The sequence below is a fragment of the Neolamprologus brichardi genome, chromosome 5 (genome assembly GCF_056152115.1).
Source record: "Neolamprologus brichardi isolate AB-2024 chromosome 5, ASM5615211v1, whole genome shotgun sequence".
Classification (NCBI taxonomy): Eukaryota; Metazoa; Chordata; class Actinopteri; order Cichliformes; family Cichlidae; genus Neolamprologus; species Neolamprologus brichardi.
Genome location: NC_142108.1, coordinates 3,068,816 through 3,170,013, shown reverse-complemented (window position 1 = coordinate 3,170,013; position 101,198 = coordinate 3,068,816). Strand labels below are relative to the sequence as shown.

The 101,198-nt window shown below is 40.7% G+C and overlaps 2 protein-coding genes and 1 long non-coding RNA gene across 5 annotated transcripts; 1 reads left to right on the top strand and 2 right to left on the bottom strand.

Moving 5' to 3' along the window:
• Positions 1 to 10,648: 10,648 nt before the first annotated feature.
• On the bottom strand, positions 10,649 to 16,149 carry LOC118454857 (uncharacterized). The gene is made up of 3 exons (XR_004843921.2): positions 16,053 to 16,149; positions 11,114 to 11,205; positions 10,649 to 10,856 (listed from the first exon to the last, which is right to left on the bottom strand). It is a non-coding gene; the product is annotated as an uncharacterized LOC118454857 (long non-coding RNA).
• On the top strand, positions 15,919 to 65,192 carry sox13 (SRY-box transcription factor 13). 3 transcript variants are annotated; one of them, XM_087840496.1, is made up of 14 exons: positions 15,919 to 16,247; positions 44,176 to 44,392; positions 44,528 to 44,630; positions 46,321 to 46,407; positions 48,824 to 48,996; positions 49,393 to 49,461; positions 49,918 to 50,029; positions 54,290 to 54,366; positions 54,944 to 55,109; positions 55,608 to 55,726; positions 59,052 to 59,157; positions 60,967 to 61,137; positions 63,186 to 63,402; positions 64,836 to 65,192. In XM_087840496.1, exons 2-14 carry the CDS (start codon positions 44,177 to 44,179, stop codon positions 65,119 to 65,121), a joined length of 1,902 nt encoding a protein of 633 aa, XP_087696622.1. In that variant the 5' UTR covers positions 15,919 to 16,247; position 44,176; the 3' UTR covers positions 65,122 to 65,192. The 3 variants fall into 3 exon arrangements, with proteins under 3 accessions (XP_087696622.1, XP_087696623.1, XP_087696621.1); XM_087840497.1 differs by having other exon boundaries at positions 49,915 to 50,029; positions 55,608 to 55,723; XM_087840495.1 differs by having other exon boundaries at positions 49,915 to 50,029.
• A 6,235-nt stretch (positions 65,193 to 71,427) lies between these two features.
• Positions 71,428 to 86,947, bottom strand: etnk2 (ethanolamine kinase 2). Its single transcript, XM_006800185.3, has 9 exons — positions 86,551 to 86,947; positions 81,700 to 81,837; positions 81,488 to 81,609; positions 80,883 to 81,023; positions 77,934 to 78,076; positions 76,054 to 76,137; positions 75,798 to 75,958; positions 75,627 to 75,700; positions 71,428 to 75,334 (listed from the first exon to the last, which is right to left on the bottom strand). Exons 1-9 carry the CDS (start codon positions 86,695 to 86,697, stop codon positions 75,262 to 75,264), a joined length of 1,083 nt encoding a protein of 360 aa, XP_006800248.1. The 5' UTR covers positions 86,698 to 86,947; the 3' UTR covers positions 71,428 to 75,261.
• Between the last annotated feature and the right edge of the window lie 14,251 nt (positions 86,948 to 101,198).

The following is a 101,198-nucleotide window of genomic DNA, read 5'->3' as shown; positions in this document are numbered from 1 at the left end:
ATCCGCGCAGACCTGCATGTACTATGTTCCTAATCAGAGTTACAAAGTTCAGTGCGACATTTTAACAAAGCTTACATTCACATCTCTGCATCTCACAGCTTCACTTCATTTGCTTCAGGTTTAGACCGTCACTGTGCAACCTTTGCTGTGTGAAATCTACCATGAGTGCTGACATGTGTGTTAGATATTGTTTTCCATTGACTTCATGATTTACACCTACGTGGCACCAACCATCAGTGTGTGGAGTCATATAAGGGGATGTTCTGTCAAAAGTGCCTCATCTTGTAATATAATCAAAAGGAGCTTTGATGGCTGTTGACCCTGCAACTGATGACAGAACTTGGCACAGATACAGATTAAGTTGTGCTTCTTCTCAGTTGCACTGCAGCATGTTACAGTTAAGTGCTGCACTTTATCTCTCAGCAGCATGGAGGTGTGGTGATTAGCACTGTTGCCTCACAGTAAGAAGGACCTGAGTTTGATTCCACCAGGACTGGCGACCTGCCCAGGGTCTACCCTGCCTCTCACCCTATGGTAGCTGGGATATTCTCCCTGACAAGGGTAAGCAGAGGATGGATGGACTTTATCTGTCAGTAGTGTCTCATATTCAAAGTAGCCGTTCATTTTACTTGAATCCTTGAATCGCTCCCTTCCTAATGTATTTTTTTAACACATCAGCTTCACCTTCCTCTGTCTCTTCCTCACTCTGTTGTTGGGATTGCTTTCCCTCCTTCCTCCCTTCTCCACAGCTGGTGCTAGCATTAGCAGCCTCCTGTGACTGTGAGGCTTTGTTACTAGTTGTTGCTGGTACTACAGTTGCTGGTGCAGCAGCAGCATCACTGACAGCTAATATGTTGGTTATTTTGACACATTTTATTGCATCTATGTCAAGTTTCTTTTTTTCTGTGTCTTGAGCTCCACCTTTTTGCCACTTCATCCACACTAAACTCTTTTCAGCAAGCTGCGGGAACGCAGAGCAGAGGTGGGTCCCGTTGTGTTAAGAGATTTAATTGGGAAATACAGTGAAGACAATGAGAATAAATGAAAGGGCTGCTGTCAGGGCTTGTAGGGTTGGTGCACAGCTGGCCTTCAACCCACCTAAAAGTGCGTTGGCCCACCAGGGAAAGAGGGTTTTTTTGTTTTTGTTTTGTTTTTTTTACAGTGGTTCCACATCTAAAAAATCTTCTGAGAATTAACAAAACTTTAAATGTTATATTTATATTACAGGATACTATCGGCAAAGAGCTAGTAGAATGTCTTCTGTAATTTTACACATTTATCATGTAGTGACGCTGGTCCAACCCATTTAAGACAAAGTGAACTGTATGTGATCCATAGTATAAACTGTCCTAATGTCTAATTGACGTCCCTAATCTAGATGTTCACAGTGTTCACAATTTTACTACATTAGCCAAAAACCTGGCTTCTCCTGGAAAAGCACAACGTAAAGTTTATGTTGAAATATGCAAATATGGGATGAGGCCCTAATATCATGAGAAACCATGCAAACTTAGAAGTTACATGGATGGATGACATTCCCCAAAAGATTATGAGACTAAATGAAAATGAAATGTAAAAGCTCTTTATGTGTCGATTGCTCTAGGTGAGACATTTCCTTTAGCACTGGAATAACTGAGCTTTCCTTTCTAACATTTCTTATTAAAAAATTAAATAACTTTAAAGTGGGGAAAATAATTACTTGATCCCCTGCTGGATTTGTAAGTTTGCTCACTTTCAAAGAAATGAACAGTCTCTAACTCTTATGGTAGTTTCATTTTAATAGCGAGCGACAGCATCTAAACTCAAAATCCAGAAAGAATACATTACATGAAAGTTATTTATTAATTAATTTGCATGTCACTGAGTCAAATTAATATTTGATCCTGTACAACTAAGGCAGAATTCTCCCACAGATTGGCTGTGTGCCCATGTGACCTACCACAAGGTCTTCTATGTGTTTAGAAATACAAACACCCATTTATTTTCTATAATATTTTAAAGGTTGAAGAATTATTTATTTTCTACATAATGCATTTTTGTAGATGCTGTTTTTGAATGCCCATGTCATACCAGCTTGCCCCCATGTCCTTCAGGAAGCGTTGAGCAATCAACTTGTTGCTGTTTGTTTATCCTGAACTTCAGCACGACCGGCTGCAAACTCTCTACACCACTCGCTAACGTTTTTTGACATCTATGCACGACTGTCCATGCACTGTCAATTGGCGATGAATGAAAACCGGTTTTAAACGTTTTGCGTTCAAAAATCGAATAATTGCGTGAACTTTGCACTTGTCGATAGTGTTCAACGGGAGCTCCATTTTCATAGGGCTGCCAAGCCAAGATTGAGCATCTCAGTGAAGCTGTGCAGGCTTGTTTGGGAGTAGGGGAAGCACCAATCACAACAGTGTGGCCAACAGCCGTACAAACAGTTTCTCTACGTCCCCACAGATTTGGAGACCTTACTTTTGGGATTGATCTCGTATAATGGATTGAAATCTTTAATTGCCAATGCTCAAGAAGGCACATTTACACATCGGTTTTAAGTTAGCCGTCTAAATGTTTTGTGCTGTGGTCAGATGAACCCCCAAAGTTCATCACTTTGGCATCAACTCAAACCACAGTGTTTTGGAGGAATGGCCCCCCAAAAACATCCCCGTGGAGGTGTAAACATTATGCTTTGGAGCTGTTTTTCTGAATGACTTTACACATTGAGGGGCCAGTGGACCAGGTCATGTACTGTAAAATCTTGTAACATAACCTCCTTCCCTCAGACAGAACACTGAAGATGATCATGGATGGGTCTTCCAGGATGTCAGCAGTGTTGGGAAGGTTACTTTTAAAATGTATTCCACTACAGATTACAGATTACATGCCCCAAAATGTATTTTGTAACGTGTTCTGTTACGTTACTCAATGAGAGTAACGTATTCTAAATACTCTGGATTACTTAATATATTATCAAACTTTTTTACAACTACATAATTGTACTATTGCTGTGTGATTAATTACTATTACTGAAGACTACTCGCTATACTATATCAGGAAGCAGAGTTGCAGTCTTACACGCCTCTCTGCAGCTTCTCTCCTCCTGCTACCCCCCCAAAAACCCATCTCCATAGAGACTGTGTCTGCTTCCAAAAAGACAAAAAACAAACTAAAAACCAGCAACAAACAACTTAAACATTTACAAAGAAAGAACAATACAGTATCCACATCTGAACCAAAGAGTAAAACAGTGAAATGTGGATTATTAAATATTAGGTCTCTCTCCTCCAAGTCTCTGTTAGTACATGACTTAATAATTGATCAACAAATTGATTTACTCTGCCTTACAGAAACCTGGTTGTAGCAGGATGATTATGTTAGCTTAAATGAATCAACACCCCCGAGTCATTCTAACTACCAGAAATCACGAAGCACAGGTCGAGGGGGCGGTGTGGCAGCAATTTTTCACACCAGTCTATTAATTAATGAAAGACCAAGACAGACTTTTAATTCATTTGAAAGCCTGATGCTTAACATTGTCCACCCCAGCTGTGAAACTCAGAAACCAGTCTTACTTGTTATCATCTATCGTCCACCTGGGCCTTACACAGAGTTTCTGTCTGATTTCTCAGACTTTATATCTAATTTAGTTCTGAGCTCAGATAAAATAATTATTGTGGGTGATTTTAACATCCATGTTGATGCTAAAAATGACAGCCTCAACATGGCATTTAATCTGTTGTTAGACTCAATTGGTTTCTCTCAAAATGTAAAAGAACCCACCCACCACTTTAATCACACTCTAGATCTTGTTTTAACATATGGCATAGAAACTGAACATTTAACAGTGTTTCCTGAAAACCTTCTCCTGTCTGATCATTTCTTGATAACATTTACATTTACAATAATTGATTACGCAGCAGTGGAGAGTGGACTTTATCAAAGTAGATGTCTTTCTGAAAGCGCTGTAACTAAGTTTAAGAATATAATCCAGCCACTGTTATCATCGTCAATGCCCTGTACCAACACAGAGCAGAGCAGCTATCTGAACGCTACCCCAACAGAGGTCGATTATCTTGTTAATAATTTCACCTCCTCACTACGTACGACTCTGGATACTGTAGCTCCGGTGAAAACTAAGGTCTCTAATCAGAAGTACCTGACCCCGTGGTATAATTCTCAAACACGTACCCTAAAGCAGATGACTCGTAATCTGGAGAGGAAATGGCGTGTCACAAATTTAGAGGATCATCATTTAGCCTGGAGAAATAGTTTGTTGCTTTATAAGAAAGCCCTCCGCAAAGCCAGAACAGCTTACTACTCATCACTGATTGAAGAAAATAAGAACAACCCCAGGTTTCTCTTCAGCACTGTAGCCAGGCTGACAAAAAGTCAGAGCTCTTTTGAGCCAACCATCCCTTTAACGTTAACTAGTGATGACTTCATGAACTTCTTCACAAATAAAATTTTTATCATTAGAGAAAAAATTACCAATAATCATCCCACAGATGTAATATTATCTACAGCTACTCTTAGTTCCATTGATGTTAAGTTAGACTCTTTTTCTCCAATCGATCTTTCTGAGTTAACTTCAATAATTACTTCCTCCAAACCATCAACGTGTCTTTTAGACCCCATTCCTACAAAACTGCTCAAAGAAGTTCTGCCATTGATTAATTCTTCGATCTTATATATGATCAACCTATCTCTAATAATCGGCTATGTACCACAGGCCTTCAAGGTGGCTGTAGTTAAACCTTTACTCAAAAAGCCATCTCTAGACCCAGCAGTCTTAGCTAATTATAGGCCAATCTCCAACCTTCCTTTCATATCAAAAATCCTTGAAAGAGTAGTTGTCAAACAGCTAACAGATCATCTGCAGAGGAATGGTTTATTTGAAGAGTTTCAGTCAGGTTTCAGAGTTCATCACAGCACAGAAACAGCTTTAGTGAAGGTTACAAATGATCTTCTTATGGCCTCTGACAGTGGACTCATCTCTGTGCTTGTCCTTCTTGACCTTAGTGCAGCATTCGATACTGTTGACCATAATATCCTGTTAGAGCGATTAGAACAAGCTGTAGGTATTACAGGTATTGCACTGCAGTGGTTTGTATCATATCTATCTAATAGACTCCAATTTGTGCATGTAAATGGAGAGTCCTCTTCACACACTGAGGTTAATTATGGAGTTCCACAGGGTTCAGTGCTAGGACCAATTCTGTTTACATTATACATGCTTCCCCTAGGCAGCATCATTAGAAGACATAGCATACATTTTCACTGCTATGCAGATGACACCCAGCTCTATCTGTCCATAAAGCCAGATAACACACACCAATTAGTTAAACTGCAGGAATGTCTTAAAGACATAAAGACTTGGATGGCCACTAACTTTCTGCTTCTTAACTCAGATAAAACTGAGGTCATTGTTCTCGGCGCTGAAAAGCTTAGAAATATGGTATCTAACCAGATTCTTACTCTGGATGGCATTACCTTGGCCTCCAGTAACACTGTGAGGAACCTTGGAGTCATTTTTGACCAGGATATGTCCTTCAACGCACATATTAAACAAATATGTAAGACTGCGTTCTTCCATTTGCGCAACATCTCTAAAATTAGAAATATCCTGTCTCAGAGTGACGCTGAAAAACTAGTTCATGCATTTATTACTTCCAGGCTGGACTACTGCAATTCATTATTATCAGGATGTCCAAAAAACTCACTGAAAAGCCTTCAGTTAATCCAAAATGCTGCAGCAAGAGTACTGACAGGGACTAGAAAGAGAGAGCATATTTCTCCTGTTTTGGCTTCCCTTCATTGGCTTCCTGTTAAATCCAGAATTGAATTCAAAATCCTGCTCCTCACATACAAGGTCTTAAATAATCAGGCCCCATCCTATCTTAATGACCTTGTAGTACCATATTACCCTATTAGAGCACTTCGCTCCCACTCTGCAGGCCTACTTGTTGTTCCTAGAGTATTTAAAAGTAGAATGGGAGGGAGAGCCTTCAGTTTTCAGGCCCCTCTTCTGTGGAACCAGCTTCCAGTTTGGATTCGGGAGACAGACACTATCTCTACTTTTAAGATCAGGCTTAAAACTTTCCTTTTTGCTAAAGCATATAGTTAGGGCTGGACCAGGTGACCCTGAATCCTCCCTTAGTTATGCTGCAATAGATGTAGGCTGCCGGGGGATTCCCATGATGCATTGAGTTTTTCCTTTCCAGTCACCTTTCTCACTCACTATGTGTTAATAGACCTCTCTGTATTGAATCATATCTGTTATTAATCTCTGTCTCTCTTCCACAGCATGTCTTTTATCCTGTCTTCCTTCTCTCACCCCAACCGGTCGCAGCAGATGGCCCCGCCCCTCCCTGAGCCTGGTTCTGCCGGAGGTTTCTTCCTGTTAAAAGGGAGTTTTTCCTTCCCACTGTCGCCAAAGTGCTTGCTCATAGGGGGTCATATGATTGTTGGGCTTTTCTCTGTATCTATGAAGCGCCTTGAGGCGACATTTGTTGTGATTTGGCGCTATATAAATAAAATTGAATTGAATTGAAATTATACCAATAACAACTAGATTTTTAAATCTTAATATAAAATGAGTAACAGTAGGAGGACATTAGGTAAGGCTGCACATTTTGCAGCGATCTCATATAGAAAACTATTCCGTGCGTATATAAAACAGGTCCGCGGCTCCGAACCGTCGTAAAGGGACCTCTGGCTAATACGTCGGGTTCATGTCGGGCTCGTGTCGGGCTCGTAGCTGAAAACTAGCTTTACTTTGTTGTCTGGGTCAACTCTGCTTGCGAGAGACAGAGAGAGGCGTTGAAAGGCTGCTTCAAAGGAACTTATTGTTTTTGGAGGAAAACACGAACACGGTGTACAGTCGAGTCTTAATAGCTTACTTACAACTGGGCTTGTCAGGCACTCTTCTTGGCTGCAGTGGTTATTGTTATATTTACATGCTTCCAGCTCCCGTTTCTGCTCGATGACAGCTCGTACTTTTCCTTTTTCTCCCTCCTCACGCTCACAGACACATAACGGGTATGGCAGTCCATTCTCCCTGCAGCATTCTTTAGGGCGATGCCTGTAACACTCTGCCTTCATATTAAATAATTTTTGTGAATAATTTTTACAAATATTTCTTCATGTCATTATGCGGGCCGCAAGTAGAGGTGACATGGGCAGCGAGATTGAGACGCAGGCATTAGAGCCTCTTAATGCGTGTTTTGTTTCGGTTTCCACCGGCGTGGAATTACCAAAAATATAGAGGGCATAGCCTAACATATGAGACAGGAAAAGACCGCAGTGTAATCCATTTATTTCAACAGAGTAACTGTATTCTAAATACCACCTTTTTAAACGGTAACTGTAACAGAATACAGTTACTCATATTTTGTATTTTAAATACGTAACGGCGGTTACTCCCTAACACTGGATGTCAGTGACCCAAAACCGCTGAGACAACAAAGGAGTGGCTAAAGAAGAAGCACATTAAGGTGGGCTAGACAGTCTCCAGCCCTCCTGAGATGTGTGCAAACCTAATGACCAACTACAAGGAACATCTCACTGCTTTACTTGGCAATGAGGATTTTTCCACCAAGTACTGCGTCCTGTTTTCCATTGGGATCAAATACTTATTTCTCTCCATGCCATGCAAATCAATGTATAACTTTTAATGTATTTTTAATGTAGTATATTGTTTCTGGATTTTTTTGCTAATATTCTGTCTCTTTCTAGTAAAATACTACCATAAAACTAGAGAGTCTTCATTTCATTGTGAGAGAGCAAACTAACAAATTCAGCAGGGAATCAAATAATTATTTTCCCATCTGTAAATAATTTCTAATTAATTTCTGGTCTGTGTGACCTCATTATCTTATTAGAAACTCAAACTTACCACTCAAAAACTAGTGGTCTGTTTTTCCTGATGTTCAGGTTTTGTTTCAGACTTGCCTTACAGCTGAATACATTTGCACTGAGAAATGACTGCTTCCAATACTAATACTTCCTACTTTCTTTACGGTGTCACAGAGTGTCTGTATTAGCTACCAAGGCTGTCAGTGCACATCTGTTGGAAGAACATCTGAACAGGAGACACTCAGCATGAACAAAACAAACTGTCAAGTCATGAACCAAAGTTGACTGCTGCTTTGATATACTTTTACAGCGTGTCGCTCGCTCACTGCACTGTGTGGACAGAGTTATAATGGAGCACAGTGGGGTGTTTTTGACAGCGCAGCCAGAACTATTAATCAAAATGCCTGAATTAGCCGTGATTGCGATCCTATGAATCAGTTTGGAACATCCTTACTTTCCTTTAATGTCAGGGTGCAGATAAGTGTATATCATTACAGGGTGTCTTTGTTAAATCTGCTGACTCACTGAGATTCATTGAGAGTGCACCTGCACATACAAATACAGTATCATTATCCCAGCGATTGGCCTTATCTGCAGTATGGATGTATTTTAATAACTGAAGAGAAAATAAGTAACAAGGGTATTAAAACTTAACTCATTAATCACAAGTTCACATAATGAGTAGTAGCCAGCAGGTTAATGAAATGTTGGTAAGCTTCAACCCCACGTCCCTATTCAGGGTCTACCTGTAGTCTTCTCTAAGCATTCCCATAAAGCAACTGCCATGGCTTAAAGATAGTTTAAATTTTTAGGTTTTACAATAATGTTTACAATAATTCCCTCAGTTTGCTCAAATCTTAGACCGATCTCAAAACTCATATTTCTTTCTTTATTGGAGAAAATAGTTTTTACACAATCTATTACATTTTTGGATACTGATGTTATTATGGTGGTTTTTCATTCTGGTTTTAAACATTTACATTCCACTGAAACTGCACTCCTACAGGTTTTTAATGACATTGTTACAGCTAATGATTCTGGAAGCTCTGCGATTCTTGTGTTTTTAGATCTCACTGCAGTGTTTGATACTGTGGACTACAGTATTCTTATCTCTTGTTTGGAAAACTGGGTTGGCATTAAAGGTGCAGCACTGACTTCATTCCTGTTTGAGTGACAGAAAGTTCAGTGTTAATATTGACATTTTTTTGTCCAACTCAGCACCCTTTTCTTGTGGGGTTCCTCAGGGCTCAATCCTTGGTCCTCTTCTTTTTTTCATTGTACTCTACTCTTAGAAAACATGAGATATCCTTCCACTGCTACGCAGACGACTGCCAAATTTACCTGCCTTTAGCACCTAATAATCCAAGCTCCATCCATCCCTTATTATTTATGGTTGACTCGGGTCATACATCAAACAGCATGTCACGAATCTGTGAGTTATTATGGACTCTGATTTTAAATTTAATAAACAGTTTTGTGTTGCAAAAAAACTTTTTCCAGTTCCAAATAGCAAAGTTTAAGCCTGTTTTGTCGAGACATGACTTGGAGAAAATAATACATGCCTTTATCTCAACTCGGCTTGACTATTGTAATGCACTTTATGCTAGAGTCAGCCAAGCATCCCTCTCACGTCTTCAGCTTGTTCAAAATGTTGCTGCCCGTCTCTTAACTGGTACACACAGGCACGGACATATCCTGTCCTCTCTTCATTGGCTTCCTATTTATCACAGAATTACTTTCAAAGTCCTAACATTGGCTTATAATGCATTAAACGGTCTTCTTCCTCCATACCTTTCTGATGTACTTCAGCCTTATGTTCCCTCGTGGGCCCTTAGATCAGCCGACTGGCTGCTTTTGGTTGTCCCAAAAACTAGGCTGAAACTTTGAGGAGAACAAGCTTTTTCATTTGTGCTATATAAATGTGATTTGGACTATAATAATACAATAATAGATAGTTTGTGATAAAATTCTGATAATGATATAAAAATAGTACCAGTAGTTTGCACAGAAAACGAGTTGTGTATATAAAAGATAGAACAACTGTCACATCTACTGCTGGCTTCTAAACTTGACATTTTCAACATTTCACATCAGCATATTGGCTACTGGGATGTTGTATTTTTAGAGCTGAGTGAAACACAGTGACACATATGTGCTCAATCACTAAGACTAAGGCTGCGTCTGCATGTAAACAGGTATTTTGGTAGGCTTAGCTTTTTCTATGCGTTTTTTCAACTATTTCTCCAGGCTAAATGATGATCCTCTAAATTTGTGACACGCCATTTCCTCTCCAGCTTATGAGTTATCTGCTTTAGGCTATGTGTTTGAGAATTATACCACGGAGTCAGATACTTCTGATTTGAGGCCTTAGTTTTCACAGGAGCTACAGTATCCAGAGTCATACGTAGTGAGGAGGTAAAATTGGGCAGAAATCACTTGGATGATTGAGGAAACATTTTTCCCACTGAAAACGCTACATCCAGATGAACAGAATCTAGTGGTGTGCGATACTGCTGATTTTGGTATCGACCCGATACCAAGTAAATACCGGCAAATATCAACGATACCAACAAACTTTTCAACAAATAAGGTGCATGCCTCATTGATTTGCTAAGTCTCAATTAATTTTCATGACCTTAAGTGTTTTGTATGTTTCCTTTTTTATTAATAAATAGTTAAAACTAGGAATTTAATTAGGACAAAGTTTATAATTAAATAGAAATTGCTTTATTATCTTTTTTTTTCTTTTTAGAAACATCTTAAATAAAAAGTGCAGCAAACCAATAAGCAAATTAGATCAAGCGAGTACTGTTGAGAAACTATAATACAAAAATTACAGATAAAAAGTTCTCAACAACAAAGACAATAACTGGAGAAAATATAAATAATATGTAAACAACTTAACAACCCCAAAAGCATCTAAGTCACTTCACGTGACGGTGCAACACAAAAGGAGGGAGGGGGAGCAAAGTGTGCCTGCTCTGCGCTGACACAGGAGCGGCGCGTCCGGCGACCTGGATGGGAGAGTAGAAGAAGACAGCAAGTTAAAAGCAAGACAAAAGAAAACAAATCATCAAAGTAAATCAAGGAAGAACCAAAACAGTTGTGCTGCCATTCGTTGCTGATGCTGAATGGCAGCATAAACCAGTAGCAGCTTCTTGTGTCAGCATTCCCGTGAATCAAAGCAGACACATCCCCAACTTTAAACCATTAAAAAAAACACTTCAGAGTTTTAATTTTTTGCTATTTTGCATTTTAACATGTGACTGACCTTTGAGACAACCTCAAGGAACTGCAGCCTTCAGCTGTTGGCTTTGTTTTTCAACCCTGGAGGTTCCTGCTTCATATCCAGTCATCATACCCCTGCCCAAACCAGAGCATTTACAGTAATGAGAATTCATAAGGTGGACAAACTCCTGTTGTAAGCTACATGTGAGACAAGGCAGACCACACCAGTTGCTCAAAGTACATGTACAAAAATAGTTTAAGAGTTAGATGAGGCAAAATGCAAAAGTTTTATATTTGACAAGCTCCCAGCAGCCATCACAAATACACAATTTTTAACAAGCATGACTTGCAATATTTGTTTTTAAGTCCAACTAAAGGAAAATGTGGAGATTTGCCCTTGGAACGGCGATGGATCTTCATCCTGGAATACTGATCTAATCACTGTGCACATTTATCTGCTCCAGCCAGTTTGTTTACCCGTGCGAGTCTGATTTTTCGGAAACTCGGCAGATAAATGGTGGCAAAGGTGGATTACCCCACGGGCTGTTATGACGACGGTCACAAATCATTTCAGTTTGATGGTTGGCTGGAACCACATCCCCAAACAAGGAACAAAATCAAATTGATGATGAGACACTTCGGATGGAACCGGAGACAGAGAGGCGTCTCAGGAACGTACCTCAGGAAACTGGTAGTCTGCTACTCACTGCAACCAACCGAAGACGGAAATTTTCCTACACAGTATGGAGGCTGTTGTGTTAGACGTGGACCCACATATGTTCATGGAATAGAGTAGCTGCAGATTTGGATCTAAAACATAGATGCTTGGCTTTAATAAACACTGCTGCCCGAAAAAATCACGTGGAAGAAGAGACTTAGCTTAGGTTGTCATACACAAATAAAGAGCTGTTAACTCTATAGCCTCAGCAGAAAGCTATCCAGAACATACATGCTTAACAGTCCAACTATCCGCTGTATTATCCAGGTATTCTAGAGAGTTCTTTCATAAGTGGATACAACAATCGAAATTGGCTTTCATGATTACTTATTTGATAAAGCCCATTTGCCATTTGAAAATCCGTAATGACTGCCAACTCTCAAAAAGACTACACTTAAAAGTCATATCATACTTCATTTGCAGTCTTTGCTGTTGCAGAAATCTCCCATAGATTTCCATTCAGGATTCTTTGAGTGTGGTTTCGCCTCAATTCACGATGTCTCTGAAAGCTTTACTACATAAAGTGAGGTGTAGCGACACTGTTGAGGAGCGTTGAATGACATTAGCCTACATTGATGCTGACAGGTGAGCTGAACTTTAGGAAAAATGATCAGTAAGTGATTCAATTTCAAGTAGCCAGATGACACAGATAAAGGATGCACGTGTCCATTTATATAGCGGGACATAATATCTGTACATAATACACAAAAAACTAAAGAGAAACGCTGGACAATGGTTAAAAGGCGGAAGAATAAAGTGCATGGAAAGTGAAAAGGCTACAGGAGAGAAGGGGAGATGAAGAGAGAAAAAAGAGAAGTGTAGAAAAGGGTTTTGTAATCTGGGTATAGTGGTGTTGTGCCGTCTCCATGGTGACAGGCACAAAGGCCCGTGGTTGGCCATTGATGGCTAATTGTATTCTTCACAGCTCTTTTGTTAATTGTTGTCTGCCCAGCTCCCACTTCCTGCTGGGCCACGGCACAAAGCCACGAACAGGAGGGATTAGAAATGGCACATCAGCTTCCCCAGTGCACAGCCAACCTCTCTCTACCTCATTCTCTCCCTCTCTTTCATTCTCTCGCTTTCTTTCTGTTTCTCTCTCCCTCTTTCTGTCCCCACAGAGCCGCACCTCCTTTTATCTGCTCCTCACTGTGTGCACTCCCATGACCTCAGAGAGTCCTTCTTTCCTTCTTTACCTTTCATTCTTTCTTCATATGAGGTCTTCACTTCTTTACTTGCACTTATGAGATGTTGGCTTGATTCTTGCTTCTTTACCTACAACACTGTCTCAGTTAGCCACACAGATACAATAAGATAACATTACTGTAGATCATAACCACATTCATGTCTTTCAGTCATGGCAGGCTTGGCTGTTCACCATCACATGGGAAATACGGACCGATGACAACTTTTCAGAATCGAAGGACAGTACAAAAAAAAGCACTGCTCAAACACAAGATTCAAATATGATGGTTGAAAGATGAGTTAATTTATATAATCTTCATCAGAGGCAGAGGAAGAAGAATGTTCTTGGAGCCAGCCACAGTGTGTCCAATATAAACTGTGATCATTTAAAACTCATTGGATTCTTAAATGCATTCTCTGGGAGATGTAAATTGCTACCTGGATTGTTTTCAGCGGCAAAGTGTTTCTCAGTGAAAGGAACCAGAGCGTTTTTGAACTAGCCTGAAGTTACAGTGAAATGGTGCGAGACTAAGATGCTGTTGTGTGCGTTACGTCCAAAAATGTTTGAATTTATGTGAGGCAAAGGCCAGTGCCCATGCTACACGTTAATAAAGTCTGGTAGACTGGTAGGTGACACAGTAAAGAATCTCCACCTATCCAAAAATGTGTGTTGTAACTAATCATAACTATAAAAAAAGCATAATGTAATTTTAGCTTATATATCAGTAAATACTTAACTACTACACCAGTGCTTTCAGTTCATTGGAGGGAGGCGGTGCTAGCGTATGTCACAGGACTTTTAGGCTTTTATCTTTTATTTCAATGTGTGTTTAGGTACAAATACTGATTTGTCCTCACTCCGAAGTCATCACATACTGATGCTTGGACAGTAAGCGTCACACTGTAACTCACTGCGCACCTACTTAATGCCACCTTTCAATGTGCAGACATTGAGGGGTTCGACATGTTTCTGTCTGAAATAAACAGCATCTGCTGGTGCTGGCATGGACATGGACGTGTAACCTTTGCAACATTGTAACACTGTTAACTTAATCTTATTCTGCTATTTTATTGCTACCTTTATATACTGCTGTTTTAAACTGCTAGTTTACTGGTAGTTTATACTGCTAGCTTACTGCTAGCGTTATATACTCCTACCTTAATCTGAAAGAATGTATTTATTAAAACTACTAACAACAAACAAAATAAACACACAAACCTCAGAGCTGAAAACTAAAACTTTCAAGCAAACGTTGATGAAGCTAACACTGCTAGCAAGAGACAAGGTAATTGCTGTTAGCTTGCAGCATTTCAATTTTAAACCCAGCATTTTACCTGGATATTTGTAATGTAGTTGTGCTCCTGCTGTGTAAAACAAACCAGCCGTGTATGGTAACAGCTGATCACAGCCAACACTTCTGTTCTTCACTTTTAAACTTCCATCACTATGATTTATTCTTGTTTTTTCTGCCCTCAGTCATTGGGTTACTGTTTATGTTGTCACTGCCGAGCGTGATTTTGTTACAAAACCCTTACTTACCCTAAAGTTGTTTTTTTTTTTAAAACTGATCTGGATAGGAGTCAAACTCCTGTTTTTTTTTCTTCATCACGAATAAAAAGAGACACTGAAGGTGAACAGTTTCATTCAACACATGGCATGAAATGTGACTGACTAAGAGGTAAAAAGAGGTAGAAAGTGTTGCAAATAGTGGATACATACAGCACCCACCAAAAGTATTTGCACTTTACTGTTAGCATACTTTTAGAGGATATTCTAAGGAGCTTAGAAAGAAAAGCGTCTGGACTTCTTTAAGTTGCTTGAAGACGTTAAACCTCTCATCCGAGAAGCTTCGTCAGTTCTAAGAGTCAAATGAGTCCCAGATTTACAGGATATTGTACATGGAGTGGGAGGAAGCCCTGAAAAAAAAATATAGGAATAGTTTTACACCACACTTGTTAAGCATGACAGACTTCTTTGATCAAAAGCTGGAAATTTTAAAAATGACAGGTGGTCAAATTCGAGCTGAATATCGACAGTATTGATACCAATACTAAAATATCGATATAAGTATCAGATCAATGGTGGCATGATAGTATCAATACTTTAAATTCAGTAGCAGACCTCTGAATTCTGTTAAATATTTTATTTATTTATGTATTTTTTTTTTTTTAAATGAAAAAAAAAAACACACCTCAAACAAACACTCAGAAAAATATCTGAGCCTTTTGTGTCCTGTTTTTTGTTTTGACTGTCAGGTCTATTTTATGCTTGTCTGACACATTAAAAAAAATCACAGTGTTTAAAATGTGTGATATCGGCATTTAGTGGCATTTTTGTGTTATTCATTTGATATTGGCTCAATACCAAATTTTGCAGTATGGCACAGCGCTGAAAAAAGAAAGCCTCTGTCAACAAAGATCACTCTTTGAATCAACCCAGGCTCACTCTTGATCACCCCTCCCCCGTCTCATAATCTTTACTCAGTCCCGAAGACGTTTGAAAGCGCAACTTCACGCGCTCTGTAATCTCATGACATTTTAAAGAGCGACCAACTAATCACTGATAACAGATTAGCTTGTAATGAAAATGACTACTAACTGCATTATCTCTCTTTATTTATTTACTTATTTTATATGTACTTGTAAAGTTAAACGACCCTGCCGGTATCTTTGCCATTAAGTCTTGCTTATTTGATTGGTTATGGATCTAAGAGGGAGAGAAGAGGCCGTCAGTTGGTGAGGTTTCTCCAATCAATAGTCATTAACAGTGTAGTCAATGTGCGTTTCAATACGACACGGGAGCCAGTAACAGATTATCGACTCTCTCTCCCTTGATACGCTCGTGTGTGTGTGTGAGTAAGTGTTCTCACTGCCGCCACCTGGAAATTAGTCCCTCTCCCTTTAAGTGGGAGGTGAGCTGCAGGGCGCTGGGGACGGTGAGAGTTGGAAACCCAGACAAGCAAACAGAAAGTCACCGGGAGTGAGTGAGTGAGTGAGTGAGTGTGCGCGCTCCCCGTCTCCAAAAACATTTACGCATCGCAGCAGTGTTCCGCCTGCCTCTCACTCCTCACCGTCATCTTACCACAAACAGCAGCCGGCTCTCTCCACTCCGAAGGACCGGGAGGACAAGTCCGTGCGGAGAAGCGTCTGTCCCAAACCACCGTGCTTTGCATGCGGTGAGCAATTAAAGCGGGGGAGGAAGAGGAGGAGGACGGAAGTTTATCCCCCCCCCTCCTGTCTGTCTCTCTGGTGGAGAGCGCAGGGCGCACCGGGACTGGTGAGTGGAAGCTTGATGGTCACTCTTCGTGGAAATATTAACCACTGTCGTTAATAAGAACTTGGGAAGGAACTTCCCAAACTCAGATCAGTCGGAATTCCACCTCATCCATCAACTTCTAACTTTCCAAACATTCCCATTTAGTCTAACTTGCACCAGCTTCTCCATTTACTCTTTCTTTCGACTTTTTACTTTAATGCATAATTATGTGGAAAAAGGAGCGCTGCACTCGACCTCACTGCTCCGCTACACAATTATCGAGTGGTGTGGGAAATTATTATTATGATGATGATGATGGCGGTGGTGATGGGGATGATGTCAGTTCTGTTGGCAGATGCAAATGAGCGGATATCAGCAGGTTCACCAAGAATAGGCACAGGTGTCAAAATTTTAGCAAAGACTTCAACACCCTTCTTTTCTCCATAAAGCCCCATTTTTAGCTGATCCACTGAAGTATGGCAGTGAATAATTAGAACTTCATTAAGTTTCAGAGTGAGGAAAGTTCTCCTTGTTGTACTGTGACATTTTGCCAGTATAGAAATATCTTTTTAGGGTGGGAAGCAGTGGCACTGTGTTGCAGTGGTCTGGTCTGTAAAGCAGTGGAGCCCTGAGGGTCAGTGATGTCAGAGGTGCCACCTTAGGCTCCTTTAAGTATGTTCAGGGGTTCTCAGCATGTTAAAAGGGTCAGGCATTAGCAAGGTGGGAAACGGTTCACAGGTCTGGGAACAGTTCAGAGGTGACATCTCAGTGCCGAGTACAAAGTGTGTGGAAGGAAGGAGTGTGAGTGTGTGTGTGCTCGTCTTTACAGTGGCTGGTTGCATACAAAGCTGTCCATCAGTGGGGAGTCCCTGACCTTTCTTTCTGTCAATCTCCTTTCTGTCCTCTTTCACTCTTCAGTCCCATCTTCTCACCCCCTGCTGCCCTTCATTGCTTTTTCTTTTCTTTCTTTTTTGGAGGCTAGTTTAATGCTGCATCTTCATATCCTTTAGCTTACTGCACACGCACGCACACACGCACACACACACACACACACACACACACACAAACACAAACACACACACTATCTTTCAATCTCTGCGGTGCACAACAGAACCAACCAATGCAGACGTAAAGAGTCTGCTTGTCAGCAGCAATGTACTCCTGCTCTCCTCTCTCTTTCTGACACACACACACACACACAAACACACACACACACACACACACACACACACACACATATAACCTCGAGGACTGGTTTGGCATTTCACCCTTCACCTCCACCCCCTCCCTATCCCTCCACCAGCCCCACCTTCTCTTTTGGAGCTTTGTCTTCCCAGGTGAACGGGTTCATGCTGGGGGAAAGGTGACCTGCACCTTCACTCGTGCTTTGTTCGCTGGCCCGAGCACCGTCGTGTCTCATGCCACAGCCTCGTCACATATTGCTTTCTAATTAGCAAACAGGTGTCTGCTAAGTTCACGCGCTAGCACTGCTCAAAGTAGTTACCACTGTTTTATAATAAGAATAAAGTTATAGGGGCGGAGTGAAGTTTACTAGGAATTTCCACCTACATGGCAAACCACAAATGAAAGGTAACGTTATAAAGAACAAACTGATGTAATCAGAGTTTGGTTGTTCAAGCTGACTGTGAAAGGGAGAACATTAGCTGCTTCTAACACCTGACAGTTTGTGACTTTGCGCTCTCGTGCTTGGCAGTTTTGGATCCTTGTTAGGCTAGAAAAGCGATGTCAACCTTGGACTCCGGGGTTTTTAATGGGCGTGTTATCGACCAACTAATGAATCAGTTAATTGTGAAAGTAACTGTAGCCACAGTTTGGGCTCATTTATCAGTGCTGTACCATAAATGGAGCTAAGCATCAGATGTTCTCTAAAACGTTGTTGTTGTCATTGTTGCACTTGCTGTCCTGTAGGTGTTTGTGAAAGATTGGGCATGTCATGATTGAAAAGAGATGTCAGTTTGTGGGTTTAATTTATACTGGGCACAGTAAAGAAGATTAAAGTTCATGAATTCACATCCACACTTGGTCTTCAGGGCGTGATAACAAACTGTTGTAAGCAGGCGTGTTTACAATAAATCTACTGTTAGTGGGTCATTGTTTGTACCAATTTTTTAGACTTGAAATTTGTGCGCTCCAGTCCAGTGTGTGTGTGTGTGTGTGTGTGTGTGTGTGTGTGCGCACCACTTCCTATGCATTGGATGTCTCCATCAGGGCAGCAGAGCAGACTAAGTTTTTTCCTAGTCTTTCCTCCTGACCTCTTGTATCCTCTGGACATTGTTCTCTGAATCCTATTGAACCAGGAGTCCACAGATAAACAGCACAATGGAGAATAATGGTGTGTCTGTGTGTGTGTGTGTGTTCCTCAGCCTGTCCTTTAGCGCAGTGTGAGGCCAAGCCAATCACGCAGAACAATGCTGGGTTTGGGGAAGCTTGTGATCTCTTTAAAAAAACCCACCATCACTGCATTTTCTCTTTATACATACATCACTACATCACTCTGCCGCTTGAGCGACAGACACGCTAACAGTCCGCAGTGTAAGCGTGTTGTCTGTCCGACTCTTCAGGTCGGCATAAGGACTTTACTTATATTGTGCAGCAACCTAAAAATTAAATATACAGTGACCGAGTCATATCATTGTATCATATCAGCTCACTGTGCTTTAAATGTTTGCTGTTAATCCAACTTCCTGAGGGTTAAACCTCCAAAATGAACAAATTAAATTAGTTTTCATGTGCAAAGAATTTGGACAATGAGATTTAATTATGAATAACATAGTGTAGTATAGTCGACAGTCGATCAGCTGAATCATTATTTAACCCAGGAGTCTTGAACCTGCAGCTGGTCCTGAATGTGGCTGTTTTGCCCATTTTTAGATAAAAAGTAGAAATTAATATTTTTTTTAAATTATTCCTTTAACCCTCTCAAGGCAGGCGTTGCCGATTTGCAACAGTTTTGTATGTTTGTATGTTGTATGTTTTTTTTTACTCAGAAGTACCACTGCAGGACTTGGTTGTGCATTAGCAACAAAAAGTTTAATTTGAGCCTGAGAGGGTTAAGTGGTTCTTTACATTCTTCATCACATTAAAAAAAAATTGTGTCATAGCACAGAACAACAGTCCCTCGAGGTGTGTGATACTTTAAACTGTGTACAATATAATCGGATTCAAAGCGCCCTGCAGAGGATGTAGTTACAGACAAACATTTAAGAACTGTGGTAGAAGTTTTGCAGTGTTTAGCACTGCTGCCTCACAGCAAGAAAGTCTTGGGTTCAACTCCAGCAGGCAGATGGACCCTTCTGTGTAGAGTTTGCATGTTCTCCCTGTACCTGCATGGGTACTCTGCCGTCTCCCCTTTTCTGAAACTTGGTTGTCTGTGTGTTAGCCCTGCGTTAGCCTGGTCACTTGTTCAAGGTGTAACTTGCCTCTTCCTCTAAGACCTCAGTTGGAAGAAAATGGATGGATAGACTCTCACTTTTACATGTTTCTATTAATTACTAATGAGCAGTTATACACAATTCCGACTCAGACAACTTAGAGATAGCCAGTTTAGTAGTGCCTTTAGTCCTTTTCATTCTTTTTATTTGATTTATTCCATATGCTGCTGTGAAAAAGATTGGCGTTGAAAGAGTTTTGTTTTACAAAAATGCAAAATGACAATAAAGAATTTGTTTACTTTGGCAAATAAACCTGAAAAGGTAAACAGTTAAAAAAGTTTTTTCATAAACGCAGTATTATTCAAAATATTCCTCCAGCCTGCTGTACTATTGTTATATGTGGTAAAAGATTTAAATTATTCACACCTATTAGTAATGTTGAAAGGGTTTTTTTTATGTGGGCAGCAGGTTCATAATAAGGTCCAATCATGTTTGAGATTTCTTTTGGTCAGAAATTGTTAAAACAGCTCTTTGATAGTAAAGTTTACCTGACCTAACACTGATTTAACTATATATTCAAAAAAGTTGCATGTTTTCTGATCTCTGATGTGATGATTTACTGCTTTTCCCTACTTTTGCATGTTGGCTGGCTAAAATATGACAGCTTTAAATGTAAGAAAACATTTTCAAACAATTTAAATTAAAAAAAAAATTCACAGTTAGATATCGAAAAATTAGAATTTGTAGTTATTATCATTTTATTAACATAATATTAATTATTATAATATTAACTAATTAATTAATTACTCTTTGATTATAATATCAATTATAATTAAGTTCACATGTGACAGAGTTTAGAGGCTTGTACTTATATTGATGCTTCTGCAAAGTCAACGTTTAACAATCCCGTAAAACATATAAAATCATGTGTTGTGTTTATAGAACATTATTAGGAAAGAAATTCATTCAGCTGATTGTTAGAAAAAACAAAATAATACCTACCTTTTAATTTTGACTAAAATCCGTTCAAATCGCAGTATTTTATGGCGTCATCACTGCCCACTGTTGGACAAACTATGTAATGGCAACACAATACCGAATGTCCCACCTTCATCTACTCTTAAATGTCTTATTTGCACTTTTTTCTTTGTTTTTAAAGGGTGCTACATACATGAAGTTTATTATTATTACTATTAATATTATTATTATTTTCTGAGTCAAGGCTAGCCTCTCAGACCTGCGCTTCAGTTTCTTATTACCCACTTTTAGTCTTACTGCACCTGACTTGTGTGTAGGTGTATCTCCTGCAAAACGTCTCACTGACTTATCTTTTGGTCTGCAAAAACAAAAAGTTAAATTGAGCAAAAGTAATTTGGCTCCTCGTGCAGAAACAACGTGCAGACCAGTTTAAATGGCTGCGTGTTTAAAAGCTCTCCCGCCTGGTGCCTGCCTAAAGGAAACATCTGTTGAATGCAGTTAGAAGAGACTCATAAAAAAGTAGGTAAACTGTGACATATTAGGTGTCAGTCACCAAGATCAGTAATAACTTTGCTTTGTTGTGTTTTGTGGCAACAAGTTAATCAACTCTCGCAATGCTTTAAATCGTGTTCAGTGAATTGTTTTTGAGTGCATTTGGATTATTTGATTAATCGATGGTGCTGTTGATGCTATTTGCTGTTTTTCTTAAATGAAAATATGCTGAATATCTAAAAAAACATATTTTTTTCTGGTAAAAACATCGCTTAGATTCAGTTTAATTTGATGAAATATGTCTGTTTAAGATCACACTGTGTAAATTCCTGCCTGTGTTCAGGCTTCTCTGGTGACGAAGGTGCTCGGCTTTTATAAAGTGTGATTATTCTGGTTAATTCTTCACCATGTCCCTGATAGGAACGTGATATCGCAGTCAGCTTCTGTGCCTCACAATGGGCTTTTTTGCATTATCTAACAGCCTCTTTTCCCTCGCGTTAAGCCATCGTGACCCGTGAACATGTAGTCTTTAATGATTCTGTACATCACTATCACAAAGACCAAAGTGTGGTGGCGCGTCGAGCACACGCGCCGAAGAGAGGGAGCTTTTGATAGAGCGGATGAGCGGAGAAGTTTCAAGGTGCTCCTTGTATTCATTTCTGTTATCTCTGAAGCAAACGGGGTGAGAGAGTGCAGTAATTAAAAGTGGAGATGGAAGGATCTCAGGTGGAGATGTTAGAAGTCATGTCTTTGTGAAGGAAACACAAAGGTGGAGAGGTTGGTTGAATGCCTTTGCTTCATCTTAACATCGCTCATCACTCTTCAGAAGACTTTTTAAAGACACTTTCCACCTGTTGCCTTGGTACAGGAAAGAAAAGAAAGATAACTGTACACACTTGAGAGGAAACACACACACACACACACACACACAGGAAGACTCATCCTGGGCGGGTGATAAAACACAAGTCTTACACTGGTAATGGGCCACTTTCAGAGATACTGCAGGCGCGCACACACACACCCTGCTGTGTACATCTGCACACACCTTCAAGGTAAGATACCTGCTTCAACCTCGGCAAAGCCTTCTTTTACCAAACTCACTGTGTCCTCGCGGTTGACTGTCTTGCAGGCTTATATCTGATTGCACGGTTGAAGCATCTAATCACTAAAAGCTTCACATTACACTTGTTTTGTTTATCTTTTTAAAATATATCGACGGGATTGCCGTACCCCTGGCATGCCATTCATTTACATTCTGCCAGCTGTGCTTTGAATGCGCGCTCACCCATCCGTGAATGCTGTCATAAGCCCATAAAAACGCGCTGTAAAGCCAGAGGAGGGGGGCGAAACCACAGCAGGCTATTTATCAACAGCTGTAAATCATCTCCGAAGAAGAAAGAACGGATCCCTTCTCGAACGCTGGCCCCTGCGCCGTGTTTCTCAGGCTACTTTTGATCACTTTCTAATCCCTTAAAAAAACACACACAACAAGGAGAGAGGGGAAAAAAAAGTTTTCTGAACTTTTCCTCTCCACGCCTGCATCGCATGCACGTGTGTTCATTCAGCACGCAATGTCAGAATACAAGCTCCTACAGGACTTAGGTGTGTTTGGCTGAATGTTGCGCTGGAGAGGGAGGCTTTTGTTGGAAAGTATGCAGCGAGTTTTTCTTTTGTCTCTCTTGTTCCCATAATGCTCGTCACATAACGGCTCTCTATTGTTTGGCGTGCAGGACGTGAATGAGCAGGTTTATGTAGACTTTTTCGTGCCCCTTAATTTGAAGAACGTACAAAGAACAAAAAAAGGAATAAACATGATGATGAGTGGATTTTGTGCCACTCTCGTCAAGATAAAAGTGCGTTAAAGAGGTTATTATTGGCTTAATAGATAGCATTAATGCCTGCACTGATCAGGTTCGCTGACAGTTTATTCATTTTTTTTGCTGCTGAGTGACATAAAGGCCTTATTAAATTACGTTTCAACGCCTTTTACTGCTTTCTCAGCATTAACCAACAGATTTGCATGGCTATCAGAGAAGTGCACATGGACATACGTCGTTTTTTGTTTGCCACGGTTAAAGATAAAGGTATAATTGGCTTGTTCCCACCCTTTTTCCAGCCGATTTGTTTATTTCTGTGAGAATTCACAAACACTCTATTGATAGACGAGCCCTGCACACACAAATAAAAACACACCGGTTTCCTGGTTCATTTACATGACTTTCTCCTGCACAACGCTGCTCTGTTGTCATGTGAAACCTAAATTATCAAAAAAAAATTTCACGACACAAAACTGTATACCTGTTTGTTGTATGTGTGTGTGTGTCTGGGTCTATAGTGCCATTTGCAAATGACCAGAGACCGTTTGTTTGCTCCGCAACAGCTCCACCAGCACGATTTGCATTTCCTTTTTAAAAATCAATGAAATCTAAAGCGACAGTAGGCCATTATGTGCCGGTTTGCTAGAAGTTGGTTGCGTGTTTGACTTTGTGGTGTATGTGCAGCATGGAAAACAGGCCAGCGCTCCTCCGCTGCGTTGAACTTCTTTGATGACTTATCATTTGTGGGGTAACACTAGATTGTATTAATGTTAAATGAAAGAGGGGGCATAGGGGCACAGTCTCCCGCAGCAATCTCTCTTTAAATGCTAAAACACACAGACACACATCGTCGGTAATGCAGGAGACACTCTTCTGGCTTTTATCTCCCACTCTCCACAGCTGAGCGCGATAACTTGTCTAAAATCATGCGCTCACATGCATCCAAACTGTTGTGTCTCTGCAAAATAAAGAGAGAAGCGGAGCCGAGTTAGAGCAGTGGACACCGTCATCCTCCGAACACCAAACCTTTGCTGTTCTTACTGCTGTTCCTTTGAGATGAGATAAGGATTTAGTTTTCCATGTTTTAATTCTTGTTCACTTTCTTTCAGTTTTATCGCAGCCTGAAGTTGAACACAATTGAAGGCAAAACCACCCAGATAAATTTCTGTATGTGGCATTGAAGCCCCTTATCAGCCCGTCACCTCCGAAAACAAAAGATGCCTGCTAACTGGAAAGAATGGTCAGCTTTCTTTTCAAATCCTAGAGCTATATTTAGTTTACTCTTTAAGCTACTTCATTAGTCAGCAATAGTATTTAACGAAGCTAAGCACAGTGAGCTGATATGATACAAAGCATTTAAAGTTTTTTTTATTTTTAAAAAGGCTCTGTAATTAAAACAGCTGGGCACAAACAGCAGGAAATAGTGCACTTGTCTTGGGACTATTTTCAGCTGTGGATTCGTATGCATTTAGTGCTCTAGTGAGTATTTACAGCAGCAGCACAGGTGTGTGCCACAGTAAAGTACAGTGTGTGTGTTTGTGGTTTTGAAAGAGCATGTCAGCCGGTGCAAAAGCGCGCCTCGGTCAGAGCAGTTGTGAAAACAGCAGAGCTCCGTGAAACAAAGGAATTAAAAACGATAACACAGTAATTGCTGGCAGATTCCATCAACTGCTGATTTTTGGCTTTCTTCACCTTATTCATTCACGAAACGAAAAGCGTGGAAAAACACAAGCTTATCCTCTCAAAAATAATCTGTTTGGCAAAAAGTGTTCAGTCCTGTTTGTCAGCCTAACGTTAACCTTTAGCTGTTTCTGCACATCTAATAGAAAAGGCAGCAAATCCATTTTTCTACCTGGGCTCTTCTTTCTTCTCTGTCATCTGGCAGCACAGGCGATAAGCACGCTGTTACTGAATCTAAGAAAAAGGAACGAAAAGGACCTTTTCTTTTTCTCCCCAAAAGTCGAATGACCACGTTTTTTGTGGTTAATGCAGATAAGAAGAAGGGTCTGCACGGGGTGGAGGTCAGAGTGGATGGATGGGTTAACAAAACACCAGACAGTTGACTATTGATTTGTGGCTGTGACCACATGTTTGTTATTACATTATGTTGTGATAATGAAGACCTGCTAACCTTAGCTTAGTAACTATTTTACTCCATATCACCAAGCTGTTTTGTATGTAAATCCAACCAAACTTTTACCGTAGTGTGAACGCACCATAACGGTTTTATTAATGTCTTTGTAGATGGCAGCGATCAGATCAAAAACTCTCTTTCAGTGTGTTTGAGCAAGTGAAAACTTTTGCTATATAAAACATGGTGTTGTAGGCAGCTAGTTACTGAGTGCAGGCAGCTGGTAGTACTCAGTCAAGCTCAGCCCCAAGATTGCTTTTACATTTATTATTAAACTATAAGTCGTAGTTCAATTCAATTCAATTCAATTCAATTCAATTTTATTTATATAGCGCCAAATCACAACAAAAGTCGCCTCAAGGCGCTTCATAGATACAGAGAAAAACCCAACAATCATATGACCCCCTATGAGCAGCACTTTGGCGACAGTGGGAAGGAAAAACTCCCTTTTAACAGGAAGAAACCTCCGGCAGAACCAGGCTCAGGGAGGGGCGGGGCCATCTGCTGCGACCGGTTGGGGTGAGAGAAGGAAGACAGGATAAAAGACATGCTGTGGAAGAGAGACAGAGGTTAATAATAAAGGTAGTTGCTTTACACACGGTATATGCTCACTGGTCACTTTATTAGGTATACTTTGCTTGTGTCAGGTTGGACCCCTTTTGTCAAACGTGGTGCATTGCATTGAGATCTGGTAACTATGGAGGCCAGTGAAAATGTTGTGGCGCATTATACTGGTGGAAGCAGCCATTGTAAGATAGGTAGTGGACATAAGTGGACATCCTAAGCAACACTGTTCAGGTAGGCATTTAAACAACCCTGAACTCGTACAAAGGGGCCCCCAAAGTGTGCCAATAAAATATCACTACACCACCAGCACCAGTCTGAACCTTTGATACCGGGCAGGATGGATCCATTTTCTTGTTCTTGTTGACAAGTTCCAAGTCTGTTATGTTGCAGCAGAAATCAAGGCTGTGTGTTTCCAGTCTCCTGTTGTGCAATTTCGATGAGCCCGTACGAATCGTAGCCTCAGTTTTCCTGTTCGTAGCAGACGGAAGTGGCATCTGCTGCTGTTGCCCATCTGCTTCAAGGTTTGACCTGTTGTGCGCTCAGAGATGCTTTTTGGTTGTAACAAGTGGTAATTTGAGGTCAGCTCGAAGCAGTCTGGCCATTCTGCTCTGACATCAACCAGGCATGCTCTCCCACTTTCTGTTTTTCAGATCATTCTGTGTGGCAAAATCCCAGCAGATCTCCAGTTTTTACGACATCCTGATGTACAGCCTGAACAGGGCGTCTTGATTATGTCTACATTTGTGAGTTGCTACCGTGCAATTAGCTGATTAGACATGCACGCTAGCAAGCAGTTGAACAGGTGCACCTAACAAAATGGCCAGTAAGTGCATATCCTGACTGTCGAATATCTAAAGCGCCCCTACTGCTTTCTGTTCTCCTGCTTTCATCTCTCTTTCTCCTTCTTGAACAGGCCTCTCTACGTGAATGGGTTTCTCTGTAAGCCCGAACATAAGAGGCAGTGGGGCATATTGTGATTTTTATGCAGAGCTTCTGTTGTGTATTCCTATTTTCAGGCACTATCTTGATGTATGTGCTGTGTAGTCAGGGCCATGGGCTGGGTCTGTGTGCGTAGCGAGGCGGACCGTGTCATTACGGCGGTCAGCCAGCTACTTCAGACATGATCTCCAGCTTATTGGAGCTGGTTAAGATCGATGGCACTAAGTTGTTGCATACGCAGCTGTACTTGTGAAGCCGAAGCACACATATGCACTCGCGCGTGCGCGCGCACACACACACGCAGCAAAGACCTCCTGCAGTTTGCCAGTGCCGAAACAAACAGTCCCTCAGCAGAATCACCTGTTGTGCTCCTACTGCTCAAAGGCGTTGCCATAGTAACGTCTCAGAGTCCTGGCCTCTTGGTCTATGAGACCCTCTGCAAATATAGACCCCTCTCCCCCCCACTACTGCTACCACCATGACCATTAGAAACTCCTGAAAACATGCACACACACACACATGTTATGTACATGTGGGTGCTCTCGAGAAGCAGTAAATGGAGTGAGGATATAAAGTGTGCCAGGCTAAAGGAGAGAGAGCACATTGTGAGAGTCGGGCCTCCTTTGTCTGAGCTAGCCTGAAGGAGCAGGGGGTGGAAAAGGGAATGGGGGTGGAGGGGCTTTGTGAAGGAAGAGGAGAAAAAAAGTGGCCTTCATGCACATCCTTTCTTCTCTTTCTCTTGTTCTATCTCTTTATTGGGAGTGTGTTTTGTCTTCTCTCCCCCCTACTCACCACACCACCACCACCTCCTCCTCCTCTGATAAATGCCACAGTAGCCTTTCGTTAGCCGCCACAATAGACGACCTGTTTCGGTGAACGCAACGGGAAGAGAGAAAAGGGAGCGAGAGAGAGGGGGAGAAAGAGGGACGAGAGTGAGACATGAAAAGAAAGATGGCTGCTTTTTAACCTGTGCTTCTGAAAAGCAGAAGAATAAAAGGGGCTGTGACTAAAGCCAGAGTCCTGTTCTCCTCTCTTTTCTCTCTCCTCGGTGTCTTTGTGAAGAGCACGGTTGTGTCATCAGCCTATTTATACATCTTATTTAGAAAGCTTTTGAGAAAGAGAGACGCAGTGGTCATAGAGAGAGCACATTATGAAGCGTATTAAGCAGGATTTAAACACAGAGGACGGGTTAGATGTGTTTGACGTTGATGTTAGTGTACTGGAGACATACAGTCATAAAGTTAACAACTGAGTTAACGCTAAATGTTACTCAAACGTACTTTTTTATCACTCTGGAGTATTTTCATATGGATGGCTGTAGTGGAAAACGAATGCATAGACTTTGCATCAATGTGTAAAAAGTACCATATTATAGAAATGCATGCATTTAAATTTTGTAGAAAATGAAAAAAAACACACGTATCATCTGCAAATTTTGAAAAAACAAGCAAACAATAGAACCGTGCATTATACTGTCACTGAATGGAGTACAGTGTGTAGCGAGATCAGTTTCAAATTTGTATACTTGGAGTATTTTAGTCGGTGACAACGAATTCTATTTTAATCCATATTTTTTTTGTTGATCATATGATTTGAATAAAACCTCATTTGCAAGAGAGCTCTGGCTGTATTAAAAAAGACAGTGTATTGTGTTAGGAGCATCGCAGTACACCTGTACTGATGACAGAGACATTTCAAAGTGAAATGCTTTATAATACAATTACATAAAGTTTATAACATGGATTTGTTAACACTGTAACGAGTAGTACAGTTTCCTTTGTTTGCACAGTTCTTGCTGCAGACTGCGTCCACCTCTCTATACTTGAGTGATTTAAGTCAAAAAAGACTATGAAACTACACTATTTTTTAGTGTAGTTTTCAATCACAACTTTTAATTATTTTAATTACTATTTTCTCATTTTCTCATTTTTTTCTTTCTTTTCTTCCATATTTTTCCATTGAAGCACATATAGGCAAAGGTCAGCTCTACTCTAGTCAATATTCTACAAATGTTAACTTTCAGGGAAATACACTATGGAGGTGCATGCTGTAAGAACATATAGGCATCACTGTCACGGCTGATATATTTCAGTACAGTGGTGTTACCATGATTAGCATCAGTAGTACTATGGAATATTTTCATATTCCATATAAAAACAGACAGACAGTTAAGTCTTATGTTTATTTTATCTATTTCTTTTACATATATGGACAACTACTAATGGATTTGTCCTTTTTTAGTGTTTTGGACACTAAAACTCTTAATTCTGCTGAGAATCACAAACAATCTGTGCTTGAAAGCAGCGCATTGAAGCAGCACAGCAGCTGCTGTCTGGAGAGCCTGTGAACTTTAAACTGTGCACTTACCTCGCCTCACGTACCTGTTGACTGGGAAGATTGTTGAGCTGAATCTTTTCAATATTGCCGTAAAAGTCTTTTTTTTCCCCCCTCTTCACCTCCCCGCGCTGTTGTTTTTCTGTGCTTGTAAACCCTCACAGTTGTGCTGCTTCTGTTGGAAAAGAGAAATTAAATTGATGGCATACATTTGTCTGTATTCGCACATGCTGCTCTATCTGACAAAGATGAGAAAGTAATTCCATTCTGCATCAGTCTGCTTTAGTTTAGCAGTCAAATACAGGGACTGTATGATGTAAATTGTAACAAAGTGCAGTAAATTGGGACTTTGTGTGGCAACAAATACCCAAACTTTTATTTTGGAGTACACCAGTGTTGGCTGTGGTTGCTTCTACCTTGTTAAAAGAGAAACACAAAAAGCTTGTGCTTATCAGTTCTGCTGAAACTCAGCCACACCGCACCAAGATGAATAAGAGAAACCACAACCCCTTACACCGTCACTCAATAGAACAGATGAAAACGAACAGAAGACAGTAGTATGCACGGATCAAACCGAGGTAGGATGCAAAGTCAAAGTGATTCCTTTAATGAGCGATGTCAGGGGTTAGTAATATTCATCTTTAAACGTAAATTCTTGATTGTTTCTTATCAGAGAAAGACTGAAGCTGTTTGACAAATACCACACAGAGCTTAAGACAAAGCCTGACTCATTCCTGTATTAATAAGGAGGACTGAAATGGGACTGCTTTTGAAATCAAGCAGTTGTCCCTGATCTCTTGACGACAGACAAAAGTCTTAGTGGTTTTGCTGAAGAAACTAAGCACATCTTTGTGGTCTGTGTTGACTCATACGCAGTGCGTGTTCAGTCTAAGTCCTTGTTAAACCTTCAGCAGATACAGATAATTTTTTTTAGGGAGGAAGGAAACAAAAGCAGCAGCAGCGTTGCTGAAGATCTGCAGATGACTCAGTTTGGGTGAACTCCTTTATAGGTGCTAATCGGTTATTCAAACTCTATGTAAATGTATTATTATAAGTTACAAGTAAAAACACCTAAAGGTATGTGAAAGATGGACAAATGCTGACATGCAAATTTCAGCATTATGCAGGTCCTGATACCAGTTATTCTCAGGGCTGCAGTTTGATAAGATATCACAACTTTTTACTGATAAAACCAGAAAAGATGGCGAGAATACATCAGGGCTTTTGAGATGAATGCATTTTTAAGAGATGTAAATTTACTTTAATCACCTAGTAAGTAAGGCATTTATTTTTCTACTATTCTGAGCTCATCAGTGCAGGAAAACAACGGGGCACGCCTTATCTAAGCTAGCCAATCATACATCGAGACTGAAAGATGATCTTAACTTGTCTCTCTTAGTATTCTGGTAATGTTTATGTTAAACCCATCTAATTAAAATGCATACTTCATTGTGTGGAGTATTAGAGTAACTAACTGATGTTGAGTTAGCTTGTTTCTGCAGCATGCAAACCAGGCCTTGATATTTAGAACCGCCCATCTCTTGTTAAAGAAATGTCCATAAAATCAATGTGATGGTTATTAGCAAAGACGATATCTCCGTCCTCTATTGTCGGGCTGATGAGGAAACAGACTCTTTTACTTGCTGATCTAATAGAAATAAACTAAATGTAGGTTTTGAAGCCTTAAGTCTCAGATCAAGACAAACTAAGGTTTACTCCTGCTTCAGGCTTTTGCAACCAGAGTTTGCTCAGTTATTCTGGTTTTCCAACTGTCTGTGATTTCATTTACCTGTGAAAAGCACAATCCTCTTCCTGTTTTGGTTGCACACTTGAGCCTCCATTTTCCCAGGGGATTTCATGTGCAGTTGGTACTGCTTGAATATAGCTGCCGCATTGGGCAACCAACATTTATTTTACAGTATAGTCAGCTAAAATTGTGATGTCACTATGAATCAAAGCACTTTCAACTCCAAGTTGTCCACATTTTAACCGTACTTTTGTAGATGTTATGCTGTCCCCTTCTACACACTTTATCTACGGTTAACCTCACGTGCACGTCTTTGTCCTCTTGCTTTGAGGTGATGGTGCCCATTTACTAAGATAGCAGCTGTCCCACTAATGTTTCCATCTTACTGATGTTAAGATTTGTATGGGAAGCTTGTGATGGGAACTGCAAAAACTAGTTATTCAGCTCTATATTTGGTTAAGATGGCATGGGTTACAGTTGACCATAACAACAACAATAGAAGGAGGTAATATGTGTTAACCCTCTGATCGCTAAGTCATGTAAACACTTAGAACAGGTCGATGTGACCAAAAATATTTATCACGATATACATTTGAAAATTTGCGATAACGATATAACTGACGATATAATTGACACTGGACAAAATACTTTACAACTCCTGAACTTTATTAGTGCAAAAAAACAAACAAAACATCAATGTATTTTCACTTAAACAAGCAGCTGTTTTTTATGTGCATTAAAGTTATATAAAAATTTAACAGTGCAAATGCAAATTCCTCGCTGACAGTTTAACCAAAAGGCATTTCCAGTGGAAATTGGCCGACATATCCTCAGCATAACCATGTATAATATCCAGAAAACTTAAAAAGAGGTTATACACACACAATACGGTAATATTATGTTGAAGCACAGTACGTATCACTCCACGAGGCTCCTGCCTATAATAGCTATAATGCTCCGACAATCCATCAAGCGGTGGGTTCGTAGCTTAGCAAAGTTGTTCTGAAACATTTGACAGATTTTCGAGCGCCGTGCACATAAAATCGTTTCGAGGTCAGTAAACACAACCAGAATTCATACATAAGGCACACGGGATTATAAGGGGCACTGTCGATTTTCAGAAAATCAAAGGATTGATTTTAAGTGTGCCGTATTTTCCAAAAAACACGGTAATAACGACGGCCCGCTAGCATGCTCTACCAAAAATAGTGCTTTGTTGTGTATCTGATGGATGAAAGCCACTTTCGCCCTTCTCATTCTCTGTCGTCGCCATGCTTTTTCCACCATGTGCGTATGAAAACAAAGGCGCTGCGCATGCACGTTTTATCCATATTCTATCGCGATATTTCATTTTCTTATCGTTGCCCAACATTATACCGGTATTACCGTGAAGGGTATGATATGGCCCAGCCCTATAAAAACTAAACTGTATTGTGGAGAAAGGCATTGTGTACTATTCTGGAGAAAATACATAGTTTTTAATATGTCTCATTTAGAATGATTGTTGACTTGATTACTAAGACTTAGAGGACCAATACAATAAAAACAAAGATGACATATTCTCATTTCCTGGAGATTATTTGTACTTTTGTATTTTTCGGACAATAAAGCACACTTAAAATCCTTTAATTTTCTCAAAAATCGACAGTGTACCTTATAATCTGGTGTGTCTTATGTATGAATTCTGGTTGTGCTTATTGACCTCGAACCGATTTTCTGTGGTACATGGCTCTCAAAAATCTGTCAAAAAATGTTTTAGTATGACTTTGGTAAGCTACAAAGCCGCACCGCTTGATGGCAGTGTTGCCAACTTAGCGACTTTGTCGCTATATTTAGCGAGTTTTCAGACCCCCTAGCGACTTTTTTTCTAAAAAAAGTCGCTAAAAAAAGACTTGAAAGCGCATATCGCTTTTACTCTCAACAATCAGCGGGTGCTGTAACGCAGTCAGTTCTTCTTTTACTCTTTTACTCTTATGCTGTTTTGTGGATCACAAGGTTTAAAACTACTTATAAACACACACACACAAAGTAACTCCACCAGAGTGCCTATTTCGGGTCACTTTTGCCGGTCCAAGCCCAGATTAAGGAGCAGGGTTGGAATTGTGACATTAAAAAAAAAACAATAATTGCTAAAAGAAATTTAATTTGTAGTTCTAAATAAATTCTAAATGCATTTAGGACGTTTTTTACTCACTTTATGTCTCTTCCACGATGTTATTTCTCTCTCCAACAACGTAGGTTACAATTACATTAGCATGACCAATTATGCAAATTTGGTGATGACGTCATTTAGCGACTTCTAGCGACTTTTAGGACAGCCAATAGCAATTTTCCTTACTGAGGAGTTGGCAACACTGCTTGATGGATTGTCGGAACTTTACGGCTACTGTAGTCAGGAGCCTCACGGAGGAATCTGGGTCCAAAACTCCGTCTGCTTCAGATCCCGAAGTCAAACAACCACTGCGTCATCACTGAGAGTTAAAAGCTGTCTAAATTATTTCATCTGTAATAAAATGATCAGCGTTTCTGCTTTACCAGGTGTAACAATTAAGTCTAACATCCAGGCATCCATGAAAACAGAAGTTATTAAATTTAACTGAGTTAGATGTTAACAGGAAGTTAGCTACATGTGCTACATGGTGGCTAGCTACACAGCTATGTTAGCATAGCATAAACACAGTGAAGCTTGAGGATGAAAGCTAACTTTTTTTCACTCGATAAAAGTTAATGTGAGGGTTCCCGATGGTTAGGGACAAATGGCAGGGTGCTGTAAACGGACCAAACTTCATTTAGGAGAACAACAGAGATAATCCATCCACAATACCAGGTTAGTCATTAATAAACTGCAACAACACGTGAACAGACGAGCTGCGAGAGACTTCAAAATTAATGAATCAATGTTACGGAAGTGTAGGAAGCAGGAAGAATGAGTTGAGTAAAGTTTGACTTATCTGACTGTTTTGTTTCTCTTAATGCGCCTTATAATTTGAAAAATACAGTATGTATTTGCTGCAGCATTTAGTATCATATTTAAACTATTTGGCACTCTTGTAAGTGAAACTCTTTAGATATGCTATCTTAAAGCAGAATTTTTCATTTAATGGTAAATTAGGAAAATGTTTGATGTCTACTTTGTACAAAAAAATATATGTATACTTGTGTGTCATTTCGTTTGATTAGCTCGCAGCCAGAATATATTTCCCCATGAGTTTCTTCTACTGCAGGTTACTTCACGTATGCCACAAACACCATGAGCAGTGCATGGAAGGATTCTAGTACCTCAGATTGTCAGGAAATCTATTCAGGGGCCAGCAAGCAGAATTATTTTGTTTTTCTTGCCACGCTCATGGTGTGCGTATGACATTTTCAATCCTCTTGCTTTCTTATCTGACACGCAAAACATTTTTTCTTCACTCGTTTGTGCCGCTGCTGATTCTCAAATGTATTGTGATGTAGGGCTGTTCGATATAAATATATATATCGGATGACGATATAAAAACATCTATCGTTTCATTTTACGCTATCGTTTGTTTCGTGGTGTTGCAAAATAAACTCTTTACAGCAATATTTTTTCACCGTTTTGATGGTCACTGTAGTGGTTATATTAATTTCTTAAAGTTCTCTCTTTCTCTTATATTTAATATAACCACACTATGGACGGACATGCGTTGTCGTTAGCAACAACGACGGTAACAGCATCTCGTGTTCGCTTGTTTATGTTCCACATAAACCTTTCACAATAAAGCTCAAGATCCTGTTGAGACTTTTCAAAATAAACTGAATCACGTGAAAGAGCAGATTATTTACGGATGAGAAGTAAAAAAGAGCCGCCAGGTGCTAAAAAATAAACCTTAGACTAAAACGTTAGAACAGGCTTTTCCCCGCAGCACGCCGTGTAATAAATACTCACAAAGAAAACGGCGGCCGTTACAACTTATGTCTAAAAATGTATCGTTTCATGCATCAGTTAAAACACTCGACTCCGGGTAAAGGACGCGCAGCTGGAAACACTTCGCAAGTCGAGCTGCCCGAGATTCACAGAATTTACAGAAAATGTTAAATTTTTGTGATTTATATCGTTATCGGGACGATAGAATTCTTATATCGGGATATGAGATTTTGGTCATATCGCACAGCCCTATTGTGATGTGTGCACTTCTTGTAACTATTTCCTTCCCTTTATTAAATATGGATCTTAAATTTCCAACCCAAACAGAGCTCAGTCTTCATACAATAAAGTTGCTCCACAGTGTACGAATTAATATGCATCTCTGCTAAATGTCTTCATTCATGTTGTGTCTCTTTACGTAACCTCCACTAAATCTATATTTGTTGCATTTGCAAGTACGAGGTGATGTAGAGATGGAATGGCGTGTGTGTGTGCTCAGTGCAGTGGGTGGACCCCTGAGGGGCAGCCCCTGAACTGCAAGAGGAAAAGGGGAGTAAAATGTAGTCTTTGTGATGTCTCTATCACTCTATCACAGTGCGGGAGCTCCCAACACTGCTCTTTGTGTGTGATGAACTGACCAACGACCACAGAACAACAGCAACTTATCAGGCCTTATAGTATGTGCATGCACGCACACACACACACGCATTCATTGCACACTAAAAGGAAAAAAGAGAAACTTGAAAAAATTGGAAAGCTGCGTGTGTATGCTTGATGAGGTTATTCTTTGGACTATGCACCATGGTTCAGTACTCTTGACATCAAAAGGCCAAGAGAACAGAAGAAGAGAGGGGAAGGAAAGAGGAAGAGAGCAAGGCTTTTGTGTCTCTAGTCCTAAGAGCTCATTCTCTAATGAGGCCCAGTCAGCAACACAAGGAAGCTGCTGTGTGTGTGTGTGTGTGTGTGTGTGTGTGTGTGTGTGTGTGTACGCACATGTTACCAACCTCTCTAATATTTAAATAAATAAATAAATAAAAAAATCCAAGACCAAAACATACTCTCACAAATCTTTGAGACCTCATCTCTCAGCGCGATCTTACAAGTGTTTAGTACAAGTGTTGTGTTGGACAGCCTTGAAATGTGATTGAAAAGCAGCTTTTGAATGTGAAAGCAGCCAGGTAGTGTTAAATAAAAGCGACTTAAACTGCTGGAGATCCAAAGAAGTAGAGCTTGAAAAGGTGTGTAAGTCAAGTAAAACTGTGTGCATGTTTGAAATTCAGGAGTTTAAAGTGTGATTTGCAATTGTGAGACAAATTGCAAAGGAATGCTCACAATAAGCTGCAGTTTTTTTTCTTGCTCACCTGACACCATCCACTGGTTTCGAGAGTTTGAATTTTTCATCCTTAGGCCATTGAGATGTTTATGTTCTTTTTCTCAAGTCAGGGATGATTATATTTAGATGAGCGGACTGAGTGATAACATTTCTGAAAACACTGCCATGCATCCATAAGCTGCATGAGTGCAAACTTTCTAGATACTCTGTACCTCACATCAAGTCATAATACACTATATGGACAAAGGTACTGGCCACTAACAGGTCATGAAACACGGCGTGTTTACGATGCACCTCTGCATAATGGCTTAATGGCTCACTTTGGCTGTAGTCGGCGCCTAATGTAAAGAATAAAGTAACATGCCTGACAGGACAAGTAGAACAAGAAGAACCATTCTGTGCTGGGAAATAACTGAGTATCCAGTTCCTTTGAGGTTGAATCCCCACCAGCACCTTTTAACTGTTTACACTGACAGACACATGGCATTGCACAGGTTCCTATTAACGACACATTTTCTCTTCACAATGTCAAACATCATCACGTTGCTATATGGACCACATGGAACGGCTTCTCGTTATCTTTCAGGAGATAATTAGTGCTCGGAACAAAAGAGGGCAAGTAAAAATCATGTGTGTCTCCCATGTAACCTTTGTGGAACATCATAAAGGTGCGTTTGCTTACTTGTATCTATTTACAACATAGTTGACTAAACATTGTTATCTCACTGAAGCTTTACTTATTTTCTTCAAAAAACTACTCTCGCAGCGCTGCCAAACTGGCTGATATTGTATCTCGCATCACACCAGAATTCCCTACGTTTTCAGCTTGAGTGTGTCCGATCAGATTACCTCTGCACTATACACCACTGTGCACTTACGCCAACTAATTGTGGAGCTCCTTTCCCCACTTGCACGCAGGAGTCAGAGACCAAACTACATCCAACAATGTAAAATGAGAGGTAACAGTGAGGGAGGGGGCTTTATAATACTGCGTTGTACATCAAAATGTTGAAATTTGTGCTTTATCAAATGATCTGATCACGATCAAGCAATCGGAGCTTTGATTAAAAAGTTTTTGTTAAATAGTAGGGTAAGGATTTTTTAAAGATTTTTTTTTTTTGCTTCGTTTTAAAATCGTTTGCTTGTCTCTTTGATTCGTTGTGACCGGTTGCCTTATTCCCTTACCTTTACAACCACCCACCTGGCATTTTTCTGTCCCCCCCCCCCACCCCGCCATACATCCTGGAAATCATAAAAAGCCTAGAATAAAGCCGACTGTGTTCGAAAGTGTCTAAAGCCCGTGAATGTGCTTATCACACCGCAATCAAACCTGTCGGCTGGTTGAGGTCCGATCAGTGTCATGCACGTCTGCAAGCAGCAAAGGTTACCTGCAAACAGCATGCTAATTATGCAAACGTGGCGGCTATACGATGGGATTTGAACAGGCTCTTTGTACTTCCCTCTTGGGGGGGGGGGGCTGGTCAGAGGTAACAGAAGAGTAGAAAAGACAGGCGTTACCGGTGAGGGAGAAACACTCACTATGACCTGTGTCAGCAGATCTCTTCCAGTTCTTCCAGTGAGGGAGCGCTGTTGGATCTCCTCGCTTCCACTCTGCACTACCAGGTCAGTACAGACAGCTACAGAGGGTAGATGGATAGGTGAGAGTCCAAGGTGTGCTTGTGTAAGTGTTTTCTGAACATCTTTTAATTCAGTCTTGCTTTTCCTTTAAATAGACACAGATCAAAGTAGGAGATGCATGTTTCTTTAAAAAAAAAAAGAATATGTGTGTTTTTAATGCTCCGTGTTACTAATGAAGCACAACCACTGACTGAACTGGTGATGTGGTTTGCTTGAGTAATGTTTTGCTTGACGCTCTTGCCGTGATAAGGCCGAGCCAGGCCCTGTGGGCACACTGGCTCTATAGCTGGTGCGGAACGCTAAATTGTTTTATCATCCCTAATCAAATAGTGCTAGCTGCAAAACATATCAACAAACACTTGTTTATACATTGGTTCGCACTTGTCTTAACATGACTGCACTGCAGGTTGGAAACTTATGGTGTGAGTTCGGTCATGGGACACCGCTGACAATTGAACAACAAGTGAGAAAATTTCCTGAATGCGATTGTTTTTCAGAGATGAAACTCGTGCAGATCAGGGTGTGAGTTATTTTACCTTTTTCTTTGTTTGTTGCATTTTTGTTTTTGTTTTTGACCTGATAGATTCTTGTGCCTGAGCCAAGCATAAGTAAGTGATTTTGTGTTTTTGTTTTTTGCATTTGGCAGAAGGAATCTTCTGCCATTACAGCTGTCAGTCTCACTACTGACAAAGAGAATGTCTTTATTTGTTTATCACCAAGTAGGCTGCTTTAGATGTCTAACATTTTATCCTGCTGCTCGCTACTGCTGAGAATGGCTCCTGGCACTCTCTCTTACGTCTATTGTGCATTCTGTGCTATTCTGCCTCAGGCAGCAGTTAGAAAGCGACAAGGACGATATAAACCCAGCAGCCTGCTCTTGTTGGGAGGGGTAAGGTGAAAAGAAAAACAAGCGGTGAGAAAAGAATAAAGAAACAAAAGAAGAAAAGAAAAGAAAGGGAGAACAACAGAAGGGATTTGCATTGCCAAGCCTCCTGGGGGGAAATGTTGGGTTTTACATGTTACAACTTGTTGGGTAACTGAAGGTTTTGTGTGAAGTGATTCTTGTGTCATGGGAAGTATAACGTTTCAGTGTTTTGAGTGCTCAAAGGAAAGGAGGCCATTTTTGTCAGAGGACAGAGGTATGCTCTCTCCCTGTCATTCTCCAGCCCCTCCCTGTCTGCTGTGGCGGGAGCGCTAAGCTCGCAGCGGGTAGTCCTGGAACAGCGCAGCCATGACTGTGGTTGGATAGCGAGGCCACTGTGGTCTGCTTTCAGAGGATCAACTCCCCGAGTCCTTCCTGTTTGAGACTAATTACGTGTTTTATCGAATGTGATCGTATTTTAATGACGCTAGAGCTAGGAATTATTAGTTAATAACAAAGCTAGCCAGAGCTAGTGGTAGTTATCGGCTAACGCTAGGTCTGGCTAGCTTTATTCTAGTTTGTTTAGCTAGGTGGAATCATACGTCACTTTAATTTTGGCTAGCAAAAACTGCAGTTGCTTGTTTTCTAAGCAGTTAGGTTAAGTTAATAACTTGCAGATATAGAAATAAAATACTTTCTTTAATATAATTATTTAATATTTTTGTCCACAAAGAAGAGCTATCAACATGTAAAATTGCTTAGCTAGCATGTTACCAAGAGATGCAACTTGCCACAAGGCAAAATATGCAACTTCTTGGGTCTCCAGTCAATTTATGGTTCAGCAAGAGGAGCTTGCTCATAGTGTGTAGGTAGTTAGGGATGGTCGGTCTGGCCGTCACTGAACAAAGTATGTCGTTCAGCAGTCCGTGGGCTATTCTTGCTTGTGTCACTGTTGGTCTGTCAAACTGCTGAAGCGAAAAGTGACGTTCTAACATACAAAGAGCTGAAGTGGAACAAAGAATTAAACTATGCAAAGTGTCCACTGCAGCCACTGTCTGTGCTTTTCATGCTGTACTTTTGATCTTTAACGTTTTTTCACGCTTCTTCCTTGTCAACCAATCAGCATTTGGCAGACGCTTAAATCACGTTCGGAGCACTGCATGGGGGGACCCTGAGGGCCAAGAACCCAAGAACTCTAGACGTACAGCAGTGGCATTGTGCAGTGTTCCTCCTTTTTAATGATCTGCCAGGCCTTTACTGCAGCAGCTTTCAGTTGCTGTTTGTTTGTGGGCCTAACCCACAAACCCTAAAGTTTAGTCATCAACAAGTGCATGCTCATTTGGGTTAAGATCAGGTGACTGACTTGGCCATTCAAGAATATTTGACTTCTTTGCTTTAATAAACTCCTGGGTTTCTTTGGCTGTATGTTCTGGGTATGTATGTATACCCAGAATGTCTCTGAACTCCTCAGAATTTGTTCGGCTGCTTCTGTTCTGTGCTACATCATCAATAAACACTAGCGTCCCGGTGCTACTGGCAGCCATGCACACCCAAACCATTGGGCTTTGGACCATGAGCTGTTCCACGCCTTCTCCATACTTTTTTCTTGGCATCATTCTGGTAGAGGTTAACCTTGGTTCCATCTATCCAAAGGATGTTTTTCCAGAATTGTGTTTTTGTGGTGCTGACTTCCTCGGTGCTTTCTGTCTTTCTCAGAATGTAACAAACGCTGTATCAATTTCTCAGAAGGGTTTTTTCTGTTTTCTCAGCTTAAGGATGGCTTGTTTCACCTGCATGCAGAGGTCCTTTGACCGCATGTTGTCTGTTCACAGCAAAATCTTCTAACTCAAGCACCACACCTCAAATCAACTCCAGGCCTTTTACTGCTTAATTGATAATGACACAACAAAGGAATTGCCCATACCTGCCTATGAAATAGCCCTAATAGTGCAATTACTTTTGGTCCCTTTAAAAAAAGGGTGGCACATTAAGAAGCTGAAACTCCTAAAACCTTCTTCCCATTCGAATGTGGGTACCCTCAAATGAAAGCTGAAAGTCTACACATCATCATGTCTATGTCTGTTATATAACTATAAATGGAATATTCTTCAGTAAACATGTGAAAAAAAACAACTCTTGGCTGCTCTGACGTCTGTTTCATTGTGATTTCTTAGCAGCATGTGGTGAGCGCCTATAAAAGCTGAATAACACCGTAGGTGGTTGAAAAACAGGCCTCAATCAGATAACCTTAGAAGAAGCCAGTGCTATTTAAGTCGTGCAACACACCGCATATATACATGTATGCACAAGGTCAGGTTCCACGTAGGTGCAGTCAGTGCAGATAGGCTAAGTGTGTGTTTAACTAGAGAGAGATGTGAAGGCAAGCGATAACCTGATAACCTTGACTGGTTTGCATTGTTCACCCTGAGGCACAAAATGCATTGTTTTTGAAGTACCTTTGTGCTTGTAAAAATGCATGCACCTGGACGCACATTCCTCGCTGACAACAACAGTGCGGGCTTCTGAGATTCTGTGCATACCTCTGCACTTGGTGACACACACACACAGAGTATGTGCAGAGGCGTGTGAAAGCCACCTGTGGCAGCTCTGCGGTCCAGCCCCTGTGGAACGTGAAGGGAAGACCCAGGAATAACTTGCTGTGTGGGACTCAGCTCGGTATGTTGCCACTGCCGCCTGCACACAACCCTCCAACCCCCTCTCTTCCGGCAATCAACCCCTCGCCGACACATGGACAGTAACTGCTGCGGTGTTTGCTTATAACAGTTTCCCACCTCCATCCCTCCACAATCGTTTCTTCCCAACACCCTACAAAACTACCCCCCACAGCTGAAAGCAGACGTCAGACAGGATTAGGCTGATGAACAGTGTTGTGGGTTTGAAGCTGATGGTAACTTTTCCCAAATATGACAGATAACAAATGTAATCAGGCAGTAAAATTTGAAGCAAAATCACAGTTGTCGTTTTTTTAATATGAAAGATATACAAATGAGTGTGATATCATCTTTAAACCAAGAGTAATCAAACAGGTGGCATCAAATGAGTTCAATTGCCGGTGATCCCTCTGCTTGCAGGTGTGTTTATTGTGCTTTTTAGTTACCGTCAGCTGTGTAAATTAGATTTTCTCTTATCGCTTTGTGATTTGAAAACACAGCGAGTCATAAATGCACACACATTCACACAGGTTTAGAGCCTAGCCAGGCAGGTGGGTTTGTGTTAAAATGCACCAACAACATTACTGTGTGTTTCCTAGAGTGCTGGAAATGTGTTTTTCATGTTGCTTGGCGATGGCAGAGGGGCCGGTCAGGAGCTGAGCAGGTGTTCCCAAAGGGCCGCGTAACTGTTGAGCTGGTGTTCTCATAAACAAAATATGTTCATTAAACTCATCAGGTAAGTAAGGGACGTGTCTCACTTTACAGGGTTGACACTGCAGCCTTTGTAGACTTGCAAAGGGAAATCGCCCCCTTCAAGTTGGTCCAAGTTGTCATTATCCTTTCTCAAGACGTCATAGGAATCCACGTCATCTGCTGAGATAATTACAAGTGTGGCATTTATTATCGACGAACTGAATTTATAGTTCAAGACAAATATAAAGATTTAAAGATTTTTTTAATCTAGTTGTCAGGATTTCCTAAAAAAACAAGCTGTTGTCATAGTAGTGTTTAGTTCAAGTGTTTAGCTGTTTATTCTGCCAAATTCCTTGAAGATTAAATGAAACATTATTCCAGTAGACAAAGTATCTCAATAGTTTTCTGTGGTTATGCTTGCACCACATAATAACCTTAGATTTGCTTGATGTTGCTTGCTGGACTTGCACCAACTGCAGAGCAACTGCACCCATTGAGTTTTTCACCTGAATTATGCTCCGCTGCAGACATGTACAGCTGACGGCCAATTATTCATTCCTGTTATAGTTCTTTGAAGTCTGCCACCTGGAGCGTAGCATAGTTGGTGCATTGCGATGTAAATTATCTGCAGACAAGTCCTTGTGGTCTCAGGAAACAAACAGACTTCACGGACGTTCCTGCAAAATGCTTACACTCTCTATCCATTACTTGGAGCTTAAATCAGACTGTAAACAACTCTTCTTTGACCACATGGCAGCTGAGTTCGGTGCACAACGTTTCTACCTGTGTTTTGCAGCTTTTAACACACACACAGACACACAAACGCATGCATATACATCACTGAGGTTTGGAGTCTTGGACCCTGGCAGACAGGTGGCTTTGTTTGGAAACACAGTGTGCAAGCTAAGGGGAGGGGGGGGGGCACTAATCATTATTATGCTTTCCGCAGAACGGTGGCGCTTTTTTTTTTTTTTTGCCATGTTCCTGAGTTGGTCGGCACATTCCGCTGGCATTGTTATCCGGCCTGTTTCCTGCGGCCGGCGGCTTTTGTCAGCCTCTCCCCCATTGTCTCGGCTTCCTTTGTTCCCCGGCTCCAACAATGGCTTTTTTTCTGCCTCTTTATATATATGTGCACTTTTTGCCCTTGTGTGTTCTGTTTGTTTTGTTCTGCTGTCTGCTGTGTTTTTCTTTCCTCCTGCTGTAGAGCTGGGAAATAACACACGTATGCACACAACCCTGAGTTGATTTGTTCAAGTTCACTCTGGTTCAAACCTCTCTCACTCAACCTGTCCCCTCTTCAGTTTTCTGCTTTTCTTCCTCACTGAGGCGTTGTCTGTCTCCCTCCCCTATAACCTCTCATTATTCACTGTCACAAACTGAGGGAGACACACACACACACACACACACTTTAACACAACCACCACCTAACCTATAAAACTGAATTCAGGAGTCACCTTTTTTTTCTTAAATTTACCACCTCAAAATTAGGGTTTCCTTTAAGAGGCAGAAATGTCACAAATTAATTTAGCTATTTGTAACAATTATTAAGTTATAAGCAGGATATAAGCAAATTGTATCTAATTATGGAAAACCAATAAGAATTTTTTTTTTTTTTTTTTTTTTACAAAAGTCCTTTTTTTAATTTTAGATATGCTAAAACTTGCAAGAGTAATAAAAAAGTACATATTTCAATTGCTTAGAGTCAGGGTTTGGGGTTAGGGATATCACTAATGATGACTTAAACTTTAGTAGTACCTCACATTATCCCTCCAATGTGTAAGGCTGTCCTGATACTGTTTTTGGGCTTGGAAGATGTGCCTGATGAGCATTGGGAGAGACGGGGTGCTGACGGAGGTCAGGCAGAATAGCTGACATTGTAAATGTCACAAAACAAACAAACGAACAAACGAACAAAAAAGAATATCCGAAACCCTAAATGGAAACCAAATGGTTTGGCTATCTGAGAGGTAGAATATTTGTGCGCATGCCTGTAAAAGTAACAGCAATCAACATAATGGGGGAACAGCTAAACTGAATTATTTTTGGAGTAAAAGATCGCATAAGTGTTAGTATTCAGTATAAATGCTCATAGTACTCATTATTTATTATTCACAGCTTACACCTCTTTGCTTTAATCATGCTCTACAGCAGTATTTGATTACAAACTTCTGTTTAAGATTTGACCATATTGTTTATTTTCCCTATGACTGTTCATAAAGCTTCATAGTTGTAAGAGTCTCTAGCCCAGTTGCCGACACACCTCTAAGGATTCCTTTTTCGTCCTTAGCTTTAGTCCAAATAAAATATCTGAACAGCAATTGGATGAAATTTTCCATTATTTTTTCTTCTTTGCTGTCAATATGTTTACTCCCAAATCTAGAACTGGGAGATGATTACCCAGTGCCCAAACCTCACCACACCCAAATGACAGCTAGCATTGTGTATTTTTTTTTGTCTTCCAACAGAATGGTTGAGCCCAGCCCTCCAGCACTTCACATTCACTCCAGTGGGGATGTCAACATGGCAGGCGTTGGTGTCAAAGTAGAACGTGAAGACTCTGGGGGAGGGGCTGCAGTGGATACCAGCGGCGAACTTCGTAAGACGTCTCCTTCGCGTGATTGGTCAGGAACTCAGCAACTTGAGGCTCGCCAGTTGACCCCACCACTGTCTCGCTCCCCTTCAGTAAGGATTACGAAAGGCGTGACAGGGAATTTTAGGAAGTCAAGAATGTGTCATAGATTGGTATATCAAAATATAAAGTATATTTGCGTGATCTTGGTGAGATTTTAATTGAGGTTCTCTTTTCTGTCCTGACAGGAGGGATCTCCAGGGAAGGACCTGCCTCACAGACAGAGCCCCATGGGACTGAAGGAACCTAGGATGCATGATCGATCAGAGGGACAATCCAACTTGAAAGAAGGTCTGTCAAAAGCAACCGCCATTTCAAAACTTTATTTACAACCACAGAAGTGCAAACGGAGAGTCAGTTCTGTCTGCCATGGCGTTGACGTTCATTAGCCTATTGAATTAATACATATTAATAATATGTAATTATAGGATTCATGGCTAGTTTTATTATTTCTTGATTGTTTGATTGCGTGCTGTTTTTAACTCAAGAGAAAGTTTTATTTGTATCATACTCTTGTTTATAATTTACTTGGTGACTGACTGTACCATTATGGGTTGATGTCTTGTGCTGGTTTTATCTGTAGACCCCAGGGAGAGTCGTTGTTGCTGTAGCAACAGCTCACAGGGTTCGGAATAAAGGACAAAGTCAACCTCCCAAGAAGGAAAGAAACTGTCCTGCTATTAGGAGCAATTTGGGGTTGAATGTCCAGTATTTACCAGGAGCATTTCATTTAACAGGGTGGCCCTAATGTTAGTCATTGAAACTTGCTAAGTTAATTTAGCAAATTACTTGGCATTAATTTTACTTACAAAGGTTCTGCAAAGAATATTTTCCCAGTTTTATAAGAACAGCACAAATACTCGCAGACAGCCAGATACCGACAATTAGATGATATCATCGTCACGCCTGCATGCAAGCATGAGGCCTGAACTTGTAAGGTAGAAGCTTAGCAAAACAAAAGTTAGTCACTGTAACAGTTAAAGTATGTCATTTTTGACTCGTGTTTTATGCAAATATTGAATGTGTGTTTTGCTTGTATAATGCCAGTTTACAGCAACGGTCGTACAGTTAGTAGCCAAACCAGGATTAAACAACTGTGGGAAGGAAGAACTTAATTTTAACAGGAAGAAACGTATAATATATTTTTAATTATTATTATTAATATAAAACCAGGCTCAGGAAGGCATAAATACTTAAGTTCATTAAACTTGTAAGTTGTGTATCTTGAGAGTAACGTTTTAGAGCCAAGCTGTTTGGATGTTAGCATGTAGTCGGATTGGCACTTAAAGGTTTTGCCTCAGTATTTACTGGATTTCAGACAGTATCAATTCAGCCCTCAGCCTTTCTGCACCTCAGTGTTATTACCTTGTGTGGGAGTCTTTCTCTCTTACTCGCACACACGTCCATATAATTTTCCCATCTCAGACTTTGATGACTCCATATCTTACGTGTTTGAGAGCGCTACATTCTGCTGCTATTCAGCATTAAACAATGCAGTCTGCCTAAAATCGATGTGTGGAAGTGATGGTTTGTCTCACAAAGCGAGGGTGTTGTTTGGATTCCTGAACGAGTTCAGGGGCATTTTTTTTTTTGTATGTGTGATTGTGTTCAATTTCTTTGGTAGGGAGTGAAAAGCTTCTCTCTGAGCCGCGTGCAACACTCTCGTTGCCCTCTAGTCTTTAACCAGCCTGCACTCCTTGCCTTAAATCTTTCTCAAATTTGCTCCAGTCACTGACCTTGAATTGTTCTCTGTCCAAATATTGATCCACTCAAACACTCAAAACTTCTCCCTGATGCACAAACAACCTCTGCCCTTCGACACCTCAAACGTCTTCTTCAATCAATGCCATTAGAAAAGCAGAAGAGAGGCTCAGAAAGTAGTTTAGTGTTAGATGTATTTTATTTGACAGAATATATTTTTCACGCCATCTACTGCTGCCCACTGCGGTCCCGCTGAGTACCATTTGTGTCCTCTTAACAGTGATGCCTACCATTGAGAAGCTGCTGAATGCTGACTGGAAGGACAAACTCCTGGATAAAAGCACAGTGGGGTCAGGACAGCTGAAAGGTTAGTTTCAAACACTACAAACACCATCATGTTGTACATATACAATTAGGCCGTATGAATTACAGCTTTTCTATTCTATTTCTCATTTGTTTTATCAATTTAAAAGCAGCATATATAACAGCGGCATGTGGCACACCATTGGTTTGACATTTAGATGGCAGATATGTAGATATTTCTTCTTCTACTTCTTTTTAAAGGTAGAACATAACCAGTGTGTGTGAAGGCTTAATTAACCCTAAATTTTCACCCATGCAAAAGTGAATAGAATAGAATAGAATAGAATAGAATAGAATAATCCTTTAATTGTCCCACAAGGGGAAATTTGGTTGTAACAGCAGCCAAAAAGACAAATATACAAACAAACAGGACACGGAACAGAAACATACACAATTTTACTTACATATTTACATTAAGGACAAAGTGTAGTGATGGCGTTACAAAACTCGTGTGCGTGTTCTGGGGTTAACAATGTAATATTTATCATATGTGCAGTGATAACACACACCAGTGAAATCCAGTCCTGGCTGTCACTGTGCCCGTCTCACTGATATAACCGCACTCACAGCACATGTGTGCTGCTGTTATCTCAATCATTTCACTGAATTATCTGATCCCTTTTTTTAGTATTTGTTTGCACATGAATGTAATGATTATCATAAACCCACATTTTCCACACGTGTTTACCGCTTGGTAGAACTGGAGAGAGAGAGATAGCAGACTCTAGCTGCTCGGTAGTCCTGGGTCTTCTTTTCAGTGTTTTTTTTGTTTCATGATGGGCCAGATGTTTTCGTATAGTGGAAGGAGTTCATGGCAGGCACACCACTTCAGTGTCTGCTATGAGGAGTCTTACTGAAACGTACGTGGCCTTCCCTGGAAAAGACGTCATCTGGATGGGATACATTGTTCTAAAACCTGTATGTACCTCGAGGCATTAGTTGTGCCTCTCCAGATGTGCAAACTGATAAATTCACCTCTGTGCCATCAGGGATGCAGGGATGCTTGCTCATAACAAGCTGGATGGTCCTTCTCATTTTTAGACCAGAGGAAGTGGCATTTGTGATTTTCAAAATTTCGATTTGTCTGATCTAACAACAGTTTTGCGCTTTGCTTCAGTCCAGCTTCAGAAGGCCCGAAGACAGACAAGCATTCAGAGGTGGCCTCCTGTCTTGTCTCTTGTACACAGAGAATCCTCCAGAATCGCTGAATCGTTTAATGATATTATGTATATTTATAATCTTTCTGACTTTGCATTCAGAAACATTATTCTGAAATCTGTAGCTGCAGTTTTTTGCAGATTTGTTATCCTCTGATGTACTTCTTGGAATCTCTGAGATGCTCTTTGTATAACCAGTCATGTTACTGACCTCCTGCCAGTTAACCTAACTGGAAAGTGCTTCTCCAGCTTTGGTGCTCCCATCCCAACTTTTTTGAGATGGTATTTGAGATGTGAGATATTTTGAAGTTTTACAATTTCTCAGTTCAGACATTTAATGTGTCTCTACAGTGAATAAAAGACGAGTTTATGAGATTTACATTTTACACATTTTTGGAATTGGCTTTGTAGTTTTGGCAGCGATGAAAGATTCATTTTCATAGTGAGGACGCGTCTGTCCTGCAAACATTATCTACAGTTTCTGATCTAAGCAGCTTGTTTCAGCAAAATGGGGAAAAAAGATGCTTATCAGTTTCAACCCTTTCAACATCCTTTTCTAGCAGTTATGAGATTACAAGATAGCAATTGATTTTTAAATATAGGAAACATAAAGCAACATGTTACGAAGAAGCTTCAGGTTTTTTTTTCTTTGAGATGTTGGTTTTTCTGAATGTGTGAAATTTGACCCACGGAGGGTGTGAGGAGAGAAAAGACAAGATATTACATGAAATGATCCTGTGAAAGTTAGAAAGGTTTTTGTGAGATTGAGAAGTTTGTTATTATAACAAGATGTTTTAAAAAGAGGGAAAGTTTAACATTAAAAACTTTGCTGAAAATATTGTTTTGTGGAGGAAAAAAGCACTTTTTTAGGTAATTACAAGAAATTGTTCTTTTTTGTATTTGGTGAAATTTTATTTAATAAAAGTTTCATCTACAAACAAGAGCAAAAATATCTTTTTGTAAAAAAAATATGTTTTTGTAAAACCGAAAAATATTATTCACCATAAAAATATGATTTATTTTTTTTATAAAGAGAAGAAAAGCTTCATGTTTTGAGAACTTTTGTGGGAAAAATGGGAAAACACGAGAGGTTCTATAACAAAACTGTAAGAACAAGAAGAGAATAGTATTTTTTATCCCTGTGGTATAATAATGGTGATAGTTGGAGACATTACTAAAGCAAAAACAGAATAAAAAGGAATAAAAAAAAAAAACACGCCTTATCCTGCATAAAAACACAAAGCCTCCCACTCCTCCCACCAGGTACCCACGAATCTCTGGCAGAGAAGGAGCTCCAGCTGTTGATGATGATCAACCAGCTGAGTGGTCTGAGGGAGCAGCTCCTGGGAGCCCACTCTGAGCAGAGAAACATGGCCGCCCTGTTGCTGGAGAAACAGCAGCAGCAGATGGAGCTGGCTCGGCAACAGCAAGAACAGGTATCTCTACCAGATCTTTGCATCAGTCGCCCAGTTCAACAGAACATGCAAACATGTGGACATCTCAAAACAAATTTCTGTCTGTCTGCTGTGTATTATCTTGATAAAGAATATAAAGGGCCTTTCTGACCAAACAGACGAAAAGCCCCTGTGTACACTGGTGCTTGTGTTCTTGCTCCATACAAACACTAGGCAAATTAGATGGCCGAAATTAAAAAAAGATCTTTGTTTAATGCGCCTTTTTTCACACAAGTCCACAGAAGGAGAACACCGCGCGCACTCGCTGGCTTTTTTCTGGGAATAAATGAACCGCCGCATGCGTGCATCGTGGCTGATCGTTAGAATTTATACAGGCCAGCGCTCACTTGTTGTGTGTCTCGTTTTTCTGTGTCTCAGATCGCCAAGCAGCAGCAGCAGCTGATCCAGCAGCAGCACAAGATCAACCTGCTTCAGCAGCAGATCCAGGTCAGCTCCTCTCACGACCTTTCGCACATCTTCCTGAATTCAATTCAATTCAATTCAATTTTATTTATATAGCGCCAAATCACAACAAAAGTTGCCTCAAGGCGCTTCATAGATACAGAGAAAAACCCAACAATCATATGACCCCCTATGAGCAAGCACTTTGGTGACAGTGGGAAGGAAAAACTCCCTTTTAACAGGAAGAAACCTCCGGGAGAACCAGGCTCAGGGAGGGGCGGCCATCTGCTGTGACCGGTTGGGGTGAGAGAAGGAAGACAGGATAAAGACATGCTGTGGAAGAGAGACAGAGATTAATAACAGATATGATTCAATGCAGAGAGGTGACTGGAAAGGAAAAACTCAATGCATCATGGGAATCACTTCAAGGAGCAATAAATGAATGTGTGAGACGGATGGGGCTTGTCTGTAACATGCACGTGTCCTGCTCTGTCCCAGCAGGTGAACATGCCCTATGTGATGATTCCAGCTTTCCACCCCACCACCCAACCCCTCCAGGTCAACTCTGACCCCCAGATGACCTTGCCGCTGCAACCCATCCCCTGCAAGCCGAGTGAGTAATCAAGTGGAAAGGTTTCAGTTTTATTATTGTTTATTTTTTCATATGCAGGCTGACAACAGTGCAGCATTAAAAGAAAGCTCGGAGCTGCTTTGTTGGGGCAGGGTTGTTGACTCAGGCTGTGGGATCTAGGAACACCGCTCTGATGAATGTATCCGTAATTTTAAGGAATATCAGGCAAACACTGCAGACATTTCTAGCAATGGCAGGCAGGCTTTTGAAACACTGGAAAGTTATGACGGCAACAACAAGGTAATATTCTTTCTAACATTATGTAATCTTTAATCCATCACTCATATTTAACCCTTTAAAACCGGTCAGAGCGGGCACGCTCCGTTTTGCGTAACTATTTTTAAATCCCGGTAGCTCTGCAACCACGTAAGCTAGCGCAATAATGTTTTTTGCATATGAAACCGGAGGAGTTGTACTTACATCAGCTTGTCCTCGGTCACAGTTTCCTTCCACATATAGCTTTGCAAAAACTGCATAAAAAGCACTTGCAGCAACAAAAACATAATATTCCAGAAACACGCTTTGCCGATCCGATCAGCTGTTCATAACACTTCCTACGTCCATCAGCATGAACTATCGCATGTCCGCCATGTCCTGCCCAAAACCGGAAGTGACGTCATTTTGCGGAAATGTAGTTTTTTACCATCAGGGCCTCACGAGCCTATACTGGTGTTTTTAAAAGTTATGTTTGACTTTATGACTTTCTGTGTCGTTTCTGTGATGCTTAGAACTCATATTGCACTGCTGGAAATAGTTTATTTTGATGCATATGCTGCTTTTTTCCAAATTTGCATTATAATATTCATTTTCGTTTTTCCTGCAGTGTATAAAAATTGGTGTATTTCAAAAATAAAACTATGAAGACACTCAAAATAAATTTCCTGTGGTGGGAAACTATTTTGTGCAACTTTTTTGTATTTACAGTTTTGAGGGATAAGCCTCTTAAATCTCTCCAACTAGAAATATATGTTAAAAAAACAAAAACGATTTTCAATTTTTTTGTAGTTTATTGCACTTTTTTGCAATTTATGTAAATTTCTATGCACTTAATGCATACATATTATGAAAATCTAGGCTGTAATGGTTGTATTGATGTATAGCAACTTGAAATGCTCTCAAAAATGGCACAACAGCATGTAAAAATATAATATAACCTCTGGCGGACGTGGTTCTATGGTAGGTCTTAAAGGGTTAAACATGTTTGCAACCATATAAAGTAACTTTCAGAGATGTGTCCTTTAACAACCTCTGGACTGACCTGTGTGAAGGGCATTCTGCCTCCACAGAGTAATGCATTACTTTATTACTTTTAAAAAAAGTAATGAATCATGTGTAATACGTTACTTTTACTGAGTAATAAACAAAACACTGACACTGATGGTCCATTTTAGTCAGAGAAGCTCCCAGCAAATCAAAGTATTTTAGGAGGGCTCAATAAGGTCATGCTGTATACTACATTCTTCTTCAAATACTGCTGTGACCTGCTAATAATCCTCCAAAGATTCCCTTGCTTTAGTGAACACTGTGTTTTGTCAATTCATTCAACGCCTTTTCTTATGCACCCTGTTGTGTGGGAAGAATGAACACTCTACTTACCAATGACTGCAAGCTTTGAAGGCCAGAAACTTTGTGCTGAAAAGATATCTCCATCAGTACAGCTCCTGTTGCCATCCCTGAGTGTTTTAAAGAAAAGCTTAAGTATGTTTATGTACTTCAACCCAGAACTAGAAAGGCATCCATGAGACTCCAGTGCAACAGTGTGCTTGAATGTACCTTTCAAACACGTATGCTTGTACAGTTAGCAGGCTATAGAGGCCACGGCTTCGAACGCCACAGCTTTGTAGAAGCTTGCTTTCACCAGCCTTAAAAGCTGTGCTTGTGGGTCTTTTCAAACTTAAAGACACAAGGCCAGTCTTTAAAACAGTGTAGGCGGAATTTAAGGATAGCCATTATATCGAGAAGCGCACGTGTGCGTGAGCAGCTCTGAATGTTTTGACACATGAATGTAAAATGTGTCGGAGTGCTGGGCTGTGTAGAAGAGGTCAGCAGTAACCAGAGCGTTTTTAAAAACAATATGCATGGAGTGAAACTTTGAGCCTTTTGCTTTCATTTTGTTCAGATCTTTTATTTGTTTGGACATTTGCATATAGCCTCACGTATCAACTGGACATTGTATTTTGGGGACATTCCCTGCAACTCCCACTTGGCCATGCGCGAATTATGTTAATTCTCAAACTGCAACAAAACATCTACTGTCTCAGAATGACTGTATCACTTACTCACGTTATTATTCAACCTTAGCTGAATAAATACTATATCACAAATTTATCTTGGCAAATCTCAAACTATTGCCATTGGAGAGGTGATATTGCCTTATCCTCTGCACTCGATATTCTGTATAAACAAACTGCCTTCGTATTATGGTGGATTCATGGCTAATGATGCTGGAAGTGAACATTTAAATGCTAAAATGAATGTAAGGCTGTAGGACAGGGATGTCCAACAAAGACAAAGAAACCACTTTAATTACTTTGGTGTGGCGTGTATGGCAGTGTTGGGATGGGTGGGTTTTTTCAATAGGAAAAGCTGTAAAACTTATGAAAATACAGTTAAAAGCCCAGAGTCTATGTCTTCCTTCACACTTTCAAAAGCCGTCCACTGGGCCAGATTAGAGTTTTTGCATTTCAGCCTAGATAGTCCTCAGTGAGTGCAAGTTAATGGAGGTGAATAGCTGAAATAAACACCTGCGCTACATAAAAAGGCCACATAACATTTTTGTTTTTACAAGTACTCTATTGACAGTGTTGGGAAGGTTACTTTTAAAATGTATTCCATTACAGAATACAGAATACATGCCCCAAAATGTATTCTGTAACGTATTCCGTTACGTTACTCAATGAGAGTAACGTATTCTGAATACTTTGGATTACTTAATATATTATCATGCTGTTTACAACTACATGAATGTACTATTGCTGTGATTTATTACTGTTACTGAAGGTCCGCGGCTCCGAACCGTAGTAAAGGGACCTCTGACTAATACGGCGGGTTCGTGTCGGGCTCGTAGCCGAAAACTAGCTTTACTTTGTTGTCTGGGTCAACTTTGCTAGCGAGAGACAGAGAGAGGCGTTGAAAGGCTGCTCCAACAGAACTTATTGTTTTTGGAGGAAAACACGAACACGGTGTACAGTCGAGTCTTAATAGCTTACTTACTACTGGGCTCGTCAGGCTCTCTTCTTGGCTGCAGTGGTTATTATTATATTTACATGCTTCCAGCTCCCGTTTTTGCTCGATGACAGCTCGTACTTTTCCTTTTTCTCCCTCCCTCGCTCACAGACACATAACGGGTATGGTAGTCCATTCTCCCTGCAGCACGGACTACACTGCCCATGATGCTACATTCTTTAGAGCTATACCTGTAGCATTCTGCCTATTAGCTTAGCACAAAAACAACAAAAAGGCCTCTCTCACCCAGGAAACACGCAGAGAGAGCGTTACCCTGTAACCATGGCAACCGTAACGCTGCCGCCTGGAACAACAGAACGTAGCTGTCAAACAAAACCCAAACAGTCCTGACCCGCCACAATATGAAACAAGGAAGTACCGCCGTGTAATCCATTTATTTCAACAAAGTAACTGTATTCTAAATACCACCTTTTTAAACGGTAACTGTAACAGAATACAGTTACTCATATTTTGTATTTTAAATATGTAACGGCGGTACATGTATTCCGTTACTCCCCAACACTGGCTATTGATCATGTGTCTGAGCTGAACAAAATTAGGCTAATGTCCTTTTTTCTTAAGCTCTGAGTATACTCTCCACGTCTGCTGTGGTCCGCTTGGGTCCGATGGGTCCACGTGACATAAATTTGGTCATCAAGGGCGAGGGTCCGTGCATATGTTTTGATGACTGCATGGATTTTACCACTAAGCCTTTACAGTGCAATACACCAGCTGAGCATGAGTCCCAGCCATGGAACGCTGCTTGGCTGTTGTGGCTCCAGCTGTCGGTGTCTGCAGCAGGCTTTACAGTGAAGCTAATTTTACCCATAAAATGCTAGCATGTTGCTTGGTCCGTTAGGATGGTAACTAAACAATTTTAACAGGCTAATGATAATAGTAATGCTAATAGTTTTACTTTTAAACTTGGTTCTGTCTAAAACTGCTGTTCGTTCTTAACCCTTAAATCGATGCATTAAGAATGGTCATTTATTTATTTTTAATTTTAACCTTTCACAGCTATGGACTACTCCATGCAGCTACTGTCAAACACTCACCCCACCCCCGTGAAGAGAAGCAGTGGTTCCCTCCGACAGGTACAGTATCACTTTATCGTGCATACCTTGTCCAACTCACTTCTTTATATGAGCACATTACTGAGAAGTCAGGGAATTATGGCTGTGTTTGCTTGCTGTATGGTGTGCGTACCTTCTGCATGTGTGTGGTTTTAGGAAGCTTAAAGAAAGTGAAGTCCTCTGGAGCGAACAAATAATATCCTTTTCTGGTATTTGGGAGGCTGAAAAGCTTTAGGAATACACCACACCCTCTGTTGAAGGTTTAATGTGTGTGGCCATAGGTGTGTGTTTTCTCGACGTGCGTGTGTGCTTGTGTGTGTGTGTGTGTGTGTAAATGTAGTGCGACTTGTGTTTGCACGGCAGGTTCTCAAGCAGGGATAGATCAACATAGCTTAAACAAACAAAAGGGAAGAGAGGAGGAGGATAACTTGAAGACAAAAGACAAAAAAAAATACTACAAAGGTGTGACAGATCTGCTCCGACATGCCAAATGTGCCGTGCATAGCTGGAATACACGCACACCCTTGGCCTTTGCGGTTACACCTGAATATGTCGAAGTAGCCCCACCCCTGCTCATCTGCTCTTGCTGTGTGTTTAGGAATCAAGTCAGCCCTTGAACCTGACCTCCAAGCCCAAGGGTTTGGAGCTGGGGAAGACACCCAGTCCACAGAGCCTGGAGCTGGGATCACTGGCGCTGCAGGGCGCATACAGACCCAGAGATCTCCAGAGAGAGATCTCCCACAGTCCACCACGATCTGCGCTCAGTGAGTTGCACACAGTCACACTGCTTTGCATGGTAAAGCATTAAAGCATTTGACATTAACCTGCAGCACATCATATTTCCTGTAGATCTATTCACTGTTGATTTAAGGAGACTGTGCACAACATAACCTTTTTGACTTTAGTACGACAAACTAAGCATTAATAAAAGACGCTCAGATACTCATAAACAGCTATTCTCTATTTTGTATAAAATACAGTAAATAGTGAGCAAGTGGCTGAAATGAATTAAAACTTTGTGCAGTCGTCTTTTTCCACAAGAGAATGATTGCATTCTTCAACTTTCTGTCATTTCCAGCAGCAGGATATGAAACTAATCATCATCTGTAGGGGACTGTTCATAAGATCCGTGATGTAGAGGAGGTCTTCTGATGAGAACGGACACTTTACCTTCCTCTGTCTCATTTTCTTTTCCTTCATCATCATAATTATCTTGGTCCTCATTTTGTGCTCTCCTCTTCGTGCTTTGTTTTTGTCTGCAGGTTTCCTGGGAGACGGCGACGTGGTCACCCAGGCTATCCACGATGCCCAGCAGCTCCTGAGGAGCCACGGCAGTGCAGGGCGGGAGAGGGACCGGGAGAGAGAAGTTGGCGGAAAGGTGGTGAGCTAATGTTTAAACTCCAGTTAGAGCGGTGTGTTCGAGCCACTTTAACCATTTAAAGCCGGTCGGAGCTGGCACGCTCTGTTTTGCGTAACTTTTTAAAAATCCGGGTAGCACTGCAACCACATAAGCTAGCGCAATAATTTTTTTTGCATATGAAACCGGAGGAGTTGTACTTACATCTTATGCCATCAGCTTGTCCTAGGTCAGTTTCCTTCCACGTATATTTTTGCAAAAACTGCATAAAAAGCACTTGTAGCAACAAAAACACAATATTCCAGAAACACGCTTTGCCGAACCAATCAGCTGTTCATAACACTTCCTACGTCCATCAGCGCGAACTATCACATGTCCGCCATGTCCTGCCCGAAACCGGAAGTGACGGCATTTTGCGGAAATGTAGTTTTTTACCATCAGGGCCTCATGAGCCTATACTGGTGTTTTTAAAAGTTATCTTTGACTTTATGACTTTCTGTGTCATTTCTGGGATGCTTAGGACTCATATTGCACTGCTGGAAATAGTTTATTTTGATGCACATGCTGTTTTTTTGGCAAATTCGCACTATAATATTTATTTTCGTTTTTCCTGCATTATATAAAAATTGGTGTATTTCAAAAATAAAACTATGAAGACACTCAAAATAAATTTCCTGTGGTGGGAAACTATTTTGTGCAACTTTTTTGTATTTACAGTTTTGAGGGATAAGCCTCTTAATTTTCTCTAACTAGAAATATATGTTAAAAAAGCAAAAAAGATTTTCAATTTTTTTGTAGTTTATTAATTTATGTAATTACTACTATCTTAATGCAGACATATTATTAAAATTTGGGCTATAATGGTTGTATTGATGTATATCAACTTGAAATGCTCCCAAAAATGGCTCTACAGCATGTGAAAATATAATATAAGCTCTGGCGGACGTGGTTCTATGGTAGGTCTTAAAGGGTTAAGACACGGACTTCGTTCTGGAAATTGCCATTGTACATACTGTGCCATTTTTAGGTTAGGTTTCACTGTAGGCTATCTCTAGTAACACTGTGGCACATAGCCTACAAATGCACAAAACACACACAAAGAAACTTAATACGTGTTTTGTGTCGTAGCATTATCTCAGTCTCTTACCTCAAGAATTCTTCACATCACTTTACTGTGTTTCCCACACATAGACTTTACTTAGGGCCCACCCAGGTATCCTGAAGGCCACCCAAGTATATTTTGCAATTTGTTTTCATTTTTTCGTCTGTCCGAGACCATATGAATTTACTGGGCAGCCAACTCAATATTATTTTTTAAATTTGTCTCTGCTAGCTAGCTACAAAAGTCCTTCCATCCCAGTGTTTTCCTATAGGTGGGTTGCTTTTGTGAAGTCTAGATCAGCGGTCCCCGGGCCATGGACCGGTCCGTGAGTCGTTTGGTACCGGGCCCGGGTTGAGGCTCGGGTGTGAAATTTATGGTTTTCAGGGTTTTTATCGTTTTTTGTTGTTTTTTTTAATTGTTTTTATCGTTAACTCCCTCGGTTTTTCCCCATGTGTTATGAATAAATCGTCTTTTTTTGTACTGGTACTGGTTTTATTTTGTTGTATTTATCCGCAATACCTTAAAGGCCGGTGCGTGAAAATATTGCAGGACATAAACCGGTCCATGGCGCAAAAAAGGTTGGGAACCGCTGGTCAAGATCATAGACCTGCCCCCGTTCTGGCCACACGGGGGCAGTAAAAACATGTCGCAGATTCATGTTGCTTTGGTGATATCCTTCCACATATTCTTTTGTCATAGTGTTGTTTTTTTCCAGTGTTGCCACAGAACCATAGTCATAGTCATAGAAATCTAAATATTAGCTATCTTTTAGTTCTGTATGTCTCCACCAACTTCTGAATGCGAATGTTGCTGAAAGGTTAGCATATATTGGATATATATATATTCTTTTTAATCCACACTTATAAGCCAGTCAGACTGAAGCGTTAGGAAATATTTTCCTTCAGAATTTGTGATTTCAGACCCTAGTTTTATTTATTAGATGTTTATTTTGTAAATTACAAGTTCATTAATTATTTATTATTGAGAGAAGTTTTTTAAGAAGGCAGACACCTGCCTAAGGCCTGAGTCGAGGCAGGTTGGCGATCACCTCATAACCACTGGCTGCTGGAAGTTGCCAGGAGGTTGCCAATCGGTCTTTAGACCTGTGTGTCCCTCTCTTTGTTCGTTACAAGTAGCTGATATATTTATCCAGTTCCACAACCCGACGTCCATCTTTTATTTAAAATCTATGAAATTAAACCAGCACAGCTTCACATAATGTTGTACAGAACTGACTGTGTTTGTGTGCTTAATCACACCACTCAGTTTACGTTAGCTGTATTAAAATAAATCTATGGACTCCTGATGTAAACGGTGTATTGCTCTTTCTCTGGTCGACATTTAGAGGTTGGTTTAGGGTTACATGGTGCTGCGCTCCTCCTGAGTATCCAACAGATCCGCACCCACATGCAGAAGCACATTATTACAGCTTAGTAAGTCAGCTGAGCAAACTGCTGTTTGTAAGTGCTACTAGACTATCTCAAAATTGCATATTTTGTTCGAGAACCTGCTGTTTATTTTGTTTTGCTTCTTGTGAAAATGGTCTTCTATTGGGTTCTTACGTTTTTGTTCTTTAAGGTGGCTTTGGTCTCTGCTTCGTCCTAAGCAACAGCTGTTGCAGCCTTACAATACCACAAAGGCCTCAGTGTGGCATTGACTGAGCCACCTGCCCTGTCTCTTTGTCCACAGTAATACTGTAATCTGTGGCTCTCCTCCTTCTCCTCCTCCTCCTCCTCTCCTCCATTATCCTGCTCCATCTCGCCTTGGCGGCTGTGTTAACACCAATACTGTTGACTGACCTATTTTGGTATTGCGCTTCACACCGCTGCATGTGGATGAATAGCGTTTTACAGCACGGGGAATGGTCGACAGATAATACGCTGATGGTGTGGTAGTTTTGCAAATTCAGAGTTGCCACATTCCCGTCCCTGCCTTGTCTTCTTTACCTTTCCTCCCTCCAACAATAAACACCATTCTTCCTCCTCCATAGCGTTGTCATTTCCTGTCTTTGCATTTACAGCTCTGCATTTAAGCAGCAGCTGATATGGCGAGCGTGCCATGTCTTTACCTTAAATAGCACTCCAGTGTAACACGTGCGCCATGAACACTCCTCTTCGACATTAGGTCACCTTTTTTTTTTAACTGCAGTGCAAATTTAAATCGTCTCTTTGTGCTGGTGTGTGAATATTTGTGTGACTTTAGACCATTTCTGAGTTCATATGTCTTTGTTCTTTTAATGTCTTGCAGGATTTTAAGGTTTCTCCTCGCAATGAGAGGATGTCTCAGAGTGAGAGAGGTGAGGACAGACATGGCCTGCCGTCCACTGAGGACCACCTCAGCAGTGATTCTGAGGGTAGGCATCCCTGAAAAAGCCTGTTTAATGCCTATCTGTGTTTTGCCAAGTTGTTGTTGTAATGAGACCAACATTTGTTAGGCTGCGCTGATAGCTTATCCTATTATTATGGTACCCATCCATTTATCTTTATCATTATATTCAAATAGTTTATTTTAATTGATTGAATCATATAATTTTATTAAAATTAGCATTTTTTTTTCTCCATGGAAGTAGCATGCAGTATAACCTGTTTAGATTGACCTAGATTAGATTGGGGTGGCTTTAGCTCGGACGGTAAAATAGGTCATTTGCTAATCAGAAAGTTGGAGTTTTGCTCCAGTCTGCAAGACACTGGACCCTAAGTTGCTTTTTGATGCGTTCATCAGCGTGTGAAAGTGTGTGAATGCTACATAGAAAGTGTTTAAGTTGAAAAAGCATAGAAATAAATGTGTATGAATGTGTGAATGAGGTATGTTGTATAAAGTGGTTTGAGTGCTTAAGTAGAGTAGTAGAGAAGTAGTAGTAGTAGTAGTAGTAGTAGTAGTCCATTTACCATTTAACAGATTGCTAGCAGGCATGAGAAAGCTAGAGAAGCCACAAAGTGAACACTGAAGACGTTTTTTGAAGTCAATTCAGGTTTTTTACATAGCACCAAAACATCTCAAGGCACCTTGTGCTTATTTGCAAGGAGTCACCACAAGAGATATTAGATTTGGCAGATTTTTGCACCAATGTAACCCCTGACGCAAACTCTAAAAGATTAATGTCTCCTTCTGAACTCTAATCAGGAACCTTCCACATGTTAGGCATATGCCTATCCGGTCATTAAGTGATGACGTGACGAATCCTGCTTCCGGGAATAAAGTAGTCTGCGTTTAATATGGCTTTTCTGTTGTTAACATGTTTAATGTTTTGTATTTTCTTATATTTAATCTCAAAAAATTCCTAAAACAGTCAGTGATCACTGTTGACCTCCCTTTTATTAGCTTTTATTACCGCTAATCATTTATTTAAGCTCAGTTTTTAAAACCTTAGGATGTAACTACAGCCCAGCCCATGCAGCAGTACATGAGAACACTCACGTTAACTTTTATCGAGTGGAAAAAAAGTTAGCTTGTTTATATTATGCTAACATAGCTGTGTCGCTAGCGGTCACGTAGCACATCATTATATACCAGCCATTCTGGCTCCCTTTTGTCCAAGCTAATAGTCTGCAATACTGCCCATTAAATTACCTGTTTTATCGCTCCCCTAAGCACCACTGTCAAAATCTAGCTAGCTAAATGCTCATCTGCATTGCCTAGCAGCAACCAGGAAAGCTCACGTATGCAAGCTAATATTAGCTTACTTCCATATAGGAAAAATGCTAATCAAAGGCATTACTGTCACTCAGATGTTGATCTTGGTAAAGCAACCACTTGGCTAAATCAGGAGAGCCTGTTTAATGTTGTTTGTTTCTGGGAAATAGCACGGTTAGCAGAAATGTTTTCTTCCAAACGTGCTTTATTAATGTGCCATCAGAATATGGCACAGACATTTAAAGATGAAAATACAATATCCAACCTTCAGATTTAGCTTCATCAAAGTAATAACCTTATCTTTGTAAAGCTTAGTAACTCCTGTCTTTGGTTTAAACGTCAGGATGGAGAATGTGAATCATATGAAATTGGATGTTTGAGGGTGAAGAGAAACTTTCACCAATTTTAGTGTTGCAAGAAAAAAAGGTTAATATTCAGACATGCACCACTTACAGCAAGAAACAAATAGCTATTCCTCTATATATTTGTAACATATTTACAAGCCAGCCTGTACCCTTATTTACTGTAGGTACCCTGAATGTTTCGGTCCCAGGCGGCTACGCTGAGGCACGGCCGCCTCCCTCCTCAGGCCACATAAAGAGACCCATGAATGCCTTTATGGTGTGGGCCAAGGACGAGCGCAGGAGGATCCTGCAAGCTTTCCCTGACATGCACAACTCCTCCATCAGCAAGATCCTGGGTGAGAGCAGCACTGGTTAGGGGTGGGTTTATGTCTCTATTCTGAGACTCTGCCTGGCACATGTGAGGCAGTAAAGACCCACCTGCTTCTTCAACCACACACACACACACACACACGGGGGCATGAATCCCTTTCCCTCAAACAAACATTTACATTCCTTTGTATTGTAGAGAGTTTGTGTGTCTATCTTTCACAGAGACACACATGTAAACCACTAATTTGCTTAAATACACAGTACTGATTACTTGCCTAATACTTATCTTTCAATGCAAAAAACATAGTTTTGCCCACAACCCTAAACATCCTGCTTTTTGACCTTGAATTATTTCAAAGTGTTTGCTTTTGAATAACCTTTATGCAAGCATCAGGTAGTTTGTGGCACAGAACCATATGGAAAGCTAATAGGTAATTCTGCCTATCACCATGTACTATGAGTTAGCTTTAACCAGTCAGATTCAATTCAATTTTATTTTGTATAGCGCCAAATCACAACAAAAGTCGCCTTAAGGCGCTTTAGATCAGTGAATGTGAGAGAGCGTGATTAAAAAATGAAACGGGAAAGAAAACACGAAGAAACGGGGCTTTGCATATCATGAGATTTAGATGTGTGATCTTTTTGAGGGCAGCATCAGTGCAGTTTCCATTCACTACAATTTCATTTATGTTCTCTGTAAAGAGAGACTCGGAGTATTTTAACAAGAACTTTCAGTGTTAAAAATTAGGGGCATGACTAAGTCGAGTCTGAACACAAACGCATATTTTTAGAAATGAAGTGAAAGAAGGGTTAGAAAGGAAAGATGAGATTCTTTGGAATCAGCAGCTTTTTAGGTTTTCTTCAGTCTTGAGCTAATCCTTTGCGATTTACCAGTAAATGCAGTGATAAAGAAACTTTCCAAAATGTAAAGGAACACGTGTATGACGTCTGAGTCTAGGTCATCAGCATAGACTAACCCTTTACTTTGGGCGATGGCCCAAAAATGTGAACGTGTCAGTTAGAGTAAATTTCTTTTTCACCTTATTGCCAATAATTGGGAGAATAAAGTAATAAAGGCAAAAATGACACATTCTGGTTGTCTGATGTTAGTGTTGGGCTCATCACCAGTGATGAATTAGACTGCAGAGGTACCAGAATTAACGGCCTGAATCTTTCGCCAATTTTACTTTCTCTTCTTAAGAAAGACTTTATAGTGGCACTAATGTCCCCGCTGTGACGAACCAAAAAAGAAAATTGCTGTTTTTAGGTAGGACTGTAAAACCCCCGATAACTAAACCTCATAATTAAAAGATATTTTTGCTAATATCCAGAAGGAGGGTTACTGCAGCCTCTTTTTGGTTATATTTTGATGTTAACACCGTAGCAGCGTCCTTGGGAAGACTCAAATAGGAAAAGAGCTAGCATCTAAGATAAGTGAATTTTGATGGACGTTTAAAGGTGCATAAAAAATGAATAAAATCTGCTTGAAACTTTTTGTCAAAATCTGAATGAGTGAGAACAAAAGTGAAACCACGTGTGCCCGACAAGCATTTTAAGCTTCCTCTCTTGCATAACCATTCTGTTAATGGATTAACAAAAGGAGGATCCGAATGCAGGACAATGCAAACAGGATACCAAACAAAAGGGCAAGCTTTCAGCAGCTTACTTAAACTTACAGCAGAGAACAATGAGGGGGAAGAAAACTCCAAGGTTGGGTTAATCGAGAAACGGGAATCCAGGAGAGTAAACAGATGGAAAAACTGAAAGAGTGACAAAAAGACTGAAGGAGAGACGGGATAAATAAACAGGGATCTAATTGGGAACAGGTGGGACAATGAGGGCAGGGCTGATGATTACAAAGGAGGGGAGACAAAAAGGAAGTAAAATAACAAAAGGTGTGCAAGGAAAGATAATTACCAACGTAAGACAACATGTAGATGCAGGCAGAGTAGCACATAAAACGGGACAAATGCTTCAAAAACCCCACAAGAAATGAAACATGGCGAGCCATGACAGCTTCTGCTGCTGGAGAACATGAACTCACTCCTTTGTGTTGATGCGTCTTTGTCTGTAGGCTCGCGGTGGAAGGCCATGTCTAACCAGGAGAAGCAGCCTTACTACGAAGAGCAGGCGAGGCTGAGCAGGCAGCATCTGGAGCGCTACCCCGATTACAAATACAAACCCCGACCCAAACGGACCTGCATAGTGGAGGGACGGCGGCTGCGGGTGGGCGAGTACAAGGCCATGATGAAGAGCCGCCGGCAGGAACAGAGAGGGACCTACGGGCACAGGTAGCGTCCGAGCGGCTTTGAGAAACAACTTGCGAAAGAATTTGTCCCTGGCAGAAGAACACCGACAATTCAATCGCCTGACAAGAGTTTGTGCTGCACATCCACACACTGGAGACAATGCTTGCAGCCCTCAAAGCCCCCCCCCCCCCCTTTTTTTTATCCTCCTTTATTCTTGAAGACACAAACAAAAGTGGAGTACTGCAACCGCAGCTGGGCTGTTCACTGTGTCCTCGACAATGAATAGAGTCCCTCTCTATTGGTCCCTCTAACTCCTTCTAGTTAAGCTGGAGGAGTTGGAGGCTGGAAATGTTAGCAGTGGTTGTTTTGGAGTGCTTTTCTGTTTCACTCCTGTTTGTCTTTGCTTTAGCACATGTAGCCTCTATTAGGCTCTTTATAGAAACAAAACATCAATATCAGGCTGTCACACTGGCCTAAAGCTTCAATCCTGTTTCTTTCATATTGAAGACACTGGTAGACTGACTGGCTCGTATACTTATGAAGGAGAACAGTATTAGCACCGGCCTAATGTGCCATTGGGTTTTACCATTTTAGCGTAAAAACAGCTCTAACCTGTTGAGGCCTGGGCTCCAACGGGACCTTTAAAGGTGCTCTGTGGTGTCACGCACCAAGATACCAGCAACAGAACCCTTAACTCCTGTAAACGGAGAGGTGGAGTTGCTGCGGATCAGACTTGTTCGAGCACTTACCCTTAGACTCGGTTGCTGGTTTAGGATCTGTTGACAAGTATTCGCCATGGCCGAACGGGAGCGCTCCGGGAGCCTTGCCCACTCGGAGATGATCCAAAACAACGATCTGGTATTTGTCAAAGTTTTTTAAACCATTAAAGGTGGTTTATTAAAACATAGATTACAAAAAACAACTTACCGCCATGAAGCGTGACTACAGACGCTTCACCCAATCAGCGCTTGTGATGTCGAAACCGATCGGCTGCCATGGCAGCAAAACATACACACGCACGCATACAAACAACACAGACGTGAAAATGTAAAGACCAGTTTTAAAATATACGTATTATTTTACACTCTGGTGTTACAGCTCTCATGATATTGTAATCTGTGTTTATATATACTGCCTGCTTAGCGCTACCTAAAAAACAAAGCTAAGCTAACTCTTAGCCAAACAACACTAAACATATTTGGTTTGGAGGGGGATCAGCACAAATATCTAGCTTTAGCTAATAAATTAAACACTCTATTTTTTGATGTTTAGCTGGTTGGTGAATATTTGCTGCCAATCACTATCTAATTGATTGCCAAGCCCCATTCACACAGGACTAGAGACCTGCCGCTAACACCAGTAACCACCGTTTCCTAAGGGATACTGTGTCAATATCAGCCTTTGATTAACTTTTGGCACATAAATCAATGAATATCAGAATATCTGACTATACGTGTCACTTCCTGTCTTTGCAGTCAAACGGAGCCACAGCAGATCCATTACCCCCACAGCGATGGCCAGTACCCAGGGGGTAGCAGCTCGGTCTCTGTCGCTACCATGCCTTTTCACCCCGCCCTACTGGAGCATTACCTGCCGCAAGTCCCGCCCATCCCTCGCAGAGCTGAGGGACAGACCACACCCACCTCTCTGCCTAGGGAGAGAGAGCGGGAACGCAAGAGGGAGCGACCGCCATACAGCGAAGGAGAGGAAAGTGATGGGGGAGAGAGGAGTGAGGGGGAACTGGTGCTCCTTACGGACTAAAGAAAGGCAACTGGTAGAGGACCCAGGAAAAGGAAAATTAAAGATGAGGGATAGGATGAGAGGGGAGGGTAGCTGAGGTGGGCGGGTTGCTCTTTGATGAATGGCAGTCAGAGAGGAGGAATGGAGGATGAACTAAAGAAATGGTGAGGGAGTGTGTGAAAGGGGGAATAAAAAAGTAAACGTCATACTCACCCCGTTGTAAATTAGCCTATTCTCCAGTAAAACCTCGCCTACACAAACGCATAAAGGCAAGCTTTTATCATTTCCCTTTACACGTATCATGTCATCACATGCTTTGTGTCAAAACTTTGGAGTTATATTTATGAAGATTTATCGTTTAATCCCTTCTGCTTCTTGTTTTCTCCCCATGTTGACTTATGGCAAACAAAATGCCCCCACAGGGACTGGAATTAAAGCAGATTGATGAAAAGTTCAGCAGAGTACCTGTTTCCTCCTGTCAGACAGCTGAGGATCAGCCACTCTGGGGTTCAGTATGTCAGCTTTGCCACCTGCTGGAGAAGAGTGGTTATTACTACTGTTGCCACACATCCTATTTAAGTTACACCACAAATAAAACTGGAGGGATAAAATAATTTGGTGATTAAAGGTGCATTTCAGCAGTTTTGGTACTGTGTGCTTTACGAGATTAAAAAAATAATGGTCATATTCTGTAACAGTTGCCTCGGGCCATAGGATGGTTCAAGAATAATATAAAGGCTATAAAAAATATATATCCTATATGCACACTGCCACTTAAATGTGTGTGCGTTTGTAACTCAGGCTTTATGTTAGAAATGTTCAGTCTTTAAGCTCATCGCTGCACACAAATGTGATGCACTAAAAGTAAAGGATAAACAGCTCTACAAAGCCTGCAGGAGGCTGAAACAGCAGGTAGGGCAGCAGCAGTATTAACATGTCAGGGGGAGCGATTCAGTCATGTGGCCAGCAGACGCTGCTGCTACCTTCCCTGAGTCTGTGCAGTGAGCGTTGAGAGTGCTAACTCTCTCTCTCTGACTTTGCTTAGTGTAGCTAACGACAAAAAGCACAGATTGTGTTTGGCACTCTCTTATTCTGCATTTGCACCAGTTGGAGAGTTAGCATGAAAGGTTTATCTCAACAATCCTTCTCCCCAAATTTGCATGATCCATGTTCGATCTGAGCTATCAGCCTTTCTACACATCCAATTGGCAGTTGTTGCAGATCTGCAAGTCACTTTGCAACCCACCTTTCCACAGGATTCTCCTTATATACTGAATCTGAACTAATCCATTGTCATATCTGCCGCTCTGTTGTGCACAGGGCCCTCCCATCTCTGGCTTTCTATGTATGGAGTGGAAGGGCGTCCCAGAATAGTGACATACCATATATAAATATATATACGACAATCTTTTATGTGTATAGATTTATATAGCACCAGCCAAAAGCTTTCTGGTCGGACAGGCCTTGTTGCCCAAACGTAACGTACAATTAATCAACACTGCAACCTCACCATCATCCTCCCACATCTCACTGTTAGTTTGAGCCATGCTGCTGTCATCGTGTGTCCATCAGTGCCCTCTCCACAGCATGGTGGGTTAACTTCAGTCAAGCCTATTTTTTTATACCTCTGTTTGCTTCTTTGCATGTTTACTGGATGTCGTGTTGAACACCTCGTATCTGTGTATCCAAATGTCTGCTGTGTTTTTCTTCTGAGATGCAGCCTCTCGCAGCATTATTATTATTATTATTATTATTATTATTATTACTATTATCATTATTATCACTATGCTTTTTTTTAATCTTTAAAAATGTTTGTCAATTTCATCTAAAAAGGCTAAACTTTTACGTTCCTGTTCCTGTAACAGAGAGGCGCAGATCATCCCCAAAACTGTGAGGCTGTGTCCCTAATCACTGCTTCTCTCCTGCCTTAGATCTGTTATACACAGCAGTCAGCAGCAGGTTTTTGGACAACTGACCTTCATTTTGCATTGTTGAGTAGTGCAATGCCATTTAACACACACTCATACACATATCTGTGTGTGTGTGTGAGTGTGTATGATGTAAACTGAGAGTGCAGTATAGAGTAATTAGGGAGTGGTTTTGGACACAGCCTGTGCCTCAGATTGGAGAGAGAGCTGTTGTTTATTGGTACAAAACCCCCATTTCCTTATGATGGGAACAAATGTTTATCTATAAAAATTTATATATAATATTACCCAAAGCAAAAGGAAGGTAGATTTAGCAATGAGAACTCCAGACACCACAATCATCCCTGCGTCCTTAGTAACGTTTACTCCTCATAAGCACTTACTAGTGTGTATTCTTTAACAAGTTTAACATGCTGAAAAAGCAAAACTAGGTTTTTTGCAGTTAGTCTGCATGTAAAAGATGGACTGGGACTTTACCCATTTGTTTTGCACTTGTGACTGATGCCATATTATTTTTTTTTAAATTAGTAATTAGCTAATGCTAATGCTAATGCTACAAATATGTACAGGTGTAACTGACCGCTTAACACTGCTTAACTTAAAAGAAACAAACATGGTGGCTTGAATTAAGTGGCGTTCCTAAACAGCCATCAACTACAGCTTCATGTCAATCAGTGTGGCCACACCCCAAACTTATTTCCTTTGTAATGCTAGTAATTTGGGTCTTTTAATGTGAAAGCATGTGGACTGACTTGCTTTTGGAGAAATGCTAACAGTAGCAGCTTTGCATACTCCCTCTATTCCTAAATCAACAGAATGAAGACAAATCTGTCTTTTTTTAAAATACCTTAAACCCGTAACTGTTTAAGTAGCAGTAGTAAAGGTTAGTAAAGATTTTTTAATAGATGCGTAGAATAGAATGCGTCACAAATGTAGCAGTTCTATTCTTTGATCCGCTGAATAAACTAAAGCTCGAAATAGACTTGCTACTTCCTGGCGACCCAAGGATAATTTAACTTTTAGACCCAAGGATAATTTTGGTGCCTTTGTTCTCATCACTCAGTGACCTTGTTGACTGAACATAAAGTTTGTGCGACTGGCTCAATCCTTCATTGGCTGACTGCAAAGTTGACAAATCAAAGTGGCAGACCTCCTTGGCGTTGGGGCTCGTTGTAAGGATGCTGGCTTTTGTGTACAGAGATGGATATCAATGACATGTTTAAAATGTTTATCCTATTTTAGTGAGACGTGATGAGGAGTCACCTGTCGTTAACCCCTGCTGATGTAAATATAGAAAGAGACTTTATTTTGTTTATAAGAGCTTGTGTAATTTAAAGGTGTACATTTCTCTATGTTTTCACAGTTTTGTGCTTTTTTGTTGTTGTTTTTTCAAAAGATATTAAAATTGCTTGTGTTAATTGTGTCTGGTGTGACTTTTTTAAACATATATATATATATATATATATATATATATATACACATATTAGGGGTGCAACGATACACAAAATTCACGGTTCGGTTCGTTCGATACTTTGGTGTCACGGTTCGATATTTTTTCGATACAAAAAAATGTTCATGCTTTTTTAATTTGTCATTTATTAAAATTATAAATATATATTTTAACTCAAAAGTACAGTTTTTAAATTTAATGTTGCTGTAATAAAAATAAATAAATCTATCTGATCGAGAAATCACTCGTCTTTGGAAAAGAGAGTTTGTTACAGAGAAATGTCTCTTCTTCTTCAGAAACATTTTGCTCTTAGTCTGTCTGAAAGAAATTTCAACCAATCAAAAGTTGTCACATGTAATTCTGGGGCTCTGAGTAAGCGAAGGTCAGGATGAGTGGCTGTCATATTTTAGTAGACTCCTGCTTGCTCCAGTCTGTGTATAGGTAGACATAAACACACACAGAAACAGACTGGCATGTTTTTTTTTTGTTCGTTTGTTTTTATTATCTTTGAGAAGACATTTATTGAATTAATACAAATTCCTTTAACCAGCTCCACCATATTCTGATAGATAGATGCCAATTTATAGAAAATTATAACAGTTGAAGCCATTATATATCATTCAAACTGCATCAGCCTAGAATTGAGTCTGCAGTGTGTTCGGTAGTGACTGCTCCTTTAGTGTGCCAGTGTCGCCATCTGCTGGACAGGACCAGTGTGGCTGCCAGCTAAATACAGTTGCAGCTTGTTACCAACTGCAGTTGCTGAGAACACAAGAAAGCCCCTTTTGGGCTCTCACATTGTTTCCTCTGATTTTCTTGTTGCTGTCTGTCTCTTTCTTGCCAGTGTGAATGCTCACTCATGAGTTCCAGCCTCAGTGTTCAGTCAGCCTGCATGCCTGACATTCATCCAGACGCCAACAGCTATGAAATCACTGTCTACTGTTCAGTATGTTGGAAAACAGCATCAGTGTCCCTGCAAGATCCTTCAGACGTCTCAAGTCTTTAATTCAATTCAGTTTTATTTATACAGCACCAAATCCCAACATCAGTTGCCTCGAGGCGCTTTATATTTTTTTAAAAAATATTTTCTTCAAAATGGAAATCAGATTATTATTTTCCTTTCTAAAAAAACCAAAAAAAAGTTAAATTGTTACTTAAAAAGTATAAGTTTTATATAAAAGCCGATCTGGGGGGATTTCTTTGTTTAAACTGTAACTTTTCCTCTTTTAGTGGAAGTGGGCCAAAATTCCTTCGTAAGGACTCGAGAGACTGAGACAAAAAAAACATTTACATCGAGTCGTTGCTGCTTTGACAAACTGTTGAATCGTGGGACCATTTTTTTTATTCTTTAATTTATTTATTTTTTTACACGCTGTTTCTGCATTTCTGCTTTATTTTTGCTAAATAAATAAAGACAGGGCATAATATATAATGAGTTGCTGTTGTTCACCTCAGACTGTTTTTACCGACTTTTATGACCTGGTACAGACTAGATCTTTTTTTATTATGTCCTGATGATAAGCAAAACCTTTTAGGTGGTACAGGGTGTGCGCTCTTTTTTACTCTGGCTGTATTTTAATGACGAAACTTGTGGACCTACTGTTGTTAAGCACGACTAGACTAAGCATCTTATCTCATTTTCTATTTATATACAATCTTTTCGGTTAAATTAGGCCTGCGTGTCATCATACTATACTATTCAAAGTGTATCTATGTTCTTCATTTCGGCCTGGACGAGCAGATGAAACATCGCGTAGAGTAGCCGTCCCAAACCTTTTTTGCCCCACAGACTGGTTTATGTCTGACAATAATTTCACGGACCGGCCTTTAATAAAACCAGTACCGGTACCAAAAAACCAGAAGATTTATTCATAACACACGGACCCAGGAAAACCGAGTTAACGCTAAAAACCGATAAAACCATACATTTCACACCCGAGCCGCCGTGGCCCGGTGATCTGAAGGAGACGTGAAGTTTGGAGATCTGTAGCAATTAACTCTGCAGAAACTCAGTGACCTCTGCACTTTTACACCTCAACATCTGGTGACCCCGCGCTGTGATTTCACATGGCCTACCACTTTTTGGCTGAGTTGCTTTCATCCCCAGTCGCTTCCACTTTGTTTACAACAGTTGTCTGTGGAATATTTAGTAACGAGGAAATTTCACAATTGGAATCGTTGCACAGGTGGCATCCTATCACGGGACCACGCTGGAATTCACTGAGCTTCTGAGAGCGACCCGTTCTTTCACAAAAGTTTGTTGAAGCAGTCCCAATGCCGAGCTGCTTGGTTTTATCCTGTGGCCACAGAAATGACTGGAACGCCTGAATTCAGTGGTTTGGATGGCTGAGTGAATACTTTTGGCAGTTCCTCGGCGAATGGCACAGTCTGAATTTGGAGTTAAATTGTTGGGATGTCCAATTCTGGGAAGATTGTGGTTTTTATTTGGCACAAAAACTGCCCACAGTTAAGGTTTTACTAAGGTGATCACAGCAGGCTACTTCTTGGCCTCTTCATTCACACAGAAGCAGTAAGGTTGAACTTTTCTCAAACACTACTCCTGGATTTTGGCTTGTTTTTTCTTAAATCACTAATAACACAGTGTTACATGTCATGTATTATTCATCCAAAGTTGTTTACACTAATTTTTCAAACCCGCTAAGGACCATAAGATTTTTAATATGTCCTGATACATAAACCTTAGGAGGATGCATTTTCTTTCTCATGTGGGTAAAACAAAAAAGGTGTGAAAGGTTCCACTCCTAGGGAAGTTAGGGATCATTAAAATAGTCTGTGTGTTTTGGCAGGATGTCCCCCAGCACAAGTGTTGTAGTTCCTTCCTCCCATCAGGGCCAAATTCACAGAGTCAGCTGAGGCAACAGACAAATCAACAAGTCACATGCTAGTACATAACAGGACAAATCAGAAGCCAAACAATGAAAACATTTCATTGTTTTTAATGGAAATATTTACTAACAACAGTTAAATAATCTTGCCACTCCTACAGAGGTGTGAAGGATCACTGTACAGTAAGCTTTTCACAGTATTTCTTACAATATTTACATCCCCCATCATCATCTCCTTTAGCAGTGGATGAGTACATTTACAAAGTCACATCTGCAAACCAAGCGCTGTGTCCTTTTACACAGCGCTCTACCTTTCAAGTCAAAGCACTTACAAAAAGTATATGTCAGCATACAAAGAAAAAAAAAGTCAGTTTTTTGAACAGTATTTTGTATAATTAAGTTAGTACATTCACGCACACAAACATAGTTAATCTCAAATTAAATGCAAGGCAAACTGAAGCTAACTGTTTTGGTATGACTGGACTGCAACAAACTAAGTGTGGAGTGCAACTTTAGAATCAATGATAAACAAACTTGATTTTAAAACAACTGTATAAAGTGACGACATGATGACAGTGAACCGTTTCAATGGCCAGCGTGGAACAGCAAATTCAGACAGCTGGTCTCAGCAGTCGACACAAAAACACATGAAATGGATGCATTTGTCTGGAAATGGGGATCAGAGTCAAGCTCATTTTCTGTTTGCTGTCACCTTACCCAGCGCCCAGTCTACAGAGAAAAGGTTGTTGCAGCATTGTGAATACGGATGTGTCAATATCGTGGATCAAATATCAGGTTTCGCTTTCTTGTCACGTTCGTTTTAACACTGGTTGGATGGATTTATCACAGTTTGAGATGATGTGTTGACAGCTCAGTTAATGGTGTCTTATCTCACATTAGCCATCTCCGTCTCCACTCCCTGTTTGAGGAAGTGCACTCACAGACTGAGAGCAGTGAAAGACTTGTGCAAATAAATAAAGCCAAACATTTTTTATTTGGTCTATTTGTCCGGGGTAGTTGGTTTTTTTAAATTTGTTCTATTTGGCCACATGAAATCAACACTGCATCTTTAATGGATGATACTACAGCAGTGGGTAAGGTGACCAAAGATCCAAACAGCTGCTAAATAAATGCAAAGATTTGTTGGAATGTGTCTTCAATTCATCTCCCACACACTCAGCTTCATCTTCTGTTAGCGTATAAGATACAATGTTACAGGAACCTAAAATGCCTTCCTTTCAAAAAGCTGTCAGCAGCCTGTATAAGTGAAGGGAATAGAGATATTCACCTGGTGCTCATGGAGTGCGAATGCCCTCTTTATGCCGGCTGATGTCCTACCTGGGTATTAGAATTGTGTGTTCAAGCAGCAAATTCACCAATTTGGCCTTTGCAAATGCACCTCACTGTTAGTGGCATAAAATAAGTCTTTTGATAACATTTAAATAATAAAATTCACTAAGTGAAGTAAAAGACTCCTGAATATGTGCCAGTGTATGCATCAATAACTTTTAAACCCAGTGAGTTTTGTACTGTTACAATCAGTTCTTATTCACACTGAGGAGAAGAGAATTATTTTACCTAAAGTTAAGAACGATTAAAGACTTCAGATATTAACAGCACTCCTCAGAAAATCCCTCTCGGGTTAAATGTTCTGAATGAAAGCCATTAACATGCTTTAGTCCCTCTCTCCTGCAGCTCAGCTGGTGAATTATTAAGCCTTCCAGTTACACGACACCAGCAGTAGAGGACAAAGGTCAGAGCTCCCTCTTTGGTGCCAAGGAGGAGTAATACCCCATGACTTCTTTAGAAAGCTGCCAGTTCTGCTCCGCTTTTAGCCAAGTTTGGCCAACGGTGATGGAAACGAAAGGTTCCACCCCACCAGCTCTACCTGCTAGTTTTGCACTGGGATGTCCAGCACTGACTGGGATGTCCAGCACTGACTGGGATGTCCAGCACTGACTGGGATGTCCAGCACTGACTGGGATGTCCAGCACTGACTGGGATGTCCAGCGGGGAGGTCACAAAAAGACATCCAACTGCTTAGAAGCCTCTGGAAAAACTTTTCTTTCTGAACTCTGTAAACATATCACTGATGACTTTATTGTCTGAATAGTTACTAGTTTCAAGTCTTACAATTTCCAATATGTAATTTTTGTACGTCATTATTATTATATTAATTATTGATTAATTACTGGTTATTATTGAGTCAGAAGTTAACTACAGTACTATATGATTTTGCATATGACTGACAAAATCTGGGAGCCACATCTCAGAAAGAACTCGAGGCTTCAAAATGAGACTCTGCTCACCGATGGCTGACATCACAGTGCATTACATCACATTACATCCATCTTTTCTATACAGTCTATGTTTCACATTACACTCAGTCTGTCTGGTCTTTTGAAAAAGGTGACAACCTTGAACAGATATGTTTCTGCTTAGGTGTTCAGTCAAAAGTTAAGCTGAAAAAAATGAATTAATAACAAACCGAGTAGCTAGATTTCAAAGAAGCCTGCGTTCTAAGCTGTAAGTACTTTTGTGTGTTAATGATTTCTCCGTCTTTCAGAGTCAGATCCTTTCCCCAGGAAAACAGTAGCTGATCTTGTGACAGACCCCCCCAGCTAACCCACTTCAGATTCTTTTTGAAAGCTCCACTTGATTTGCCCCCAGATAAAACTTATGCAATATGTAATTATGTAAGAAGTTTTGACTCTAAATCTGAGATGAATAGAGTGGATTACAGCATGGGACTGAGACTGGGCTATGATTTCAGGACGGTTTGAAAAACAGATGCATAAACCTCCGCAGAGTAAAGGGAGAAGCAACCAAAGACCAAAACTGGGAACTGGTGGGCGATCAAAGATGAAAGGGTATAAAGGGAGAGGAGGACATGGCACAGGGAGGGTGACAGAGGTGGTGACTTTCCAAAATGTCTGGAAACCTTAAATGGAAAACTTAACAGAGCGATGCGCTGTAACCATAAAAGTCAAAAAGGTGGAAATAATGCTCGAGGACAGGAACACACACAGAGGTCTCGTCTTTGTAGCCATCCCCTCCACCTCCTTCGGTACCACTTTCCAAAGAGTTGTTAACCTGAGATGTTAAATACAAATAAATAAATGCACATTTAGCTTTAACAGTGAGTCAACCTAAACCTTTCCATTTGCTGTTCCAAACACGTGGCGTTTGGCATGAAACACCAACTAACACGCAGACAAGTCTTACAATCCTAGCAGCATAAGCAGCAGCAGTTTGCTGTGAATAAGTGGAAGATGTGGTGAAAGAAGCTGAAAGTGCTTCAACAGGAAAAACAGGGGGCACAGGAAAGGACACCCCGAGGAAAGCTCAGTGCAGAAAGCTACGGGCACTTAGCACCAAAGGTGATGGAAAAAAACGAGAAAAGGTCACAATGTGTTAAAATATGTAGAGACAGAGGAAGGAACACACACAAGACACACACATACAATGTGACTAACACCAGGCTGCACCTGTAGTCAGTTTCAGAAAACAAACCATCATCCTGACACTCTTCAACCCTCTCCTTCCTCTTGTGACATCATTACCAGCGTTGTGGAACATTTTGGTGTCCTATCCCAAACACAGACCTCTCTACGCCTGGTTCAGCTGCTCTAAGAGGAAAAGTGTGGCGCTTTTTCAACATATATTAGAAACGCAGACGAATGCACTTGCACACACACACGTGAAAGTTTTGTCATTCTCGGGCTACAGCGGTGACGTACGTGGAGCTAAAGTTTGGAGGAATCAAAGAGTAATTGCGCTTGTTGCAGGAAAAGGATGCCAGGCTGACCGAGGAGTGGTCCATCAACAGCTGGCTCACAGAAGCGTCTTCATGGGAGAGGAAGTCCCAGCATTTAACCTTCAAACACACCTCCTTCTGGGCTCCTCTCCTCGTCCTTCTGGCTTCCGTCGCCTCTTCTCACTCTGGAATCTGCAGGGCCATCACTGCAGGTTTAGTCTTGAAGTACTGGTTGAAACGTAGCACGGCATACCTGCAGACGGAGAGACAGAAAAGACTGATTTTTGACTTTGTCGCTTGCACAGAGATGTCTCTTCTCTAAGATTTCTTCTTGGAATGTTACAGATTGTGTTCTTTAGATAAGATAAAAAAGTTTGTGGACACATTTTTTGGCAGATTGGTGAACCTTTGCCACATTCCCAAACACATTCAACCATGACTTGCTTAACTCATCTGCACGGATGTGGTGGTGTGTGCGTCTCTGTGTATGTGTGCGTGTACAGTCATGATGCTTAGTGCTAACCTTTTCACACACGCACACTTACCCCAGGAAGTCAAAATCGATGGAGGAGTATTTGGCTTGGATGAGAGCCCAGAAACCCCAAAAGAAGTGAGAAGCCTTGAGAGAAAACAAATGAGATATCAGATGTGTACCATGAAACAGCAGGGTTGAGCTCGCAAGAGATACTGTGTGCATCTGTCAACATCTGTCTCACCAGAGCAAACTTGTTGACCTGAACGTAGAGCGTCTCTAGCTCTCGCTGGCTGACCTCCTCTGTGTTCTTGGTGAAGAGTTTGTAAGCCTGCAGATACACCTTGAGCCACTCCATTTGCATCTCCCGACTAGGATAGAGTCCATAGTTCGGCTCAGTCATGCCTGAACAAACACATGGACGTGCAGTTGAAGGATAAGCTGTGCACCACCAACACATAACTAACTAAATCACTAAATCACACTGTGCTTTTGCTGACCTGCAAATTCATTGAAGTGGTTGCCGATGTCAAAGGCCTGGTAGTTGTAGCTGGAATACTCATAGTCGATGAAGCGCACATGACCTTAAGGAGACCAGAGAAAGGAAAACACGTACGTTACATTATTATGCACGTGGTCATTTACAGCAAAGCTGAAGGGAAGCAATATGAAGCACTCTTCAGGTACTGCTGCCACATGCAGTGCACGGTCACATGACAGACAAAGTCAGAGACAGTTAAAAAGCCTGCTAGCTGTGCTGCCTCTTCACTCAAGTGCTATTGACTGAACCTGAGGAGCATCTTTACATGGAACCGCTGTGTGCTTCAGTTAATGTTCCTTTGTTGGGGCAGGGATTGTTTTTGATGGTCAGCTTGAGACAGCAGGAAGAAGAAGGATTATGTGACTATTAGACGCACTGGAGGGACTTGTTGGTCAAACTGTACACCAGTCATCTACACCTGGATGACCGGAACAAGAGCCAGTGAACAACGCCTGTGCAACATTCATGGAAATTTACATGAATGCACTGAAAAACTGCAAATCACTGATCTTTGTCTATAGTAACAACAGTCTGTCGTTACTATAGACAAGGAGCAGATATACAAAGACCAGATAGACAGACTTAGCTGGGCAAGTTAGCATGAATCCACAAAAACTGAATAATGCTTGTGGCTCCAGAGGTGATTTAGTAACAATATGTATGACAGTAAATGCTGCCACCAATAACTTACTAACAACATATGCACAGCTTGTTGCTTATAATCTAAGCAAAGGTTTTTTATTTCTCAAACTGATGGGGACGTTGCAGGGAGTAGTCCTTTATATGAATCCTGAGCTGAGTCTTTACATAAAGTCTGTTTTATTACAAGCAGTTGCCCTATATAAACCCAAAATATATATCAGCAGACCTAACCAAGCAGCATTTTGGAAGATCCCGATGAATGCAGTGTTAATGAAACCACTGCAACTGGTGCACAAGCATAAATACACACATCACACTCATTCATTTTTTTCCTGTTTTGCTTCTTGTTTCACGCCGCATGTGTTTCCTACAATAGAGAACTTTTTGAATTGTAGTACAAGAGGTGCTGTTGCAAAGATCGTGTTTCTGTTTTCCTTAAAACCTAGTAACCGCCAGATAAATCCTAGTTAATGGGAATGCTAACACTACAGCTGAATTAATTTGCTAACAGGCAAATGCTTTTCCCTCCAGAAACCAAACTAACATATATAATATTTGTTTATGGGTGTTTCTTCTTCATTTGTAGGGAACACAAATCCTTTTTTTCAGTCATTGATTGTTATCAGCATGCTGCACTGTGCATCACGGCTAATGCTAAGGTAGTCAGCTATTGTGGATTCATGCTAATTTGTCCAGCTGTTTGCATTAGCCAAGCTGTGGTACAAAATATTACAATTCTTAGTATTTTGTACCACAGCTTGGCGAACACATGTGACAACTATCTGTCTGTTTTGAAGCTCCTCAAAGCCCAAGGCCATTTCTATAAATGTTAGCACAAACTGCCTAAAGAATAAAAGGGAACAACTGTAAAAGTCAGCATATGATATTGGAGAGCTGTATGTGTGCACGCTGGTTGTTATAGATGCACAAACAAAGTTATACTGAAAGGGAAATATTATGCAAATAAAGCATTACTTTAGTAACTCCCAACCTTTGCATGTTAACACCAAAAGATGGTTTTGTGCTGGTGCAGGCAGTTAGTATAGCATGCCTCACTTCTAGTGATCCAGCTGTCAATGATCCAGTGGAATGGGGGCAGTGTGGGGAGTGAAGTTAGAAGTGCTGCTGATCATTCTGGTTGTAAAATAGAATCACAGCCGTGAGACGAGACGCTCAGATTAAGGCTCAGACACTTACCCTCTTTGCTGTTGTGGATGATGTTCTTGCAGAGCAGGTCATTGTGACAGAGCACCACAGGTGAGCCCAGTGTGGAAAGATGCTCCTTCATCCAAACCATCTCCTGCTCCAGCACCACCTTGCTGGGAACTTCCTGCTGTATTCTGGACAGGGAAGGAAATGGAGAGGTCAGTGTAGTTGCGCACATTGTTGTGTTGTGACAACCATTCAGAATAGCTGCACACACAACACTGTGTCCACCTGTTAAGTAAGTATGACAGGAATACTTTCACTGGCTGTTTTTCACCTAAAACGCCTTTCTTTATTTTGGTATCATGCCACGTGGGAACATATGTGAAATGAAAACAACTGAGTGCGACATGCACAGGCAGCACACAAGCTCAGTGGGGCTCTGGCCTGCTGACTCCTGGGAACACAGTTGCAGAGAAACAAGTCCTCAGTGGACCCTCCTGGTGCTGGAGTCACTGTTATTACGGCTACATTACACCTCATTTCCTTAGTTTTCAGACCCGACTACCAACATCTGATCTGCGATTTATTCCACACTGTACTTGAAATAAACATTCATGCATATCCTGCACCAGTATTTATATATGTTTGCTCTTTTCAACTGTGTGCACATGACACAAACCTACGGAGGATTCACGCGTCACAAAGGGTTCAGCCCAGCTAAGATTGTGTAGTCTGATCTAATCAGACGAGCAGCAGATTTGGCTTGATGGTAGTCCAAAGGTGGTCTTACTAAATAGCAGAGAAAGAGCTAAGGTAGTCTCATCCAAGCAAAAGCTAAGAGTGCTGAGTAGAAACCCCTTTGTTAAATGTAATGGGCTTATGTGGATTACTCCAGTATCAGCCTGAAGACAGTCTGAGCTCAGAGAAAACCAGTGTGCACACAGGATGCACCCTCTCCTCTCAGATTTCCATCTAGCTAGCTCTCTCTGACACTCACTCAAACTTAACTCATCCAACATGTCATCCACAGAGGAAATGTTACTGAAATGATTCTGATTTAGGCTAAATGCTACAAATAACACAAGCCTATTAAAATGAAGCGCAACATGAGGGCTTCTCAGATAGCAGTGTGCAACAAGTGTCTGCTGTCCAGGACCAGGGACTCTAGCTGTCTGTGTTACCAAGGACGGGATAAAGTGATCTGATAGACCGGGCTAAGCAAACATCTGCTGGCCCACTGAATGCCAAACACTCCCTAATCCAGTCTGCTATTATTGTTACAGTTATATAAGCCACATGCTGGACTTAATCTAACAGGGAAGAGAACAAAGATATTAGCTGGGACTGGGCAGCTGGCCAGGTTATAAAATGGTATACTTTATCTGCTCCACACGTCTCTGCCATACTATCCTCCTTATTATATAGAGATGAATTTATATTTTCATTAAACACACTTCTAGGTAACGCTGGGAAATTACATCTCTATTACATCTCATCTTTTGGCTGACGAATATCTTGGTGTTTTCTATGCTGCAAGCCAAGTGTTCAGTTTTATGCTAAAGCTACAAGTCAACGATATTTTATTCATATAAAACCCAAAGATTAAAAAGTTTACAGTCTCCATGCTGCTTTGACATATTTCAGTAGAAATATAAAGCTTGCTCCATTGTTGTAATGAGCTAATTACTAGAGGTGGGAATCACCATACATCCCTCGATACGATATTATCACAATACTTAACGCACGATACGATATTATCGCAATTTTTAAAATATTTTGCGATATTCAGATTCTGTACATAAAGGTAAACTTTATCAATATTCATTTTATCTAATATCAAAGTCTCACACTCAGTCTTTCTCTCATTTCAGTTTTATTGTTGACAAACTGAACGGTTTGTATTACAGTCTAGTCCAACTTAACTGAATCAACCATCTGGTACAATTATAGCTATTCTGAACTATGCAGTTTATGAAAACTATGCAGCCCCTTCAGCAACTGAAGAATTTGAAAGTAAATTAAAACAAAATATAATTTTACATTAAATAAAAAAGTTTTAAACTTAATTAAAATAAAACATGTCTTAAATTAAAATAAGTAAGCTGTCATGTTTATTGCTGCCAAAAAAAAAAGTTAAACACATTTGGACAGTGAAGGAATGTCAGGATTCTTGCTCAGAAAAAGGATCAACATGCTCTGAAGTCAGAGCATGTTCCATTCCACGAAAAAATTTGTAACAAAATATCGATTTCTGCTGTCCCTGTATCGATACATTATTAGCAAACAAAATATCACGATACTACACAGTATCGATTTTTTCCCCCCACCCCTACTAATTAGCATAGCAATAACATTATTGTGTCATTGGTTAATTCTGCCCAGCGTCTGACCTTAGCACATGTTTACTTCGCTCTACAGACTTGTGATTTGGGCTATATCCCATATGCAGTCAAATCATGTGACTTTGCAGTATGTGTGCTTGCAATGGAACAGGAGACCTTGTAATTGCAGCAGAGCACCTCTAACTCTCTTCTACTGAGACTAGCTAAGGTGTATTGCTTATTTAGTCCTACGTGCTTTTTAAACAAACCTGGAAAAAATAAAGAGAACTTGAGTCTGTGCCGAGTATTTCAGCTGCATGACAGTCTTAATTGCTAACGCATTCTCAAATGGACAGTGCTGTGCCAACAGACATTTGTTAGCCTTCAAACCCAGAAATAATGTTAAGTTTATATTTGGACATCAATACATGAACCGCACAGGATACAGTCGTACGCTTTTTGCAGTTATCTCTGTTGTTTTTTATGCAAACAAAGCCCAATTACCCCACTGCTTCATCACGGAGAACTTGCAGAATATTTCAGGCTCTATGCAAACAGCTTATGTCCTCATTTAACAGGAAACTCATGCTTGGCTTTATGGACTATTTGCATCATTATCACGGTGATAATGATAACCTTAACTTTGAGCTTTGAAAGTAGATAAGCAGGAGCTCACCTGATGTTGGAGGCTTGCTCTGTGAATTCTGTGGCTACAAGCGAGAAATATTTCCGCATCTTGATCCAGAGGTTGGGTTTGGGGATGCAGCCGTTGTGTGCATGGATGGCGTGGATACGAGCCATTTCCCTGGCTATCAGCCTGAGCGCAGACAGACAGAACAAGGTTACAGTCGTGGCAAGATTTCAACTACAGAACATTAGTATCTAGTTTTAAAGAATCCCCACAGTACAATGGCAGAGTGTCCTACTTCATTTATCTACAAGGACAAATTTTGGTTACAGAGTTCTGGAGATAGTTGAATTAAAACAAGCAAATACATAATGTCACGACACAGAGCTGACGTCCACAATGGGAAGACTGTTTCACAGTCAAAACATTGTGTTACCAGATAAAGCATTCCCTCTAAATGTTGCGTTTCAGCTCAGAACCTTGTGGAATTGTCCGTTTTCTTCATTATACAGTTCTTTTTTTGTGTGTCCTGTGCATTTCTCTATGTGTCTAATCTTTGTTGTATGAGGCAGAAAAGCACTGATGTTAAAATTTTCACCATCTTTGAGTAAACTCAAAAAACCCATTCAAACATTGCTGTGACAAATTCACACCTGAGCAGAGTAGGATCTCTGACATCCTGCGTTCCAAGTGCATCTCCCTGCATGAACTCATAGCAGATGCCATTTAGAAAGGTGCAGTAGAGGCGAGGAGCACAACCATTAGCATGCAGCACCTAGGAGACACACAAAAAGATGACAATGAGGTAGGAGCGAACAACTGCTTACGTTAATTAATTTAGGACTCTGCAACGCGGCAACACTACCTGAAAGCTCTTAAGCTCATTGTCTCGGTCCACAATCAGCTCTGTTTTGTTTCCATATACTCGGACCAGGACTACGTCCTCTGGACTGTCGTCCACGTAGCAGCCCACTAGCTTGTTGGTGGTTCCATCGGTGAAGAGCTGGAAAAAGATGAAACCACATCTCGTCTCAAACAGAGCCTCTGATTGTACAGCGCCATGGTGCTTCAGGACTGTTTTCCTTAAAGCTATTAGTTACCTGTAAGTCAACATCAACACTGAAGACACCATACAGCTTTGACCTACATGAGATGAATGTGTCAGAACGCCTCCGCAGGGTTCACAGAAGACTTGAGCTAAATTGAAGTGGTTTTTAAGTCATCTTACTAAGATTTTGCTTGAATAATAGTTGTGCAAGAACATGAGAACAGGGCATGGTCAGTCTGTGTTAGCAAGAGCAGTGTATGGACAGTGACATGGAGAGGGATATTACAGTGGGGCATCAAAAATGAATGCACACTACAGAGTGTAGTGGTTCAACAGCCCTCTGCAGAGGTCTACACAGATATAGTCCTCAGATAGAGTCATCTGCCACCATGTTCTCGACAAGTGGTTGAGTGTTTGTGTGGCATCCACCAAGCCCACTTGTCCCCTTACGCTGATGACGATGATGACATACCAACATTATACTGAGTTACTCCCTTTAGTCTAAGAGTAAACATTTTTATCTTGATCATAACATCCTGGACGGTACGCTGGTGCAGTAGTAATAACTGTCACGTCACAGCAAGAAGGTCCAGGGTTCAAATCCATCAACTGTGTGGACCTTGCATATTCTGCCAGTGCCTGCGTAGGTGCCCCCCATGTATTCTGATTTCCTCCCACAGTCCAAAGGTTAACTGGTGATTTTATCTATCTGGCTACAGGATGTTTTTAAGCTTGTAATGTACACCCAGTATTTGTTTCATATCGGCTCACGTTCACACTGTAAACGAACTGTAAATGAACTTCTCTGGAGTTCGTTTGGACTTTGGACTGTTGGTTCTTGGTGTGGTTGTTTTGGTCCACATGTGAGTGCAGTTACTATGTTCACATCTACACAAACAAACCAGAGTTCAATTAAAACGGACTAAACAGCGTAGGTGTAAAAACACCCTGAGTGTTCCTTCATATCACTGGTGAAGACTTCTTGCACGTCGCCTGATCAGTCTTAAAGAGTGATGCTGTCAACAAGCTGAGTCAAATGCTTTTTTCTAAAATGAAGAGTTTTCTAAAATGAAAAGTTGGCAAAAAGCCTTGTGTGTCTGAAACTTGGCCTTAAAAAACAAAAAACTCAGAGTGACAGCGTGAGTCCAGTGGACAGTGGTGGGCCGGTCCGTCCCGCTGCAGTGGACACAATAACAACATACACACTGCCTGCATCTCCCCCCAAGGACCAGACGCTCACTCACGCATATCTGGCATTCCGCACGTGGCTCGCCACAAAGATGGGCGACAGACATCCCTGTTATGACCATTCATACACAAGCATACACGCCTTTGCCAAAACGTGACTGATCCCTTCTGCCCGCCACACAATACGCTGCTAAGACCTACGATCAATACATCGACAGACAGCGATAAGCTTGGACCCAGACAGAGGTAAACATTCTGCCATATACTGCTTGCATGGGACATTGATGGTGGCATCCCCCCCCTCCCCTCAACCACCCCACTACCAATAACCGGCTCCCTGTAGGGTGACCTCACTGTACAGGCTGGAACAGGTTTCCTTTGATTGACATGAATCTTTGAGTCTTCGTTATGTGAAACTTGTAAGAGGAGACCATTTCTCTGTCGCTTCAGGCACTCTGCCATTTTCAGGAAGTGTGTGGATGTTTGGCAATAGACAATAAAAATCTCCCTGTCCAGGTGGCAGGGCCGGTCAGGTCTTCCTGTCAGCAGTGCAGGTGTATAAATCTACTTTCAGAGTGGTAGTCGTTGAGAGAAGTTTTGCCAGTCTGGCCTGGAAAAGTCGAGGTAAACACGGTCACATCCTCAGCTGCAGGTGGCTGTTGTGCGAGGCCCGGGGAGAGGAGTGACCAGGATGTAAATACAGGGCTGAAGCATCTGGGCTTAGACTGTGCCACTGGCGACTTTTAACAGTTCTGTAGTTCTCACTGCTCCAAAAACTTTGACCCAGCTACGACACAACAGTTACTAGATCCTTTTACCTGAAATCAATTATGCATTTTCCTTTCCCTGACGAGTCAAGTCTCTGTGGATTACCTAACACCACCACACTTCTAGGGAAAGCTTTTAAAAAGACTTCTTGGAACCATATCTGCCACCAACTGTTATTATATTACAATGAATAAAGGTGCTGATAAGCACCATTGTCTACATACCCAATGGTACAGTATGTCATGACATTGTTATAGGGGTGGATGTTTAGCTCTTGGCCTATATTATTAAAGCGCATTGTTATTATCGTCCCACATTAAAGTATAAGCAAAAGCACAAACCTGAGGTAGGCCTATAATGATGAATTCCATATAAGAGTTTCCTTTAACTTTGTAAATCAACATCAAGGCTTTACTTCCAACCTTTTAATCTCCTGTTTAATGCAAAGTTAATTTGCAAATATTAGATATAGATTTTAATCCCATAGTAGGGAAATTCACTTGTTACAGGAGCATGAGGGTCTGAAAAAAAAGGGAATTAGAGATGTATTCAAAAACAATAAAAATAAACAAATAAGCTTAAATAAGATAAACCTGCTAAAAATTAAGATCAATACCATTCATACAATTTTTCTCCTGTTGACTCTCAGGCCTGATCACTCCATCAAGACAAAATGATTTCCACTGTTTAAAAATTCATGACAACTACTCAATAAAAGTTCAGCTCTAACATAACGAATGAATAAATCGTCCAGTATCTGATAATGGGATGCAGGGGCACCAGGCTAAGCAGGGAGCCCAGATCTCCCTCTCACCAACCGGCGAGCCCTCCGGTTTATCTGGGGACTTATTGGGGTGTTTCCAGGCCAGCCGAGAGACAGAATCTCTCCAGCGTGTCCTTGGTCTGCCCCATGCCTCCTCCAGGTAGGACATACCCAACTAAAACACCTTACCCAGGAGGCAATACCTCAACTGACTCCTTTTGATGTGGAGGAACAGCGGCTCTACTCTGAACCCCTCCCAAATGACTCAATTCCTCTTCCTGTGCTAATGGAGAGCTTATCTACAGTTCGGAGAAAGCTCTTTTGCAAAGCATGCATCTGCAATCTCATTCTTTCCCCTTTAAAAGAACCAATAATGTCCTGTCTGTCTGCATCTGAATTTGTATTCTCAGATGGCTGGCATCACCATCAGCCCACATACCATAACAGTAGATGGCTTTTGTTTGGATAAAAGGATAAAAGTTTTCAAAGGTCGACAGCTACATGTATTTTCGATCTGCATGAGTAAATAATGCCGCCTTGTGAGAGATGGAGAACACGCTTAAACAAACTACCACATGTAAATCTTACGGTTTGCTGACTTAGACTTTTACAGTGCAGGGTCACTAAAATTCCAGTAGTAATAATTTGTGACATTAATGTTATGACATAACAGTAAAGTATTTTTCCATTGTCAGGTAAATCATTCTTACAGTTTAAATGAGCTGCTACTAACAGCCTGGGCTGCTGGTGAGAAGCAAAGATTGGTGGGATTTGACCTGTAAGGCAAGGTTGGCAGAGGTGTGCTCACGTGTTGGTGCCCGATCTACGGCAGCTATAAATAAATGTTGATTAGTACATCTAGTAGCACAGTAACTATTACGCTAAATTAAACTCAAAGAAGTTCCAATGATTGCTGGAGGGCAAGCAGTACTGTTTTTGCCATTCAGGTGGACGTGTCCCAGTAATCTGACATCACCTGAAAGCTAGAGAGACATGTTGGCTTGCTAATGCCCATCAGTGATAAGATACATATGACTGGGGCTGATGTTTAATCTCTGCTTTTGTAGCTGAGGAAATGTTCAAAGAGATGAAAGACTTTAAAACACTTTAAAAGTTTTTTATTTTACAACAACAACAATATTATCCTGAGACTCAGCCTATTTGCTATATCCTCTGTAGTGGACATAGTAAAACTGGAAGATGCTTTTTCCCAACGGTTCTTTGTTTATTAAACACACACACACACACACACACACACACACACACACACACTTCTTTAGTACTATTTTTTAAGAAAACATTTAAACAGTTTAAAAGAAGAGACTGTATATCTTGGCCTCCAACATGTACACTCCATTGAAGTCCAAAAGAAAGTGTGTCTAATATCATTAGGATTCACACACATGTATTTGGGAAGAAACGAGACAACAATCAGCTGCAGGCTATAATGAACACAAAGCTCAGGGACCTGCTGTAACACAGTCTGTCCCTTTGAACTAGTAATTATTACCAATCACCGTTCCTCTATCAAACTGACCATCGCGCCACCATCAGCTGTCCTCCGACACCAAGATGACAGCGCGACTTATACCAGCTTTCACACCGTCTTTAAGTGCCCTACGCGATGTGCACTTTGGGCATACACTACAGATAAGAACTGTACCAAGTTTTGGGACATCCTGGTGCAAGTTTGCTAATTAATTAGAACACCTTGATAGCTACGGTAACCTATAAATGTAAATTTTCTCTAAAGCAAAACCAATGTAAAAGTCTTAGTTGGTAAAGAAAATAGAAATAGTCAACTATATTCGGTGCAATAAAATAAATTCAGCTAGGCGACATGTCAGGTTGCCACGACCCTCCTACTAGCTTGCCGGTGATGCTGCAAAGCTGTCAATCCTTTCCTAGCCTAGCATAATCAGTACAGCTAGCTTTGCGGCTAACGTTACCTTGGTCTTGACGTCGCTCGAGTCCCACGCCGGTCTCAGCTCTTTAATGAGCGTCATCGCTCCCTCCGTTACGTTGCGCTCGTCCACGAAAACTGGGATTTTTCTAATTACCGGCGAGCCCACGGGTACATGTATTTGCGTCTCCATTCTGCAGCAATTTCTCTGAAACGTTAATCTCCAAGCCCTTGGCGTATATTTCTAAAAAAAATGCACCATAGGAGTGCCGCTTGGTTTAGAAGTAAGTGTTGGTGTGGTTTTTGTGAGTGACCTAAGACTGGCTCAAGAGATTTAACACGCTGCTGTAACGTTGAGTTGAAAGCGGTACAGATGTACGATGAAACTGCCGGGTACTGATGCTCGTCGCCGGTTTTCTTAGGAGGAGTCATCCAACTGTACCATTTCCTCCTAATTGGCTCCGCCCGCCCGGGATCATCCGATTGTACCGCCGGTTGAGACGCACTGCATTCGAGCCCGCCCATTTTTCCGAAGATGCCCGAGCAGTGTCGGGTTCAGCCGAATGGTAGCTTATAAAATGGAAAAATTCATTTTGAAAGTGAAGCCTGGAATTAGTGATGGGACGCGCTGTGCCGAGGTTTCGGAGTGTCGAGAAATCCAGGAAGGCTTTTATCAAGCGCGTGCCGAGGCTTGCTTCTTTAAGGGCGAGTGACGTCACTAATGATGTCTGAAGCCTGGCTGTTTTAGCAGGTGGTTCGAGCGTTGGTGTGATTTATGATTTATAGATATTTATAGTCTTCCCGTTGGAGTTTCACATCTGACATAGACGAGCTTACCATGGAGCACGCTAAAAGGAGAAGGGCTTCCCCCTATATAACAACACTTTCTCCCAGTAAATGAATACACATAAGTCGCAAGTCTTTCTTTTTAGTTTTTGTTGTTTTGGGGTGTTTTTTTTTTTTCCATTCCAAGGTGAAGCATTTGTTGTATGCCAAGCAACTGGGGTACAACGACAACACCTGTTCTATAGTATCATCTAGGCTGAAATGCAAATATACAAACCAGGCTTGCTGTCTGTCTATTTTGTTTGTATACACCCCTGCTTCCTCCTGCACTACATAAGAGGGTTTTTTTTTTCTAAAGTTGGAGAGGTTATTACCAAAAAGAGAAACTGGCTGAGTCAAGCATAGTGGAAAACCAATGATTTTTTTTAATACAAATAAATAAAGTCACCCTCACTGCAGTATTCATATTCACACTGCAAAGGTTTTAAAATAAACATCTCACCTGTTTACACACTGACTGAAAGCATACTGGCACTTATTTGACATTGATATCCTTCTATAACTATTGCCTCAACATTATTAAAAAACAAATTAGATGAACAAAAGAATAAACCACAAAAATTCAGATTAAGGTGTTTTAATTTCTTGCTAGCTATTACTCCCACGCTGACACTGTTGTAAGGCACCCAAGAGGAATAATAAATAGATGAAATGCAATAAAGGTTTTGACCACCAGGGGGTGGTGAGGCTTCATCTGGCCAACACTACCTGCATTTTCTAATGAAAGAAAAATAAACTGTAAAGAAGTCGCCCACATTAAGACAGTAGTCAATGTAAACAGACTAGACTCTACTTCAGTTACTGATTTTGTTTTTATCAGAACTGATCAAGTTTTTATAAATGTTCTAGATATTTCATCGACAGTCTAAAATGTATAAACAGGTAAGTATAAGACCACAGGATAAGTGTATCCCTATATATAAGATTAATGCACGTGTGTAAAATAATAATAATAATAATACATTTTATTTGAAAGCACCTTTCAGAACACTCAAGGACTCTGTACACAGCAGAATAATAAAAACAACATAAAAGCAAGCAGTTTACACAATCATAAAAGCATAAGACATAAAACAAATTTAAAATAGCAGAGTGATAGGTTATGTGGGATAAGCTATTTTGAACAAATGATTTTTGAGTTGGGACTTAAAGAGAGAGAGAAGGGGGTGATATTTCTTAAATCAGGAGGTAGGGAATTCCAGAGTCGAGGAGCAGAGCAGCTGGATGCCCTGCTCCCCATGGTGGAAGGAGGGGGGGAGGGGACAGAGAGAGAAAGAGAAGAAGAAGACACCGAGATGGTGATCTAAACCAGATCAGAGAGATATGGAGGGGAGAGATGATGAATAGCCTTAAATGTGTACAAGAATATTTTGAAATTGATGCGATATTCGACCGGGAGCCAATGAAGCCGCTGCAGGACAGGAGTGATGTGATGGCTAGAAAGGGTCCTGGTGATAATACGGGCAGCAGAGTTCTGGACACGTTGAAGCTTGTGGATTGATTTTTGAGTAAGACCAAAAAGAAGTGAATTACAGTAATCAATCCGGGAAGTAACAAGACTATGAACAAGAATGGCATTAAAAAGCATTAAAGAGGCTGACTCTTTGTTTTGAGGTGTAACAGGCTGTGAACTTGTGGTGGAACTGTGGAGAAGTAAGTGTGTGCACAGATGGACACATGAGTCTCCTGTAGAAAGACAAAGTCTCCCCGATAGTCATTTAATCGGTTAGTAATTTTTCTTTTCCCTGGAACCAATTCCATGTACATCCAATGTGACAAACCTCAGTTTGGTCATGTTTGGAGTGTTGATTGTTTACTTAATATGTGCGTTTGTGGGCGTGTGTGTGTGTATGTATGCACATCTGTTCGTGTTGTACGGCTGTGTATGTGTCTGTGCTGTATATAGGAGTGTGTGTGTTTGGTATGGCTGTGTATATATGAGTGTTCTGTCTGTTTATGTGGTAAATGGCTTCATAGGGAACGCCTCATCAGCCACAATCACATATAGCACTGGTGCCAATCTGGTGCTGAAGGTAGAGGAGAGGCTGGTGGGACATGGAATGGGATGGGAATTGGCAAAGATGCCTCCATCGCTGTTGCTGCAAAAACGTCTGATTTCAACTGCAAGAAATCTATAGTGGCATCCACAAGTACCAACAGGACTATTGAAAATGTTCCTTTATAACTGGAATACAAAGAGCCAGAGTTCAGCGATGCTTGTATAATCATGTGCTTCCCGTCCAGCACACCTACACAATTGGGAATTTCACTGTTCCTCAAAGCTCCTGGCAGTTTTCTGTCATGTCTCCTCTGTATTGAATGGCATATGACTGCCTTTCATGGTTTCACTGATGAGGTCGCAAGTTCCTTTGACTATTTGGGCCACAGTGGAAATCCCAGGTGTAAACTGCTAACCGTGGTGGTGAAAGGATCACGAGTGCTACGAAATGTGCAAAAACATAAGATGATTTGAGTCCTAACAATTCTAAATGTGTAAAATATTGAAGACGAAAGATTTGACAGAAAATCTCAATGTTCAAACTGTATTTGCATGTTTTTATTTACTCAGTTCACCCATGCTTTTTATAGTAGTTTTTACATTTACAGTTTAAAATATTAACCTTAAAAATCCTATAGCAGTTTTTACTATATAAACAATATGATGCTAGGCACTGCATTAGTGTGCTTGTAGCTCCAAACGCACACTCAATATACAATGATATGGAAATAGCAAAACAATAGTTTTACCTCAGACACACAACTAGACGCTTCTCTGAGTCAGTTGGCTCTGTGAAATTACTCTGCCTCCTCAGATGTGGTCCCAACCGTCACAATAAGAGTGCAACCTGCCCCACTGACAGCCATGACACAGCTCCATGAAAAAAGCCATGAAATACTCTCTTCTGCTGCCTTCTCTTGGAAATTGGACGAACCCAGAATGTTAACTTAACAAACTTGTAGGAATTGATTTAAACCAAGATGTTATATTATATAATCTGTAAAAGTGCAAAACATAAACAAACCTGGGATAGTAGATGTTTGCCTATTGCAGACTACATATGAAATATCGTTAAATCAAATCAAGAATGTTAACTAAGAATATGGACAAGTAGTGTTGTCACCCACTTTGTCACAGTGAGCACGAGAAACAGCTCGTCACTTATGTCTGTGTTTATATTTCTATTATCTGTTTTAAATTGCTCCTTCTGTCTCTCTGTAAAACACTGTGAATTTACTTGTGTCTGAGTTGTACTGTACAGTTTGACTGAATAAATGCACAAACGGCGTCCCACCAAAATGAAGAGAGCACAAACCCTCCACTCTGACACTGCCATTTCTCAGCCACATGGTGGCAGTATAGTGATAAATATAAGCAGGGGAAACCGTATCCAAAGAACAAAAACTTTGATCTCCTGGGTACACTGCTGCTTCTGAAGAGTTTCCAAAGCCCTTCATCAGGAGTGCAGATCCACTTCAGACCAAAGATCCTCTTACTTGATGCATCATAGGTCTCAGTCTCCTTCTGTTACAAGCCTCGCTGTCAGGTAACATTGATCTTATGGTGACACTTCTAATCTAAACAACTGTCTGAGCCATTCCTGTGTGCTTAGAGCAAAATAAAATGAACTAAAAAAAGCTTCCCCAGTGAAGACCGCCACTTGTAATTTTGGAATTACAGAATTTCATCATTCTTTTTCTAGTATGTAGTTAGTATGTCAAGTCTTTAGTATTCAGTATACCCCAGACTTACTGTATGCAGATCTCATTAACATCCATATGCATCCAGTTTCATAGAGTGCCAACAAAAGCCACAGCACAGTGAGATAAACAGCCAAGATTAAATTTGCCCAGACTTGTTACATGTATAGCTGAAGTTTTTTTTTAAACCAGAAAGTATAAACAAGTCCACAGGAAGTTTGGGGATTCTCATTTGTATTATTTGCTGTTTCGAGGCAAAATATGGACCAAGACAAAACATTTTTTAAAGCTTTTATTTACTTCACTAATCTTAAAGGGATTCATCGAGTTTTTTGTGTGTCTGAGACAAAGATGCAAATGTAAGTTCTGTTTATTTTATGTTGATATTTTGTAAAATTGTCCTGCCTACAGAACTAGTTAATGTGCGTTTTCCCCTTATAATAATAATAATGGATTGCATTAATATAGCACTTTTCAAGACCCTCAAAGTGCTTTACAATTCCACTATTCATTCACAGTTGTAGCCACAGCTGCCCTGGGTCAGACTGACAGAAGCGAGGCTGCCATATCACACCATCAGCCCCTCTGGCCAACACCAGTAGGCAGCAGGTGAAGTGTCTTGCCCAAGGACACAATGACCGAGATTGTCCGAGCCGGGGCTCGAACCAGCAACCTTCCGATTACAAGATGAACTGCCAACTCTTGAGGCACAATCTACTATTGTCTGTTATTGTTTTTATCTAGCTCTTTAGTGTCAAAGCTTCCTTAATAAAGATGATTTTATGGGTTGTTTGAGATGTTACATCACAGGAGTATTAGGTATTAACAGATATAGTGCAGCGATGGGAACCTTAACAGAGAGTCTCCCTCTATTTGTAATTCAGCAGCAACCTCTGAGGCTGCTAAATGAAGCTAATACTGAAGTGCCAATGCAGTGCACTTCCTCTTTGCCACAATCCCATCAAATGGACCGAATCCAACGTGTATGAAACTTTTAATCCTTTTTGCTCCTTGTGTTTCTGCCTGATAGAAACACAATTCAAACTCCCCAATAACTGACTCAGTTTTTCTTTTGTTGTGGTCTATGTGCTGGTCATAACAAAACTGAATTTTATAAATCATTGTGGAAACTTTTACCATTTCAACCAGTCTCATAAAGCTTTCAGTACTTTAAACATTTTACAGTAAGAAACTGTAAACTGGCTGATTCTATTCAAGCATTCAAGGAAGCTTTATTGTCATTCGCATCACGTTTACATGAGGTGGAACAAAATATGTACACACGGTCCGCGTGCGAAAAGAACCAGAATAAAAAACTAAAACACCAAACAAAAATAACCAGAAACACAGAATAACAAATAATAAAATAATACAAATAAACCTGAGTACCAGTATGGAGTGTAGATATAGAAATGCAAGTATAAATACTTTAGCAGCAAAAGGGCATGATGACCAGCACTGATAAAGTGACGTGTCATTAAGTGTCAGTAGTGATTAAGGTGCTACAACAACAGTTCATGCCCGTTATGCATTGAGAAGTCTCACAGCTTCTGGAATGAAGCTGTTTCTCAGCTGGGGTGAGATATTGGGGTGACTGGTGATTAAAAAGGAACACATCTGACAGTAGTATACTATAAATCTTTTATTTTGTGGAGTACAGCCTTTTTTGCACAGTCGAACACTAGTTTGAAGAAGGATTATGGTGATCAGTGTGCAGTGTTGGGAAGGTTACTTTTAAAATGTATTCCTCTACAGATTACAGAATACATGTCCCAAAATGTATTTTGTAACGTATTCCGTTACATTACTCAATGAGAGTAACGTATTCTGAATACTTTGGATTACTTAATATATTATCATGCTGTTTACAACTACATGAATGTACTATTGCTGTGATTTATTACTGTTACTGAAGGTCCGCGGCTCCAAACCGTAGTAAAGGGACCTCTGGCTAATACTGCGGGTTCCCTGTCGGGCTCCTAGCCGAAAACTAGCTTTACTTTGTTGTCTGGGTCAACAAGAGGTGTTGAAAGGCTGCTCCAACGGAGTTTATTGTTTTGGAGGAAAACGTGAACACGGTGTACAGTTGAGTCTTAATAGCTTACTTACAACTGGGCTCGTCAGGCACTCTTCTTGGCTGCAGTGGTTATTATTATATTTACATGCTTCCAGCTCCCGTTTTTGCTCGATGACAGCTCCTACTTTTCCACTCTCCTTTTTCTCCCTCCTCGCGCTCACAGACACATAACGCAGTAGTGATGGGTCGTTTGCGAACGAAATGGCTCTTAGAGCCGACTCTTTGACGTGAACGACGCGAGCCGGCTCCTCATCGCGAGCCGTCACGTGGGTTTTTTTTTTTTCCTCAGCCTCTCTCTCGCACTTTTTTTCCGCTTCACTCTGCACGCGAGCCTTGTGCTTTACGCTGGGCAGAGGGGGGAGGGGCGGTAGTTACACTCAGTAGCACAGGAACAGAGCCGGAGGGAGAAAGAGAGCCAGGGGCAACAACTTCACATTAGAAAGGTATAGTAATCATCCACAACTATTTTCGGTTGCAGATGATAAAGGATTCAGAAAGTTTATTCATGCAGGCCCATATGACAGAGAATATGCATCTTCTTTTTGTTTTCATATTTTAATTTATATTTAATTGTGTTGTGGTTTGCAGTGTTTTGTGTTGTTTCACTTTAAATTTGTAAAAGGAAAAAGCTGAAAATTTAAATAGTTAAATTTGAAATGTGAATAGTTGATTTTTGTATTATATGATTTATTTATTACATTTTATGTGGAGTGAATAAATAAAAGTATATTTACGGTGGCCCCTAGAGACAAAGCACATACAAACTTCAAATCACGTACAAACTCAAAAACACGTAAAAACACGTACAAACTCCGAAGCACGTAAAAACTCCAAAGCACGTAAAAACTCAGAAGCACGTAAAAACTCAAAACACGTACAAAAGACAACAGAAGTGCTCCCGGATGCTGGGCGCAGTGTTGAGCTTTTGTTACCTAGTGGCTACACAAGCCAGCAAGTACCAACGACCGGATTTGGTGTGTGGTAGTAACAGGTAAATGAACATTTTTTTTAAATTATTTGAATATATATGAGTGCCTGTGTATAAATACACAAACAATACACAGATGCTTTCATGCTTTCAATTGTGTAATTTAAGTGATCTAGTAGCTCTGCTTTGGAAGTTCAGTTCATGCTAGAAATGTGTTTTGGAGTTAGTACGTGTTTTGTCTCTAGGGGCCACTGCATATATTTATATATAAACATATATAAATAAAATCACTTTTTTTTTACGTTAGTAATTCCTTTTGTGCATAATTTTATATTATTGTTAATAATAAATTAATTAAAGCAACAAAACAACCTGAAGAGCCGGTTCGGAGCCGAAACAGCCGGCTCTTTTTAGTGAGCCGAACCGAAAGAGCCGGATCTCTAAAAAGAGCCGGAAATCCCATCAATATAACCCAGTCCATTCTCCCTGCAGCACGGACTACACTGCCCATGAGGCTACATTCTTTAGGGCTATGCCTGTAGCATTCTGCCTATTGGCTTAGCACAACAACAAAAAGGTGCTCTCTCACCCAGGAAACACAGTCGCAGAGAGCGCGCGTCATCCTGTAACCATGGTAACCGTAACGCTGCCGCCTGGAACAACAGAACGTAGCTGTCAAACAAAACCCAAACAGGCCTGACCCGCGACAATATGAAACAGAAAGTACCGCCGTGTAATCCATTTATTTCAACAAAGTAACTGTATTCTAAATACCACCTTTTTAAACGGAATACAGTTACTCATGTTTTGTATTTTAAATACGCAACGGTGGTACATGTATTCCGTTACTCCCCAACACTGTCAGTGTGATGGCTGCTTCTGATGAAAACTGTGGGGTGGACGAGGATTACACTGAAGTGACAGCTAACAGCCACACAGGAAACAACACTTCTATTATTTGATTTGCTCACAGTGGTAATTTTGATTTTGACAAGATTAAATTCTCAAGTTAAGGACTGACCTAGCTGACATCTCTGTCAAAAGCACTTCCTTAAATTTCATATACCTAAATAATGGTGAGTAAACCTGACTTAATTGGGAACGTCAGATCAAGCAAGAATGTGCAATCGAAAAGGAACGCATGTAAAAATGTGTTAACACCCACAATTATGAGCAAACTTTATGTTTACAAATGACTAAGCCTTAGAGTTGTACAAGACAGTGGGATGATTTGCAGTCACACCCAGACACTGTCCTTTCAGTGGGAATGTAGAAGCTCAGAGCAGCAGCTCTACCTGTAGCCACATGCCTTATCTGCTCCCTCTAAACTTCTCATCACGGGCACTTAGGAATGTGGTTGGTAAATTGTGTGCCTGAGTGTGTATGTGTGCGTTCTACATCTGCCATGACCTTGCACACAGGTGGGACAGCTTAAAGGTATAGACCGCCACTCCTTTGATATCTCAAGAATGGGGAAATATTTGCACACTGCTGTTTACAAAGTAACACAGAGACACAAGATAAATCCCGTCACCACTGAGAGAGTAATCTCCAGGCCTGCTTCTTGTCGAACCCAATTTCTCATGTCGAGGCTCTTGTTGACATTGTCCTCATCTATCACGGACTGCATGGGCACAATGAAAGGGGGCTGTTTGGGAAGAGGGGCTAGTCCACATGAGGGGTGTTTTAAAGCTAATCCACATCCTTCTACAATCATCTTCATAACCTTTGTTCACACCCACAAAGGAAGTGGATTGGCTTCAAAACTGACCGTCTTTGAATGAAGGAAAAATGCCAGAACTTTATGATCTGTAACAAATTATGTGCAAAGTTGTTCAAGGATGTCTGACCATCTGGACAGTTTAACAGTTACTGGACTGAAAAAAAAGGATTTTTTTTTGTATCTCTCAATGTTCACTATAAATGTTTATATGAACAGTGACACTTTGGTGAGTATTGTGCACATTTAACCTGTTAAAATAGCTTGTTAGCTTGCTTAAGGTTTAAAAACACTGTACGCATATAAACACAACCGACTGCATTTAAAGCATGAATTTTATTAATAACTATTAATAACTGTTTACTATATTCTACAAATGATGCTTGCTAGCTCAAAGGCAGAAAAATGACAACAATTCCAGGACACGTTACAACATTTAAAGTCGCTACGTGTTAGGTGTACCACATTCCAGCATAACATGTTACTGTAATCACATTCCGTGTTCAGTGATGCAGTAATGTAACAGCATACTTGACTAAATTCAGTAATTACATTACAGTTACAATAATGTCATTACTTGCATTACAAATGGTCTTCAGTTATTTGTATGCTGGGTGGAGAAGAAAGAGGGACAAAAACATCAAACACGTGCTTTTTTCCTTCCTGTTCCACTTGTGCTGCAACCAGCTGATTTCACTTTGTGTGATGTTGGAGAAAAGGTGGTGTGGTCTTCAGCTTTTGAGGACACTAAATTTATTGTAATTACACAAAAGCACAAGTGCACGATGATAAACTGCAGACTGCTGCCAGGACAGAAAGAACTGCACTATCCCGCTAACACAACTTTAGTTCTTTGCAAGCATCTGCACAGACAGTATGCTAACACAAAGCTAGCCAAGAACCCAGAGTGACGTTAAAATCGAATGGACACCAACCCCAGCCTGATCTTCAACAGAGTCAGTGATGAGTAGTCAGGATTGCAGCCTCCACTTCTACCTGTTGATGTTTCCACAGTAGAGTCACTGTAGTGATCTCTTTGGTCTCTTTGAGCTGCTTTTTAACTTTCACGTGCAAACACTAAGAAAGATCATGTGTGTCCTCATTAGGATGGTGATTTGTGTTAGTGTGTGTGGCAGCCTCAGGTTTTTATTGTTAACTGGTAATTATGTGAAAATGTGTTTCAGGCCTTTTATGGAGTAATGCAAAAGTAATAAATAGTGTAACAAATTACTTTTCTTAGTAATTTTCTCTTTCTTGTATTTGTTGCTGTATAGATAGTATAGAGTATGTTCCATGTGCTTTAATACAAAACCAGCTAGCTTAAATAAGATAGGAAGCTCACATGTTTGTCTCTGTGAAAGACACTTCTTGCATTATTCCCACCTATTTATTTTACTAAAAATCTGAAACTATTTTAAAACAACTTTTGTTGTCAGAGCTGTGCAGCTGTTTGAATCAGTTCTTTGTGCGTCTCTTGTATTGATACACTGTAAACTTTTCGCCCGTTCTTTCTTTAGCCATTTTGTCCTTTTCTGTCTAGACTTTTACCCATTTTGCTCATTCCTCCCCTTCTATTTCTCTGCTCTCTAAAAATCATGTCAACTGCCTCATATAAAGTCTTCTTGACTCTCTAGAGTTGATTATTTTGTCAGATTTAGGTCAACAATTGTCCCACTCTGCATCCTTTAGATGGCCACACCTGAGCACACACAGTCGAGACCATCAAAGCGTTCTGAGCTGACAAAGGCTTGTTTGCTCTGTCATAAATTAAAGTTACCTGTTATGTCTCACACAATATGGCTGTTCAAGTGCACATGTGCAAAGATTCAAATCCAGTGTAGTCATCAGATAGAAGATCCTTGATCATATACATAGGCCGTATTTTTTTAATAGCATGTGGCTATCAAATGAACACCCACAGAGACATCGTGTGACTTTGCATGCTGCATAGAAACGTAAAAACTGTGCTGACAAATCAAGCAGCTCATTTGTCAAAGTGAGCTGACTGAGTTCTGATCCTTCAGCTCGACTCATCATTTGGTCGTTTTCCATTACAGTTGAGTACCACCTCAGTGTGCGGGGGCTTGTTATAGCAAAGCGTCTCAAAGTCTGTGACATCATATGCATGTGACACAAACACAACACAACAATGGAGGACGATGAGGCGACGGTACACCTGCTGCTCGGTCTTGGTTTGGCAGATTTGGGTGGCAGTTTTGAATGTTGTGAAGGAGTCATTCTCACGACTCATCGACTGACATCTTTATTTGGTCAACTTGTGTCATGTAGTTTGCTGACATCACATTTTTGGATCGACTCAGCTCCTTTGGAACCCTGGATGAGTATGTACTAAAAAGTACTCCAGGTAATACAACCTAGTGAAAACTGTAAAAAGCTGAGCTGAGAAGGTACTAGTGGAAAAGAGGCAGATGTTATACGCCTGCGAAGCTAAGTCGTGGACATGAAGTGAATAAGAGTGCAGTGTTTTGTTGGGTAACTTCAGGTCCTTGGTTTTACACCTTAACATTGCCGGAGACCAAACACCCACCTTCCATGAAAAATGTTGCAGAATGGTTCAATTCTAATGAAGAACTCAAAATGTTTCCATAATCCATTTGAGCATCTGCATGACAACCCTGATTCAGGATCAAAACTCAGCTTCATGATGTCAGAACAGAGGGGCGGGAATGTCAACACACAATATTAGGCACATCATTTTTATGTTGCTGATATCTTTTTCATGCATCTGTCAGGTTGCTATTCTTTTATTATAAAAATGCCCGACAATGGAATCAGGAAGTTCAAACAAAAGGAAAGCTAAATCACAGATTCTTTTCAAAGGTTTTTTTGTTGTTGCATTTTTCACTTACAAACTGAGAAAGGGATTTTCCCTTTAGTGTAGAGGCTTTGCTACAGGAGGTTAGGGTTTAGTCAGTTTTACGGCTGAAGTCTTTACTTGCTTTGCCACATTATCTATTTCCTTTATCCAGCATCCTAACCTGCACTTTTTACAGCCACAGGTGACACTGTGGTAACATTGTGCGACCCACATTTTAGTCCCTGACATGTGTCACAGTCCAGCTGTGCATCATCAGTGAAAAAGTGAGTGGACAAACAATAGCTCCCCCCGCATTCAGAGACCTCAGCACAACTGCAAGGCAAAACCAGTTCGAGTCCCTCAGTGACTCTGGTATAAAATATCTGTCAGTGTCACTACTTTAAAAAAAAGGTGGTGTGTGTGTGTGTGTGTGTGTATGTGTGTGTGTGTGGGGGGGGGGGAGGGGGGGTGTTAGGAGTCTGTGGTTCTATTTGGCTTTTAGTTGACCCTTGGAGGAACATATGGGAGTGCAACACTAAGCCTTAACCCAACTGCAATCAATACTGATAGTGCCTCACTCCTCCTCTCCAAGGTGAACAACAGGACACTTGGGTTTGCATGCATGAGCGCACGAACACACACACACACACACACACACACACGATTTTAGATCTCCACCTCCCCTTTATTTATAGCCTCTTGTTGTTTCTTCCCATCCTTTCATTTTCAGATCAGGTCCTTTCACCCCGATCAGGCAGCAGCTGGAGGACTGTCTGTCAGAGGGGGGCAGGATGACAGCAGGACTCAAGGGGGGGTCCTGCTGTCTCATATTAACTACTAATTACCCCACACAAACACACACATGTGGCATTTAGCTCTATCAAAACACCTATTATGCAATTTATTTAAGCTCCTTCTCATATTTTTTTTGAAGCATCTTTGATGGAGAAACACGAGATTTAATTAAACAAAAAAAATGCGTGAGTTTCTCACACAACCCAACTTGAGTTGTCTCTGTGAAAATCCTCACGACAAGTTGTCTGTTTTTTTCTCGTTGGATGCGTGACCACAGGTTTGAGCTGACAGCTAACAATTAAATGTAATACTAGCACCAAAGGACACTTTCACACTCTGTGTGTGGGCTTTTTGTTTGTAGCATAGTGCAATATGAGCTCACTTTAACATATACGTTTCATGAGAGAAGAGCATTCATGCATTTACATTTAAATAGTGTTTACTCAGGGTTAAGGCCCACCCTTAAAACCCCCCCTTTTATGGTCCCCTTTAAGCTGATTATTAAACACACATAAAAAGTCATTTCTGCATATGGTGTTTTTTTTCCTTTCAGTTGAACTAAGTAGTGTAACTAGTGTAACTAATAACCAGAATGGGTTATTAGCAACCAGGTTACTAATAACCAATTAATTTCCATAAATAAAATCGGTGCTGTTTAACGTTTGCCTCAGTTTGTTACCATTATGCATGGCACGTGCATCACTGTGCAAAATGAATTATAATGTGTTTCAAGTTTCAAGATCCACAAAGTTTGTTTAAGTCACTGAAAACTTTAAAAACTTCCATCAACGAGGTTTTTTGGCCCACAGATCTGGCACTTAGCGGATATTCTTTTCTTTTTTATACAATTCAAACCCTAGAAAAGCATGTGTGGATAAAATGCCAGCCTGGCATCAACAACCACTTCATGTTTAAAGTCCCTTTCTTACCCATCCTTAACTTAATTCCAGCAAGTTATCTTGACTATATCTACATCAAAATGCAGTGAGCTGCCATGTGATTAGCTGACATTTGTTTTAAAGAGCACTTGAAGACATGTTCCTAGTAAAGTATCCTCTAAATCTGTGACACTTGATTTGAATGCAACATTGTCTAGTTTCTGAAAATCTGCTTATTTAGAGTTATTATAACCGTAGACAGTCAGAAAACAACAACTTTAGTTGTATTATTATTTATTGTTTCTAGCTTTTGATTAAATGTGTGACAAACTGTTACTATTTAGCAACAGCAATAAAATACATTATTTACAGTTTAATACATTTAACTCTGTGATGGAGGTCTGCCAGTCAACAAAGAGATTATAGCTGCCGGTCTGCTAAACCAGCTAAGGGCCTTTAGCTTGTTGTGAAGATTTCATGAACTTCACATTTTAGGTTTATAGATATGAAACTAGTGAAAAATAAGAAGATGAAGTTGTTGTTTTTTAAATTATTATTATTATTCTTTGGCTCAATAGGTATCTTGCTCCAGTGCTAACTTTAGTGACTAGTTGTTTTCTGTATCTGAAGCTGTGCTGTTAGTTAGTATCTACAGCAAAGCTTTGCATCTATAGTTCAGGCTTGGAGTTCATGCATTTATTACTTCCAGGCTGGACTACTGCAATTCATTATTATCAGGATGTCCAAAAAACTCACTGAAAAGCCTTCAGCTAATCCAAAATGCTGCAGCAAGAGTCCTGACAGGGACTAGAAAGAGAGAGCAGATTTCCCCTGTTTTGGCTTCCCTTCATTGGCTTCCTGTTAAATCCAGAATTGAATTCAAAATCCTGCTCCTCACATACACGGTCTTAAATAATCAGGCCCCATCTTATC

Bases quoted from the DNA above. Each gene is read 5' to 3' on its own strand.
- etnk2 (XM_006800185.3), bottom strand. From the start codon at position 86,697: ATGGAGACGCAAATACATGTACCCGTGGGCTCGCCGGTAATTAGAAAA. The intron at 81,838-86,550 runs GTAACGTTAGCC...ATCTTTTTCCAG, and splicing joins CGAGCGACGTCAAGACCAAG to CTCTTCACCGATGGAACCAC. The intron at 81,610-81,699 runs GTAGTGTTGCCG...TGTGTCTCCTAG, and splicing joins ATGAGCTTAAGAGCTTTCAG to GTGCTGCATGCTAATGGTTG.
- sox13 (XM_087840495.1), top strand. From the start codon at position 44,177: ATGGTTGAGCCCAGCCCTCCAGCACTTCACATTCACTCCAGTGGGGAT. The intron at 44,631-46,320 runs GTCTGTCAAAAG...TCCTCTTAACAG, and splicing joins ACAATCCAACTTGAAAGAAG to TGATGCCTACCATTGAGAAG. The intron at 55,727-59,051 runs GTGAGCTAATGT...AATGTCTTGCAG, and splicing joins GAGAAGTTGGCGGAAAGGTG to GATTTTAAGGTTTCTCCTCG.